Raw genomic sequence first — 144,179 nt, 5'->3', positions numbered from 1 at the left:
AATTGTGTATCAATTTGTGATACGTGTTGCAGTTTTCTTGTGGTATCTCATCTTGTACAGTTGGTACTAGGTTAGACATGTCCTTTATTATTTCCTTAAGAACAAATTTACTTATGAGCACGTGGTTCATTATATAGTCTTTTTCTAAAAAATCAGTCATTGATGCTAACAATGACCTTCTGATTTTTAAGACTATAAACCTACTTTTGTTTATCTAGGATAACTTACAAACAAGTGAACTCCTATCCAACTTATCATTGTCTCTTTTTAACATATGTGCTGGATTACCCGAATCCGAATATGCTTCAAAATAGGTTTTCACCTATTCAGCAATTCTATATGAGTAGAGAGTTCTAACTTGGAAGGTACTATGTTCACTTTCGTTATCAGAGTTTATCCTTAAAACAAATTTGGTAATTTTCTAAATAACTCATCATCTATCTAATTATTTCATAAGAGTCCTTTACCTTCTTTCTACTACACCATTCTGTTGGGGTGTACCAGTTAGTTGGGATTGAATCCCTACTTTTGATAAGTGACTCCTAAATTCTCCCAAGAGGTACTTGCCACTACGATCTTACCATAGTGACATTTACTTTAACATTTCTCCGCATCAGCCTTGTACTCTTTGAACTAATCAAAGTACTTAGTCTTGCGGTACATTAAGTAAATTTATTTGTATCTTGAATAGTTGTCTATAAAATAGATGAAATATTCAATACTACCTCTTGTCTGGATAGTCATAGGATCACACAAATCAGAATGAACCGATTTCAACATATCTTTGACTCCATACCCCTTGGACTTAAAAGCTTCTTGGTTATTTTCCTTCCAAGTAAGACTCATAGGTTGGAAAGATTTCCACTACTAATGAACCCAAAAGTTCATCAGCTACCAATGAATCCTACTTAAGTTAATATAACCTAGCCTTAGATGTCAAAGATATAATTGGTTCATTTTTGAAGGTTGCTTTCTCTTAAGTTAAAAGATGTGTTATTAATTTCCATTTGTTGCATCATGGGAGTTATTGGATTATAAATTGTCAACCAACATACCAGAATAGATAACTTGCCTATTTTTCTTGATAACAACTTTGTTATCAAAATAGACACAATATCTATTCTATAATAGTTTAGAAACTGAAATCAGGTTCTTTCTAAACTTAGTATGTAAAGATAATTCCTAATAATCCAAATTTTATTCCTATTAGAGAATAAACCTCTCCCACTGCAACAGCTGCTACTTTTGCAGTAGTGCCCATGTGGACGGTGTTTTTTATTTTCATTTAGTTGTCGGGTTTCCTGGAACCCTGCAATGAATTGCAGACATGATCAGTGGCTCCCATATCTACACACCAGGTAGATAACTCCACTAAACATGTATCAACTAATGAATAAAATACACCTATATTGTTCTTAGTTCTAAGAGGATCTACCTTAATGTCCAAATTCTATTTCCAATCAATTATAATTGGGACCACTAAGTCTATCCTAAAGTATATCAGCTAGAGATTGACCTTCTTCCTAAGAATCACAAAAATATTTGGTTAAGACCAACTCCTTAAAAATCCCCATGAATTTTGTATGCCACGTTAGTGTGGACGTATACAAATTCAAAGAGGAAATTTTATCATTTAATTTTATTATCTCGTCAACCTTACTTTATGACGAATAAAATTAATAGTTGGTCTATCTTTAATCAAATATTTGGTCAAGACTCTAAATTTAAAATAATATTGATTCCTCTAACAATACTATTTAAATTTACCAACACCTCAAAACACCGTGAATTTTGCATGCCACGTTAGTGTGGACGTATACAAAATTGACATTTGTAAGAGGAGGGTTTTACCCATTAACTATCTTGTCAACGTAACTTTATGACAAATAAAATTATCTCAAACACCGTTAATTTTGTATGTCACGTTAGTGTGGACGTATACAAAATCAATCATTTGTAAGAGGGGTTTTAACCCTTTAATTTTATTATCTTGTCAACCTTGTTTTATGACAAATTAATAGTTGGTTTCATTTGGTCACACAAATAATAGCAGTGACTCCGATGGGGAGGATACTATTAGATGTGTCTAAGTGTATACCATTACTTGACACTAAGTCCATTAATAAGATTATGCCCCTTCCGTTGGGGAAGATCACACGCTCTTAATTAACTTCCTATAGTCATCCAAAAATGGAAATCTGTGATCCGCAAACAAGCTCATCCGTTATGGAGGAAGGCACTCGAGCCAACGCAAGCTTGTTTGCATCACTTACAAACCAGTAATGGAGACCATGGGATTTACTTAAAAATCCCTCTCCCACTTAGTTATTTATTAATGAGGAATTTTAACTATGCTAGCCTACTAAACTTGTAAACTAACATGCACACACAGCACAATATAAAAGCAATAAATAGAAAATCTAATTTTCAACTATTATGACTTTTATCTCTAGTTGTCCTCCGTGTGTTGTCATCCCAAGCTGCTGCCATATTTGGCCACCGCCACCGGGTCTAGCTGTCGCATCCATCTTGCTCCTTGTTCCGCTGCGCCTCTGGTCCTTAGAAGGTTCCACGCTTTGCAAGATTCGATCCGCGACATAAATAGAATTTTACAATTTTGATCCTATATTCCATAAAAGGAATGTACATGTATCTAGATCAAAAATAAAATCCTAATAAAACTAAATATAGCTCCTGCTGTATTTTATAATACAATCATGCACACACATATAAATGCCCTTGACATGTCCAAGGGTCCAATCACACACATAAAACTATAAGCCATAATAGTTGGATCCTGCATCCACAAAGTTAGCACATCCTACTATTATCCTGCCTAAATTATGTATGACATGTGCATAATTAAACTAATACCAAATACATAGAGGCAAAACCCTAGCTCTGATACCAATTGTTGGTTGCTACTCGGAAAACCTAGAGGTTCCACTGTACAAAAATTTTGTACAAAGGTCTGAACCTTTTCCTAGCTACCATGTGTTCTTTTAAATTAAATTTTGGATCGCCTGCGGAACTTAACACGTTTGATCCAAAACTTAATCTATTCGTTCTTTTAGGTTTTGACTTGGGTCTCCTGCGGAACTTAACACGTTCGACCCAAATCACCTTAAGTTATTAATTCCATTAAATATTAATTTCCATAATTGGTTCCCAGTACTGACGTGGCGAGGCACATGGCCTTCTTGGATATGGGAGCAACCACCACCGACTAGACAAAACCTTTTATAGAAAGGTAATATTTAATTTCCTAAAATAACTTTAGGTTAACCGAAAAGAACAATCAAATCACAAGGATAAGAAAAACAAAAGAACACAACATCGAAAAACATATTCGAAATTCTAGAATCGTAAGCCTCTTGTATTTGGTATTATTTCCATAAATAACTAGCATGATGCGGAAAGGAAAAATTACTAGTTATACCTTCTAAAAGACCTCTTGATCTTCTACCGTATTCCTCTTCTAACCTCGGACGTTGTGTGGGCAACGATCTTCCGAGATGAGAACCACCAAGCACCTTCTTCTTCCTTACAAGTTTCGCCACCACATTCTCCAAGAGAAGTAGAGGTCCGGCCACCACCACCAAGCTCCAAGGGATGCAAGAAACAAAACCACCTTTCTCTCCTTCTTCTCCTAGCTAGAACCGGCCACCATCAAGAGCTCCAAGAGAGGTTGCCGCCGGCCATAAGAAGAAGAGAAGAGGAAGAAGCTAGGGCCGGCCACCAAGGAGGAAAAGAGAGGAGAAGAATAATAGAGTTGATCACCCATGAAGGCACCTCTACCTCCTCTTTTATAATCCTTGGCCTTATCAAATAAGGAAATTTAAATAAAAATTTCCTTAATTCTTTTGCCATTGATAAGGAAAATTTATTTAATTAAAAACAATTTTCCTATCTCAATTTACATGGCCGGCCACTATCAAGCTATAAACAAGGAGAGTTTTAATTAATTAAAACTTCCTAATTTGTCTCCAGAAATTTATAAAAAAAATTTCTCCAATAATTTTCCCTTCATGGTGGTTAATAAAAAGGAAATTTTATAAATTAAAATTCTTCTTTTAAACATGTGGATAATTTCCAAAAGGAAAGTTATCTCTAAAAATTAAAATCTCTTTTCAATCTACAAATAAGGAAAGATATCAAATCTTTTCTTAATCTTTTGTAGAAACTAATAAAAGAGAATATTTAATTTTTAAACTTCTCTTTTAAATTATTATCATGGTTAAAAAGGAAAGTTTTTCTTAAAAATAAAATCTCCTTTCAATCTACAAATAAGGAAAGATTTCAAATCTTTTCTTAATCTTTTGTAGAAAGCTTTTAAAAGGAAAGATTTAATTTTTAAACTCTCTTTTAAAACTATGATATCCACATAAGAAATAATTTTAATAAAAAATCCTTTTTAATATGATGTGGCCGGCCACCTAAGCTTGGGCTCCAAGCTATTAGCCGGCCACCTTAAGGCCAACCTTTAGGCTTGGCCGACCCTAAGCTTGAGCTTCAAGCTTAGCTTGGTCGGCCCCTATTGGTTGGGTAAGAAGGTGGGTATGTGGTGGGTATAAATCTCTATATACAAGAGGCTACGATAGGGACCGAGAGGAGGAATTGGTTTTGGTCTCCCGATAAAATTAAGCATCCCGTGCTCGCCTCGAACACACAACTTAATTTTATCAATAATAATTCATTCCACTAGAGAACTATTATTGAACTACCGCACCAATCCCAAATTACATTTTGGGCTCCTTCTTATCATGAGTGTGTTAGTCTCCCTGTGTTTAAGATATCGAATGTCCACTAATTAAGTGAGTTACTGACAACTCATTTAATTAATATCTTAGTCCAAGAGTAGTACCACTCAACCTTATCATCATGTCGGACTAGGTCCACCTGCAGGGTTTAACATGACAATCCTTATAAGCTCCTCTTGAGGACATTATCAACCTAGTATCTCTAGGACACAGTTTCCTTCTATAATCAACAACACACACTATAAGTGATACCATTTCCCAACTTATCGGGCTTATTGATTCATCGAACTAAATCTCACCCATTGATAAATTAAAGAAATAAATATCAAATATATGTGCTTGTTATTATATTAGGATTAAGAGCACACACTTCCATAATAACCGAGGTCTTTGTTTCTTTATAAAATCAGTACAAAAGAAACGACCTCAAATGGTCCTACTCAATACACTCTAAGTGTACTAGTGTAATTATACAGTCAAGATAAACTGATACCTAATTACACTACGACCTTCTAATGGTTTGTTCCTTTCCATTTTGGTCATGAGCTATTGTTTATAATTTATAAGGTACTGATAACATGATCCCCTGTGTGTGACACCACACACCATGTTATCTATAATATAAATTAATTGAACAACTACATTTATCATAAATGTAGACATTTGACCAATGTGATTCTTATTACTAGATAAATCTTTATACCAAAAGCTAGGCTTTTAGTATACACCCTAACATTCTGATCGGTCTGTGGACCGATCAGTAACCACACAGAATCGTTCTGTGAGTTTTTCTGATCGGTCTACAGACCGATCAGAAAGAGATCAGAAAGAAGAGCGAGAAGGGGGATCGGTCTGTGGACCGATCCACCCATCGTCTGATCGGTCCACAGACCGATCAGACTCCCTCTAGACCGATCAGGATGAGTCCTGATCGGTCTAGAGACCTATGGATCGGTCTGCTGACCGATCCACAACATGTATTTTTGTTTCTGCTCTTCTCTGATTTTGCTGATTCACTTCTGATTCACTTCCGATTCACCTGACCTTACTATCTGCTGTGAGATCTTTTAGTTACAGGTTGCAGGTATCGTGCCATTGGTTGATTTCAAATGAATCTCCATCAGAAGAATAAGAACAAGTGCCTTTTACGCTGTATTTCACTGCAAATGATGCATTTGAAGCATCAACGGATACTGGCGATCTGAGTATGTTCTGGCTGCAATCAGCTTGACTCCTTGGCATTGGTTCGAGCTCAGAAGACACCAGTGAAGACCATGGATGGTATTGGTGTGAGTTCAGAGGACTAGATGAGGAGGAGGAGTGATTGGCTACGCCCGAGTTAATTGCAGTGATTCGATACAGATTGCAGCGATTCTATGCAGCTTGCAGTGATTTGATGCAGGAAAACGCAGTGAAGAAAGCAGAGAAATATGAAGGAGGAAGAAGAGAGGATTGCTAAGGTTCTGAAAAAAAACTCTCTGTCGACCAAAGCAAGAGCGCTGTGTGGTTGAGCTCTCGGCTGAGGAATCCTTCTGTCTTTGCGCGTTGTTTTTCATTGTGGCTGTCGAGTTTATTTGTTCATTCCTTTAGTCACAAAGCTCTGTAAGTCTGTGCTTCATTTCATATCATTTTCTGTGACTTCTGTGGGGAGGTTACTCCACCGAGAAGGAGGATCTTTAGCCGGAATTTATCCGGGGTGCGATCTACCGAAGATCAAGGGGTCGTCCACCTTACGGTCACGCCGAGGAGTAGGGGCAAGTTATCCCCGAACCTCGTAAATCCGTGTGTTAGTTGTGTTTTGTTTTCTTCCTTGTATTAATTTGTTTTTGCTTATTTCCGCTGTGCTAACAAAGTTCTGGAAGAAAATTTGTGTTTAAGTTTTTAAGAGGCTATTCACCCCCCCTCTAGCCATCTAAGATCCTAACAAGTGGTATCAGAGCGAGGCGCTCTTTCATTCGGTTTAACACCCTAAAGAGCAAAAGAAGATGGCTATGAAGGAAGGATTTAGCACCAATCGTCCTCCCTATTTCGACGGAGCAGATTTTCAGTACTGGAAGAGCCGCATAGACTATTACCTCAAGACTGATATCTCCATGTGGTTCTCGGTCAAGGAAGGATTCACACCACCGAAGGACGAAGAAGGTAAGGAACTCGATTCATCAAGGTGGTCTACTGAACAAACTCGTAAAGGGCAAGCCGATGCCAAGGCGGTAGTCACCTTACAATGTGGGATTGCCAAGGACCAACTCGTCAAGGTAGGTCCATTCTCGAGTGCAAAAGATTTATGGAACAAGCTTATCGAGCTCCAAGAAGGAACTCGAGATTCTCGGATAGCCAAGAGGGACCTATTCTTGAATCAACTACAAAATCTCACCATGAAGGAAAACGAAACAGTAAGTGAACTACATGGGAGGTTCAAGGAAATCATCAATGGTCTACATTCCGTAGATGAACGCGTGGAGAATCGCGATCTAGTAAGGTACGCTCTTAAATCCTTTCCAAGGAATGCCTTGTGGTCATCTATGGTAGATGCCTACAAGATTTCCAAGGATCTTTTCATTGTAAAGTTAGATGAATTCTTTTGTGAAATGGAACTTCATGAACTTGCTAACAAAGATCAAAAGGAGAAAGGTATAGCTTTGGTTGCAGGAGAAAAGAGCAAGGATGGGAGAAGAAAGAAAGGAAAGAAGAAGGAGAAAGAGATTCTTTCATCTTCATCCTCCTCCGAGTCCGATGATGAAGGTGGATCATCATCAAGCGAGATGGCAAATTTTGTGAGAAGGATTATGAGAAGAAGCAGGAGATACAAAGGTAAGACTGTAGATCAAAATATTGATAAGTCTAATGTTACATGTTATGAGTGTAGCAAGAAAGGCCACTACCGGAGTGAGTGTCCAAAACTCAAGAAGGAGGAATGGGCCAAAAAGAAGGAGGAAAGAGCCAAGAAGAAGAAAGCTCTCAAGGCCACTTGGGATGAATCTTCCTCAAGCTTATCGGAGGAGGAAGAAAAGAAGGAGAAGAGTACTCGGCAATTGGCACTCATGGCAAGGGAGGAGTCCGAGTCTGAGAGTGATGACTCAAGCACTTCAGCCGCGGCTTCATCATCTTCGGATGATGAAGAGGTAACCTCTTCTCACTTAGAAAAATGCTATAAGACTATTACACATTTGTCTACCTTGCTTAAAAAATCAAAAACAGAAAATAAATCATTAAAAGAAGAAGTAGAGAACTTGAGAGCTCTTAGGGAGAATGAGGTTGATGACCTACATCTAGAGCTCCTTGAAGATGAAAACAAAGTCTTGAAGAGTGAAGTTGAGAAACTCAAGAAAATGCTTGAAAAATTCTCAACTAGCTCTAAGACCCTAGACATGATTCTAAATGCCCAAAGGGCGGTCTACAACAAGGCTGGATTAGGATACCAACCTAAGGAGTCTAGCTTTATTTCTTTAGTGTCAAGAACCCAATTTAATATATCGCATGTTTCTAGGGTTCATGAGACTAGGAAGGGTGTAACCAAGGCATGGGTGCCTAAGTCTTTCATTGTAGATGCATTAGGTCCCAAGATTTGGGTACCTAAAACATCTATCTTTCGTGTCTTGTAGGCATTTGTCGAGGGGGAGCATCTATCAACTTGGTTTGTTGATAGTGGATGCTCCAAGCACATGACCGGGGACAAGTCACTCTTTACTACCCTTCAAAACAAAAATAGAGGTAATGTGTCTTTTGGTAATAATGGTAGCCTTAAGGTTATAGGAGTTGGAGATATTCATATATCCGAATGTCTCCAAATTAGAAATGTCCTTCTAGTCAAGGGGATGACTTTTAATCTCCTAAGTGTCAGCCAATTGTGTGATACGGGTTACACAATTGAGTTTCACTCAAGTCAATGCCTGGTCAAATACATTGACACACTTGACACGGTACTAGTAGGCACAAGAGTAGATAACATTTATCAAGTATCATTTAAAAGTGCTACTAATGCCTCTGCTAAGTGTTTCATGTCAAAAGAAGAAGAATCTTGGCTTTGGCATAGGAGGTTGGCCCACGTAAACATAAAGAACATTCGAAAGCTGGTCAACAAAGGACTAGTGCGAGGCTTACCAAGCATCAAGTACCAAAAGACAAAACTATGTGATGCATGTCAAAAGGGTAAGCAAACAAAAGCAACTTATAAAGGTAAAAGCGCTGTAAGTACCTCTACTGTTTTAGATTTACTGCATATGGACTTGTTTGATTGTAGTAGTGTCATTTCTTTGAATGGTAGTAGATATTGCTTAGTGATTATTGATGATTTTACTAGGTATACTTGGACCTTCTTCTTGAAAAATAAGGATCAAACCATAGATATTTTTATTTCTTTTTGTAGAAGAACTGAAAATGAAAAATCAACAACAATTAAAACAATTAGAAGTGATCATGGTGGAGAATTTCAAAACCATAGATTTTTAGAATTTTGTCAAGAAAAAGGATATAGGCATGAGTTCTCTACTCCAAGGACCCCACAACAAAATGGGTTGTGGAGAGAAAGAACCGAGCTTTGCAAGAGGCTGCACGAAGCATGCTCAATGAGTACTCACTACCGAACTACTTGTGGGCTGAAGCTGTGAATACAGCTTGCTATGTGCAAAATCGAGTCCTGATACATAGGTTTTTAGGAAAAACTCCTCATGAACTTTGGTTTGGGAGACCCCCTACAATTAAACATCTTAGGGTATTTGGTTGTAAGGTGTTTATCTTGAACACCAAGGATCATCTTGGAAAGTTCACGGCTAAGGCTGATGAAGGGATACTAGTCGGGTACTCTCTCACCAGCAAAGCCTATTGAGTCTACAACAATAGGACTAAATTGATTGAAGAATCCTCAGATGTAGCATTTGAAGAAATCCATAAATCGAATGATCAATCAAGGGATGTAGGAGATATTCAACTTGAACTTAGAAATCTAAGTTTGAATGATCGACATGAAGAAAGAGTCGAAGTTGACTCTGATGACGATGAGCAAAGGCAACAAAGGGCTCAGGCTGATCATTTGCCTGATACCGAGTCTCTGTCTGTGCCTAGTGAGACCATTCATGAGGCACCGCCAACACCAAGACAATCTAGGATAGCCTCTAGTCATCCCCAAGACCAGATTGTGGGAGACATCCAACAAGGGGTTAGGACTAGATCATTCTTTAGAAATGAGTCTAATGAGGTCGCCTTGATCTCAGAAATTGAACCAAGAATAGTTGATGAGGCATTGCACGATCCTGATTGGATCATAGCTATGCAAGATGAGTTAGGCCAATTTGAAAGGAGCCAAGTGTGGGATTTGGTTCCTAGACCTAAGAAGACCACCATTATTGGAACCAAATGGGTCTTCAAAAATAAGTTAAACCAAAAGGGAGAAGTAGTAAGAAATAAGGCAAGACTTGTAGCCAAGGGCTATAGTCAAGTCGAAGGCCTCGACTATGATGAGACTTATGCTCCCGTGGCCCGATTAGAGTCCATTCGTTTAATGTTAGCTTTTGCTGCACATAGAGGCTTCAAGCTATATCAAATGGACGTTAAATCGGCCTTCTTAAACGGTTTCATTAAAGAAGAAGTCTATGTTGAACAACCATCGGGGTTTGTGAATACCGAAGCTCCAAACCACGTGTACAAGCTCAAGAAAGCTCTTTATGGGCTTAAACAAGCACCTCGAGCATAGTACGAAAGGTTGTCAACTTACCTACTCGAAAAGGGGTTTTGTAAGAGGTCAAATAGACCCAACACTATTTCTGTGTAGAGATGGTGAAAACATTTTTGTAGCCCAAGTGTATGTCGATGACATAATTTGTGGCTCAAATAACAAGGGTTATTTAAATGAATTTATTTCACACATGGAAAGTGAGTTTGAGATGAGTCTAGTAGGAGAATTGACATTCTTCCTTGGACTTGAAATCAAACAAACTCGAGATGGAATTTATGTCCATCAGACGAAATACACTCAAGAGATGCTCAAAAAATTCAAAATGAGTGACTCTAAGGAAGTATCCACTCCAATGGCGACAAACACTCGTCTTGACAATGATGAGAGCGGGAAACCAGTTGATCTAACGCAATATAGAAGCATGATCGGTAGTCTTCTATATCTCACAGCTAGTCGACCGGACATACTTTTTGCTGTGGGCATGTGCGCTAGATATCAAGTTTGTGCCAAGGAATCTCATTTAACTGCAGTTAAGAGAATTCTAAGATATCTCAAGGGCACGATTAGTGTAGGACTGTGGTACCCTCATACGGAGTCTTTTGATTTGATAGGCTATACCGATTCCGATTATGCTGGATGCAAATTGGATCGGAAAAGCACTAGTGGGGGTTGCCAATTTTTAGGTTCATCATTGGTTAGTTGGTCAAGTCGGAAGCAACATTGTGTTGCTCTCTCCACGACCGAGGCTGAATACATTGCTATGGGAGAGAGTGTATCACAATTGTTGTGGATGATCCACACTCTAGAGGATTATGGACTTTCGTATAAGGGAGTGCAAGTGTTGTGTGACAACATTAGCACAATAAACCTAACGAAAAATCCAGTCCATCATTCTAGGACCAAACACATTGAAGTGCGTCATCACTTCATTAGAGATCACGTAGCTAGGGGAGACATTGCACTCACTTACGTTGAGTCCAAGTCAAACCTAGCCGATATTTTCACCAAACCTCTTCTGCAAAATGAATTTAGTCATTTAAGGAGAGAATTAGGAATGTGTTTGGCTCAGTAGGTCATTAGGACCCCATCATGATCAATAAGGACAATTAAAACGACAAGAGAAATTGGGAAATTAATTTGGGCAACTTGGGAACATCTCACACAAACTATAAGGTTTAACAAATGATTTTTGTTTGCTAGAAATGGGGTGAGATGCTAGGATCAGCCAAATTATTCAAAATGTATCATGCATCTCTTGAATAATTAGGTTGACGAGACATAAATTGAGTATGGGGAAGACCATTACATAATTCATGTGTATTTGGTTCCTAGATCTTACTCATATATTCCAACCAAGGAAACTTGGTTGGGCCTTTGCCTAGATTGTATCTAACCTTGATTAATGTGTTGTTTGATATGGCTGTTTGATATTGTTCATGATTTTGAATGAAAAATAAGACAAGCTATTGAAGTAATAATAGCAATTTGAATATATTTTGACAAATTTGAAACTGTACATAACAAAGGTCAAAAATTTCAGTTTTCAGGCCTTAAGCTGCTTGTTTTCTAAATGTCTGCAACTTTAGGGCTATAAACAAGTTCAGGCCATAATTTTTAGGTAATAGTTATGCTTGTAGATCCTCCAGGTTCTAGGTTCTGAACTTGGAAGTTTTCCTAGAGAAACTCCCAGGAACTATCAAACATCTCTATGTATTTCAGTCACTGAAACTGTGAATTTCAATTACTGAAATATCTAGTATCAGACACTGATCGGTCTACGGACCGATCAGGTCAGCCTGAGCCCGCTACAGACCGCTTTCTGATCGGTCTACAGACCGATCAGGGAGTTCCCTGATCGGTCCGGAGACCGATCAGGTCAAGCCGGTACAAAAGCCGCTGATCAACCTCTGATCGGTCTACCGACCGATCAGGAAGTTTCCTGATCGGTCCAGGGACCGATCAGTGAGTACTGATCGTCTCCTGATCGGTCTGTGGACCGATCAGGATGCTCCTGGATCGGTCCAGTGACCGATCAGGAGGCTTCTGATACCTCCTGATCGGACAACCGTCCGATCATTTCTTCACTGTACACCCATCTAAACCCTTAAAACCTCCCGATTCCTTCTCTTCCTCTTTCATGCGAAACCCTAGCCGACTCTTCCCAACACTTCACTCCTTCTCTTCTCCTTGCACGCCGGAACACTAGTACGCCGGAACACTAGTCGCAGTTCTAGCCCTCCGAAGCTCTAGCCAATAGTTCAATGGCACCAAGGTAACTCCTATTTCTCTAGAACTTTGGCATTTCGATTTCATTTCTCACATATCTGTGGCTTTGTGTTTCGGGTGGCTCCGGTGCTCTTCTTTTTCCCATTGTATCCCATTAGAAAGAAACCAGTGGGTGAGGGGACCTCTAAATCACCTGAGAAGTCGAAATCTAAGGCTCCTTCCCGACCTCAACCATCTCTTTCCGGGAGATTCCCGAACCACAATTTTGAGGAAGCCTTTAGACAGAGAACTTTTAAGTTACTTCCTTGTAGGTCTGTAGATTGTAAATTCATGGACGAATTTTGTCCAACTATATCTGAAACCATTGCCTACTACAAACTTGACTCACTTGTTTACTTAGAATGGGATATCAACTATGACTTGGTCTCTGAGTTTTACAATAACCTTCATCAGACTAATGAAGTAGGTTATAAAACAAGAGTTGCTAAGCGTAATCTCGATTTTAGTTTCTCATCCTTCTTTGAATATCTCGGTTGTCGGTTGTGTTCTGGTAATGTTTGTTCGATATTTCCTAATTTACCAGATCCTTTACCTCCCCCCTTTGATATCTCATCTGACGAGATTTATGAGTACTTCTTCAGACATCCTAGACCAGGGGGCCTTGATGAGCTAGATGTTGACTTTCCTACTTTCGCAGCCTTGAGATTATCCCCTCAAGACTACATTCTTTTCAAAATTGTCACAAACTGTCTTTTGCCTATCACATCCAAACCATTGTCTGAGATCCTACTATATCACTGCCTGATGCTTTATGGATTGCGTCGGCGTCTCGACTTTGACATCGTATCTAGCATCTACTCATCGATCATCTCTTATAGTGAGCCGAGCGGCTACACTGTTTATATGCCTTATGGGCATATAATTACAGATTGGCTCGAGACCCTTCAGGTTGATGTTTCTAAGGGTAGGATAATCAAGATGGTCAGACAAGATTGTAGACTTGGGAAGCGGGCATTTTCCAAATCTGGGATCATAGGACGAAATGGGGATGTTTGGTGGAAGGATGGGAGAGCTCTAGGGGAGTTACCATGGAGACCTCCACAGGTTGCGGCTGCTCCTGTTGCTCCTGCTGCTGCTGCTGCTGACGATGGAGAGGCCGACCCTGATCTGCGCTGGCAGATCGCAGAGCTGGAGAGTCGCTTTGACCGACACGACGAGCTGCTGGTTGCTGAGCTTCACGGGCTACGCGCCCGGATTGACCAGCGCTACGATGACTTACGCAGTCAGCAGCTAGCGACCCATCAGACGATCATGGACTGGATGGCCAGATACCCACCTCCGCAGGATTTCCCGGGTCATCCATCTTCGAGCAGCGGCTTGCCACCTCAGGGATCCTTTCCTCCCGCTGATATTGCTGATGCTCCTCATGCTGAGGAGGCTGACTGACACACACTATTCTATGATATCATTTTGATGTTTTGGATGTTGCTTGTTGATACTTATGTCTGACCAGACTTCATATATTTATGCTGTCCCTTTTTCTTATTTTTCTATATGTTTCATTTCCTATTTGTTTTCTTTATATAAATTTGCTGCTCATATACAATGTCTGGTATGTCTCTTATGTTGTTATCACTGTCTTGTAATACACTTAGAGGCATTTTAGGTGGATTAAGAAAGAAAACAGTATGGGTTAAGGGGGAGTCTTTTAACACTCTCTTACTTAGTTCGCACCTTTTCGGTGTTTGACAAAGGAGGAGAAGGTAACTAAGTTTAGAATTAAATGAAAGTTTGAGTTAGGGGGAGAATCATGATTCCCCTATTCTTACATGGTATTATATCTATCTTAGGGGGAGGATCTTGATTCCTCTAAAATTAGGGAAACATGAACATCTCTGATCTAAACTTAAATCTCGTGTTGTCAAACAACAAAAAGGGGGAGATTGTTGATACAGTCTGACCTGGCTGTTGTTTTGATGTTGACACTGATTTAAGTTTGTATCAGATATTAATTAAACTCAGACTGATTATTGATCAAGGTTGATCATATGAAGAAGAAAAGTCCAAGTACGGATACTTGGCACGCGAAGTCAGAGAGGGCTCGGTAGCTCGTTCTCCGGACTAGGTCAGAGAGGGCTCGGTAGCTCGTTCTCTGGACCAGATGAAGTCGGAGAGGGCTCGGTAGCTCGTTCTCCGGACTAGGTCAGGAAGGGCTCGGTAGCTCATTCTCTGGACCAGACAAAGTCGGAGAGGGCTCGGTAGCTCGTTCTCTGGACCGGACGAAGTCGGAGAGGGCTCGGTAGCTCGTTCTCCGGACTAGGTCAGAGAGGGCTCGGTAGCTCGTTCTCTGGACCAGGGAGATGTTAGGGTTTAGGGCTAGGAAGCTTTAAAACTAACTCAGGGAACTTGGATCGGTCTCCAGACCGATCCAGTGATACTCTGTGTGACTGGATCGGTCGGTAGACCGATCCAGTGATATTTGAAGTCTCTGATCGGTCTATGGACCGATCAGAAACCACACAGAAAGTTTAGAGAGTTTCTGTGGGTATTCTGATCGGTCTGTGGACCGATCAGTAACCACACAGAAGGTTCTGTGGGTATTCTGATCGGTCTGTGGACCGATCAGTAACCACACAGAATCGTTCTGTGAGTTTTTCTGATCGGTCTACAGACCGATCAGAAAGAGATCAGAAAGAAGAGCGAGAAGGGGGATCGGTCTGTGGACCGATCCACCCATCGTCTGATCAGTCCACAGACCGATCAGACTCCCTCCAGACCAATCAGGATGAGTCCTGATCGGTCCAGAGACCTATGGATCGGTCTGCTGACCGATCCACAACATGTCATTTTGTTTCTGCGCTTCTCTGATTTTGCTGATTCACTTCTGATTCACTTCCGATTCACCTGACCTAACTATCTGCTGTGAGATCTTTTAGTTACAGGTTGCAGGTATTGTGCCATTGGTTGATTTCAAATGAATCTCCATCAGAAGAATAAGAACAAGTGCCTTTTACGCTGTATTTCACTGCAAATGATGCATTTGAAGCATCAACGGATACTGGCGATCTGAGTATGTTCTGGCTGCAATCAGCTTGACTCCTTGGCATTGGTTCGAGCTCAGAAGACACCAGTGAAGACCATGGATGGTATTGGTGTGAGTTCAGAGGACCAGATGAGGAGGAGGAGTGATTGGCTACGCCCGAGTTAATTGCAGTGATTCGATACAGATTGCAGCGATTCTATGCAGCTTGCAGTGATTTGATGCAGGAAAACGCAGTGAAGAAAGCAGAGAAATAAGAAGGAGGAAGAAGAGAGGATTGCTAAGGTTCTGAAAAAAAACTCTCTGTCGACCAAAGCAAGAGCGCTGTGTGGTTGAGCTCTCGGCTGAGGAATCCTTCTGTCTTTGCGCGTTGTTTTTCATTGTGGCTGTCTAGTTTATTTGTTCATTCCTTTAGTCACAAAGCTCTGTAAGTCTGTGCTTCATTTCATATCATTTTCTGTGACTTCTGTGGGGAGGTTACTCCACCGAGAAGGAGGATCTTTAGCCGGAATTTATCCGGGGTGCGATCTACCGAAGATCAAGGGGTCGTCCACCTTACGGACACGCCGAGGAGTAGGGGCAAGTTATCCCCGAACCTCGTAAATCCGTGTGTTAGTTGTGTTTTGTTTTCTTCCTTGTATTAATTTATTTTTGCTTATTTCCGTTGTGCTAACAAAGTTCTGGAAGAAAATTTGTGTTTAAGTTTTTAAGAGGCTATTCACCCCCCCTCTAGCCATCTAAGATCCTAACAACAACAACTATATCTATAAAATCCATCAATGGGTGCAAGTGAGATAACTACAAAGTTAGAGGCCAAATTTGTATGAGTTTTTTGGATATGCTACCACGTGTCCTCTAATCATTGATCTTTATATATCTTCGGTTGCCTGATTCACTTACATTGAATTTTTACTATTGGATTAGCTTCCATGCGGAGTCTAGTTGCCCAATTCGGATGTTCAGTTGACCGATCCTCCTTTAGCGATATCTTGTAGATAATTAATATTTTATCTCTTGTATTGGTCAATTGAACAGTTGGTCTGATCGATTAAAATCCTTTTTCAATTGCTTAAACTTCCTGGCTCTTCTAACTACGCCTAAGTCTTTCTAGAATTGAGTTTGCCCTCGTCTGGTTTTAGTTCACTCAACTCTTGTCACACCAGCTTACCTTGCGCATGCTTCCTCTAGCTTCTCGTCGCTTTGATGCCGGAGTATTCTTTCACAGCTCCTCATCCTTCGGATGCAATGAGCCCGTCATCTCCCTTTTCATGCCATCATTCACGTTCACTGCATCTTTTCTAAGGTCCTTTGTGTCTAATGCTTCTCATTCTTTTCGATGCTTTGAGTATCCCATACCACCGTACTTCACCGAAACCTGAGCCATCAAATATCTATGCGTTTTTCTATGTCCCTTCACACTTAGAAACATATATTAGAAAAACAAGGCCTACCTTAACCTTAGTTGATAACATATCAAAAATGTGGCATAACAACTTCGAGTACTAATACTATCATGTGTATGCGTTATCCGATCTATGTTAGATCTAAGTGTTGACTATGTACTTATTCCAGGATTCTGATTCGAGACAAGAGCTTTGATTGGAGGACATTTAGCATAATTTACGATAAAGACGGGTACTTCTTACTTTGACTCTCTTTAGTTCTTTGGAATTTGGTGCATGAGTTACTATTTTTGGATAAGGACTGCTTTACCTTGACTCTACTCGTATTTTTCTTGTGCTTGATGCTTCCACTCAAACTTTTGAGTTATTCGTTTCTATATTCATACAGTCTCTTGTTATCATCTATGATATTTAGCAGATATTATGTTTTGATTGTTGTTTATTTGCATACTGTATTGAGCATGTTGACTTCACGTAGCATACCTGATTTCTTTTTACATGTATATGATGACTGTTATATGTTGCGCATCATATCATTGCATACATGTTAACGATAAATTCTCCCTTGTGGTCGAGAGAGTCCTTAACCAGGACCGCACGCTCAGTCACTCGAGAGAGTGGTAGCTGGAGCAGATGTCGCTTGTCTTGTCGTGTCACACTCGGCCACTCATGGGTAGTTATAGCTGGAGTTGCGAGCAACAGGGACCCCTTTCACTTTGTAGCTAGTTAGCTACTCAACATCTGTTCACTCGATCACTCGAGAGTAGTAGTGGCCTTTGAGTGGTACAGTTGTCATCGATCTGGCCTCTCGACCATACAAGGGTCGTGGTGTAGAGAGGTGGGCGGGGCGACCATGCGTGCATACGCTGTTATTATTATATCGGCTGATATTGCTGCTTACTTATGCTGCTGTTGCTAGCTTATGCTGCTGTTATTAGCTTATGCTGCTGTTGCTAGCTTATGTTGCTGTTGCTTACTTATGTTGATATGCTTACATAGGTTGAGATATATATCTGTTGTGTGTGTTTAGACTGACTTACCTATTGGTAATATGTATATACCTCACATGTTACCCTTGTAGATATGAGCAACTCTGTAGTAGAGTTGTTCTACTCCTGATTTTACTAGCTTAGGATGTGGGTTCAAGTATAAGCATATATTACGGTTTTATTTTAGTATCTGCTATTCTTTTTATGAGACTGTATATCTTTGGCTTACTCTCTATTTGTATATTATGTTCATGCACTATCTTTCCTTTACCCGCTGAGTCCCAGTATTCACCATCCGACAAAATGATTTTTCTTTCGTCAGGTAGCAGGTAGATGAATCAAGGATGCTTGGGAGAGTCCTGGCTTTCAGTCCCGTGTCACATTCGAGGACAGTTTTCTTTTCGGTCTTATTTCCGTTTGGATGGTATATTGATTTTGCGTATTTGCTTTCTAACTAGTTGATGTGGATTTTGGAGTCTAGTATGGTGATTTCAGATATTTTGGTTAATAACCTTGTTGGTCTTACATTCGATTTTCCCTTGGAGTTTATTATGTGGAGTTTGTATTTGTGTTGTTGTGGTTGTGGTATAAAGCCTAGCCGGCTAGCAACGTGTTGTTTTGGTTTGTATGAGATCCTTTTATCAATTTTCCGCTGTGTTGGGTTTTAGTACAGCCAAGTCGGTTGTCTAATATATATATAACTACGTGGTTATATTTATTTTATTCCAGCCAACTGTGCTGAGTATATAATTGTGTGGTTGTGTGTAAATCTAGCCGTGTGGGCTGATGATGATTTTTCTTATTTTGAGTGATGATGTATATGGTTATATGGTTATGTATGTATGTTTCAGATTGTCATTAATACTGGGAAGATGTTGTCAGATTTTTGTCTGACAGGAACTCTTCTGGGGTGTGACAAACTCTATTTTATAGGGTTCGATAGATCAAACGGGCTAACTGATCGACTTAATAATCTAGGCAACTGAATGGTATGGTTCGGTTGATCTAATGCCGAGGTGTCACGTTTTGTGACTCAGCGATTGAGATGTCCAAAAGTACTATAGATCGATCAATAAACTGGATTCGAATCTGGGTATCGAGGCGATTGGTAGGTTAATCCATGTCTATAAAAGAAGCTCAATTAAAGGCTTCAAACATTTAATTGCCTTAAAGTCCTCTCTCTCTCATCCTGCTCTGAAATGTTGATGCAACGCCACAGTCCTACTTTGACAATGAGGCTTCACTAGATCGATTTCTTATCGATATGTTTTTTAATTAATTGTTTTGTCTCATTGTGCTTTTTCAAAGTGGTAAACTTATTACCACTTCAAATTACCACTTCTAATCTTTTTGTAAGAGGAAGATTTCAGCCTCCAAACAGTTGTTCGAAAAGAGAACATTAGTGGATTGCCTAATAAAAATAATTAATAATCGTAGACTTTAGACTAACAACCAGAGGCTGTGAACCAAGTACAAATAAATGTGTATTTGTGCTTGAGATTTTGATTTGTATTCTGTTACATTCTACTTTGACAAAGAAAAGATTTTAAAATGAGAAAATTAACAATGCTATTCGCTCCTCCTCTTGTGCTATTTTTCGATCCTATAATTAATATTAGAGTAAGGACATTCTAATCCAAAACCAAGTCTTGGTATATTCTTTTATTATTTGTTCTCCAAAGAATTCTAAATAGCCCATCAGGAAGGCTACAATACAATTTTACCTCCACTATTTTCTGGCAATGACTTCAGCCACTGGAAGTGTTGAATGGAGTACCACTTGAAGACTTAGGTGAAAATGTGGATTATAATCTAGATCAGATTCACATTACCCACCAATGATGTCGGAGAACCATTAGGATGCAAGAAGTGGTCCACTGAAGTTAAGAAGAAAATCAAAGCCGATGCTAAGGAAACTCAGACTCTCAAGTGTGGAGTATTCAAAGAAGAGTTCAACTGAGTCGGGTCCTTCATCAGTACAAAGGACCTCTGGGACAAGTTGATCAAACTTTATGAAGGAACTTCCGATACCAAGGTATGTAAATGAGATCTATACAACAACAGTAATAACCAAGCCGTATCTAACTAAGTGAGATTGACTATATGGATCCTTCTACGTCATTGGGTTATATTCCATATTATATCTATTAGAACTAAATTCTAAATTCGGATATCGTGTTTCTACCTCCTTATGTGCAGCAAAAATTTAAAATTTTATTTTATGATTTAACAATTAAACAAAAGGAGTATTCATATGGATTTTCAAAACAAATATAAGCATGATCTTTATTTAAGTATGTATTACAATCTAACCATTTAAGTAAGATCCTAAAAGTATAACAAAGATAAATTATCATGTGATTGATTCATATAGTACTAATTTAATCATTTTATTTAGACAAGTTAAACTATCTAAAATAAACATATTAGATCATTTAAGCTTAATGTAAATAAAATTATTAACACATGCATCAATACATATGAATCAAAGTACAAGAAAAAACATACATTCCAAACAATTTATATTTGGGGATAGCTCCAACTATTCCAGTTTTAGCAGAATAGCTCTTCATTGATTATTATGGGCTCGTACTTCCTCTATCTAATCTGGTCCATGATTGGAGTCCTCTTTCCAATACTTGATTACACTAGAGATCAAATGTCATTTTTCATCAAAACGTTCGAAATGTCTTCCTCGAAGATGAGGAAGGGGCTACCCAATTACTCCTTCATAAGGGGTTGTCTCATAGCCCTCAATAAGGGGCTAGACCTTTGAAAAATTTGCAAGAAGGAGGACAGCAATAATCCTTCTTGGAGAAGGAAAAACTAGTGATAAGGAGATGTTTCTCTTTCAATAGAAGAGAGAGAAGAGTGAGAGTCTATCTTGTTTCTTTGAGAGGGGCCGCCAAAGTTTTATCTAAGGAAGATGATGATGAAAGAACAATTTAAGGAAGTGATCAGAGGTTGCTTTCGTATTTTCAAGATAAAGAAAAATACGTCTACCTTTATCTTCAAGAAGAATGAAAAATAAATAGGTGTTGCCATCAACTTCATGGAGAAAATGCAGTTAGCGGCCAACGAGTCCAAAACAACGTGGGGAAATTAGTGGATATAGAAAAAGAAAATAACTTTTTTTCATCTAATGTCACGTTGCACCAAGTCCCATTTTTCCTTTTTTATTTTATTTTATTTTTATTTTCATGATGCAAACCAAAATGTATTGCATTTCCTCTTAGATTTAAGCTTTTAAGGTTCATTGTCTCTTCCATCTTTATCTATTGAGTTTTTAGAATTTTTCTAGAACCTAATAATGCGAGTCCGTTGTAAACATATCAACCATCCAATATCATTGATGCGGTAAACACACTTACTATTACAATAACATCAATCTAATTTATAGACTTTGTATGGAACTCTTTCACTTTTTTTTGTTTTCATTGATTGAAAATCACTCTAATATATGATCATATCAAATTTTATTTGTCAATATACTATTTAATCACATCAAACTCTTGAATATGATTTTCTCAACGGGTAATAGAGAAACCAATACTTTTGTGACCCTCAATAGTTTAGAGATACAGCTAGCTATGAGTTTACAACTATTTGTGATTTAGGACTATACTTGTCTTTTATTCAAGCATCTTAATAGCCTCATCCTATGATCAACTTCTAAATTATAAGACGTCAGAACTAATTCTGATTAACACCTAACAAATCATGGTAAGAGTGTCTAGAAGCACAGTCCCATGATTACCTAGATATAACTGAATAGTGTCTACAAGAACCATTCGATTATGGTTAACGTACAGTCTGGTCCCTTTATCTCATATATCCTAGTCAAATCTATAACTATTGGTACATCGAGGGTTGTATATTGATTCGAAAATCATGTGATATATTTTATAGTGATATCACATGTGTAACTACGAAACTCATTTCCTAAAACTCATCTTTCAGCTTTGATCAGATACTTCATACACTATAAAATAATATATTACATAGAATATCTACACCCGTGAGTGTGTGATGAATCCTCGACTATAATATTTCATTACTACACTCAATCTTACCACCTGATGACCGTAATAAAGTCAATAAATGAATCAAAGTGTAGCCCTAATATATAGAGTCTTAGTATTGTCTCGAGTCATAAGGACTACTAGTATACAACCATAACTAAAGACTTATCCACTTGATAAATGTTAACCACTAGGAAAGTCTGTGCAAGAGATATTTGATGATCTCATTGTATTATCACCCATCTGTATGTTTGAATATCTCTATGTCCTTACCAATGGAATGTGATACACTGCATCACAGATGCTAGTCTCTAGCTCGAGCGACCTTTTATCCTTGTTTATTAGGTGGTCCAATTGACTATGAACAAATTTAAAATATACAATGAATATTGATGTATTTCATGATGACCATCATATGCACCACCATATCTCACTATAATATATTCAAGTACTTTATTTATACATCTAGTATGGGTATAAAAATAAAGTAAATATTAAACTGAATTGAATTATATTAAAATTAAGGTTGTTTATTTACAAAAGTTAATAAAGCCCTAGCTCACTGTTGGCTTTGTAGGACACCTACTCTTACAAACTCTCACCTTCCCTAATATCAACTACTTACTAATTTTAAACCCATCAATTCACGATGTTTTTCAAAAGATGATCCTAGCAAGGGCTTTGTAAGTCGATCATTAATATTATCTATAGAGGAAAGTTTCTCAACTGTAATGTCACCTCTTCCCATAATCTCTTGAATGATGTAAAACTTTCTCAGTATATGTTTAGACTGATGATGAGAGCTTGGTTCCTTTGTTTGTGCAATAGCACCAGTGTTGTCACAGTGAACCAAGACGGGATCAACTCCATTTGGAATAACTCCTAGCTCTTGGATGAAATTCCTTATTTAAACTACCTCCTTTGTTGCTTCTGAAGCCGCAATGTATTTTTCTTCGGTGGTGGAATGCAAAATTGTGTCTTGTTTGAATCTCTTCCATGAGACAACACTACCAGTTAATGTGAATAGATATCTAGAGGTTGATTTCGGATCATCCACATTTGATTAGAAGCTAGAGTCAGTGTAACCTTCCAATTTTAATTCTCCAACCTCATATGTCATAAATAAATTCTTAGTCCTTTGTAAGTACTTAAGAATATCTTTCATAGCTTTCCAGTGTAATGGATCGGGGTTTGACTAATATCGGCTTGTAACACTCAAAGATGCATATGAGGAATGCATGTCATCATACTATACATGATATTACCAATGGAAGATGCATAGGGAATGCGTGTCATCATCTCTATCTCTCTATCTGTCTTGGGGTACATACACTTAGATAAAGTTATACCATAGCACATTAGTAAATATCTTATTTTAGATTCTTCCATTGAGAATCTTCTGAGTATGGTATTTATATTTGTGGATTGGGTCAGCCTCAGCATCCTTTTTGATCTATCTCTAAAGATTTGTATTCCCAAATACGTATGATACTTCACCTAATTCCTTCATGGAGAATCTACTAGCTAACTATATTTTTATTGATAGAAGCATTCCTATATCATTCCTAATGAGTAGAATGACATCAACATATAGTATCAGGAATGTCATTGCACTCCAACTAACCTTGTGCACATATGGTTCCTCAGGATTTTTAATAAAATTAAACTGTTTAATTATATCATCAAATATGAGGTTCCAACATATTGACACTTGTTTGAGACTATAAATTGATCTTTAAAGTTTCCATACTTTATGCTCACTTTCCACAGATGTGAAGCCTTCAGGTTAAGACATGTAAATCTCTTCCTTAATATCACCATTAAGGAATGTCGTCTTTACATCCATCTACTATATCTCATAGTCATATCATGCAGCTATGGCAAGTAATATCTGAATGGACTTAAGTTTTGCGATTGGCAAAAAAGTTTCATCATAGTCAATTCCTTATCTTTGATTATATCCTTTTGCCACCAGTCTATCTTTGAAGGTCAATATCTTTCCATCAACTCCAAGTTTTCTCTTGTAGATTCATTTGCATCCTATGGGAATGATTTCTTTAGGTGGATCCACCATTGGCCAAACTTGGTTTGAGTGCATGGAGTCCATTTTGGATTTCATGGGTTCTAGCCATTGCATCGAGTCGATATCAGATATCACCTCCTTAAAGGATCTTGGATCACATCAATGATTAGAGTCATTCTAATTTCCTTCAAGGAGTAGACCATATCTCACAGGTAGTCTTGAGACTCTATTAGATCTCCTTAATGTATGCACTTATTCTACTAGTTATTGGGGTGTGGGCTCTATTATTTCAGTCGTGGAATCATCTCGAACCTCTTCGAGTTCTATCATCCCGCCTTTTCTATTTAATAGGAATCCTTCTATAAGAAAGTGATATTTCTTGAAACAAATATTTATATTTTCTTTGGATTATAGAAATAATATCCAATGGAGTTATTTAGATATCCCATAAAATAACATAAAGTAGATCTACTATCCAATTTGTCTCCCACGACCTACTTCACATAAGTAGGACATCCCATATCTTCAAGTATGAATACTTGTTGGGGGGGGGGGGGGGGTTCCCATCCATATCTCATATAGTGTCCTTTCTACTACTTTTGTATAAATTTTATTCAACAACATTGTCGTAGTTTCGAGCGTATATCCCCAAAATGATGATGATAAATTAGTGAATCTCATCATAGATCAAACCATGTCCATTAGTGTTTGATTATGACATTATGATATACCATTAAGCTATGGTGTTACAGGAGGAGTCCACTATGAGAGAATCCCATTCTCTTTTAGATAGTCCTTAAACTCAGTACTTAAGTATTCTCCATCTCAATCTGATCAAAGTTTCTTAATACTTTTCCTAGCTGTTTTTCTACTTCATTTATGAATTCTTTGAACTTTTCAAAAGATTCAAATTTATGTTTAATCAAATATATGTACCCATATCGTGAATGGTCATCAGTAAAAGTAATGAAGTAGTAATAATTATGTTTAGTACTAATACTTAGCGGGCCACACACATTAGTAAGGATCAAATCTAATATATCATGCGCACGTCCACTTGACCTTTAAAAGGTATCTTAGTCATTTTTTCCTTTTAGACAGGATTCACAAGTTGGTAGGGAATTTATGTCTAACAAATCAAACAATCCTTCACGTACTAATTTAGTCATCCTTCTTTGGGAAATATGACATAATCTGGCATTCCATATTTGTGCTTGATTTGAACTATCTTCTTTTCTTTGTTAATGATTACACATGTATATTGTTTATTGGAATATTTTTTAATTTTAAGTTATAAAGATTATTTTTAAATCACCAGCCCCAATTAAACATTTATCCTTATAAATATTGAAAATGCATTTTGTAAATAAACAAAAATAACCACATCTATCAAACATAGAAATAGAAACAATATTTTTAACTAAGTTTGGAACAAATAAAACATCTCTTAAATACAACTTAAAATTATTGCTCAAGATCAAAGTAATATCTCCTATAGCTTTCGTGGCAACTCTTGCTCCATTTCCAAGTCTCAAGAAGGTCTCACCCTCTCTAAGTCTTTTACTTTTTGTTATTATCTGTAAATCATTGCAAAGATGAGAATCATAGCTAGTATTTAATACCTAAGAAGTAGAGTTAATAGAGACATTAGCTTATATATAGAGCATACCTCTACCAGAATACTTCTAAGCAAGATGCTCCTTGCAATTGCACCTCCAATATCCAGGCTTGTTGTAGTGGAAACAAACATGTTCTAACTAATTAGGCTTTTTGGGTCTTGACTTCTTATTAGGCTTAATCTTCTTCATAGGGTCAAAATGCTTCTTTCCCTTTTTCTTGGGTCCTTTCTTGGATCCAGAAGATCAACCCACAAGGAAAACAAAATTTTCCCTTTTCATGTCTGCTTTAAAATTTGTAAGCATATTAACTAGCTCTTCAAGGTAGCCTCTAACTTATTCATATTGAAGTTGACCACAAAATTATCAAATGAGGAGGGGAGAGACAATAATATGATGTCTGTTGATAGCTCGTGTATAATAACCAAGTCAAGGTTCACTAACTTTTCAAAAAGCCTGATCATCTTGACCCCATGCTCATAGATCGAAGCCCCATCTTACATACAAGCCGTCATGAGCTCCTTGACAATATTGTGCCTAACTGAATGAGTGTGTGTACCATACAACTCTTGTAGGTGTTTGTGAATATCAGTAGCACCCACAGTCCCCTTGAACTGCCTTTGTAGATAATTTGATATTAGAGCTAGAATATAACATCTTGCTTAAGGATTATGGTTCGACCATTTTTCAAGCTTTGTCAACTCATTAGGGATGACATTAATAGGAGTCTCTTTTGGAGGTGCCTTATCCAATGTATATGCAATTTTTTCATATGACAGAACAATTTTTAAGTTTCATAGCTAGTCAGAATAGTTAGGTTCAATTAATTTGTTCTGATCAAGTATCACAGATAGTGAATTCTGAAATGCCATATTAAAAATATACTGAAATGAAAAATAAATAATTAACATTATTGATTATTTTAAATAATTCATAAGATAAAATATGCCGACTTTTATATTTTGAATTACCTCCCACTATTTTTGACATTTCCATCACCCTCTAATGGAAGCGGAAAATTATATTTTCTTAGTGAGTACATAGAACCCAATCATCTAATTGTGATCCCTGAATGATATTAGTCGATCACAATTCCCAAAAGGCAGAACTCAATTACATCACATGTAATCTCTATGTAATTTGCTTCATGTTTGAATAGAGCCCAATAATATGATGCCGATTATATTTGCATGTCAAACCAATCCATCAATGTTAGATTGTAATGGACGGTCACCATGCATTCTCTAAATGATATGAGCCAAAGTCATGGGAGTTCCACCCAATCCACATCATTTATGTCAGTGGAAGACACAACTTTCCAGTGTTCAAGCCTCCCCAATGATATGAGCTAGACACTGACCGCGGATAGCTTTCATCATGTAACCACCATTGACAAAAGGCAATGAAAAATATACTCTTTTATTTTTCCCTTTATGACTTGATCTATATTTTGAATCATATTTAAAATGAGGGATTTAATTTAAACATTTATCTCATTACTCAGAAGATATAATATGTTTTTGTGTATGTTTGTCGGATTCAAGCAACTATGTTATAGGATAACATAGATACATATATCTAATATATCATATTTTAAGGATAAGCAATTAGTGAGAGCCATTGGATCATTATTCTTGCATTGTATGCATACTATCAAATATTTTATATCAATTAATTTATAATTAATTGATCAATTTATGCTTCTTGTTAATTCTTTAGATTTGACCGTAGGATTATCTAATAAATTGACAAATCAATTTATTTATAATCAATTTTGATAAAACAATTATTATAGGTAAAATTATATTTCACCATAATATGTTACCAAATATTTTACATGGTCAACCCAATTAACAAGAACATATATACTTTTGTTGTAAAGTCCATAGATAAATAATGATAGCTTGGCTCTGATACCAATATTGGAACTGAATTCTAAATTCGGATATCATGTTTCTACACCCCTATGTGCACGTATAGATTTTTTAAAACAAACATAAGCATGATTTTTATCTAAGCATGTATTACAATCTAACAGTTTAAGTAAGATCCTAAAAGCATAATAAAGATAAACTATCATGTGATTGATTCATATAGTACTAATTTAATCATTTTATTTAAACATATCAAACTATCTAAAATAAACATATTAGATCATTTAAGCATAATGTAAATAAAACTATTAACATATGCATCAATATACATATGAATCAAAGTACAAGCAAAAATATACCTTCCAAACAACCTATGTTGGGGATGACTCCAACTATTCCAGTTTTAGTGAAATATCTCTTCATTTATTATCATGGGCCTATACTTCCTCCGTCTAATCTAGTCCATGATTGGAATCCTCTTTCTAATACTTGATCGCACTAGAGATCAAGTGTTATTTTTCGTCAAGATGTTCGAAATGTCTTCCTCGAAGATGAGGAAGGGGCTGCCCATGGCCCCTTCATAAGGGGCTATCTAATAGCGCTAAACAAGGGGCTGGAGCTTCTAAAAATTTGCAAGAAGTGGGCAACAACAATCCTTCTCAGAGAAGGAAAAACTAGCGATAAGAAGATAGTTCTCTTTTGATGGAAGAAAGGGAGAAGATCTCTATCTTCTTCCTTTAAGAGGGGTTGCCAAAATTTTCTCTAAGGATGATGATGAAGAAGGAAAAATTCTAGGAAGTGATAAGAAGTTGCTTTCATATTTTCAAAGATAAAGAAAAATATGTCTACCTTTATTCTTCAAGAAGAATGAAAAATAAATAGGTGTTGCCATGAACTTCATGGAGAAAATGTAGTTAGTGGCCAACGTGTCCAAAACAAAGTGGGGTATTTGTGGATAAGGGGAAAAAGAAAATAATTTTTTTCTTTCGTTTGTTAATCTCATGTCATGTTGAACCAAGTCCCATTTTTCTTTTTTTTTTTCATGATGCAAACCTTAATGTATTTCATTTTCTCTTGGACTTAAGCTTTCAAGGGTTATTATCTCTTTCATCTTTATCTATTAGATATTTAGAACTTTTCTAGAATCCTATAATGTGAGTCTATTATATTCATATCAATGATTCAATATCATTAACGCGGCAAACACACTTGCTCGCTATTACAATAAGATAAATCTAACTTATAGACTCTGTGTGGAACTATTCCACTCTCCTTGTTTCCATTGATTGTAAATTACTCTAATATTTGATCATATCAAAGTTTATTTGTCAATACACTATTTGATCATATCAAACTTTATTTGTCAAATTCAACTACTTGAATTTGACTTTCTCAATGAGAAATAGGAAAACCAATACTTGTGTGACCCTCAATGGTTTAGAGATACAACCAGCTGTGGGCTCACAACTCTTTGTGATTCAGGACTATACTTGTCCTTTATTCGGGCATATCCTTAATAACCTCATCCTATGATCAACTCCCTAATTATAGGATATCAGAACTAATTATGATTAATACCCAACGAATCATGGTAAGAGCGTCTAGCAGCACCACTCCATGATTCCCTAGATATCACTAAATAGTACCTGCATGAACCATTCGATTATGGTTAACATACAGGCTGATCCTTTCATCTTATATATCCCGGTTAAATCTACAACTATTGGTACATCGAGGGTTGTATATTGATTCAACAACCATGTGATATATCTTATAGTGATATCGCATGTTTAACTAGGAAAGTCATTTCCTAAATGACATCTTTCAGCTCTAATCAGAGACTTTATACACTATAAAATAATATATTACATAGGATATCCACACTTATGGGTGTGTGGTGAATCCTCGACTATAATACACTGACTCTTATATGTTTCTTTACTACACCCAATATCACCACTTGATGACCCTAATGGAGTCGGTAAATGATTCAAAGTGTAGCCCCAACATATAGAGTCTCAGTGTTGTCTCAGCTCATAAGGACAATTAGTCTACAGCCACAACTAAAGACTTATCCACTCGATAAATGATAACCACTTGGAAAGTCTGTGTGAGGGATATTCGATGAACTCATTGTATGATCACCCATCTGTATGTTTGAACATCTCTACGTCATTACCAATTAAATGTGGTACACTACATCATAGATGATAGTCTTTAGCTCGAGCGATCTTTTATCCTTATTTAGTAGGAGACCTAATTGACTAGGAATAAATTTAGAATATACAGTAAATATTGATATATTTCATGATGACCATCATATGTACTACCACATCTCACTATAGTATGTTCAAGGAATTTATCTATGCATCTAGCATCGGTATAAAGATAAAATAAATGCCAAACTATATTAAATTATATTAAAATAAATGTTATTTATTTATAAGAGTCAATAAAGTTTTAGCCAATAGTTGGCTTAATAGAGCACCTACTATAATAATATCTTCATCTATACTTAAATAAATGTTATCTTATTTTATTATTATTAACCAAGTATTTTTGGTCTTCCTCTTTTTTGTTTGATGTATGTATTTGTCATAGTTTCACATTGTCACCTAACTAGAGTATTTATTAGTCATCTAAGTATATGCTCATATCATCTTAAATGTGTCTCTTGGAGTTTTTTCTCAATAGATGCAACTTCAATTTTCTCTATAATGCTCTCATTTCTTATTCTTTTCATCCTCGTATGTCCACACATTCAACTTAACATCCTCATCTCTATAACTCTTATCTTCTACTCATGTGCTCGAGTCATATCTCAACATTCATTGCTATATAACATATTAGGTCTAACCACCATTCTATTAAACTTTCCTTTAAGTTTTAAAGGTACATTATAATTATATAAAACACTCGATGCTCTTCTCTATTTCAACCAACTTGCTTGTATTTCATGTAAGATATCTCTCTCAATCACTCTATCATTTTGTAAATTTAATCCTAAATACTTAATGCTCTTAATTCTAAACTGAAGGATCAAGATGCGTTTGGGGGGGGGGGGGTTGAATAGTCCTCGTGGCTTTCACATTCATTTTAAAATTTTTAAGAGAAAGCAGCGGAGTAAATAAAGAGATGAAAAGTCAATGCTAACAAATCCAAGATTTACTTGGTTCGAAGCTTGTGACGACTACTACTCCAAGATCCGTACGTGAGAGTACTTTGATTGGGCAATCACTAATTAATAGAAGAATACAAATATAGTTTCGAATGATTACAAGTAATTTGAACAATAAAAATGCAGATGACTTTGGAGAATGAAATGTTTAGCATAGTATCGTCAGAGCATCTTTCAAGTGTCTTGGAAGCTTTTTCTGAACAACGCGCAAGAGAAGAACTTCTTTGGATTGATGTTCTTGAGCCACTAGTCGAAGCCTCTTTTTATAGCCCATTCTGAGTGCCTAGAACCTCTTCGGGCACTTGGACTGTTGACGTAAGTTTAGCCAGTTGTCGCGCTCCAACTTAGATTCAGGATAACTTTTCTATTCTGAATGCCCTGACTAACTCCGAGCCCCTGGACCTCCCGGGTGCCTGCGACACCCACCCAGGTGACACTGGTCCAGTCGCCCCCTTTGACATATATAACAAATTATTAAGTAGAGAGAAAAGTTTAAAAAAACTTTAATTTTGAAAAGATAACTTTTTAATCCTTTTCTTTTAAGCTTCCCTTGAAAGTAGCACTTAAATTTAAAAAAAAAATGTGTTTAGCTTAAAATACTTAGCTAAATTCTTAGCTTTTAAAAATGATGTCTTTGAAAAATACTTAGCTAAAAAAAGATTTTGATAAAGACTAAGTTAAGTACTTTAGCTTTAAAAAGACTTAGTTAAAAACTTAATTAAGTACTTAGTTTTAAAAAAAGACTTAGTTAAATACTTAGCTTTAAAAAGAGATTTAGTTAAAAACTTAGTTAAGTACTTCTTAGCTTTAAAAATATTTTGATAAAGATTCAGTTAAGTACTTAGCTTAATTTTTTTTTTATAAAAACTTAGTTAAGTACTTACTTTAAAAAGATTTTTAATAAAATTTTTAAGAAGTAATTGATTTTGAAAAATATTAACTTATAAATCTTTTGAAATATCATCCCCCCACCCTCCTCACCCCTCAAAAAACTTAACTCCCTCTTTCTCTCTCTCTTAAAAAGTTTAAGTAATTTGTAGGGGATAGTGAGCTTAAATAATTCAATTAATGTCTTGATTAATGACTATGACCCTTGAGTCTAAGCATGAAAAACTTAAATTTAAAAGCATGGAAGTAATTATTTATTTTCCGAATTTTTCATCTCACTCATTCTATGTTATCAAACATATTCAGCTTATGAGTTTGTGTGAGATAGAGTTAAGTTAATTTTTTAAGTTGATTTTAAGTTTAAGAATATTACTTCTAACATTGAGAATTATTTAAATTTGAAATTTAACATTGAATATTTAAGTTTCAATTTTGAACAAATATTTATGTTTGAATTTTAAAAATATTTAAGTTTGAATAATTAAATTTTGAATTTAAATATTTTAATTAAGATTTGAAAATAGGTAAGAAATTAATTAAAATAAAGATTTTGAAATTAAAATTTAAAAATTAATTAGGATTTGAAAAATAATTAACATTTGAAAATATTTAAGATTTTGAAGTAAAATTTAAAATTTAATTATGATTTAAAAATTAATTAATATTTAAAAATATTTAAGATTTTGAAATTAAAATTTAAAAATTAATTATGATTTGAAAATTAATTAAAATTTAAAAATATTTAAGATTTTGAAATTTAAATTTTAAAATTAATTATGATTTAAAAATTAATTAACATTTGAAATATTTAATATTTTGAAATTAAAATTTAAAAATTAATTAACATTTGAAAATATTTAAGAATTTGAAATTAAAATTTAAAAATTAATTATGATTTGAAAATTAATTAATATTTGAAAATTAATTAATATTTTAAAATATTTAATATTTTAAAATTAATTGTGATTTGAAAATTAATTAGCATTTGAAAATATTTAATATTTTCAAATTAAAATTTAAAAATTAATTATGATTTGAAAATTAATTAATAGTTAAAATATTTAATATTTTTAAATTAAAATTTAAAAATTAATTTTAATTTGAAAATTAATTAATATTTAAAAGTATTTAAGATTTTTTAAATTTTTGTATGATTTAAGATTTTAAAAAATAATTGAGTTTATATAATTAAATTTGAAGAATAATTGAGTTTGAATTTTAAAAATTAACATTTGAAGATTAAATTAAGTTTAATTGGATTCGGGTTAAGTTTGTTTAAGTTCAATTAAGTTTATATTAATTTGAATTATATTTTCGTTGATTAAGTTAGGTTAAAGCTTTAATTAACTAATTTTAAACTTAATCCATCTCACCCTTCTTCTAGATTGTCAATCAGGGCATCTTATCTGTTTTATGAGATGATTAATTTTATCTTCATTTTTGATTCAAATCTAAGAATTGATTTACACATGAGTTAGACTATGATTTAACAGTTAGTCAATTAAATATTCATTTCAATAATTGGCTTCCAGGCTATGTTGAGGTACTAGGTCTTCTTGGATATTGGAACAGTAACTGCTTCTAGACAAAGTCTTTTAAAGAAATTAAATATTTAATTTTCTTTTTGAGAATCCTTGTTCTAACTAAATAAGTGTTGATCAAGTCTAAGCCCTTATCTATACTAATCTAAGCATGTATAAGGAAAAAAATAGTAAATCAAACATCAATCAGGTTTATTAATAAAGATGGTCTTTCTATTGGCTCTCCCTGGATCATAGCCTTAATAAGGTCTATCAAGATAGTGGATTTGATCCTTGGGGATCCGATATTAATCAAGTTCAACTTGATTAGTCAGGTTAGACTTGGGGACCCATGTGTAACGACCCAATTTTCCCTATTTCAAGTTCTAAAAGTCCATAAAAATATTTGGAAATACTTTTAAAATATTCTAGAGATTTTTAGGAATTTTTAGAGTATTTTTACATAATTTTTGGAGGTCATTTAGTAGGGTTACAAAAAGAAAGAAGTTTTAAAAAAAAAAATATTGAAGGTGAGATTCGAACCCACGATCTCGGGTCAGACTGACCCAAGCAAAACCGGCCCAACCAGCTGAGCTACACAGTTTTTGTTAATCATATACGGAGCGAAATGTATATATGCAGTAGTTGGAACGTTTAAGATAAATTGGAATTAAAAGTGCGCGGCTGAGGGATTGAAGCCGAGACTCGTTGATTCGGTAAAAGGTCGGCCAACCAACTGTGCTAGCGGGCATTTCTTATTAAAGAAGGAGAAATATTCTAGTTAAGCGGTAGTTAATGATTAGGGAGTAAATAGGAAGAAAAATGGTTGCAGCTGAGACTTGAACCCGTGAGCTGCGTGTAACGCCCCGGCCCGGGCGGGCCCCACCCGGACCGAACCAGGAATGACACCAGAATTACCTATCGGTTTGATGACTAGCTCCACAGACCACCGGAGGTCCTTTCAGCGTGCTTTGTCCTCACTCGCACGCACCCTGGAAAACTTCCCAGGAGGTCACCCATCCTCAGATTTCTCCAAGCCAAGCACGCTTAACTTTGGAGTTCTTAAGTTTGGGCTTCCGAAAAGGAAGGTGCACCTTGGTGATATGGATAGTACCATCTAACCTTTTAAGTCATATTTAACCAGAATCTCAGAACCGGGGTATTACACTGCGCCTTAAGCAAAACGCAGCCAACCAACTGTGCCAGCGGCTATTGTTAATTAAGGAAAGAATGGATTGTATTTAAGGTATAGTAATTAATAAAAATCTTAGTTAAAAGAAGAGGTTTAAGTTTTTCCCGAACCCTATTTTTTTTCTCACCCGAACCTCTCCTTCTCTCTCACGAACGGCGGCGGCGACTTCGCTGTTCGGGCGAAAAGGGCGACGGAGCTAGGCTTTTTCCGGCCGGTCTTCACCCGTGTGCGACCACCATCGTTGAGGAGAGTCTATGAGCACGAAGAAGAGCCGAAATCCAAGCTATCCGAAACCCTAGCAGCATTAGAAGCTCCTCATTTTCGGTTGTAAGTCCAAGAACAGCGATGTAAGTGCTTCTCACCTGCGGTAGGAGTAGCTCTCGGGGTTTTGTTTTGCATTTTTTTTGTGAAATGAACAATAGCAGCATTCATTCTAGTTTTGGTTTATGAAGAGTGCTTTAATATTGAAAACTTGGAATCTTCTTTGATCCGTATCAACCTTAATGAGCAATGATCAGTTTGTTTTGTTTACTGAGGTGGATACTTCCTTGTTTAACATTTAAGTCATTAATTCCAAGCACGTGTGTGATTTGTATACGGAATAAGTCCAAGGGGTCATGCAAAGTCAATCAATATTTGCCTATATTATGAACAAGAGAAGAAGAACATGACTTTCATTTTTGCTTGATTTTGAAACATGTTTTGTTTTACTTCACCAGTAGCTTCCATTGCTATTAGACAAGCATATTTTCTTATTGCGGTTAGACAAGCGGATTTTCTTATTGCTTTGCTTAGTTTTCTGTATATATATGCAATGAACTTGAACAGCATGTGTTCAATATATAGTTTTAGTTTTTATAGATATGCAATGAACATGGATAGCATGTATTTATAGTATTTTAGAATTTTGTTAACAAAGCATGCAGAATTTGTTTAGGATAGTATGCAGTTTAGATTTAAGTTTCTTTACTACCTCATTTAGCATGAACAGATCTACTTTTGGATTTAGTTATGATCCTCTACTAAATTACCAAAAGATAAGTAAAAGAAAGATAAAGAAAAGAAAGAAAAAGGCTAAAGCCTTAAGTAAGATTCCGAAGTCAAGACTTTAGGGATTTTGGCACACAAGGTGCTTATTAAAACGCCAAGACATTTTATTATAAGAAGTATTTAAAGATAAAAAGTATTTTACTTTTAAAGGGCATGTACCGGACACAAGGTCCAAGGGATGGGCTCCAAGATGCCCCTAGGCACAAGGCCTAGAAGTACCTTAGTAGTTTCGGGATTATCTACCTCGACTCTTATTAAGGATGTGCGCAAAGTGGTACAATGCCGGGCCCAAGAAGAAGTTTATTATCTATTTTGAAGTATATATATATATATATAAGCTTTTGGAACAAAAGAAATAAACTTAATTTAAGTTCAGAAATCAACAAGATAGTTTTTTTTGTTTCAATTTCAGCAAGTTAACTGTCTTAGTTTTATTTCAGCAAGATAGTCATTTCTATCTCTTTAAATTCAGCAAGTTAGTTCTTTTATATTAGCATGCCATTGAGACTTTCTACTGCTATTTATGAGCATGACTAGCTTCACATGTTTAGTATTTCAGTTAGTTATACTTTACTTGTTGTTTTTAGTAAGCATGAGTAGTTCTTATCATGTTTCGAATTTATTTCGTACACATGCTTTTCATATCGAGATTTTGTGAGTTAGATAGCGCTTACTAAACTTTATGCTTATAGATACTACTTTCCTCCTACTGCAGATAAAGGTAAAGATAAAGGAAAAGCTAAAGTATGAAAGGAAGGCGACAAGGAGCTGATGGAGGTGTGATGTGTGGACTATGGAAGCCTTGGGACTAAGTTTTAGAAATCTATAAAGACTTGTATTTAGACTATTGGAGTTTTTGCCACCATGTGATGATTTGGTTTAGCTTCTTAGATGTTTTATGTTTTATATTTATTAGAACTGCGTGGTTGTTTGTTTAATATGATTGTTATATATGTATCCATGATTATTGTCACCAGTACAGGGGAGGTGCTGTCGGAATTTTTGTCTAGCAGAAATCTCTCTTGAGGCCTGACAATAGTTTTAAAAAAAAAAGTTAGTAGTCAAGTAGGTAGCGTTAACCACGTTAGGGAGTTAGTAGTTAAGTTAGTAACGGTCACCCTTACAGACTAGTAGTAAGAAGGGTGGTCATTACAGTTGGTATCAGAGCAGTTCCCATTCTCCAGCATCACACACACATCAGCATCATCCTTGCCGTCTTCAAGTAAGAAAGTATTTAAGTTCTTTCTTTATTGCTTTCCTTTATTATTATTTGTAGTATAGAGTGATTGTTTATAAGTGCTAAAGTGAGATAAAAGTTTTTGCAGTTTTCTTTGTTCATATACATATGTGTATGATTAGAAAGGATAGAGAAAATATCAAATCTTCTTATTTGTTTAACTAGATGTCAAGAAGAGGACGTCCCCGTACCGCTCGTACTGAGGACCAAGTTCAGGAGAATGAGGGGCCAGGTTCAACTGAGCCCAATCTTTCCGAAGTTGTTGCTCAACTTCAGAGACAGGTGGCAGAGCAGCAGCAAGTGATCGTCAATCTAATGGCGAATCAGCAGCCAGCCCCTCCCACTCCTCCAACAGTAACTGTGGAGACTCCAGTGGTAACTGAGGTTCCACCAGCTGCCCAGGGAGTCGTCACAGCATCCCAGAGACAAGAAGCCTACCTCATACAGTGGCTGAAACTGAAACCAGAGAGATTCTCAGGCACGACTGAGCCTTGGGATGCCCAGGCTTGGTTCAAGACACTGGAGAGCACTATGGAGCTTCTTGACTGGCCAGAAGTAGAGAAGGTCAAGTGTGCCTCCTTCTGCCTGACTGGAGACGCACGCATGTGGTGGGAGAGAGTCAAAAGCAAGAGGGCAGTCAATCAGATGAGATGGATTGATTTTGAGACAGAGTTCTACGACGAGTTCTTCCGCCAAAGGATCACCAATAAGCACTACGAGGAGTTTATGGAGTTCAGACAGGGTGATCTGACAGTGGAGGAAGCAGTTAAAAGATTCAACAGGCTAGCTCGTCTCTGCCCAGAACTAGTAAGCACAGAGAAGGAGCGAGTCAGACTAATGCTCAGAATGCTGAAGCCTATGATATCACTTAATGTGAGTAGTGGAGCTCATCAGCCCCTGACTAGAGAAGAGTTGGTTAGTAGAGCCTTAGTAGCTGAGCATTACCTGAACAGCATGAAGGCACAACGAGAGCAGCACAAGCCAATCAAGATAGAAACCAAGACTGGGGGAAGTCAGAAACCCCAGTTAAATAATCAGAACTGGAAAGGCAAGGGTACTAAAAGAAAGCAGTGGAATTCAGGGAGTAACCAGAAGGGAGAACCAGAAAACAAGCAGACTAATTTCCCTCCCTGCTCCAAATGTGGGAGAACACATCCAGGAGCCTGTCTTTTGGGTAAGACTGGATGTTATTCTTGTGGTCAGGAAGGACACATGGCTAAACAGTGTCCTAACAAGTTCAAAGCACCTCAGCCACAGCCAATACAATATGGAGGCAAGCCTCAGTTACATTACATGCCTGCAACTCTGGAAGGACCTCAGATCAGTCAAGGAAGGTTGGAAGCTCCACCAGTTCCAGCCAATGCCAGAGTATTCTCCCTTACTAAAGAGGAAGCTGCTAGTGCCTCCACGGTCGTAACAGGTCAAGTAGTTATTTTTCAGCATATAGCTACTGCACTATTTGATACTGGGGCGACCCATTCTTTTGTATCCATACCTTTTGCCAAAGAATTACAGGTACCTATAGAAAGCATGAATTCCAGGTTCCTGACAACCCTACCTTCTGGGGAAGTCATGGAATCCAGTCAGTGGCTTCGGTCTGTACCAGTCAGAATTTCAGACCGAGAGCTATGTGTTAATCTGGTAGTCCTCGCTATGCAGGATTTCGATATCATTTTGGGTATGGATTTCCTTAGCAAGTACAGTGCTTCAGTGGACTGCCGCAGAAGGAAAGTAATCTTTAGTCCAGAAGGTGAATCATCCTTTGAATTTACAGGAGTACCAAAGAGGAAGACTCAGAAATTCCTCTCTTCCCTCACAGCTCACCAGATGCTAGCTAAAGGGTGTGATGGTTTTCTTGCATTCATTGTGAGTACAGAAGAAGAAGAAAGACCTAAGCAGGAGGAAGTTCGGGTAGTCTGTGAGTATCCAGAGGTATTTCCGGAAGAACTACCTGGACTACCTCCCAACAGAGAAGTGGAGTTTGAGATTGAACTGGTTCCTGGTACCGGTCCAATTTCAAAAGCTCCATATCGCATGTCTCCAGCAGAGCTAAAGGAGTTACAAGAGCAACTTCAGGAGCTACTTGACAAGGGCTTCATCCGCCCTAGTCACTCACCTTGGGGAGCTCCTGTGTTGTTTGTCAAGAAGAAGGATGGATCTATGCGGATGTGCATAGATTATAGGGCTCTGAATCAAGTGACCATCAAGAACAAGTATCCACTGCCCAGAATCGACGACTTATTTGATCAGTTGAGAGGGGCAACAGTGTTCTCCAAGATAGACCTGCGCTCTGGGTACTATCAGTTGAAAGTGAAGGAAAAGGATATACCCAGAACGGCTTTCAGGACCAGATACGGACACTACGAGTTCGTAGTCATGCCTTTTGGTGTGACTAATGCACCTGCAGTTTTCATGGACCTGATGAACAGAGTGTTCAGAGAATACCTTGACAAATTTGTCATTGTATTCATCGACGACATTCTAATCTATTCAAGGACCCCAGAGGAGCATGACACGCACTTGAGAATAGTTCTGCAGACCCTTCAACAAAAGCAACTCTATGCTAAATTCTCAAAGTGCGAATTCTGGTTGGAGCAGGTAGCGTTTCTAGGTCACATCGTTTCTAGAGAAGGCATACAAGTAGATCCAGCCAAAGTAGAAGCGGTCAGCAATTGGAAGAGACCCAAGAATGCCAGGGAGATCAGAAGCTTCCTTGGTTTAGTTGGGTATTACAGGAAATTCGTGGAAGACTTTTCCAGAATAGCCTCTCCACTTACAGCCCTCACCAGGAAGAACAAGAAGTTTGAATGGTCAGATAAATGTGAGCAGAGTTTTCAAGAGCTAAAGAAGAGACTGACCAGTGCTCCCATTCTGACAGTTCCAGAGAGTGACAAGAGTTTTGACATCTATAGTGATGCTTCCAAGATGGGCCTAGGAACTGTACTCATGCAAGAAGGAAAAGTTATAGCTTATGCTTCCAGACAACTCAAAGACGACGAGAAGAACTACCCCACACATGATCTAGAGCTGGCGGCTGTGGTCTTTGCACTGAAACTCTGGCGACACTACTTGTATGGAGTCCAGTGCAGAATCTTCACAGACCATCAGAGTCTTAAGTACTTCTTCACTCAGAAGGACTTAAACATGAGACAGCGCAGGTGGCTAGAGTTGGTCAAAGATTATGACTGTGAAATCCTCTACCACCCAGGTAAAGCTAATAAAGTGGCAGATGCACTAAGCAGAAACTCCAGTGCATCCCTGATGTCCTTGTCATCATTAGCCCTGCCACTACAGAAGGAGTTGTCAGATTTCGGACTTGAAATTATTTATGGGCAGCTCTCTGCATTGACTCTAGAGTCAACCCTGCTTGAGGATATACAGAAGAAGCAAGGTGAAGATCCAGATGTCCAAAAGATCAAGCAAGGGATACAAGAAGAAGGAAATTCAGAATTTCGAGTATCAGACAGTGGAATTCTTTATCAGGGAAGTCGCCTTTGTGTTCCGAATGATGAAGAGCTGAGAAAGAAGATTCTAGAAGAAGCCCATAATACACCGTACTCCATGCATCCTGGTTCTACCAAGATGTACCAAGACGTGAAACAGAGGTTCTGGTGGTCTGGACTCAAAAGAGATGTAGCTAAATATGTCAGTACCTGCCTGACATGTCAGAGGGTCAAAGCAGAACACCAGAGACTAGGAGGAGTTCTACAGCCTCTTCCTATACCAGAGTGGAAGTGGGAAGACATCTCTATGGACTTCATAACAGGTCTCCCAAGAACTACGAATGGATATGATGCAATATGGGTAATAGTGGATAGATTGACCAAGTCTGCCCATTTTCTAGCCATCAAGGTGTCCCACTCTATAGAGCAGTTGGCACAGTTATAATTTAAGGAAGTGATCAGACTTCATGGAGTTCCCAAATCTATTGTGTCTGATAGAGATGGGCGCTTCACCTCTCACTTCTGGGAATGTGTTCAGACTGCACTAGGCACCAAACTCAAGTTCAGCACAGCTTTCCATCCTCAGAGTGATGGACAGATAGAGCGAGTAAATCAGATTCTAGAAGATATGCTCAGGGCTTGTGCACTAGATTTTAAAGGCAGTTGGTGCAAGTATCTGTGCTTAGCTGAGTTTGCCTACAACAACAGCTACCAAGCCACCATCAGGATGGCACCATATGAGGCGTTGTATGGCAGAAAGTGCAGATCACTTATATGCTGGCAAGAAGCAGGTGAAAGAAAGAAAATGGAAGTAGAGCTGGGTATTCAGACAGAGCTGATAGAAGAAACCACTCAGGCTATTCAGAAAATCAGACAGAGGATTGAGACTGCCCAGAGTAGACAGAAAAGCTATGCTGACACACGCCGTAGGCCACTGGAATTCCAAGTAGGAGATTCAGTTTTTCTCAAAGTTGCTCCTATGAAGGGAGTGATGAGATTTGGCAAGAAGGGCAAATTAAGTCCTCGCTATGTAGGACCTTACCTGATTATAGACAGGATTGGGAAGGTAGCTTATAAGCTGGAATTACCACAAGACATGTCAGCAATACACAATGTGTTTCATGTCTCCATGTTAAAGAAGTGCCTCCATGACCCTAGCCAAGTGATTGAGCCTCAGTCAGTGCAGATCCAAGAGGATCTTAGTTTTGAGAGTAGACCTACACAGATAGTGGACAGAGCAGTCAAGAGATTAAGAAGCAAAGAAGTACCACTAGTGAAGGTCGTCTGGCAGAACCGGAAGCACGAGGAAGTCACTTGGGAGCGGGAGGACAGTATAAGACAGAAGTATCCAGAGCTATTCTAAGTTCGAGGTCGAACTTTTTATAAGGTATGGGGAATTGTAACGACCCAATTTTCCCTATTTCAAGTTCTAAAAGTCCATAAAAATATTTGGAAATACTTTTAAAATATTCTAGAGATTTTTAGGAATTTTTAGAGTATTTTTACGTAATTTTTGAAGGTCGTTTAGTAGGGTTAAAAAAAGAAAGAAGTTTTAAAAAAAAAAATGTTGAAGGTGAGATTCGAACCCACAATCTCGGGTCAGACTGACCCAAGCAAAACCGGCCCAACCAGCTAAGCTACACAGTTTTTGTTAATCATATACGGAGCGAAATGTATATATGCAGTAGTTGGAACGTTTAAGATAAATTGGAATTAAAAGTGCGCGGCTGAGGGATTGAAGCCGAGACTCGTTGATTCGGTAAAAGGTCGGCCAACCAACTGTGCTAGCGGGCATTTCTTATTAAAGAAGGAGAAATATTCTAGTTAAGCGGTAGTTAATGATTAGGGAGTAAATAGGAAGAAAAATGGTTGCAGCCGAGACTTGAACCCGTGAGCTGCGCCTTAAGCAAAACGCAGCCAACCAACTGTGCCAGCGGCTGTTGTTAATTAAGGAAAGAATGGATTATATTTAAGGTATAGTAATTAATAAAAATATTAGTTAAAAGAAGAGGTTTAAGTTTTTCCCGAACCCTATTTTTTTTTCTCACCCGAACCTCTCCTTCTCTCTCACGAACGGCGGCGGCGACTTCGCTGTTCGGGCGAAAAGGGCGACGGAGCTAGGCTTTTTCCGGCCGGTCTTCACCCGTGTGCGACCACCATCGTTGAGGAGAGTCTGTGAGCACGAAGAAGAGCCGAAATCCAAGCTATCCGAAACCCTAGCAGCATTAGAAGCTCCTCCTTTTCGGCTGTAAGTCCAAGAACAGCGATGTAAGTGCTTCTCACCTGCGGTAGGAGTAGCTCTCGGGGTTTTGTTTTGCATTTTTGTTGTGAAATGAACAATAGCAGCGTTCATTCTAGTTTTGGTTTATGAAGAGTGCTTTAATATTGAAAACTTGGAATCTTCTTTGATCCGTATCAACCTTAATGAGCAATGATCAGTTTGTTTTGTTTACTGAGGTGGATACTTCCTTGTTTAACATTTAAGTCATTAATTCCAAGCACGTGTGTGATTTGTATACGGAATAAGTCCAAGGGGTCATGCAAAGTCAATCAATATTTGCCTATATTATGAACAAGAGAAGAAGAACATGACTTTCATTTTTTCTTGATTTTGAAACATGTTTTGTTTTACTTCACCAGTAGCTTCCATTGCTATTAGACAAGCATATTTTCTTATTGCGGTTAGACAAGCAGATTTTCTTATTGCTTTGCTTAGTTTTCTGTATATATATGCAATGAACTTGAACAGCATGTGTTCAATATATAGTTTTAGTTTTTATAGATATGCAATGAACATGGATAGCATGTATTTATAGTATTTTAGAATTTTGTTAACAAAGCATGCAGAATTTGATTAGGATAGTATGCAATTTAGATTTATGTTTCTTTACTACCTCATTTAGCATGAACAGATCTACTTTTGGATTTAGTTATGATCCTCTACTAAATTACCAAAAGATAAGTAAAAGAAAGATAAAGAAAAGAAAGAAAAAGGCTAAAGCCTTAAGTAAGATTCCGAAGTCAAGACTTTAGGGATTTTGGCACACAAGGTGCTTATTAAAATGCCAAGACATTTTATTATAAGAAGTATTTAAAGATAAAAAGTATTTTACTTTTAAAGGGCATGTACCGGACACAAGGTCCAAGGGATGGGATCCAAGATGCCCCTAGGCACAAGGCCTAGAAGTACCTTAGTAGTTTCGGGATTAGCTACCTCGACTCTTATTAAGGATGCGCGCAAAGTGGTACAATGCCAGACCCAAGAAGAAGTTTATTATCTATTTTGAAGTATATATATATATATATATATATATAAGCTTTTGGAACAAAAGAAATAAACTTAATTTAAGTTCAGAAATCAGCAAGATAGTTCTTTTTGTTTCAATTTCAGCAAGTTAACTGTCTTAGTTTTATTTCAGCAAGATAGTCATTTCTATCTCTTTAAATTCAGCAAGTTAGTTCTTTTATATTAGCATGCCATTGAGACTTTCTACTGCTATTTATGAGCATGACTAGCTTCACATGTTTAGTATTTCAGTTAGTTATACTTTACTTGCTGTTTTTAGTAAGCATGAGTAGTTCTTATCATGTTTCGAATTTATTTCGTACACATGCTTTTCATATCGAGATTTTGTGAGTTAGATAGCGCTTACTAAGCTTTATGCTTATAGATACTACTTTCCTCCTACTGCAGATAAAGGTAAAGATAAAGGAAAAGCTAAAGTATGAAAGGAAGGCGACAAGGAGCTGATGGAGGTGTGATGTGTGGACTATGGAAGCCTTGGGACTAAGTTTTAGAAATCTATAAAGACTTGTATTTAGACTATTGGAGTTTTTGCCACCATGTGATGATTTGGTTTAGCTTCTTAGATGTTTTATGTTTTATATTTATTAGAACTGCGTGGTTGTTTGTTTAATATGATTGTTATATATGTATCCATGATTATTGTCACCGGTACAGGGGAGGTGCTGTCGGAATTTTTGTCTAGCAGAAATCTCTCTTGAGGCCTGACAATAGTTTAAAAAAAAAAAGTTAGTAGTCAAGTAGGTAGCGTTAACCACGTTAGGGAGTTAGTAGTTAAGTTAGTAACGGTCACCCTTACAGACTAGTAGTAAGAAGGGTGGTCGTTACACCATGCTTGGACTAAGTTCTTTGTTGATCGATTCATTAAAGATAAGTAAGATTTGAATCGATTTCTAGCCTTGTACCCAAGTCTGATTCGGTTGTATACAAACCTTTATTTTCTAAGAATCAGATCAACATTCTTGAAACCCAAGGTGAATCATTCCAATGTGTTCTTAAGTCCTTTGATTTGATTTTTCAAATTGAAATTTTCTTCCTCAAGTTATTGAACTTAGGTTGAATTTCCACTTTGAACTGGCTCAGTCAAAGTACTTGGGTTAGTCTCCTCCTTATGGGATTCAATCTCCTTTAGGAGTGTCTTGACCCGAATACTGGGCTTAGATAATTTTTTGATAAGTAAGAAATTAAATTATGAGATCTAATTAAAGAAATACTTACAGTGGATTTAGAACCTTCTAACCCAGATACAGATCCATGGATTTACTCAGACTCAACTTCTAATTTTGTCTCAAACTAGGATTCAGTCTCCACAACATGGGCATGTGTGGGTAGAGTGATAACCATCATTTTATCACATTGTTTAGGATCCTAAACTCATGCTTTTGAGTTGATTGTGTGTTTAAATTCACATTTATATCACATGTTAAGAGTATGAATTGATTTTGATCTTTGATGTAATATATCATCTATTTGTGGAATTATGGTTAATCATTTGAATGTGGTCTTGTAGGTGATCGAAGGGGCAAAGGATTAGATCAGATCAGATCAAATTTGGGCTCAAATCTAGGGCTAATTGAAGAGATCAAGCTCTGAAGTAATATAGACCGTTCATTCAAGATTAAGAGGGATCTGAGCCATCTGTCAAGGATCTGGTTCATCCAAGCCAAGGGGAAGTAAATCATGACCATCGATAAAGATCCAAAGCTTTTTGATCCAGATTTGAATTGATTCCACTGTTGGATCAATTTGAAGCAATCTCAACCGTTAATCAGATTTCAGATATGATTTAAATGGGAAATGAGAAGCTACAGAGGGATCATCAATTTTGCTACAGTAGCTTCACGTCAAGAACAGAGGAGCACGATCTGTTTTGGCGATCTTGATTCCATCCACCGCCGGCGAGCTTGTGAGGTCAAGGGCATCCCTTCCTCTGGTTGAAATCCATCCATCAGCAACCGACGACGTCACTTCATCCTTCTGTTCCAGATCTAATTGTAATTGCTGCCGCAACTTCGTGCGAGGAAGAAGAAGCAGAGAAGGTGGAGAATTTGGTGGTTTCAGCCGATTCCTTCGTCTTCCGGCCGGTGATCTTCCTTTCTTGAAGCTCCGCAACTATCTTTGATTGAAGCTCTGTTGATCCATTTCCAGCCGAGTTAATCTCCTCTGTTACTTTCATCACCGAGTTCTTTCTCTGACACACATCAGATCCAAGCTAGGGTTTCCTAGTTTGATTAGTGAGAATCTTTTGGATGCTAGCTTCCTCATCTTTGTTTGAATTGTCATTTTGTTGTAGTTTATAATGGCATAGTTGATTCAAATTTCCTTGCTATTATTTTGGAACCTTTGATTAATCCCACTGTTCTTGATTCTTGATGTCTACACAATTTAGATTTGCTTAATTGTTGCATTAGGTTATTCTTGTTTGCCATTTCTTTCAATGCAGGAGTTTAGATTAGTTAGCTTCTTTGTTTGTTAATTTCCACGAGTTGAATTTACAAATGTAGCATAGTTTTAGGTCCTTACTTCTTATCTTTGTTCAAAAGTCAATTCTGAAATCTTCAATTTATCCAGAAAACTCTAAGCCAACAATAATTGATCCTAAGACTTTCATTTTACCGTTTACATTTGTTGGGAGATGACCCGAGTTATCTCTATGCTACATTAGTGTAGAATGAATTTGGTCATTAATTCATTTGATACCCATTTTACGACAAAATTAGGGTTTATCAAATTTGGCGCCGTTGCAGGGGCCTAATGATGATTGCTAAATTTTGGTTGATAACTGCTTTTGGATACCACGTTTTCCTATTTTTTTTTTAATTTGGTTGTGTAGTGTGTAGCTTATGACCAGGAAAGGTAAGCGACATTTGGTTCAGTACGATCCAGAAGTTGAGAAAACTTTTCATACATTACGTAGGGCTTAGAGGGAACAACCTTCTACCTTCAATTCTATGTTTCCAGATCCTTCAGGGAGAATGGCACTAAGTCATGACAGTACACTCAGAGAGTTAGCCTCTCTGTATTGAGTATCCAGAATTGGAAGTTGATTTTGAGTTGAAATCAGGGATTATACATTTGTTACCTAAGTTTCATGGGCATTCTGGTGAGGATCCAAATAGACATCTACAAGAGTTTAATGTGGTATGTTCTACAATGAAACCACAGAGAATCTCAGAGGAAAACATCAAGTTAAGGGCATTTCCAGTTTCTTTAGCTGATGCAGCAAAAGACTGGCTGTTCTATTTAGCTCCAGGAACTATCACTTGTTGGAATGACATGAGAAGGGTGTTTTTGGACAATTTTTTTCCTGCTTCTAGGAAAACTTCAATTAGGAAAAATATTTGTGGAATTCAGCAAGCTACTAGTGAAACATTGCATGAGCACTGAGAGAGGTTTAAAAGATTGTGTGCAAGCTGTCCGCAACATCAAATAAGTGATAAGCTATTAATTCAGTATTTTTATGAGGGGTTGCTATTAATGGATAGAAGCATGATAGATGCCACTAGTGGAGGAGCTTTGGTAAATAAGACACCTAATGATGCTAGAGATTTAATAGAGACCATGGCAGCTAATTACCAACAATTTGGAACATCGCCTATGGTGGCAAGGAATGTTAATGAAACTTAGATCGTCTACTCTTGATAGAGTAGAATTGAGAGTAGGTTAGAAGAAATGTTGAACAAAATGGAGTCGGCAACCAAGCAGATGACATTGAATCGACAACCACAGCAGCAAATGGCAGAATCTGCGCAAGCAATGAAAATATGTGGGTTATGTGCTAGTAATTGGCATTCAACAAATGTTTATACCGGGTTGCAGGCAGATGAATGTAATTTGACGGCTGAGCAGGTTGTGGCAGCAGCTAGTGTTTTCCCTAATTGACCACAATACCAGCAAAACAACCAGCAAAGTAAGTATGATCCCATGGCACCTACTTATAATCTTGGTTGGAGGGATCATCCAAATCTGAGTTATGGAAATGCAACAGCAACACATCAATTTTCAACGCAACAGGTTCAGAGCAGAAATTATCTAGGCAATCAGAGACCATCGGGTTTCTATAATAGTGCAGTTCCAAATAGAGCACAATCATTCCAGCAACTTCCTCAACAACTCCAACAACAAGCTCCACTATTTCAGCAGTCAAGGCAACCTTCTACTTTAATGCAAACTGATGTTTCAATGCAAGATATGAAAGAGATTATGCAGCAAATGTTATTCCATCAACAACAACTTTCATTGTAATGTTCTCAATCAATTCAACAGTAGCAAAGGACTGATGCTGCCATATAGAATATTAAAAGGCAACTAGGTCAAATGGTGTCAAACCAAGGACAAGTGTAGTCACAAACTACAAGTCAATCGCCTTCGCAAACCATACCAAATTCAAGAGGAAATGTGAATGCTATCACCCTACGGAATGGTAAAACTATTGAGCACAAACAGGAAAGTTCATCTGAATGTATAAGTGATGTGGATTTGGATTTGTAAATCAAATTTGGATCTATTCCAGCAGTGCAAATTTCGGTGGTGGAACAGAAGCAAGCTAAGACTCAGTTGCCATTTCCTCAAAGAATAGTGGTAGAGATAAGGCTATTGAAAAGTCTAAGGAGTTTTAGGAACTATTAGAAATTTTCAGTAGAGTGGAAGTGAATATTCCTCTGTTAAAAGTAATTAAACACATTCCTAAGTATGCAAAATTTTTGAAAGATTTATGTGTTCACAAGAAGAAGCTCAAGGGTAATGAGTTGGTAAATATAGGAGAGAGTGTTTCTGCATTAATTTAGTCTATGCCACAGAAATGTAAGGATCCAGGAGTTTTTACAATTCCATGTATAATAGGGGAGAGTAATTTTGAAGATGTTATGCTAGATCTAGGAGCATCCATTAACGTCATGCCGAAATCAATGTTTTAAGCTCTTAGAATTGGTCCTCTTCAGTCAACAGGAGTTGTGATCTAATTGGCAAACAGAAGTTGTGCTCATCCAGTAGGAGTGGTTGAAGATGTGCTGGTAAAGGTTAAGGGGCTGATTTTTCCTGCAGATTTTTATGTTCTGAATATGGAGGATGATACAAAGTTAGGCCATGCACCCATTATTCTTGGAAGATCGTTTCTGAAAATAGCAAAGACTAAGATTGATGTTTATGCCGGGACTTTATCAATGGAGTTTGGAGACACTGTCGTCCGGTATAACATTTTGGAGGCTATGCGATATCTAGTAGAGGATCATTCTTTGTTGAATGTTGAATTGTTTGATGAGCTAGAAGATAGTTTGGATAGTTATTTTATGGAATTTACTACACTTTTGGATGAAGAGTTGGATGTAACTAATGATGGCCATTTCGAGAAGGAAGATTCTGCTCCAGTAATCAAAGAGTATGAAGAAGTTCGCATGATGGAGTTGGAACATGAAAAAGAGCTTCCATCTACCTTGCATCCACCGAAACTGGAACTTAAGGTTCTTCCAAACCATTTAAAGTATGCTTACTTGAGGAAAGACAAACAGCTACCAGTAATCATTTCCAAGGATCTTGAGCTCGGACAAGAGGAGAGATTGTTAGATGTTTTAAGGCATAATCAAAAAGCAATTGGTTGGACTTTGACATGTTTGACTGGGATTAGTTTTGCCATTTGCACACATAGGATTTTATTGGAGGAGGATGCCAAACCTGTATGGCAACCACAAAGGAGACTTAGCCCACTTATTCTTGATGTAGTTAAGAAAGAGGTTGTTAAGTTGCTACAAGCTGGAATTATCTATCCTATTTCGGACAGTAGGTGGGTAAGTCTGGTGAAGGTGGTACCTAAGAAATCAAGAGTCACTGTTGTAGTGAACAGAGAGAATGAATTAATTTCTACAAGGGTGTAGAATAGTTGGAGAATATGTATTGATTATAGGAGGCTTAATCAATTGACAAGGAATGATCATTTTCCATTGCCTTTTATTGATCAGATGTTAGAGAGATTGGCAAGGAAAACACACTATTGCTTCTTGGACGGTTATTCAGGGCACTTCCAAATTTGTATAGCACCTGAGGATCAGGAAAAGACTACTTTCACATGTCCTTTTGGAACTTTCGCTTATAGGAGAATGCCATTCGGGTTATGTAATGCTCCAGGTACATCTCAGAGGTGCATGGTAAGTATCTTTGCTGATCTTTTGGAACATTGCATGGAAGTATTTATGGATGATTTCACTGTTTATGGTTCCTCATTTGATGCATGTTTAGATAGTCTATCTTGTGTTTTGCATAGATGTGTGGAAAAAAATTGGTGTTGAACTTTGAGAAATGCCATTTTATGGTCAGGTATGGTATAGTTTTGGGTCATATTGTTTCTGAAAAGGGTATTGAAGTAGACCCAGCTAAGATTAATGCTATTATTGCTTTATCTTATCCTACATGCGTACAGGAAGTTTGATCTTTTCTTGGGCATGCAGGTTTTTATAGGAGATTCATTAGACTTTAGTGCCATTGCTTTACCTTTATCACGATTGTTGCAGAAAGATGTGGAGTTCGTTTTTGATGAAAAATGTAAGGAAGCTTTTAATAGACTCAGGGGAACTCTTACTTCATCTCCTATTATGCGTTCTCCTGATTGGTTATTATCTTTTGAACTTATGTGTGATGCTTCTAATTTTGCAGTTGGAGCAATTTTGGCTCAGAGGGTTGAGGGGAAACCACATGTAGTTAGCTATGCATCAAAGACATTGGATTCTGCTCAAAGCAACTACACAACAACTGAAAAAGAGCTTCTAGCAATTGTTTTTGCTTTGGATAAGTTCCGGTCTTATCTCCTTTGTTCTCATGTGATTGTTTTTTCGGATCATGCAGCTCTCAAGTTTCTCCTTAAGAAGGTGGATGCAAAGCCTCGATTGATTAGATGGATGCTTTTACTTCAAGAATTTGATATTGAGATTAGAGATAGAAGTGGGAAGGAGAATTTGGTGGTAGATCACTTGAGTAGAATCAAAAATGAGGGAGATGTTATGCAGATTGTTGATTCATTTCCTGATGAGCAATTCTTTCAGTTGCAAGGTAGATTGCCATGGTATGCTAATCTTGTTAATTACCTGGTTGCTAATGTTTTTCCTTCGCATCTTTCAAGGGCTCAATGTGATAAACATAAGAGTGATGCAAAGTATTATGTGTGGGAAGATCCTTATCTTTGGAAATTTGGTAGTGACCAAGTGATTAGGAGATGTGTGTCTGATAATGAATTTCATTTTGTACTTTCTTTTTGTCATTCCCTTACATGTGGGGGACATTTTGGTCCTCAACGTACGGCTAGGAAGGTTTTGGATTCGGGATTGTATTGACCTACTTTATTTAGGGATGCTTTTGAGTTTCATAGAACTTGTGAGCATTGTCAAAAGATGGGGAACATAGGACGTAAGCATGAGATGGCCCAACAACCCATTTTATTTTGTGAGATTTTCGATGTATGGGGCATTGATTTTATGGGTCATTTTCCTATTTTATTTGGTTTTGCTTATATCTTATTAGCTGTTGATTATGTATCAAAATGGGTGGAGGCTATTCCCACCAGGACTGATGATTCTTCTATTGTTGTGAACTTTGTCAGGTCTCATTTATTCTGCAAGTTTGGAATGCCTAGAGCTATTATTAGTGACCAAGGATCTCATTTTTGTAATAGACATATGATTGCACTCATGAGTAGGTATGGTGTGGTTCATAGGGTATCTACTTCTTATCATCCACAGACGAACGGTCAAGCTGAAGTTTCTAATAGGGAGATTAATCAAATTCTTGAGAAAACAGTAAGACCGGATAGAAAGGATTGGAGTAGGAGACTTGATGATGCCTTATGGGCTTACCGAACAGCTTATAAAACACCTATTGGGATGTCTCTGTATCGGATTGTTTTTGGTAAGGCTTGTCACTTGCCCGTGGAAGTAGAGCATAAAGCATATTGGGCAATAAAATCATGTAATATGAATTTGGGAGAGGCCGGTTGTGAAAGAAAATTGCAATTGCAAGAGCTTGAAGAGTTTAGATTGGAAGCTTATGAGAGCTCTCGAATTTATAAGGAGAAAACTAAGGTTTTTCATGATAAGCAGATTTTGAGGAAAGAATTTCATGTAGGAGATAAGGTTTTATTGTTTAATTCTAGACTTAGATTGATGGGAGGTAAGTTGAAGTCTAGATGGGAAGACCCTTTTTGTGTTACTAATATTTTTCCTTATGGTGTTGTTGAAATTCAGGAACTTCCTGCAGGAAGAATTTTCAAGGTTAATGGGCATCGTCTCAAAGTGTTCCACGAAGGTGTTATGGGAGGATCGATGGAGAAGTTGAATTTGGAGGAGGCAATCTACTCGACTTGAAAAAGGGGAGTGTGTTCTATATTAGTATGTGTTGTTTTTTTTTCTTATTTGAAATTTTGTTAATCTTTTCTTTTAACAACTGCTCTGTGGTTTTGTAGTTTTGTTGTTTTCTATGGATTCAATAATGATTGCCTTAAATCTCCAATCTATCAATTTCTTTGGGTAATACTGTTGTTGTGTTCGGATTTGTAAAGGGTTTTGTTTATGGTTCATTGACATTCAAATTTTGGCATGACTTGTCGGATAATTTCATGTATTCTGTTAGTAAGGTGGTGGATCTTAATTTGAATAGTTCAGTTCATTAAATTCCTAGTGAGGATCATATCAGGACTTTTGTCTACTTCCATTTGTGCAAAATGCATTTTCAACATGGAACTTTAGAATTTGCTTTGTTTCTATTCAAAATTACAGTTGGCATACATTAAGCATGGGGATGATGAAGTTCTTTTCTTTGGTTTTCATTCCACATTAATTTCCCTAGCCTGATTGTCTATTTCCATTATTTCTTTGGTTCTCTCTCTTTTCACAAATTCTTTTGTTATGCTGGAAGTGTCTTGATGAATTCCTTTGTTCAAGACGAACAATAGTTTAAGTGGGGGGGGGGGGGGGGGGGGGGATTTGTTTGTAGTAGAGCTGTGCTGTAGGAAGTTGGGGTTCTAGAATTTTTAATGGAGTGTTGTGGAAATTCTTGTGTTGTAGTCCCAGATTAGTGACAGAAATTGTATGTTACTAGCTGGATTCAGATGAGCATTGTCACTGGAAATGTGGGAGTTATGGAAGCAGGAAGTGTTATTAGAATTTTGTTTCATAATTCTGAGTTAAGCTTGAAATATGAAGAGTTGTTGATTGATGCTAAATTTACTGCAAAATAGATGCTCATGAATGAAGTTTAGGAATTTTGTAATTACTAAGGCAAGTGATTCAAGTCGTGTTTTATATAACATTGGAAGTGTTTTCTTTATTAATAAGGAACTATTGGAAATTTTAAGGATCTTGATTCCTGGGAATATGAATTCTGGTATTGGAGGGCGTAGAGTAGCAAATTGAAGGATTAGAGTGTGGATTTAAGTTTTGACCAAGGGGTACTCTTGTTAAAAAAATAAAAAAATAAAAAAAATTATGAATTTCCAGTAGTCAACTTGGTCAAATATTTTGAGTACAGTAGGCTAGTAGGTTGGTAAAGATTGTTCAAATTTTGGTGAGTTTTGCTTGGTAATGTCTTGAATTATAATTCTTTACAGGATAAAAGCTAAATTGGAAAATAGAAATAGAGGAAAAAGGTTTGAGCAACTGTGAAATATCATGGAATGCAAATTTCGAGAGGAAAAAAAAAGTTACAAGTGGAGATGCATTCCTTCAGCAAATTAATTTTGATTGAATTTTCATTGATAGTTGGTATTGTTCGATTAGCTAAATGTCAGAGCTGTAGTTGCTTGCTGACTCATATCCAGCATATCAAAGCCCACAGGGAGTTCAGAATGATTATATAGCTATGTGAAAAAGGATTTGTGGTATTCAACAATTCAAGGAGGAGATATTGAGTGAATATTTGAAGAGATTCAAGGAACTTTGCTCTAGTTGTCCTCAACATCAAATCAGTGATCAGTTATTTGTCCTACATTTTTATAATGGGTTATCGCCGTTTGATTTGTACATGGTGGATAAAGCTAGTGGGGGGACCTTGATTGACAAAACTCCTGATGAAGCTATGAAACTTTTGGAAACCATGGCAACCAATCCTCAGCAATTTAGAAATGGACAACCGGTTACCTTAAGAGTTGATGAGACCTTTCCTACAAATATTGAGGTGCTTGAGCAGAGGGATTATAGTGTCTTTGACAGACATGATCTTGATTTTATTACTTCACAGGACTCTTCTAGTATTTCTTGTTATGATTCTGCAGTTGTAAGAATTTCTGATTCTGCTGATATTGTTTTTGTAGATGTTGTTGATAATGAAGGTATTGATGTGGATGATGAGGAAAGTGTAGGGGATTGCATAGTGGAAGCAATATCCCAAGAATCACCTGAACCAGATGTTGATGATGAGAGTATGGGGACTTGTGCTATGGAAGCAGAGCCCCAAGAATCACTTTCCTTAGATACACCACCTGAGCCAGACCCTGAACCATTACTTGATAATGATGAGGTCACAGTTACCATTCCAGAACTTCCAGGTACCTTTCAACATGACAAGGTTAGTATTTCTTGTGATTTATTAGAAAATTTCATAGAGATACCATTAATTGACTTTATTGGATGTGATGCATTTCTTGACACATGCTTTATAGGGACTAATATTGTTACATCTTTTTCTTACCTTATATGCTTGTGAGGGATTTCTACCTTCCATCTTTATAAGCTTCCGGAGTGGATGCTTAAATTGAACCGTCTTCAACCTTCGGGGCAAATTTTCAAAGAGCATATGGTGGGAGGAGATGTCTTGACCTCAATGCACAATATTCCACTTCCAAAGTGGATTTTGCACCTTAACTGACTCCAACCACCGGGAAGAACCATTTCAATACCGGCGTGGATTCTAATTCTAAATCGTTTGCAACCACCCAGAATAGAGGGGAGTTTGTTCCTTATTTTTCTTTTTGCTTATTACGTTTTTTTTACTTTCATACTTTACACTTTGCATTTTATTTACATACATTGCATTTTGCTTAGTATACATAGCATTTCATTTTGAATAAATTCTCCAATGAATTGTCTAGTAATATTTTTAAGATGGTAAAAACTTCTTAAATTTGATCATCAATTTAGGTCATGTGACATGATTGGATGCTTTTCTTGCATGATATTGGTTAATTTGGTGGTGAATTGCAATTTGATCAATTGAGCTTGATTGCATAAAAAAAAAAATACCTAGAGAGGACCACCTCAAGCCTATACTCTATTAATTTCTTTTGTGTGACATGTACCATAGCAATTGAACTCTAGAACTTGCCTTGCTTCTTTCAAAGTCACAATAGCATATGTGTGCATGTAGATGAAGGAATTTTTCATTCTTGTTCCCTTATTATTCTTCATTTCTTTGCTCGCAATTTTCTTTAAGCATTTTCATCTAGCATTCTAACTTCTGATCACCTTTGCTTGTCATCCCTCTATTGAGAGTTTTGGTTGAATTGCTTGATGAGTTAGCTTGACCAGATAGTATGAGGAATGGAATATGTATGAGGATGTTGGAGGTTTTGGGAGTGTATATCTGCAGAAATTATATGGAAATTGAATTACAGATTTTGAATCGAGCTGAATTCTGAAACAAGGAATTTGAGCTGGAATTTCTGTGGATTCCAAGTTTTGAAGTTGAGATGCAGCAAATTAGTGGTTTTTCTCTACCATGACTTTGTGATTGAAAACATATTGTGCCTAGGAACCTAATTTATGAAATCAGAATCCTAAAACTATTGAAGTATCAAGTTCCGGAGATCAACATCAGTTTTGGAATTTCACCAACTGTTAAGGAGTTGATTTCTCAGAAATTCATTTTTATGATCACTAAAGCTCTTCACTATGCTAATGGTTGTTGTTGTTCAAGTAAAGGAATTGATACAAATGCTGAATTGAATGTGTGACACAGAAAAAAAAACTTATTTTGAAGTCACACAACAACCTATGAAATCTGATTTCAGGAATTAATGAAGTGCAGTAATGCAATGGTGCCAACTTTCAACCATTTGCTGATCAGAAACAAGGTTTGAATTCTATGATCTACTTGCTAAAAGTGAACAAAAGGTGAAGTTAAGGCTTTAAACAGAAATGCATAAGGGAGTTTAGGAATGGATCTTGAAATGCTGAAATTGTTGAACCTCGGTTTAAGTTTTGGAATCTGTATCAAGAACATAAAATGCAATTAGGAATTCAGGAATGGGATTTACTATTGGATGGTTTAGTTAACTTTACATATGTGTAGAAATTTTAGAATCAAAAGAATATTCTGCTTTCTATGATTTTGTGTCAAATGAAGATCTCTTCTAATCTGAAACCAATCCCATTTCTGAAAACTATAGACCAAAGTTGCAGATTTTTAAGATTAACAATTGGAATGACAAAAGTGTGGAAGTGGACTTCACCATAACTTCTATGACATCAATTTTTGTTGAGGGTTATCTACACAATTTGCAGAATTCAATCAGTTTCCGCACAAGCTGAGTAAATTAGAGTTACATATTGAATTCAGTTATGAAATCAATTAGAACTTTGTTAATGGTAAAATGAAGAAAATGTTGTTACTGAAAATTTCTAAAAATTTTTGATTTCAAAACTGAAAAACTGGATCAGATTTACATTATCTGAAATGAATTCCTGAAACTTGGAATTAGATATAGGAAACAGAACTTGAATTCTAAAATTAAATAGTTGAAAATGATTTCTGGGCTAATCAATTCAAACAGCTTCTATCTTGAATTATGTGGCATTTCTGTACCAATCTTAAAAATGAATTGTAACAAACTGTGAGAGCTGCTAAAACCTGGATATCTCAGCTGAAATCAGATTGCTGGAGCTTATGTAATATCTGTAATTCTGTGAGAGCTGTTTCTGTTGATGAAGTGCTTGTATTTTGAACTGTTCTGCAGGGAATTTGATTTGTTAAATCTGTTGCTGGAAATGTGGACTTTGAGCTCTGAAAACTGTGAATGCAGAATAGTAATGAAATCAGATTCTGTATAGCTTCAATTCTTTGGAACTGGATATGTTTCTTCACCAATACAATGAGAATGCAAATTTCAAGATTCAAATTTCTATGCGATGTAAGGGCTGAAGCTGATATATTTGACATCATGGTGGATTCAAGCTCTAAATACTCTCATGCTAATTATAATCCTTTTCCAAATTAACTCATCATGGAGTAAGAAGGGATTCTTTTAGATGCAAATTTCTGAAACTCAAGACTGATATTTTATGAACTAGAATAGTAGCAGCCTGCCAAAAATCCAGGTTATTGAGAATCTGATATTTTGATCTTAACATATATGTAATTGAGATGAGTGGAAGATTTATAAGATCATCTTATGTTATGCACCTTATGCAAATTCATTGCTGTCGAATCCTTAAGATGAGATCTGAGATACGATCTGATTCTGAAGCTATGGATCCCTTGGAATATGCAAATCATTAAGCTCGGAACCTAAGTTTGATTTCTTGAATGGAATTCTGATACTTTGGATCTAATTTTTGGTTAAATTCTGGTACAACTGATTGACCAGCAATGTTTGCTCAATTCTTTGAAGCAAATCAGAATCTGTATCCATCTGAATCATTACTCCTACTTACAATTAGTATCAACCTGTACAGAATCCAGATGTTAGTGATACTAGGCTCCTGTTTCATCAGATGCTACAGCTGATTCTGATATGATTTTTGGAACTTTCTTGAATCTGAATTTTTGAACCCAATTTCTTGAATTCCTTAAAACTGATTATCTTATCTAAATTTCTGAAAATGATACAATGTAACTTGTATATGAGAACTGTCAACAAGAAGCTTCCTGAGTTTGGCAACCTTGGAAATGAAATTGCAACGGAAATCATAATTTCAATATATGCATTGCATGACAGAATGATTCAATTATTCTTACAATTATCCTTGTTGGGTTCCATATTGTCAAACATGCATTTAATTCTGGGATGTTAATGCAACAAAGCTTAGATCTTTAATAAGATTTTTGCTGCAGTGAACTTAAGATTGCTACTCATGGCACTGATGGGCCTGATGTTCCTGACAGTGATTCATTTTTTAGGGGTGTTAATACATTGAATACATGATGTGTTTCATTGCCCGAGATGAACAATGTTTTAAGTGTGGGGGAGGGAACTCTTCTTGGCAAGAGATGAGAGAAAAAAATAAAGAAGAGAGAGTAAAGAAGAAAAGAAATGGTGCGTTTGTCGGGAGATAAAGTATCAAAATTTTTGGATAGCCATCAAATTGAAGGGGAGGTTAGCTTGGTCTTTTGAATTGATAAGAACAAATGGCATTCATCCCTTTTCACAATAAAATGGTCAACTCATCAAGTATATTCCTCCAATACTCTCATCTCTTCAATTTTTCATTGAATTCTTTTCTTTTGCCTATTTCACTCACTTTTATTGTTCTTTTTGATTCTATTTCGATTATTGTTGAAAAATCCTTTTGATTCATGTATGCTATGCTTTATGGTGGTGGAGAATTAGAAAATGAGCAAGCTTATGGTAGTGAAGTGTTGTGAGTTGCATTGAGTGAGCTCTATTTATACATATTTGAATGTGAGAGTTAGAATAGGTGAATACCTTGTGAGATTGCATCTTGCTTAATTCTTCAATTAGATTCAAACCACCATGCTTATTGATTATTGTAGGGATTGTATTCATGATTGTTTTGATCTTTAGATGTTCTTAGTTAAATTTCTTTTACTATCTTCTAGGTATTGCTAGGGAATTGTTGTGGAGATGAATTTTAGTTGTTTCTTTGTTTTGTTTGCTTGCAAGGGACGTGCAAGAATAAGTGTGGGGGAATTTGATAACCATCATTTTATAACATTGTTTAGGATCCTAAACTCATGCTTTTGAGTTGATTGTGTGTTTAAATTCACATTTATATCACATGTTAAGAGTATGAATTGATTTTGATCTTTGATGCAATATATCATCTATTTGTGGAATTATGGTTAATCATTTGAATGTGGTCTTGTAGGTGATCGAAGGGGCAAAGGATTAGATCAGATCAGATCAAATTTGGGCTCAAATCTAGGGCTAATTGAAGAGATCAAGCTCTGAAGTAATATAAACCGTTCATTCAAGATTAAGAGGGATCTGAGCCATCTGTCAAGGATCTGGTTCATCCAAGCCAAGGGGAAGTAAATCACGACCATCGATAAAGATCCAAAGCTTTTTGATCCAGATTTGAATTGATTCCACCGTTGGATCAATCTGAAGCAATCTCAACCGTTAATCAGATTTTAGATATGATTTAAATGGGAAATGAGAAGCTATAGAGGGATCATCAATTTTGCTACAGTAGCTTCACGTCAAGAACAGAGGAGCACGATCTGTTTTGGCGATCTTGATTCCATCCACCGCCGACGAGCTTGTGAGGTCAAGGGCATCCCTTCCTCTGGTTGAAATCCATCCATCAGCAACCGACGACGTCACTTCATCCTTCTGTTCCAGATCTAATTGTAATTGCTGCCGCAACTTCGTGCGAGGAAGAAGAAGTAGAGAAGGTGGAGAATTTGGTGGTTTCAGCCGATTCCTTCGTCTTCCGGCCGGTGATCTTCCTTTCTTGAAGCTCCGCAACTATCTTTGATTGAAGCTCTGTTGATCCATTTCCAGCCGAGTTAATCTCCTCTATTACTTTCATCACCGAGTTCTTTCTTTGACACACATCAGATCCAAGCTAGGGTTTCCTAGTTTGATTAGTGAGAATCTTTTGGATGCTAGCTTCCTCATCTTTGTTTGAATTGTTATTTTGTTGTAGTTTATAATAGCATAGTTGATTCAAATTTCCTTGCTATTATTTTGGAACCTTTGATTAATCCCACTGTTCTTGATTCTTGATGTCTACACAATTTAGATTTGCTTAATTGTTGCATTAGGTTATTCTTGTTTGCCAATTCTTTCATTGCAGGAGTTTAGATTAGTTAGCTTCTTTGTTTGTTAATTTCCACGAGTTGAATTTACAAATGTAGCATAGTTTTAGGTCCTTACTTCTTCTCTTTGTTCAAAAGTCAATTCTGAAATCCCCAATTTATCTAGAAAACCCCAAGCCAACAATAATTGATCCTAAGACTATCATTTTACCGTTTACATTTATTGGAAGACGGCCCGAGTTATCTCTATGCTACATTAATGTAGAATGAATTCGGTCATTAATTCTTTTGATACCCATTTCACGACAAAATTAGGGTTTATCATAGAGCAAGGAAGCTTGCTTGAGTTTGTTCTTCTTTGTCTGACTCTTCCGATTACTCAGACCACATTACCTTCAACGCCTTCCTTCTTCCTTGTTTCTGGTTTAGACATTTAGGCTTGTAGTGTCTCTTCTTGTTGCAGCTGTAGCAGGTAACTTCAGACTTAGCCTTTGTGTTAGATTAAGTCACCTTCTTGATCTCTCATTTGGTGAAGCCCTTCTTCTTCTTGCACAACTTTTGTATCAGTTTCACTAGCTTAGTGGTGATTTCATTGTCGTCTTCCGAGTTTGATTCATCTTCGAACTCAGGTTCGATTTGGCGCTTATTCCTAGACTCCTTGGTCTTACTTGTTGGTACAATTCTCCTAAGTCAAGGTTGGCCAGGTTGACTAAGCTTGAATTGGCTCAAGTTTAAGTCATAATGTATGAGTTTTAATGTTTGACAATATATGAAGATTGATTTGACAATGTATGGAGATTGCAAGAGCAATCATCCATTTGGGGAGATTGGTCAAGGTTGATAGTTTAATGTGAAGAAGAGTCAAGTAGGTCAACGTTGATTGGATACTTGACTAGGAAGTCCTAATTGGAGGTTAGACAAGGGAAGTCTAATGGGAAGGTTGACAGAAGATGAAAAATCTAAGTGGGTTAGTATTTGACTGAACATTTGGTGAGAAAGTCCTGGTGAGTGAAGCTAGACAGAAGGAAAATCCTAGTAAGTGAAGCAAGGTGATGGAAAAGTCCTGGTGAGTGAAGCTAGGCAATTTAAAAGTCTTAGTGAGTGAATATAGGTAGATGGAAATCCTGGTAAGTGAAGCCAAGTGAAAGACCTAGTGAGTGAAGCCATGTAACACCCATAAATTTTCTCTATTCAAAAAGGCAAAAAGAACTAGAATAAGAGAAAAAGAAATAAAGATAGATTTAAAAATGGCCTTGGGCAGGATTAAACCCAAGACCTCTTATATATGATTGGTTAGAGTCTCCATTAGGGTGGTGGTAAAGCATCACACTAGCAATAGGAAACAATTCCTTATAAGTAGATTTTGGGAGAAGAGATGCTTCAACTTCCACTTAGTATAAAAGGTGAGGGATGAGATCAAAACCTAAATCTCTTCATTTTCCCTTCTCCCATACCTAGCCGAAACTCCTTCCCTCTTCTTCTCTTGTAGTTTTGGCCAAGAACTCTAGGGTTCCAAGGTTCTAGGTTCTTCAAGAAGAGAATCTAGAGGGGAGTTTTCATCAAGATTCGTACGTATGAGGTGGGTGGTTTGGAGATCAAGGCATACAAAAGAGAGTGTTGCTTTTCTTACACCCTATAAGAGTAAGATCTAGCGAAAGAAAGTAAGTACTCCTCACCTGCAGTATAAGTTGTTTCGATTATGCATGAAGGAACCTATTTGTGGTAGGTTTGTATGGTTGTATGCATGGTTAAGAAATTTCATGTTAAAGTGCATGTTAAAGGAGATATAATGCATGATATGTAAAGATGCCCCTCTAAGTTTTGGGATTAAGAGCATGTGAGTACTTTGATTTGTTTCCCATTAAGTTTCTGGGACTAAGAAACAAAATCAATTGGCCTAAGATGCTTCCCAATATGTGTGGGGGATTAAGTGCACTAAGGTTGATCCGGTAGTAAGAGCGGGCCCCCCCTTTTTCTTGCAAAGTCAACACCAAGTGAAAGTCACCGGAGCAGCCGCCCATCCGAGGAGAGTGTGGTCCGACCGGACAGATGACCGTAGACGGCCGGCCCGACCGGACTGCCGGCCGGCCGATGGTATCGAATACCCGGATGGGTCTGGCCGGCTCGCACTTATGGTTGGAGGACACCCTGTCAAATCAGGGTTCTGACGCTCAGTTAAAAAGGTCACGGACCGAGCTGACCTTTTGACCGACCACAGTCATAAAGCGCCCCTGTCTATTAGTCTCCACAAAGCACAGGTAAACCACTGTGTATGTCCGGTCGGATGTTGAGGGAGCTGTCCGCTCGGACGACAAGTTTGGAGCAAGGAAAAAGACCCGAGGATTTCTCCTCTGACAACCGGTAGGTTTCACGTGTGTGTCATGCTCCAAATCTTGTGACAGGGGATTCTGCTGTCCCATCGAGTGCATGCTTTGACTGTAGCGATATGGGTCAGGTAAGTTTTTCTGACAGCCGCATACCTAGGAAAGGACAGAAGACACGTATGCACCTAGATACGCATGCCCAGACCCTTCATAGCTCTATATAAAGAACCTCAGGTTTCGCCGGGGAGGTACGTATTCTGAGATTTTGGAAGCCACTTTGTTCATCGTAGCTTACCTGACTTGAGCGTCGGAGGGCCGTCGCCGGGACACCCCTCCCGGCTCGGTTTTGCTGCAAGTTCACCGGAGCACTCGAGGATCTAGCAGAGAGCGCCGCATCCCCAGCGTTCGTTGACTCTTGGTTCGAACAGGATCAATTTGGCGGCGTCTGTGGGAACGCTCCTGCATTCGAACAAGAACAATGGACGAGGCTGGACGACAACACACGGTGGCGCTTTCAACAGAAGAACTCGACGCTCTGGTCGAGATGAGGGCAGCAAAAACAGAAAGCCGCGGCCGAGCAGCCGGAGCAACAAGCAACATCTGCGTCAGGTGGCCGAGCGGGAGCACCTCAGGCCACCGTCGCGTTCCACCGGGCCTTATTTCGCACTCCTGAAGCCATACCAGCCCGAAGAGATAGAGGATCTTCTTCAGATGAAATGCCAAGGCGGGATGACAGGAAGGGGAAAGCTCCCCGAGCGGACTCCTCCCCCGAGCGGATCAATCGCCAATTTTCGGAGGCTATTCTACAAGACCCTCTGCCCAAGCACTACGTGGCTCCGACGATCGGCGAGTACAATGGAACAACAGACCCGGATGATCATCTGGGTAAGTTCGATAACACAGCTACGCTCCATCAGTATACAGATGGAGTAAAGTGTCGAGTCTTTCTTACGACCCTCTCGGGATCGGCTCAACGGTGGTTTCGGAGGTTGCTGGACGGATCCATCACTAGCTTCAAGGACTTCTGAACGACCTTTCTCCATCACTTTGCCAGCAGTCGGCGTTATCAGAAGACAAGTGTCAGCTTGTTTGCCATCAAGCAAGAACCGAGAGAATCGCTTCGCGCTTACATCCAGCGATTCAACCAAGTGGCGATGGATATCCCAACGGCCACATCGGAGACGATGATGAATGCCTTCACACAAGGCCTTGTAGATGGGGACTTCTTCCGGTCGCTCATCCGAAAGCCGCCCCGAGATTATGATCACATGCTGCATCGGGCCAACGAATACATAAACGTGGAAGAAGCGCAAGCCGCTCGGAAAATGGAAACTCCAACCGAGCGTGCACCTGTTCATGCCGAGCGGAAATAGCACGCCGTTCAGCAGCCACCCAAAGGACCGAGAGCCGAAGCAATTCGATCCCCCCACGCCAGATCGCACGTACAAGAAGTGGCTGCCGCTCGGCCCAAGCCAAAGAAGAGGTGGACCCCTATGTTCTGCACCTTCCACCAGACGGATACGCACAACACGAGGGATTGTCGAAGTCTTCCCTTCGTGGTCAATCCCGTTCCCAGGAAAGCCGAACGACGGTCTCCTCCCATCGACAGGAGACAAAGGACCCATGAAGCTGACCGGACCCGCACCGAAAGGCGACAACAACAGACACCCGATCGGCACCGATCTCCGAGACAGGATAATCGCCGGGCGTCTAGAGAACGGTCACGACCGTCCGCTCGGGAAGAGGAGAATCGAAGCAATATTGCCAGAGGCGAGATCAACGTTATTGCGGGTGGGCCGACCGGAGGAGACTCCAACCGAGCCAGAAAAGCGGGCGTCCGGCAGCTGCAGATCCACGCAGTCAGTTGTAGCCAAGAGCGGGCAAATGGACCGGAAATCACTTTCGGGCCCGGAGACTTGGAAGGAGTAGAAGTGCCCCACGACGACGCTCTGCTCATTAAAGCGGTAATAGCAAATTATACTATTCACCGCATATTTGTTGACACAGGGAGCTCGGTCAACATTATATTCAAGAAGGCATTCGATCAGCTGCAAATTGATCAAGCCGAGCTGCTACCCATGACAACGCCGCTCTACGGGTTCACGGGTAACGAAGTGCAGCCGGTCGGACAGATCCGGTTGGCTACCTCACTGGGAGAAGAGCCGCTCAGGAGGACCAGGACAATAAACTTCGTGGTGGTCGACTCTCCTTCGTCCTACAACGTCATTTTGGGACGACCGGCGCTCAGCGAATTCCGAGCAGTCGTCTCAACCTTCCATCAGAAGATCAAGTTCCCCGTGGAGGACAAAGTAGGAGAAGTACGTGGAGATCAGTTAGCAGCTCGGCGGTGCTATATAGAGATGGTCCGAGCAGAAGCCTGTTTCGCTCGGAAGGCGCCCCGGATCGAGGTACACGCCATAACCGAGAAACCTCCTGCTTTAATTTATGATGAAAAGGAGGAAGTTCAGATCCATCCGACCCGATCGGAGGCCACGACTTTTATCGCTTCTGATCTGGAGGAGGAGCAGAAGGAGGAGCTGATCCAATGCCTCCAACGAAATCATGATGTTTTCGTCTGGTCGACACATGAATTGCCTGGAATTTCGCCGAGCATAGCACAGCATGAGTTGCATGTCCGACCGGACGCTCGGCCGATAAAGCAGAGAAAAAGAGATTTCAGCGCCGAACAGAACTCCATCATCCGAGCGGAAGTGGAGAAACTTCTGGGGGCCGGCCACATACGAGAAGTGCAGTTCCCGAGCTGGCTGGCCAACGTGGTATTGGTCTCCAAGCCGGGCGGCAAGTGGAGAGTTTGCATTGACTTTCGGGATTTGAACAAAGCATGCCCCAAAGATTTTTATCCCTTGCCCCGGATAGATCAGCTGGTGGACTCTACGGCCGGTTGTGAATTGATTTGCATGCTCGACGCATACCAAGGTTATCATCAGGTGCCGCTCGCCCGTGAAGATCAAGAAAAGGTTAGCTTTGTGACTGCCGACGGCACGTATTGTTACAATGTGATGCCGTTCGGATTGAAGAATGCTGGGGCCACCTATCAACGCTTGATGAACAAAGTGTTCAGGGAGCAGATCGGGCGGAATCTGGAAGTCTATGTGGACGACATTCTTATTAAATCCGTCCGAGCGGCCGATCTCTTCAAGGACATGGAAGAAACCTTCCGAACGCTACGCAAATATGGAATCAAGCTAAATCCCCAGAAGTTCCTGTTCGGAGCCAAAGGAGGGCGTTTCTTGGGGTACATAGTGACCGAGCGGGGAATCGAAGCAAATCCCAACAAGGTGAAGGCTCTGCAAGACATGCCGCCCTCAAGAAATACAAGAGAAGTGCAAAGGTTGACCGGTCGGATAACTGCTTTGTCCAGATTCATCTCCAAAACCGCCGACCGGAGCCTTCCATTCTTCAAGATTCTGCGCAAGGCTACTAAGTTCCAGTGGGATGAAGAATGTGATCGAGCGTTCGGAGAATTGAAGACATATCTTAATTCTCTGCCAGTGTTAGCCAAGCCGATCGGAGGTGAGTCACTTTATATTTATTTGTCGTCAACTGAGCATGCTGTAGGCTCAGCACTTGTGAGGGCAAGCGGCGAAGAGCAGCCGGTGTATTTTCTAAGTCACATTTTAAAAGATGCTGAATCTCGTTACACCGGGCTCGAGAAGTTGGCATTTGCTTTGGTTCTAGCCGCTCGGCGCCTTCGACCGTATTTCTTGGCTCACACCATCATTGTCCGGACGAACAGTCCACTCGGAAGAGTACTGTTAAATCCAGAAGCGTCCGGACGGCTCATCAAGTGGACGACAGAATTAAGTGAATTTGACATCCAGTATCAGCCCCGCTCGGCGATCAAAGCCCAATCCTTGGCTGATTTTGTGACCGAAGTGCAAAGGCCAGAGCCGGAAGCTATATAGAGAATATATGTGGATGGGTCCTCCACTCGGCTCAGAAGTGGGATTGGAATATTGCTGCTCTCACCTCAAGAAGAGAAGACGCACCTATCCGTCCGGCTGGATTACAAAGCTACCAACAACGAATCAGAATATGAGGCCCTCATAGCCGGATTGCAGGCAACCCGGCATGTGGGTGCCAGTCGGGTGACTCTCTATTCGGATTCACAGTTGGCCGCTCAGCAACTTTCTGGTACCTTTGAAATTAACAGCGCTCGGCATAAGCTCTATGCTGAAGCCTTTGAAAAACTCAAAGCCACTTTCCGAGAGGTCCTTATTCAAAAAATTCCCCGAACGGAGAACCAGGCAGCAGATGACTTGGCCAAGCTAGCAAGTTCTATAGTGCCGGTCACCATTCAGCAACCTATTGAAAAAGTACTGCTGGTAGCGCACGTCGACCGGATGGAAAGCCTTACGTTTCCCAGCGACTGGAGGACACCCATCATAGAGTTCCTTCGCTCGGGAGTCACACCGGCCGATCGGGATGAAACCCAGCTGCTCAGGAGGAGGGCCGGTCGGTTCACACTTATCGGCGATCAGCTCTACAAGAAGGCTTTCTCTCGCCCGTTGTTGAAGTGTGTGAGCTCGGAAGATTCGGCTTACATCCTCCAGGAGGTACATCAAGGATCGTGCGGAGGACATCCGGGCGGACGATCACTAGCCAAGAAGATTTTGCTAGCTGGATACTTTTGGCCAACCTTACAAATAGACGCCGCTAGGACAGTATCTACATGCCTTTCATGCCAGAAGTATCACAACTTCTCGCACCGACCGGCAGAGGAGATGAAAGCATCAACCGTTTCATGTCCGTTCGATCAATGGGGAATGGATATTGTGGGTCCATTTCCAATGGCGACCGGGCAGAGGAAATTTTTGCTGGTAGCGGTCGATTATTTCTCCAAATGGGTAGAAGCCGAGCCACTAGCCAGGATCACCGAACAGATGGTCAAAAAATTCATATGGCAACACATCATCTGTAGGTTCGGTATCCCTCGCCGATTGGTTTCCGACAATGGGCGGCAATTCACAGGGAAGGTGCTGGAAGATTGGTGCAAAAGCTACGGCATCGAGCAACACTTCACGTCCGTGGCTTATCCCCAAAGCAACGGCTAAGCCGAAGTAGCCAATCGGGAAATTCTCCGTATTCTGCGCGCTCGGCTCGACCACATGGGAGGAAGTTGGCCGGATGAAGTGCCGGGTGTTTTATGGGCCATCCGGACGACTCCTAAGGAAGGAACGGGCGTTACACCTTTTCATCTGGTGTACGGCGGTGAAGCGGTCATTCCAGTTGAAGTCGGCGTAAGTCCATCCGGGTCGGTGTTATGATGAAGTCAACGCAAAGCGGAGGAATATGGGCTGGATATGGTTGTGAAGGCGTGCCAAAGCATCCGTTCGGTGATGGCGTACCGTCAACGGATGAAGCAAAACTACAACGTAGCGTCATTCCCGATCATTCCGGTCGGCGACCTTATGCGGAAGAAAGTCAAGCCGGTGGCGACGTCGGCAATCTTGAAGCTCCGTGGGCGGGTCCCTTCAAAATCATCGAAAAGCTCCGCTCGGGCGCGTATTATTTGGAAGATGAGGACGGTCGGCAGCTAGATAGGCCGTGGAGCGCAAACCACCTCCAGCCTTACCGGGCGGGGTGAAAGGTGTGCCTATGTAAATCATCCTGTGTACGTCTTTCGACTGAATACTTGAAATGCAGAAATGAAAAGTCAAAAGAACGAATATAAGGCATCGTCATCAAGGAAAGAAGGCCCCGCGCCGCTCGGCCGGAGGTAAAAGGGTCGAACCGAGCGCGCCAGTATCGAAGGCCCCGTACCGTCTGGACGGAGGGAAATTAGCCGAGCCAAAGTGCTCGACGAAGCAGATCTTGAGCCGTTCGGCTAAGCGTACGTTCTCCAAGTCGGGCGAAAGGTGCGCTAAATACAAATTTATATACTTTTTGGTCGCCTATGTACTTGCGATGCAGGAAGTAGAAAAAGGAAAGCACATTGAGTATTCTCTGCTGAAAGGAAGGCCAAGGTCGCTCGACCTGGCAAGGAGTTAGCCTTAAAGCCGTCTAGCCCAGACGTTAAACCGTAGAGCCGCGCCGATTGGCTATAAAAACCGAGCGAATAACCGACGAGCTCCGTCGTTAAAGATCAAGAGACGAGCCGGCGTCTATAAACCCTCCGAGCGGAAGATCGACGAGCTCCGTCGTTAAAGATCGAGAGCCGCGCCGACCGGCTATAAATATCCGCGCCGACGAGCTCCGTCGTTAAAGATCAAGAGACGAGCCGACGTCTATAAACCCTCCGAGCGAAAGAACGACGAGCTCCGTCGTTAAAGATCGAGAGCCGCGCCGACCGGCTATAAATATCCGCGCCGACGAGCTCCGTCGTTAAAGATCAAGAGACGAGCCGGCGTCTATAAACCCTCCGAGCGGAAGATCGGAAAGGCCCGCCGTTAAAGATCGAGAGCCGCGCCGACCGGCTATAAATATCCGCGCCGACGAGCTCCGTCGTTAAAGATCAAGAGACGAGCCGGCGTCTATAAACCCTCCGAGCGGAAGACCGACGAGCTCCGTCGTTAAAGATCAAGAGACGAGCCGGCGTCTATAAACCCTCCGAGCGGAAGATCGACGAGCTCCGTCGTTAAAGATCGAGAGCCGCGCCGACCGGCTATAAATATCCGCGCCGACGAGCTCCGTCGTTAAAGATCAAGAGACGAGCCGGCGTCTATAAACCCTCCGAGCGGAAGACCGACGAGCTCCGTCGTTAAAGATCGAAAGCCGCGCCGACCGGCTATAAATATCCGCGCCGACGAGCTCCGTCGTTAAAGATCAAGAGACGAGCCGGCGTCTATAAACCCTCCGAGCGGAAGACCGATGAGCACCGTCATTAAAGATCGAGAGCCGCGCCGATCGGCTATAAAAATCGAGCGGATAACCGACGAGCACCGTCGTTAAAGATCGAGAGCCGCGCCGATCGGCTATAAAAACCGAGCGGATAACCGACGAGCACCGTCGTTAAAGATCGAGAGCCGCGCCGATCGGCTATAAATATTCGCGCCGACGAGCTCCGTCGTTAAAGATCAAGAGACGAGCCGGCGTCTATAAACCCTCCGAGCGGAAGGCCGACGAGCTTCGTCAAAGATCGAAAGCCTCGCCGACTGGCTATAAATATCCGTGCCGACGAGCTCCGATGTTAAACATCAAGAGACGCGTCGGCGTCTAAAAATAATCCGAGAGGAATATCGTCGACACGGCAATTACCCGCAGCCGATAATGTTAGACCGACGCTAAGTTCCGCTCAGACTCGAGGTATAAAAGGTTCTGGTCGGCCTATAACGAGCGAGTCTTGCTAGCAACACAGAATGATAATCGGCCGCACGGAAGGGCTGGGGAAAACACTTGCAAGAATGCACCTCGAATACCAAAGGGGTGATAGCGGACTAGCGAACAGCACAGGTATTAGCAAGTGGACAGTGCAATAAGATAGAGTACACGAAAGGAAAGCATTTCATTAAAATTAAAAACCTTAGGCCGAGTGGCCTAAGTACAAAAAGATTCATGTTCAGCCGAGCGGCGAAATTACAAGAATTACTCGATGTAGTCGTAGAGGTCCCTCGGAATGTTGCTCAAGAGCTCCACTTGATCGCTGGCCGGAATATTGGTGGACTCCGGAAGAAGGCCCTTCGACTTCAGATAGGTCATAGTAGCCGTAATGGCCAAGTCAAAAGCCGAGTACATCCTCTCGCAAATTTTCTCCGAGAACTCGGGCGATCGGATGTGGCTTTGTCGGAGAGCGGCGACTCGGCTCGGCTCAGCATCCTGGTATTCTTTGAAGGTCGCCTGGGAGCTTGTGAGGGCCTCATTCAGACTTTCAATCTTCTCCGCATCGGCCGAGCGGCCTTCCTTCTCCCGGTCGAGCTGCTCCGTCAGCTCCTTTATCTTCAACTCCAGGCCCCGGGCCTCCACGTTTTTCTTCTCCAGATCGGAGATGGCTGTGTTCTTCCGAGTGGTGGCCAGAGTTATCTTCGTGTCAAGCGACTTGACTTGTCGCTCGGACTCGGCTAGACTCACAGTCCAGTCAGTCGGACTATTCGCCTCCTTCGACTAGACTTGAAGGGAGGCAAGTGATCCGGTAGTAAGAGCGGGCCCCCCCTTTTTCTTACAAAGTCAACGCCAAGTGAAAGTCACCGGAGCAGCCGCCCATCCGAGGAGAGTGTGGTCCGACCGGACAGATGACCGTAGACGGCCGGCCCGACCGGACTGCCGGCCGGCCGATGGTATCGAATACCCGGATGGGTCTGGCCGGCTCGCACTTATGGTTGGAGGACACCCTGTCAAATCGGGGTTCCGACGCTCAGTTAAAAAGGTCACGGACCGAGCTGACCTTTTGACCGGCCACAGTCATAAAGCGCCCCTGTCTATTTGTCTCCACAAAGCACAGGTAAACCACTGCGTATGTCCGGTCGGATGTTGAGGGAGCTGTCCGCTCGGACGACAAGTTTGGAGCAAGGAAAAAGACCCGAGGATTTCTCCTCTGACAACCGGTAGGTTTCACGTGTGTGTCATGCTCCAAATCTTGTGACAGGGGATTCTGCTGTCCCATCGAGGGCATGCTTTGACTGTAGCGATATGGGTCAGGTAAGTTTTTTCTGACAGCCGCATACCTAGGAAAGGACAGAAGACACGTATGCACCTAGATACGCGTGCCTAGACCCTTCATAGCTCTATATAAAGAACCTCAGGTTCCGCCGGGGAGGTACGTATTCTGAGATTTTGGAAGCCACTTTGTTCATCGTAGCTTACCTGACTTGAGCGTCGGAGGGCCATCGCCGGGACACTCCTCCCGGCTCGGTTTTGCTGCAGGTTCACCGGAGCACTCGAGGATCTAGCAGGGAGCGCCGCATCCCCAGCGTTCGTTGACTCTTGGTTCGAACCAGATCAAAGGTGTTTGTCGAAATGACAACAAGTGCAATTATAAGAAAGTATTGAGTAAAAGAAAGTAATTTACTTTAAAATGACATGTACTGGACACAAGGTCCATGGGATGGGCTCCTAGATTGCCCCTAGGTATAAGTTCGCCTAGTAGTACCTTAATATGTTTGGGATTAGCTACCTCGGACTTTATTAAGGATGCACGCTAGTGGTACATTGTCAGACCCAAGAAAGTTGATTATTATGTTCACTAATATATATGAGAAAGTTTTCAAAGCGCATTGGTTTGTTGAAGTGAAACCATCATTAAGTGGAGAACTTGAGTTATAAAGTGTAGTGTTGGTGAACTCTATATGCCAGGATTTCTATTTTCGTTACATTACTAGCAAGGTTTAAGTTGGTGTTTAGCATTTTAAAACTATTTAAAAATACATATTATGTGCACATTTACAAATCATATGTTTTAGCGTGAACTACACTCAAGTGCATGTTTGTTGTGCTCTTTCCAAGCAGTTTTACAATAAAAAGGCATGTTCTCTTTAATGCGTAGTTTTGTGAGTAGATGGTACTTACTAAGCCCTTGCTTATAGTTTGCATTTCCTTATACTGCAGATAAAGGTAAGGGAATGCTCGAGTAGGAAGGAGTAGCAAGAGCAATGTTTGATGGTATGGGTGACAGAATAATGGGAAACGATCCTGGAATTTGCTAGCATCTGACCATGTTAGATTTTTGTACGGATGAACATATGTTCTTATCTCCGCTTAGTATAAAAGTACTATTAAGAATGGTGTACAATGAATTTATAGTTTGGTAGCAGTTAAAGTGTCAAATATTCTCCCTAAGGTTGTAGGATAAAATGATAAGTCAAGAAGGAGTACAAAGGGGGAGAACCACTCCTTTTTGGATGCAGGGCGTGACCCCCACACGGCCGTGACACGACCGTGTGGAGTCACACGACCCCAACCCTCTCCCTCTCGGCCAGGGTTACACAGCCGTGTGACACACACGGCCTTGCAAGGCTTAGCCTCTGGAAAAGCTGCACGGTCGTGTGACATACATGGCCATGCAAGGCTTAGCCTCTGGAAATGTTGCATGACCATGTGTCACACACGGCTACGCACCTCTCCTCCTCGGGTAAAATCACACGGCCGTGTGGATTCACACAGCCGTACACCCCTTTGACTCATCCATGGTGACACGGTCGTGTGAGCCACACGACCATGTCCCTCTTCGTTACGGCTAAGGTGACACGGACATGTGGAAGCCACACGGTTGTGCCCTGCTCTAGCAGGGAGGACCTTACATGGCCGTGTGGCACACACGGCTGTGCCCTGCTCCAGCAGGGAGGACCTTACACGACCGGTCATCACCACACGACCCAGATCCTCAAGCAGTTCTAAACTTCATCTTAGCTCTACTTTGCTCCCGAAACATGGCTTAACAGTCGAAATAAGTTCAGAGTAGATCTCTGAACCCAACAGTGTACATACAATAATGTCCTTAGTAGTATGGAAAGGAGTAACGTCCGTGGCTTGAGTTAGGGTTAAGAAGTGCGATCGTTACAATTATGGTATCAAAGCAAGTTCCATCCTTCCGCTACCTGCACATCAAGCATTGATCCTACAGCTTCCAAGTAAGAAAGTACCTTTTCTTCATGTACCTAGTTACTGTTATGTTTAGTAAGAAATTCTTGTTAAATTTTAGCATGCTCATATGTGAAAGTAGTAATGATAGCAAGTAGGGATGATGAGTGGCTGACGTATGTTTTCACTAGTTTTGACTTATGATATGTAGAATGGCTAGAGGAAGACCAGCTAGATAGCCGAACATTAATGAACCTCAGCCAGGGGAAAATGAGTCAGCACCACAGCCCAATCTTTTAGAAGTAGTAGCTCAACTTCAGAGACAAGTGGCTGAGCAGCAACAGGTTATTGCCTCTCTAACTGCTAACCAGCAAGCTTCCCCTGTAGTCCCACCGGAAGTCAATATGGTAACACCTACTATAGCTAAAGTACCATCAGTTACCCCTGTAGCCCCAGTAAAGGTGGTGAGACAAGAAGCATACCTGATCCAGTGGCAGAAACTGAAGCCAGAGAGTTTCTCTGGTACCAATGAACCAAGGGATGCTCAGGCTGTTAGAGTGTATACTAAAAGCCTAGCTTTTGATATAAACATTTATCTAGAAATAAGAATCACATTGGACAAATATCTATATTTATGATAAATGTAGTTGTTCAATTAATTTATATTGTAGATAATGTTGGATCGAGACGCGGTAGAGGGGGGGGTGAATAGTACTTGCGGCTATTTCGTTCGATTATCGGAATCGTAAAACAATCGTCGAGTAATTAAAGCAACGGAAATGAAATAGAGAAAACACAGACACAAAGGATTTACTTCGTTCGGAGCCTAAGGCGACTCCTACTTGAAGGCCCGTGATCCTTGATCACTTTCGGTGGGCAACAACTATAAGTTCAGAATAATTACAAACTGAAGTACAATAATTGACAATAATTCATTATACCGACGACAATTAAGAAATGAAGATTCAAAGCTCCGGGTTGTCAGGTGGTTGTCGCAGCACTTCGGAAGCAATACTTGAGCAGAACACAGCACGAGGAAGCTTTTTCTTTCGTTATCTTTTGCTGCTACTCGAATCCCTCTTATAAAGGGTGTTCAAGGCGCCTTAAACCCCTCGAAGGCGCCTCCAGGCTGGCCGCGTCACCCGCGTGGATCAGAACTGACCTGGTCGAACTTTATCTTATTCAAGGCACCTTCAACCTCTCCAAGGCGCCTTCATCAACTTGTTCAAGGCGCCTTCAGCCTCTCCAAGGCGCCTTGAAGCTTGCTTCGCAGCCAGCTCAGGTTTTGCACCCAAGGCGCCTCCAAGCTCAATGGAGGCGCCTCGGACACTGTTCATCCGAGGTTAATCTTTGCACTTTGGTCCCTGCAAGATACATTAATCCCAAATATACCCTGCAGCACAAAGTTAGCACATAAAGCATAATATATGTGATAATGACAGTCTCCGGACTGTCCGAGTTTGACTTCAGATTCCCAACCGGAAACCCTAGGTCGACCCGACGCCTACTGTTCCCTCTACGGGGAACGCGTCCTCACCTACTCCACTCAGGAGATTTACCTGATGCCAGTCCAGTCCTCCAGACCGGCTAGACTTTTCTCCTAGGGTTATCAACCCTAGGACCTATGGTTACCGCCCCCTAGGGTTTTCTCCACCTAGGGTTACCGCCCCCTAGGACCTAAGGTTGCCGCCCCTTAGGGTTTTCCTCCACCTAGGGTTAAGAGGGGGGGTTGAATAGTGCTCGCGGCTATTTCGTTCGATTATCGGAATCATAAAACAATCGTCGAGTAATTAAAGCAGCGGAAATGAAATAGCGAAAACACGGACACAAAGGATTTACTTCGTTCGGAGCCTAAGGCGACTCTTACTCGAAGGCTCGCGATCTTTGATCGCTTTCGGTGGGAAACAACTATAAGTTTGGAATAATTACAAACTGAAGTACAATAATTGACAATAATTAATTATACCAACGACAATTAAGAAATGAAGATTTGGAGCTCCGGGTCGTTGGGTGGTTGTCGCAGCACTTCGGAAGCAATACTTGAGCAGAACACTGCACGAGGAAGCTTTTTCTTTCTTTATCTTTTGCTGCTGCTCGAACCCCTCTTATAAAGGGTGTTCAAGGCGCCTTAAACCCCTCCAAGGCGTCTCCAGGCTGGCCTCGTCACCCGCGTGGATCAGAACTGTCCTGGTCGAACTTTATCTTGTTCAAGGCGCCTTCAACCTCTCCAAGGCGCCTTCATCAACTTGTTCAAGGTGCCTTCAGCCTCTCCAAGGCGTCTTGAAGCTTGCTTGGCAGCCAGCTCAGGTTTTACACCCGAGGCGCCTCAGACACTGTTCATCCGAGGTTAATCTTTGCACTTTGGTCCCTGCAAGATACATTAATCCCAAATATACCCCGCAGCACAAAGTTAGCACATAAAGCATAATAGATGTGATAATGACAGTCTTCGGACTGTCCGAGTCTGACTTTAGATTCCCAACCGGAAACCCTAGGTCGACCCGACGCCTACTGTTCCCTCTATGGGGAACGCGCCCTCACCTACTCCACTAAAGAGGTTTACCTGATGCCAGTCTGGTCCTCCAGACCGACTGGACTTTTGGCCTAGGGTTACCACCCCTAGGACCTAGGGTTACCGCCCCCTAGGGTTTTTCTCCACCTAGGGTTACCGCCCCCTAGGACCTAAGGTTGCCGCCCCTTAGGGTTTTTCTCCACCTAGGGTTAAGAGGGGGGGGGTGAATAGCGCTCGCGGCTATTTCGTTTGATTATCCGAATCGTAAAACAATCGTTGAGTAATTAAAGCAGCGGAAATGAAATAGAGAAAACACATACACAAAGGATTTACTTCGTTCGGAGCCTAAGGCGACTCCTACTCGAAGGCACGCGATCCTTGATCGCTTTCGGTGGGCAACAACTATAAGTTCGGAATAATTACATTCTGAAGTACAATAATTGCCAATAATTAATTATACCGACGACAATTAAGAAATGAAGATTCGGAGCTCCGAGTCGTCGGGTGGTTGTCGCAGCACTTCGGATGCAATACTTGAGCAGAACATAGCACGAGGAAGCTTTTTCTTTCGTTATCTTTTGCTGCTACTCGAACCCCTCTTATAAAGGGTGTTCAAGGCGCCTTAAACCCCTCCAAGGCGTCTCCGGGCTGGCCGCGTCACCCGCGTGGATCAAAACTGACCTGGTCGAACTTTATCTTGTTCAAGGCACCTTCAACCTCTCCAAGGCGCCTTCATCAACTTGTTTAAGGCGCCTTCAGCCTCTCCAAGGCGCCTTGAAGCTTGCTTCACAGCCAGCTCAGGTTTTGCACCCGAGGCGCCTCCAAGCTCCATCGAGGCACCTCGGACACTGTTCATCCGAGGTTAATCTTTGCACTTTGGTCCCTTCAAGATACATTAATCCCAAATATACCCTGCTGCACAAAGTTAGCACATAAAGCATAATAGATGTGATAATGACAGTCTCTAGACTGTCCGAGTCTGACTTCAGATTCCTGACCGGAAACCCTAGGTCGACCCGACGCCAACTGTTCCCTCTACGGGGAACGCGTCCTCACCTACTCCACTCAGGAGATTTACCTGATGCCAGTCCGGTCCTCCAGACCGATTGGACTTTCCGCCTAGGGTTACCACCCCTAGGTGTCACGCCCCAGAGGAGTCCCTGTCCGAAGAAATTTCGGCAGCACCTCCCCTATTCGGCGGACAATCTGACACTTTCTACATACACAATATACATCAGCCACAGGCGGCTGGAATATATACACACAACCACACAGTTATATATATATATATCATCAGCCCACACGGCTGGAACAAAACCAAAACACGGAAAATGACAGAAAACCAAATACAAACTAAAACACAAGACTGCTAGCCGGCTAGGCTTACACAACCAACAACTGATACAAAACATCACATACAGCCTCAACACTCCGAACACAAAACCGGAACACACAAAGTCAAATACATACATCTCATATACCAAGATCAAATAACAAAAAAATGCGGAGATATGGCTTCTGATGTGACGTGGGGACCAGCAGACAGGATGCTCCAAGCGACACCATAAATAACCTGGTACCTGAAAAGATAGTGTCAACGGGGGTGAGTTCAACAACTCAGCGAATACCAATGGACATGAGTAGTAAGATATATCTAACAGCAATAAACTTGGAATACAGCTTCCTAATCATATATAGGGAATATGTAAAACTGAAAGGTAACTGAGGAAGCTGTACTCACCAGGAACTCCTATCCAGACAAAAGGGTCGTCAACCGAAAGTGTCAATAATCTTGTATGTAGGTCAAAAGTATGCTTCCAACCAAAATGCAGCAACCAAATGCAGCAAACACAATCATAAGAATATAAATGCATCAATGCATATGATGCGAATGATGCGTCCTGGTCACCCCTGACGCCAGTCAGTCATATCACACACAAATGGTGAGACCGAGTGGGTAGGGCTGTGACAACCGTACACTCTGTCGTCACTGCTCCTGATGGGTGACCGAGTGGACGGGATGCTGTCGGAGTACTCCTGTCCTGTGACCCCAAATCATAAATGGGGGAGCTCAATGCTCTCATCTCCCGGTACACGATGACGGGGAGGACATCTCTGGCTACCATGAGTCACGACCAGGAGCCAAGCGAGTCCACCGTCTGCCGGCTACTCTGTTGCTACACTAAATGCCGGTGAGCCAAGCAGGCGGGCCACGGCTACGGCTGAGTCATATGACCAACAAGCAATGAGAACCGCCACACACACGATATACCACTAAACCATGAGTGGGGGTGTGTGCAGTACATGTAACTGGCGATGGGCTCAACCATAGTGGAGCCGACAGTCGCACAGCATGCAATCATGATGCATGTCACTATGCATAGCAAAAACTGATCAACATAACCATATCCATATATACAAAATGGGTACTGTAAAAGCGATGGTCACATACCAAAATCTAGAGTACACAGGTCAGATAGAATATCAAAATATATGTCCCGAACATAACAAGTATGGTATATCCTGATCAGCATAGAAAAAATCCATATATATATAATATGGGTACCACAGTATCAGTAGGTCAAATCCACGGATCTAGGGTATACAGGTCCTCTATGGTATAACAACCTAGATCCTAAACCTATCCCCCTTCCATAGCATATGTACCAACAATATGCACAAATCAAAGCCACAAGGTCTAAGTACACGAATCATATATGATATACTAATAGAAATACACAATCTAGGCATGACATAAAAACCTAAGTATCAGATAATTTGGATACACATGCCAGAAACAAAAATCCATAGCCTAATCCTAACCTCAGTAAAGCATGGTATGTCACTCTAGAAACTAAGATACTCATGGTAATAAAGTAATCATGGCAACAAGATACTCATGGTAACAAATCACGAGATATAAGTACGGATACTTCACAGGCGACAAATCTAACATGCTATGGATATCAAACAGTGACATACCAAAGACAAGCATGTTCATTCCTTGCAGCTATATAGTACTATGCATATCCAAATGACGATATCATAAAAGATAAGTCAAGAGGTACCCGCTTCAAAAGATGGAGATCATATCCGAAAAAGATCCCGCGTCGAGACGCCATCTCGAATCAAAGTCCTGTAATACATGATATACATATTTAGCTAATTACATATAATTAATTAGCTAAATCAAATCTCCAATTGGAACCATAACCTAATTAGGGAAACCCCTAATTGAAGGGTCATTAATTAATCTTAATTAATGTTCAACTTCTATTAATCCCAGCACCTTATTAATCAGGTCTAGCCCACACAAGCCCTAATTCTCCTCCAATTCGTTCACATAATTAGATTAATTTCAATTATAACTCATCATGATACTCACCAAGATATGTTGTGATCTCTAGTGGCTCACAACTAGATTCAGTGCCTGATCAGAGAAGACAACCGGAGCTCTGAATCACCGGCGAACAATACTGCTAGAGCCCTAGCACTCACCCAACTCTGATGTGGTTGCGGGTGGATGAAATGGCCGGAGCAAAGGTCTATTGCCGCGGCTAACCACCTACGACCAACCTACTCTCCCTAGAACTAAATCCCTCTATAAAGAAGACATCAAGAATAATGAAGACACTGACCTATGCAAAGATCGGCTCGGTGCTCGGGCGGGCGTCCAGCAGCCGTCTTTGGGCAGCAACGGTCGTAGCTCGGAAGAGAAGAGAGCGTTCCTCACTGTGAGAGTGAGAGGGAGAGGAAGAGCTTCGGCGTCGTTGACCGGCGATCGGGTGGCTGGTGGCGACGTCGGCTGTGGCCGACGCGAGGAAGGAGGAATAGAAGGTGCGTTCCTTGTCTCAGCGGCAGAGAGGGCATCAGCTGTCGGTGCTGCTCCCTTCGACCTCAAGTGGTAGCGCCGCTTGGTGTGGCTTGGGAAGGAAGAGAAGGAGGCCGGCGCTAGGGCATAAGGATGGCGGCGATGCTCGGGTCGAGAGAGGGCAGCAGTGTCGGCAGGGCACAGTGGCGGCCGACGCGATGAAGAAGATGGAGAGGAGAAGATGATGTTTTGCGGCGCCGGTGGATGGAGCAGTTAGGGCAGCAGGATTGGGAGAATTCGGGAGAAGAGAAGGCGCGGGGAGAGGCACGGGTCGGGAAAAGAAAAAAAAAATGGGAAAAGAGAAAAAAAGAAAAGAAATATATATAATAATTAAACTTTTCCTCACTTAAATGGGGTAACCTAAATAGGTTTTCCCGGACCCCATTTTTATCCCCGTAAACTTGTCCATACAACCTCCGAAAAATTCCCGAAAAATTTCCAAAAATTTCGGAAAATTCTCTTATTAATATTCGCCCATTTTCGGTATTTTACATTCTCCCCCACTAATAAAAATTTGGTCCCCAAATTTCAGTTATCTACCATCAGCAAGTACTAACAATAAACAGAAAGTATAAATGCTGAACGGTAACCGAATCACATACCTCAAGTGAAAAGATGAGGATATCGAGCTCGGATCGTATCCTCAAGCTCCCAAGTAGCCTCCTCGTCTGAATGATGCTGCCATCCGACTTTAACCAGCCGGATAGTCTTGTTCCGCAACTGACGCTCTTTCCGGTCCAAAATCCATACCGGAATCTCCTCGTAAATAATGTCAGGCTGAACTAGAACTGGAATATCTGCCAGCACATGCGTCGGGTCGGATACGTATCTCCGCAGCATAGATACGTGGAATACGACGAAAACGCCTGCCAAGGACGATGATAGTGTCAACCGGTAAGCTACTGCTCCAATCCTTTCCGAGATCTGGAAAGGTCCATTGTATCGCGGAGCTAGCTTACCTCGGGCCAAATCTCTTCACTCCTTTCGTGGGTGAAACTCGCAGATATACATGGTCGCCAATAGAGAACGCTAGGGGTCTGCGTCTCCGATCAGCATAACACTTCTGGAGATCCTGCGCCTCTAACATTCTTCGTCTGATAATACGGACCAACTCTTCGTTCTGTTGTGCTCTATGAGGTCCCAACAACTGGGTCTCCCTAACCTCATCCCAAAGGGTGGGTGTCCGACAAGGCCTACCATACAACGCTTCAAACGGTGTCATTTGGACAGCCAAATGCAAACCGTTGTTGTAGGCGAATTCTACCAATGGCAAATGGTCCTCCCAACTGCCTTCAAAATCCAATACACAATACTTCAGCAAGTCCTCTAGAGTCTGAATGGTCCGTTGTGACTGTCCATCTGTACGCAGATGGAAAGTTGTATTGAAACAGAGCTGCGTGCCCAAGGCCTACTACAGTCTCTGTCAAAACGAGACGTGAACCGGGGGGTCTCTATCCGAAACAATAGTCAACGGAACACCACGTAATCTGATGATCTCCCAGCAAAACAGATCTACCAATCGATCCAGGAAATCAGTCTTTCGGATCGCTAACGAGTGCGCAGATTGGGTTAATCAATCAACGATTACCCAAATCGTGTCATGACCTCATCGTGTTCTAGGCAGACTCACCACACAGTCCATGGTAATATGTTCCCATTTCCACTCAGGAATAGAAATCTGCTAAAATAATCCGGCAGGTATCTGGTGCTCAGCCCTCACCTGCTGACAAATAAGACATCTATCTACAATATCCGCGATGTCTGTCTTCATACTGTTCCTCCAATAGGAACACCTCAAATCTCGATACATGCGGGTCTTGCCTAGATGGATCGCAAATCAAGAACGATGAGCCTCCTGAAATAGCTCTGACAAAATTGGGTAAGACTGAGGTACGCATAATCTGCCTCGGTAGTATATAATACCCTCCTCATCTCGTGTGAACTCGGTTTTGCTGCCCGGAAGCTATCTGGCTGCCTATAAATTGCAAATGTTGATCAGCAGCCTATACCTCTCGGATCCTCGTCCTGATCGACGACTGAACAACAATGGTAACACGAATACCTTTCTCTGTCCATTCTTACTCCTCAAGGCCTAACCTGGAAAAACCTTGAATCAAGTCTGTGACCACAACTCGGTGGCAAGCTAGAGTCCCTTCGGACTTCCTGCTAAGTGCAACAGCAACAACATTAGCTCTCCTCGGGTGATAGATAATGGTACAACCAAAATCCTTCAGGAACTTCATCCATCTCCTCTGTTGGAGATTAAGTTCCTGCTGAGTGAACAGACATTTGAGATTCTTATGGTCAGTGAGAATCTCAATTGTAACACCGCACCGATAATGCTGCCAAATCTTCAAGTCAAACATACTGGCATTCAATCACAAGTCATGTACTGGGTAGTTCTCCTCATACTCCCTCAACTACAGAGAAGTAGGAGACTACCCTGCCGTGCTGCATCAAAACAGCGCTCAAACCCTGAATAGACGCGTCGGTGTAGAGCACGAATCCATCATCTCCAGAAGGTAAACCAAAATCGGAGCCGACACTAGTCTCCGCCTCAGCTCCTAAAAGCTGGTCTTGCAATCCTCAGTCCAAGTGAACTTCACGCCTTTCCTGGTCAGGCGTGTAAGTAGCATAGCAATCCGTGAGAAACCCTCAACGTATCTCCGGAAATATCGGCCAAACAAAGGAAGTTGCGAGCCTCTTCTATAGACTCTGTCTACTCCCAACGGTAACTACCTCGATCTCCTGTGGAACCACGGTATACTCCTTCTGGTGACCGTGTGTCTCAAACATCTCACAAAAGACACCCAAAACACGCACTACTGATCTTCGCATATAGATGTTCTCGTCGAAACATCTCTAGATCTATGCAAAGGTGATGCACGTGTCTCACCTCGGATCCGTAATAAATCACAACATCGTCAACAAAGACAATGGGCACAAATCCAAACATCCTGGGAATACCCAAATCATCGAGTCCATGATAATATCTAGGGCACCGTAAGCACTAATGGTAAAACCAAGACACATAATGTCCGTATCACAGACATTCCTAACCATAAGATCCTCAACAATAACCAGATCTGATCACCAACGATATATAATCACCAAGGAATAGATCCTCTAGTGTGAGAGAAATGCTCCATCACACGAAACACCACATATGTGGGAGCAACGCTCTACCACAAGAAATCCTCCATATGTGGGAGCAACGCTCCACCACAAATAATCCGAAATATGTGTCTACAATAAATATGGGAGCAATGCACCACTACAAATAATCCGAAATATGTGGGAGCTACGCTCTACCACAACAATCCAGAATATGTGGAAGCTACGCTCTACCACAAACGAACAATAATATGTGGGAGCTACGCTCCACCACAACAATACATAAGTGCCCAAAGCACCTAACTGTCTAGCTAGAGACTGCACGAGATCTCTCTACCACATATCACTATGGGTAGCCTAGGGTATAACCACCCAGTAAGCAAATCAAATCCATAGTCAACTCTATCATCATCCTAGTGGGTCGGTCATCCACTAATAGGAGAATTAGTTGACAGAGTAATACAACCAATAACATAATGTAGACACCACACCTTCTACATTCAACATAGATAGAATCATCATGATGCTACCAACCATACACATGGTACACGCAACACAGGTATGATCGACATAATCCTCCAATTAGAACACACCAAACATACTCATAGCACAGGTAAAAATCAATGTGATACCCTCAACATTACAAACCGAATTCGTGTGCATATATCAACATGGGTATAATCAACAATACACCTCCAATAATACCCACAACACATACCTAATGAGTATAATCACTTAATGCTTCCAATAAAGTCTAATAGACACAAGTGTACCCATAAATCAGCATCTCTATAAAATAGAGTATAACAATCCCCTACTGATCGAACCAACAAAACTATATCGGCAATCTACTAACTGATCAAGATTACATTAATCCTCTACTAGCAGCTAAAGTATATCAATCCACGACTACTCAAGTCAACAAACGTAAATCAGTCTCCTACTGACCGATCTAACAAAAGTAAATCAATTATCTACTGAAGAAATTAACTAAGATAAAATGATATACTACAGGCTAAGTCAACATAAAGATATAGATATTATCCACTACCCAGTTAATAATAGCAGAGGCTGGTATGTGCCTCAATCAGCTAACCAACTAATAATAACAGAAGCTAAAAACTACTGGTGTATGATATGATAAAATCACCAAAGCCTATAATCCTTAATCTCTATTAAGGTCAATCAAGATCAGTGGCTAACCCATCACATATAATATATGCTACAACAACCAAACAGGTACCAGTAAAGAGTGCTAATACATGTCATAGACTGTAATAATGAACAGGGCATAAACTAATCAAAAAGGTAGGATAACATATACCAACATACCTCCTATAGCTTGGAGATGTCCTGCTTCTGCCAAGTCCCAAAATCCAAAAAGTCACATCGAGAAGACTAAAACATGAAATCCGAAACACGAGAAATAAAACTCGTAAGCCGATCTCTGATACCAAATAAATTGGTATCAGATAAATCTCAAAAAAAAAAAATCCAGCACACATAGAAAGTATCGTATACTTGCTCTGATACCACTAAATTGTCACGCCCCAGAGGAGTCCCTGTCCGAAGAAATTTCGGCAGCACCTCCCCTGTACGGCGGACAATCTGACACTTTCTACATACACAATATACATCAGCTACAGGCGGCTGGAATATATACACACAACCACGCAGTTATATATATATATATATCATCAGCCCACACGGCTGGAACAAAACCAAAACACGAAAAATGACAGAAACCAAATACAAACCAAAACACAAGACTGCTAGCCGGCTAGGCTTACACAACCAACAACTGATACAAAACATCACATACAGCCTCAACACTCCGAACACAAAATCGGAACACACAAAGTCAAATACATACATCTCATATACAAAGATCAAACAACAAAAAAATGCGGAGATATGGCTTCTGATGTGACGTGGGGACCAGCAGACAGGATGCTCCAAGCGACACCATAAATAACCTGGTACCTGAAAAGATAGTGTCAACAGGGGTGAGTTCAACAACTCAGCGAATACCAATGGACATGAGTAGTAAGATATATCTAACAACAATAAACATGGAATACAGCTTCCTAATCATATATAGGGAATATGCAAAACTGAAAGGTAACTGAGGAAGCTGTACTCACCAGGAACTCCTATCCAGACAAAAGGGTCGTCAACCGAAAGTGTCAATAATCCTGTATGCAGGTCAAAAGTATGCATCCAACCAAAATGCAGCAACCAAATGCAGCAAACACAATCATAAGAATATAAATGCATCAATGCATATGATGCGAATGATGCGTCCTGGTCACCCCTGACGCCAGTCAGTCATATCACACACAAATGGTGAGACCGAGTGGGTAGGGCTGTGACAACCGTACACTGTCACTGCCTCTGATGAGTGACCGAGTGGACGGGATGTTGTCGGATACTCCTGTCCTGTGACCCCAAATCATAAATGGGGGCGCTCAATGCTCCCATCTGTACACGATGACGGGGAGGACATCTCTGCCGGCTACCACGCAGTCACCGACCAACGGAGCCAAACGAGTCCACCGTTTCGGCTACTCTGTTGCTACACTAAATGCCGGTGAGCCAAACAGGCGGGCGGCTGCGGCTACCACTGAGTCATATGACCAACGGAGCCAAGCAGTGAGAACCGCCACACACACGATATACCACTAAACCATGAGTGGGGGTGTGTGCAGTATATGTAACTGGCGATGGGCTCAACCATAGTGGAGCCGACAGTCGCACAGCATGCAATCATGATGCATGTCACTATGCATAGCAAAAACTGATCAACATAACCATATCCATATATACAAAATGGGTACTGTAAAAGCGATGGTCACATACCAAAATCTAGAGTACACAGGTCAGATAGAATATCAAAATATATGTCCCGAACATAACAAGTATGGTATATCCTGATCAGCATAGAATAAATCCATATATATATAATATGGGTACCACAGTATCAGTAGGTCAAATCCACGGATCTAGGGTATACAGGTCCTCTATGGTATAACAACCTAGATCCTAAACCTATCCCCCTTCCATAGCATATGTACCAACAATATGCATAAATCAAAGCCACAAGGTCTAAGTACACGAATCATATATGATATACTAATAGAAATACACAATCCAGGCATGACATAAAAACCTAAGTATCAGATAATTTGGATACACATGCCAGAAACAAAAATCCAGAGCCTAATCCTAACCTCAGTAAAGCATGGTATGTCACTCTAGAAACTAAGATACTCATGGTAATAAAGTAATCATGGCAACAAGATACTCATGGTAACAAATCACGAGATATAAGTACGGATACTTCACAGGCGACAAATCTAACATGCTATGGATATCAAACAGTGACATACCAAAGACAAACATGTTCATTGCTTGCAGCTATATAGTACTATGCATATCCAAATGACGATATCATAAAAGATAAGTCAAGAGGTACCCGCCTCAAAAGATGGAGATCATATCCGAAAAAGATCCCGCGTCGAGACGCCATCTCGAATCAAAGTCATGTAATACATGATATACATATTTAGCTAATTACATATAATTAATTAGCTAAATCAAATCTCCAATTGGAACCATAACCTAATTAGGGAAACCCCTAATTGAAGGGTCATTAATTAATCTTAATTAATGTTCAACTTCTATTAATCCCAGCACCTTATTAATCAGGTCTAGCCCACACAAGCCCTAATTCTCCTCCAATTCGTTCACATAATTAGATTAATTTCAATTATAACTCATCATGATACTCACCAAGATATGTTGTGATCTCTAGTGGCTCACAACTAGATTCAGTGCCTGATCGGAGAAGACAACCGGAGCTCTGAATCACCGGTGAACAATACTGCTAGAGCCCTAGCACTCACCCAACTCTGATGTGGTTGCAGGTGGATGAAATGGCCGGAGCAAAGGTCTATTGCCGCGGCTAACCACCTACGACCAACCTACTCTCCCTAGAACTAAATCCCTCTATAAAGAAGACATCAAGAATAATGAAGGCACTGACCTATGCAAAAATCGGCTCGGTGCTCGGGCGAGCGTCCAGCAGCCGTCTTTGGGCAGTAATGGTCGTAGCTCGGAAGAGAAGAGAGCGCTCCTCACTGTGAGAGTGAGAGGGAGAGGAAGAGCTTCGGCGTCGTTGACCGGCGATCGGGTGGCTGGTGGCGACGTCGGCTGTTGCCGACGCGAGGAAGGAGGAATAGAAGGTGCGTTCCTTGTCTCAGCGGCAGAGAGGACATCGGCTGTCGGTGCTGCTCCCTTCGACCTCAAGTGGTAGCGCCGCTTGGTGTGGCTTGGGAAGGAAGAGAAGGAGGCCGGCGCTAGGGCATAAGGATGGCGGCGATGCTCGGGTCGAGAGAGGGCAGCAGTGTCGGCAGGGCACAGTGGCGGCCGACGCGATGAAGAAGATGGAGAGGAGAAGATGATGTTTTGCGGCGCCGGTGGATAGAGCAGTTAGGGCAGCAGGATTGGGAGAATTCGGGAGAAGAGGAGGCGCGGGGAGAGGCACGGGTCGGGAAAAGAAAAAAAAAATGGGAAAAGAGAAATAAAAGAAAAGAAATATATATAATAATTCAACTTTTCCTCACTTAAATGGGGTAACCTAAATAGGCTTTCCCGGACCCCATTTTTATCCCCGTAAACTTGTCCATACAAGCTCCGAAAAATTCCCGAAAATTTTTCAAAAATTCCGGAAAATTCTCTTATTAATATTCGCCCATTTTCGGTATTTTACACTAGGACCTAGGGTTACCGCTCCCTAGGGTTTTTCTCCACCTAGGGTTACCGCCCACTAGGACCTAAGGTTGCCGCCCCTTAGGGTTTTCCTCCACCTAGGGTTACTGCCCCCTAGGACCTAAGGTTGCCACCCCTTAGGGTTTTCCTCCACCTAGGGTTACCGCCCCCTAGGACCTAAGGTAACCCCCCCCCCCCCTCCCCCCCTTAGGATTTTTCTTCACGTAGGGTTACCACCCCCTAGGACCTAAGGTTACCCCCCCTTAGGATTTCCCTTCACCTAGGGTTACCACCCCCTAGGACCTAAGGTTACCGCCCCTTAGGATTTTCCACCTGCCTAACCGCAGTTAGGACTTTCCTGCACACTTGTTTAAGCTCATTAGATAACAAAACAACTTAACTTGGACCCTTTGACATAATCAAAACACCAATTCGATCGTCGGATGCTTCCCGCACTAACAATCTCCCCCTTTTTGATTATGACAATACAGTTCAAAGTTAAGTAAAAGTATGACAAAATTTAAATATGAAATTATTAAGAAATTTAAACATGAGCATGTAAAAATTTGTAAAACTTATACTCCTCTTTATGTTTAAATTCTTAATTTCTTTAACTTTGACTTTTCTCTCCCCTTTTGACATAAATCAAAAAGAATATCAGGAAGAGAAAAGAATAATTAGTTTCAGCTCCCCCTGAAGAGTAGCCCTTTATTTAATGTCTTTGTGTTTCTAAAGAATTGTTTTACTTAAATTAGGAAATGCCTTGGAAAATACTTAGTGTTTTCAACAAAAACTTAGCAAAATTTAGCATTTGAAAATCATTACTTTGGTAAACACTTAGCTAAATTTGAAAAGCCTTTCGTGAAAAAGTATATAACTTAGTTAATTTTGAAAAAGGCTATAGGAGTCACTTAGCTAAATTTGAAAAGAAGTTTTAGAGAATACTTTAGCTAAATTTTAACAAGCCATTTGAAAAACACTTAGCTCAATTTGAAATGGTTTTGAAAATACTTATCTCATTTTCAACAAAAATTAGCTAAACTTAATCTTTTGAAACTAATTGTTGTTTGAAAAATGAGTTATTAAAAAAGATTTTGACAAACACTTATAGGTATAAATATTTTTTTTAATTATTAATAAAAGCTTTGCTTGAGTACTTAACTTTAAAAGGATTTTCATAAAAGCTTAACTTAAGTACTTAGCTTTGAGAGACTGTTTCTTGCAAAAAAAAACTTAGTAAAGGATTTGGATAATTTTAGTGCTTAGTTTTGAAAAAATGATTATCTAAAAATCCAAGCTTTTAAAAATAATATTAATTCAATATCATATATATTTTAAAGCTGAGTCAAACATAATTTTTTTTTATTTTAAGTTAAGTCAAAAATAATTTTTTAAAACCAAGTCAAAGATAATTTTTATTTTAAAGGAAAACTAACTTTAAAACCAACTCAAAATCTCTCCCCCTTAATTAATGCCTTAATTCTTTGGTTCAAGTATGAGAAAAAAAATTATTTTCCTAACTTTCCATCTCACTCATTCTAGATTAACAAGCATGTTTAGTATATGAGTGAACGTGAGATGGAGTTGTCTTTGCTGTGATAATTGAAGAAAGTTAGAGTTTCAAAAGACTAAACATTTAAAGTTTTGAAGATTTTCAATTAATTGAGTTTAAAATTATAATTTGAAAAGAATTAAAATTTTAATAACTTGAAATTTGATTATAATTTGAAAAACTATAATTTTGTAGATAGTGATTTTGCATATTTAAAATGTTTTTTCAAACGATTTCTAAGATGATTTCCTCATGAAAAATAATTTTCAGATAAATTTTTTTTAAAATGATTTTGAATAATTTTTAAATTATTTGTAAAATAATTTTCCAAATAATTTTCAAATGATTTTTAAAAGAATTTTTCAAATAATTTTTAAAATGATTTTTCAAATAATTTAAAATGATTTTTTAAAAGAATTTTTCAAATAATTTTTAAAATTATTTTTTTAAAAAAATTTCAAATAATTTAAAATGATTTTTTTAAAAATAATTTTTCAAATAATTTTGAAAGAAAGTTTTAAGATTTTGAAAAGATTTTCAAATAATTTGGAAAAACAAAGTTTTAAGATTTTGAAATGATTTTTCAAATAATTTTGGAATTAAGTTTTGAAAGTTTGAAATGATTTTTCAAATAATTTTGAAATTAAGTTTCAAAATTTTGAAATGATTTTTCAAATAATTTTGAAATTAGGTTTTGAAATTATTTTGAAATTAAAAAATATTTTGAAATTAAGTTTTGAAATTATTTTAAAATTAAGTTTTAAAAATATTTTGAAATTAAGTTTTAAAAATATTTTGAAATTAAGTTTTGAAATTATTTTGAAATTAAGTTTTAAAAATATTTTGGAATTAAGTTTTTAAGTTATTTTGAAATTAAGTTTTAAAAATTATTTTGAAATTAAGTTTTGAAATTATTTTGAAATTAAGTTTTGAAATTATTTTGAAATTAAAAAATATTTTGAAATTAAGTTTTAAAAATATTTTGAAATTAAGTTTGAAAAATATTTTGAAATTAAGTTTTGAAATAATTTTGAAATTAAGTTTTAAAAATATTTTGAAATTAAGTTTTGAAAATAAGTTCAAGTATATTTTAATAATTTAATTTCTTAGTCATCTCACCCGATCTAAATTGTCAATCAGGGAACCGTATAATTGTTGTGAGATGAATTATGGTTGAGTTTAAGGGTCTGGTTTAACTTTGTGTTAGATTCAGGTTTAACTTTGGGTTCAACAAGTAAGCATTCTAAGGATAAACTTCTGGGTTATGGTGAGTCACAAGGAACTCATTAAAGTAACCATGCCTTCGAGGTTTCCTAAATAGTCCTACCCATTGAACTTAGTACTAATCCTTGGTCTAACTAGTTAGGATCCATTTAAGGATAGTTTCGGTCAGTTCCACTTAGCCAAATGCACCAGGTCGAAGCCATATCTTCCTAGGCATGCGACACCCAAACTTCCCTAACGTACTATCATCCAAAAACTTCACCAGTACTGTGGGTCAAGTTAAACCTAGCCCATTTTAATCTAACCTTAATTACCCTGCCGGGTGATCTACTCTTGTTTTACTCATTTCGGGTAGATTAAGTTCAGTTACCCTGTCGGGTAGTTCAGTTGGGGGTGCCAGCTATTCTGGATCCTCCATCTATATTTTGATTCGAATTATTAATTTGATTTTGAATTTTGAATTTAATTTCGAATTTTTAATTTGATTTTGATTTTTGAATTTATAATTTAATTTCAAATTTTAATTTAATTTTGAATTTTTGAATTTTGAATTTATAATTTAATTTCGATTTTTATTTTAATTTTATTTTTAATTTTGAATTTATAATTTAATTTCGAATTTTAATTTATTTTTTTTTAATTTTGAATTTATAATTTAATTTCAAATTTTAATTTAATTTTGAATTTTTAAATTTTGAATTTATAATTTAATTTCAATTTAATTTTGAAATTTTGAATTTTGAATTTATAATTTATAATTTTAATTTAATTTTGAATTTTTATATTTTGAATTTATAATTTAATTTCAAATTTTAATTTAATTTTATTTTTAATTAAATTCTTTTTATTAAGATAGTTTTTGTACTAGTTCCCCCTGGATCATAGCCTTGATATGGTCTATCAAGGTAATAGACTTGATCCTTGGGGACCCAGTATTGTCCAGGTCCAACTTGATTAACCAAGTTTGACTTGGGGACCCATGCTTGAATTGTGTTTTTATTATTTCTATTAACTAGAGATAGATATGATTTATATTTTCTGTTGGTTCTAAATCCAAGTCCGGATTTGTTGTAACTGGCTCGCTGTTTTTCAAGAATTAGATCCAAATTCTTGGAACCCAAAGTGAACCGTTCCAACGTGTCCTTGAGTTCTTTAATTTGAGTTTTCAAATTGGAATTTTCTTCCTCAAGTTGTTGGACTTGAGTCGAACTTCCAATTTGAACGGCTCAGTTAAAGCACTCAAGTCAGTCACTTCCTTAAGGGTTGTTACCTCCTTTTGGAGCGACTTGACCCGGATGTTGGATTTAGCCAATTTCTTAAGCAGGTAAGGAATTAAGTTTTCAGAATTTTCTAAGTCAATACTAGACATTAAAGAGCTTACAGTGAGTTTGGGTCCTTCGGAAACGGATACGGATCCGTGGCTTCGCTCGGACTCGGTGTCTGACTCGTTCTCGGTTTCGAATTCGAACTCGGACTTGGTTTCGGCCATGGATGCTAGTACTGGTAGAGCGAGAAAACTCGTCTGCTCTTCTGCGTCAGATTCGGATTCGTCTGATGACTCAGACCATGTTGCCTTCATCTTTCTAGCTTCCTGTGTTATGCTTGTACCTGCAACCAAAGAAATACCTTCCTCGCCCAGAGTAGTATCAGTCTGCTCATGTAATTCAAATAATTTATCATGCTTACTTGTGTCTGACATACCTTCGTGTAACTGAATCAGATTCTCCCACAACTCCCTAGCGCTTGAGAATGGGCCGGCGCGATTTAGCTCCTTATTCGTAAGCCGCACTGAAGTGTATACATTGCTTTTGCGTTTGCTTCTACCTTTTTGATAAGGTTCGCGTCCCAGTTCTCATACGGTAGTGGTATGCCGACGCCGTTAGTTGGTATTTCAAGCCCAGTCTTGGTGATCATCCAGACATCGAACTCGGTTTGTAGGTACGACTCCATTCGGCCTTTCCAGTAGCCGAAGTCTTCGCCGGAGAAGAGCGGTGGTCGAGTGGTGCTATAGCCTTCTTGGAGAGCCATTGAATCGTGCACGAAAATGTGTAAAAAAAACTTGTCCCAGGACTTAATCCTGGATTAGTAGTGTGGTAGAAAGATAGAAACAAAAGTTTACGAGTTTCGAGAAAAAATAATAAAATAATAATAAAGTATTATTAAAAAATATTTAAAAAATATTATTTCAAGTTTTGCCAAATTCAATATTTTATCAATACTAATAAACCGTGAAAGGATGAAAATGAATTTTTTGAAAATAATTTTGGAGGAAAAAAACGAAAGGCGTAAGTTTTTATTTTTAGCCTAAATAGACGAAAAAGCCACAAAAGAAATGCTTGAATGGTGGTTTCATCTATTCGAAGCGACCCCGCTCTGATACCAATTGTTGGATCGAGACGCGCTAGAGGGGGGGGGGGTGAATAGCGCTCGCGGCTATTTCGTTCGATTATCAGATTCGTAAAACAATCGTCGAGTAATTAAAGCAGCGGAAATGAAATAGAGAAAACACATACACAAAGGATTTACTTCGTTCGGAGCCTAAGGCGACTCCTACTCGAAGGCCCGCGATCCTTGATCGCTTTCGGTGGGCAACAACTATAAGTTCAGAATAATTACAAACTGAAGTACAATAATTGACAATAATTAATTATACTGACGACAATTAAGAAATGAAGATTCGGAGCTTCGGGTCGTCGGGTGGTTGTCGCAGCACTTCGGAAGCAATACTTGAGCAGAACACAACACGAGGAAGCTTTTTCTTTAGTTATTTTTTGCTGCTGCTCGAACTCCTCTTATAAAGGGTGTTCAAGGCGCCTTAAACCCCTCCAAGGCGCCTCCAGGCTGGCCGCGTCACCCGCGTGGATCAGAACTGACCTGGTCGAACTTTATCTTGTTCAAGGCGCCTTCAACCTCTCCAAGGCGCCTTCATCAACTTGTTCAAGGCGCCTTCAGCCTCTCCAAGGCGGCTTGAAGCTTGCTTCGCAGCCAGCTCAGGTTTTGCACCCGAGGCGCCTCCAAGCTCCATGGAGGCGCCTCGGACACTGTTCATCCGAGGTTAATCTTTGCACTTTGGTCCCTGCAAGATACATTAATCCCAAATATACCCTGCAACACAAAGTTAGCACATAAAAATAATAGATGTGATAATGACAGTCTCCGGACTGTCCGAGTCTGACTTCAGATTCCCGACCGGAAACCCTAGGTCGACCCAACGCCTACTGTTCCCTCTACGGGGAACGCGTCCTCACCTATTCCACTCAGGAGATTTACCTGATGCCAGTCCGGTCCTCCAGACCGACTGGACTTTCCGCCTAGGGTTACCACTCCCTAGGACCTAGGGTTACCGCCCCCTAGGGTTTTTCTCCACCTAGGGTTACCGCCCGCTAGGACTTAAGGTTGCCGCCCCTTAGGGTTTTCCTCCACCTAGGGTTACCGCCCCCTAGGACCTAAGGTTGCCGCCCCTTAGGGTTTTCCTCCACCTAGGGTTACCGCCCCCTAGGACCTAAGGTTTCCCCCCCTTAGGATTTTTCTTCACCTAGGGTTACCACCCCCTAGAACCTAAGGTTACCCCCCTTTAGGATTTCCCTTCACCTAGGGTTACCACCCCCTAGGACCTGAGGTTACCGCCCCTTAGGATTTTCTACCTGCCTAACCGCAGTTAGGATTTTCCTGCACACTTGTTTAAGCTCATTAGATAACAAAACAACTTAACTTGAACCCTTTGACATAATCAAAACACCGGTTCGATCGTCGGATGCTTCTCGCACCAACAGATAACATGGTGTGTGGTGTCACACACAGAGGATCATGTTATCAGCACCTTATAAATTATAAACAGTAGCTCACGACCAAGATGGAAAGGAGCAAACCATTGGAAGGTCGTAGTGTAATTAGGTATTAGTTTATCTTAACTATATAATTACACTAGTGCACTTAGAGTGTATTGAGTAGGACCATTAGAGGTCGTTTCTTTTTATACTGACTTTATAAAGGAACAAAGACCTAAGTTATTATGGAAGTGCGTGCTCTTAATCCTAATATAATAACAAGCACATATATTTGATATTTATTTCTTTAATTTATCAATGGGTGAAATTTAGTTCGATAAATCAATAAGCCTGATAAGTTGGGAAATGATATCACTTATAGTGTGTGTTGTTGAATATAGAAGGAAACTATGTCCTAGTGATCTAGGTTGATAATGTCCCCAAGAGGAGCTCATAAGGAGTGTTATATTAAACCCTACAGGTGGACTTAGTCCAACATGACGATAAGGTTGAGTGGTACTACTCTTGGACTAAGATATTAATTAAGTGAGTTGTCAGTAACTCATTTAATTAATGGACATTCGACATCTTAAACACAGGGAGACTAACATACTCATAATAAGAAGGAGCCCAAAAATATAATTTGGGATTGGTGCGGTAGTTCAATAATAGTTCTTTAGTGGAATGAATTATTATTGATGGAATTAAGTTGTGTTCGGGGCGAACACGGGAAGCTTAATTTCATCAGGAGACCAAAACCAATTCCTCCTCTCGGTCCCTATCGTAGCCTCTTGTATATAGATATTTATACCCACTACATACCCACCTTCTTACCCAACCTATAGGGGACGGCCAAGCCAAGGTTGAAGCTCAAGCTTAGGGCCGACCAAGCCTAAAGGTTGAGCCTTAAGGTGGTCGGCCAATTGCTTGGATCCCAAGTTTAGGTGGCCGGCCACATCATATTAAAAAGGGATTTTTATTAAAATTATTTCTTATGTGGATATCATGGTTTTAAAAGAGAGTTTGAAATTTAAATCTTTCCTTTTATAGCTTTCTACAAAAGATTAAGAAAAGATTTGAAATCTTTCCTTATTTTTAGATTGAAAGGTAGATTTTAATTTTGAGAAAACTTTCCTTTTTAACCATGTTCATGATTTAAAAGAGAGTTTAAAAATTAAATATTTCTTCTACAAAAGATTAAGAAAAGATTTAATATCTTTCCTTATTTGTAGATTAAAAGAGATTTTAATTTTTAGAGATAACTTTCTTTTTATCCACATGTTTAAAAGAAAGATTTTAATTTATAAAATTTCCTTTTTACAAACCACCATGAAAGGAAAAATTAGTGGAGAAATTTTCTATAAATTTCCAGAAGCAAATAAGGAAGTTTTAATTTGTGTTTAAAATTTTATTTGCTTGGAGATTTGATTGTGGCCAACCATTGTAATTGAAAAAAGGAATTTAATTTTAATTAACTAAAATTTTCTTTTTCATTGCAAAAGAATTAAGTTTTTATTTAAATTTTCTTATTTGCCAAGACCGATGATTATAAAATAAGGAGTAGAGGTGCCTTCATGGCTAACGACTCTATTATTTTTATCCTCTCTTTTTCTCCTTGGGTGTGGTCGGCCCCTCCTCTTTCTCTCTTCTCCATCTTGTGGACAAACCTCATCTCATCCTTGGAGTCCTTGTGGTGGCCGGATCTTGCTTGGAGAAGAAGGAGAGAAAAGGAGGCAATATTTCTAGCATCCCTTGGAGCTTGGTGGTGGCCGAACCTCTTCATCTTTGGAGGAGCTTTTGGTGGCTGAAACCTAGAAGGAAGAAGAAGGTGCTTGGTGGTTCTCATCTCGGAAGATCGTTGCCCACACAATGTCCGAGGTTAGAAGAGGAATACGGTAGAAGATCAAGAGGTTATTTTTGTTTACAAAGAAAGGTATAACTAGTAATTGTTTTCCGCATCATACTAGTTTTCTTTGTATAGTTATTTTTGGAAATACCAAACACAAGAGGCATATGATTCTAGAGTTTTTGGATTTGTTTCGAGGTTGTGTTTCTTTTCTTTTATTTTTCGAATTTGTGATTCGATTGTTCTTTTTGGTTAACCTAGAGTTATTTAAGGAAATTAAATATTAGCTTTCTTTAAAAGGCTTTGTCTAGGCGGTGGTGGTTGTTCCCATATCCAAGAAGGCCATGTGCCTCGCCATGCAGTCCTGGTGTAACACCCCTAGAAAGCCTAGATAAGAAAGTAAGGGTAATGAGAGTACGAATGTAGTGAAAAGAAGGTGTAGATATTCTAAGTTAAATATTAAGATGGGAAGGATTTAGATGATTAAAACTTTATGAAAGAAAATAAAGTTGAGAATATAAATCATCTATGCATGATTTATAATGTATGGAATTAATGTAGACAAAAGGAAGAAATATGAGATAATATATACATGAAATATTTATGCATAATGCATAATATGGTAATATATGAATTATTATGTACAAAAGAAAATAAAATGTTAGAAGAGAAATAGGATTGAACCTTGGACCTCTTGTAAGAAACATGTATAGGATATCAAAGGGGATAGGAGAATTATTGATAAGGAGAGAAAGGACTAAGTAGTTAAGAATAAGAAAGGATTCTTTTTACTTAAAAGGAAAAGGAAGTAAAAAGAAGTAAAAATATACATAACCACCAAGTTTTGATCCTTGGTTCTCTTGTGGATGCATGCATATATTAACCAAGTGTGATAGGAGAGGATATTGTAAGAGGAGAGATAGGAATTTTAATTAAAGGAAAGAAAAGAGAGAAATTAAAGGAAAGAAAAGAGAGAACTCAAGAAGCATTTCTCTAGAATATTCTTATCATTAAAGAGGAGAAATAAATAAGGAGGATGAATCAAGTCAAGTTTTCCTCCCCTCATTTTAGTATAAATAGGCATGGAGGGGTGACTTCAACTTCATCCTCAACTCATTCTCCTCCTCTCCTCCATTGGTGCCGAGAACTCACTCTCTCCCTCTTTTCTTCTTCTTGTTGCCGAGCAACACAAGAGGAAGAAACCTCTTCTTCCTCCTCACTCTCTCCCTCTTTTCTTTCTTGTTGTTGCCGAGCAACACAAGAGGAAGAAGTCTCTTCTTCCTCCTCCTCTCCACCAAAAGGCCTAGCCACTTCTTCCTCCATTGGTGCCGAGCAAAGCAAGCAAGGAAGAAAGGTCCACAAGCAAATTCTCAACTCTAGGAAACTTAAGCAAAGAATGTAAGCTTCCCCTCACCTGCGGTACAAGGCTTTCATGTGATTTTCGGATTCTTTTTCTATGCCTTGAAAGAAAGTTTTCCCCTATGTTTTTATACATATATGATGCATGATCAGAGGTGTATGTAACCCTAGAATTTCAATCAAAAATATTGTAAATAGGTTAGGAAAATTATTGTCTAACCAAACTAGTGCAAGGTTCCCTCTATGAAATGCTAAGGACCTTCCTATGGTTTTCTTGCTTGGAAGTTGATTGGAACCAAAAGAACCCCACTCTCATGTTTCGGCCAAGAAAGAATTTAGGGTTAGGAGGACCTTGAATTTAAAATAACTATGCTTATATGACATGATATAAAGTTCTTAAGAGTTGTATACTTGTATGTTGAAAGAAACTCATGAACCTTACTCTTAATATTTCGGCCATGGTAAGGTGATGGTTTAGAGAAGCTTAAACAAAATTCTAATATGCTCAATGACCTCTGTGATATTATGTTATGAAAGATAATTAATGCTCTCATGTTTAATTGGAATGTAGAAAATTAGTTACATGATTTATGACATGTAAGATCACAAGAGTCCTAGCTTGTTTATGACCCAACTTTGTGTATGATGTTCTTAGTAAATCTTGCTATGAAATTTACTTAGGTTTCCCATGCTTTAGGCCACTTAAAGGAAGTTTATATTCTATGAATTTCGGCCAAGTAAGGTTTAAAGGACCTAGAGGCCTTGGAAATGAAACCTAAGGGGTTAAAAGTACTTCTTATGAAAACTTGATAATGTGAAGGTGATACATGTTTGTATGACCTAAATGAATCATTATGTGTTCGGCCATGAAGGGATAGATTCCCTAGAAATCCTAGAACAAAAATTAAATATGTCTATGCCATGCTGTATGAAAATGATATGATAATAAGTTAGAATGCATGATTGCTTTAGTTACGAAATGATATGCATAATGAAGTTATATTATGAAATATGCCATGATGTGTTATAGCATAGAAAATGCTATACATAATGAAAAGAAATGAAGTTATGTTATGATATGTGATAGCATAGAAAATGCTATACATAATGAAAGGAAATGAAAAGAATAAATGCATGAAAGATGGTTAAGGACATGATATGATAGTTATGCATAATAAGTTATTTTTATGGTTTGTACCAAGGGTGAGCTCCGTAAGCGCCCCGGGGTCGATGGAGTAAGACTCGGGCCTCGTCAGTAATGGGCCTTTGAGTGCCCTAGGTCGATGGAGTAAGACTCGGGCCTAGTATGTATGCATGGTAGGGCTCAAGACTTGCTACCTTGGACCTACGCATTAAGTATGTGGTACAAACCGGGATCCCAAATGATGATGATATTAATTTCAAGTACTATTAAGTATAAGTTTTCAAATTCACGATGCATTGCCTACATTCATATGTGCTTGAATTATATGATGATATGATATAATGTCATGTGATATTATGATATGAATATGATGCCCTTGTATGTCTTATGCTTGTGATTTATTTGTTTTATGATATGATATTCATGCTTCTATGAAATGATATGTGAATAAGAAATATGCATGATATGTTTGAATAGAATGATATGTTATGATTAGTTGAGACGATGATATGTTGATCCATTCATTGATTCTCGGTTTTAGTGAGTAGGAAAGGAACTTACTGAGCCATGAGTGCTCATAGCTTACTTTCCTTGTACCGCAGATAAAAGAGAAAGCTGGATGAACAACGGAGCAGCAGGAGGAGCAGATAGTGATGTGTGTGGTGGTGGCTCGGCTAGGACGATTCAGACAAATTAATATTTTTAGTTATAAGTTCAATATATGCACATTTGAACAAATCAGAATATGTGATATTATGCTTAATAAATTAAATTCTTTAAAGTTTTTATTCTTCCGCTATTATAGTAAAACATGTACGTAAGTAGTATAAGAACGTAGCGCCGCCCTTGGGTAAGAAGGGTGGGCGTTTACACCTGGAATCCAATTTTGGAAATTAATATTTAATGAAATTAATAGTGTTAAGTTTCGCTTGCGATTCAAATCTAAACTATTAAGAACAGATAAGTTAAATTTGGAATCAATGATGTTAAGTTCCGTCTGTGATTTCTAATTTAACTTCTAAAGAACACAATAGGTTATTTAAGGAAAGGTTCGACACTTGTACAAAATTTTTGTACAGTGGAACCGGTACGATTTTCCTAGGACTAACCAACACAGGCATGGTTCAAAACTTTGGAGAGTATAATGGAGCTACTGGACTGGCCAGAGGTAGAAAAGATTAAGTGTGCCTCCTTCTGCCTCACTGGTGATGCAAGAATGTGGTGGGAACGGGTGAAGGCAAAACGAAAAGTAGATCAAATGACCTGGTCTAACTTTGAGACTGAGTTCTTCGAAGAATTCCTCTATATGCGAGTCACAAATAAACATTATGACGAGTTCACAGAATTTTGACAAGGAGATTTATCAATGGACGAAGCTGTAAAGAAATTCAATAGGCTGGCTTGCCTATGCCCTGAGCTGATCAGCACTGAACGAGAAAGGGTGAGGCTAATGCTCAAGATGCTGAGGCCAGAGATAGCTCTAAATGTGGCTGGCGGAATTAATAGACCACAGACTGCAGAAGAGATGATTAGTAGTGCCCTGATCACGGAGTATTATCAGAATACTATCAAGCAATATAAGCCAGTACTAATAGAGAACAAAGGTCAAGGGAGTTCCGACACTCAGAAATCTTAGAGTCATGGGTCAACCTGGAAAGGGAACTCTAAGAAGAAGTAGTGGAGTAGTAAGAAGGGAGGATCCGTAAACAAGCAAACTAAGTATGCCACATGTTCCATCTGTGGAAGGATACACTCTAGAATCTGTCGCAAGGGCACGAGTGGCTGCTATACATGTGGTCAAGAGGGGCATATGGCCAAGAATTGCCCGACCAAGATCAATCTTCCTCCTGCACAACCTGTGCAATATGGAAGCAAGCAGGCACAACTACACCAGATGTAGGCCACATTAGAGGGTCCTCACATTAGTCAAGGTAGACTGGAAGCTCCACCAAGTTCTACAAATGCTCGAGTTTTCTCCCTTACTAGAGAGGAGGTAGCAAACGCCTCTACCATTGTCACAGGTCAGATATGCATTTTTAATCAATATGCAACTGTGCTATTTGATACTGGGGCAACCCATTTGTTTGTCTCCATAGTATTTGCTGAAAGAATAGGTATATCCCCGGAAGTCCTAAGCGGACAATTCTTGACGACACTACCCTCGGGAGAGATAATGACATCTACACATTGGCTGCAAGCTGTGCTAGTCAAAATTTCAGACAGAGAACTGCACAGTGATCTGATCTTGCTGAACATGTCTGATTACAATGTTATTTTTAGGATGGACTTCCTGAGCAAGTATGATGCTTTCATCGAGTGCCATAAGTGAAGGATTCTATTCCAACCTGAGGCAGAGTCTAAGTTTGAGTTCACCAGAGATTCGAAGAAGAAACCCAAAAATTTTTATCAGCCATAAAGGCTCAGAAAATGTTAGCCGATGGATGTACTGGATTTCTAGCTCATGTGGTTAATACCCAACAAGAAAGAGATCATGAGCTAGAGGAAGTTAGAGTTGTATGTGACTACCCAGAAGTGTTTCCGGAAGAGTTGCCAGGGTTAGCTCCGGATAGGGAAATTGAATTTGAGATTGAACTCATTCCTGGTACCCATCCAATCTCAAAGGCAGCCTACCGAATGGCTCCGACAGAATTGAAAGAACTTCAGGGACAATTATAGGAGCTACTCGACAAGGGCTTCATTCGCCCTAGTCACTCACCCTGGGGAGCTCCGGTGTTGTTCGTAAAGAAGAAAGACGGGTTCATGTGAATGTGCGTGGACTACTGAGCGCTGAATAAGGTGACAATCAATAATCGGTATCCCTTGTCGAGAATTGATGACCTATTTGATTAGTTAAAGGGGGCTACATTTTTTTCCAAGATAGACTCGCGGTTCGGATATCATCAAGTGAAAGTGAAGGCTGATGATGTACTGAAGACAACATTTCGAACGAGGTATGGGCACTATGAGTTCGTAGTTATGCCTTTTGGAGTGACGAACGCTCCTGCTACATTTATGGACCTGATGAATAGAGTGTTCAAAGTGTATTTGGATAAGTTTGTGATCATCTTCATAGTTGATATTCTTATATACTCCAGAACTCTAGAAGAACATACTGAACACTTGAAGACAGTATTACAGATTCTCCAACAGAGACAGTTGTACGTAAAGTTCTCTAAGTGCGAGTTCTGGCTTGATCAAGTGTCCTTTCTGGGTTACATTATTTCTAAAGATGGGTTTATGGTAGATCCGACAAAAATAGAAGCTTTGAGTAACTGGAATAGACCCAAGAATGTTGGTGAAATCAGAAGTTTCCTTAGGTTAGCAGGTTACTATAGGAAATTTGTAGAGAACTTCTCAAGAATCGCCTCTCCACTAATAGTGCTTATCCAAAAGAATAGGAAATTTGAGTGGACAGAGGATTGTGAGAAGAGTTTCCTTGAACTAAAAAGGAGAATGACCGGTGCTCCAGTCCTGACTCTTTTAGAAAATGGTGAGAGCTTTGATATATACAGTGATGCTTCTAAACTGGGACTCGGAGCTGTACTGATGTAGAACGGCAAAGTTATTGCCTATGCCTCGAGACAACTCAAAGATTATGAGAAGAACTATCCCACTCATGACCTTGAGTTAGCAGCAGTAGTCTTCACTCTCAAAGTCTAGAGGCATTACTTATACGGAGCTCAGTGCAAGATTTACACAGATCATCAGAGTCTGAAGTATTTCTTCACTCAGAAAGACCTTAACATGAGACAATGGAGATGGCTTGAGCTGGTCAAGGACTATGATTGTGAAATACTCTACCATCCAGGGAAAGCGAACAAAGTGACAGATGCACTAAGTAGGAAATCTTGTGCTGCCTTACTGTCTATATCGGCTATGGCCTATCCCCTACAAAAAGAAATAGTAAATTTTGGGCTTGAAATTATTACCGGGTAGCTCTCTACTTTGACATTAGTGTCAACCTTGCTTGATGAGGTATAGAAAGGGCAGTAGGAAGATCCTATTATTCAGAAGATCAAGAAGGGAATACAGAAAGGAGAAAATGGAGAGTTTCGAGTATCAGACGGTGAGATACTATATTATGGTAATCGTCTCTGTGTCCTTAATCAAGAAGAACTGCGAAGGAAAATTTTAGAAGAAGCCCATAGAACACCCTATGCAATGAATCCTAGTTCCACCAAGATGTACCAAGATTTAAAGGAATGCTTCTGGTGGTCTGGAATGAAGAGAGATGTTGCTAGATACATCAGTACCTGTTTGACATGTCAACGGGTTAAAGCAGAACATTAGAGACCGGGCAGAGTTCTGCAGCCTATCTAGATCCCAGAGTGGAAGTGGGAGGATATAGCTATGGATTTCATAATAGGATTACCCAGAACTATGAATGGTTATGATGTTATCTGGGTAATAATAAACAGATTGACCAAGTCTACTCATTTCCTAGCAGTTAAAACATCCTACTCTATTGAGCAGTTAGCACAAATATATGTTAAAGAGGTCGTCAGATTATATGGAGTGCCCAAAACCATAATTTCTAATTGAGATGGTCATTTTACTTCACACTTCTGGGAGTGTGTTCAGAGAGCTCTTGGCACTAGGTTACAATTTAGCACTGTATTTCATCCTCAAACTGATGGGCAAACAGAAAGGGTGAACCAAGTTTTGGAGGATATGCTACGGGCTTGTGCCTTAGATTTCAAGGGCAGTTGGTGTCGATACCTATGCTTAGTAGTGTTTGCATACAATAATAGCTATCAAGCTACTATCGGAATGACGCCCTATGAGGCTCTGTACAGGAGGAGATGTAGATATCCTATTTGTTGGTATGAAGGTGGTGAAAAGAAAGAAATAGGACTCCAGATAGATCTCATCGAAGACACCACCCAAGCTATTCAGAGCATTCTCCAGAGAATAGAAATTGCTCAGAGCCGGCAGAAAAGCTATGCGGATGTCTGTCGTAGACCGCTAGAATTTGAGGTTGGGGACTTAGTATTCGTCAAAGTAGCTCCTATGAAAGGAGTGATTGTTTGGGAAGGAAGGAAAGTTGAGTCCATGATATGTGGGGTTATACTTGATCTCCAAAAGAGTTGGCAGGTTAGCTTATGAGCTGGAACTACCTCAAGAAATGTCAGCTATCCATAATGTATTTCATGTTTCAATGCTGAAGAAGCATGTTCCCTATGAAAATCATGTGATTGAGCCATAGACGGTACAAGTTCAAGAGGATCTCAGTTATGAAAGTTGACCTATTCAGATAATAGATCGAGAAGTTAAAAAGCTGAGTAACAAAGAGATACCATTAGTAAAAGTACTGTGGCAAAGTCAACAGAATGAAGAGGCAACCTGGGAGCGTGAGGATGAGATGAGACAGAAGTATCCACAATTGTTCTAGTTCGAGGATGAACTTTTAATAAGGTATGGGAGATTGTAACACCCATAAATTTTCTCTATTCAAAATGTCGAAAAGAACTAGAAGAAGAGAAAAAGAAATAAAAATAGATTTAAAAATGGCCTTGGGCAGGATTGAACCCAAGACCTCTTATATATGATTGGTTAGAGTTTCCATTAGGGTGGTGGTAAAGCATCACACTAGCAATAGGAAACAATTCCTTATAAGCAGATTTTGGGAGAAGAGATGTTTCGACTTCCACATAGTATAAAAGGTGAGGGATGAGATCAAAACCTAAATCTCTTCATTTTCCCTTCTCCCATACCTAGCCGAAACTCCTTCCCTCTTCTTCTCTTGTAGTTTTGGCCAAGAACTCTAGGGTTCCACGGTTCTAGGTTCTTCAAGAAGAGAATCTAGAGCGGAGTTTTCAACAAGATTCGTACATATGAGGTGGGTGGTTTGGAGATCAAGGCATATAAAAGAGAGTGTTGCTTTTCTTACACCCTATAAGAGTAAGATATAGCGAAAGAAAGTAAGTACTCCTCACCTGCAGTATAAGTTGTTTCGATTATGCATGAAGGAACCTATTTGTGGTAGGTTGTATGGTTGTATGCATGGTTAAGAAATTTCATGTTAAAGTGCACGTTAAAGAAGATATAATGCATGATATGTAAAGATGTCCCTCTAAGTTTTGGGATTAAGAGCATGTGAGTACTTTGATTTGTTTCACATTAAGTTTCTAGGACTAAGAAGCAAAATCAAGTGGCCTAAGATGCTTCCCAATATGTGTTGGGGATTAAGTGCACATAAGGTGTTTGTCGAAATGACAACAAGTGCAATTATAAGAAAGTACTGAGTAGAAGAAAGTATTTTACTTTAAAATGGCATGTACTGGACACAAGGTCCATGGGATGGGCTCCTAGATTGCCCCTAGGCATAAGTTTGCCTAGTAGTACCTTAATAGGTTCGAGATTAGCTACCTCGGACTTTATTAAGGATGCGCGCTAGTAGTACATTGCCGGGCCCAAGAAAGTTGATTATAATGTTCACTAATATGTATGAGAAAGTTTTCAAAGTGCATTAGTTTGTTGAAGTGAAACCATCATTAAGTGGAGAACTTGAGTTATAAAGTGTAGTGTTGGTGAACTCTATATGCCAGGATTTCTGTTTTCGTTACATTACTAGCAAGGTTTAAGTTGGTGTTTAGCATTTTAAAACTGTTTAAAAATACATATCATGTGCAGATTTACAAAGCATATGTTTTAGCGTGAACTACACTCAAGTGCATGTTTGTTGTGCTCTTTCCAAGCAGTTTTACAATAAAAAGGCATGTTCTCTTTAATGCGTAGTTTTGTGAGTAGATGGTACTTACTAAGCCCTTGCTTATAGTTTGTATTTCCTTATACTACAGATAAAGGTAAGGGAAAGCTCGAGTAGGAAGGAGCAGCAGGAGCAATGTTTGATGGTATGGGTGACGGAACAATGGGAAGCGATCCTGGAATTTGCTAGTATCTGACCATGTTAGATTTTGGTACGGATGGACATATGTTCTTATCTCCGCTTAGTATAAAAGTACTATTAAGAATGGTGTACAATGAATTTACAATTTGATAGTAGTTGAAGTGTTGCAGGGTCATGGCCGGTCCCAAGCCCGGATAAAGGAGGAGGGTTGCGTTAGGTTGCCAGCCAGCGTCAAACTATGACAAATATTTCATGAATGAATCCATTAAACTATTGTGCTAATGCTAGGTTGTTCCCCGGAAGGAACACGTTGCAGGGTCCGACTGTAACGTCTCGGCAAGGACCGCTACATCTCCAGAACTCTGGTGTAGTGATAAATATGCAAGAGTTCGCGTTACAGGGTCCGACTGTAACGTCTCAGCAAGGACCGCTATATCTCCATGAGAACTTGGGTATAGTGTTAAATAGGCAAGAGTTCTCACACCATAGGTTAGATAAGAACAAATATGATAGGAAAACTAATAATCTAAGATTTGGAACATGGAACATAGGAACTCTCACTGGTAAATCAATGGAGGTAGTAGATATGATGATTAGGAGAAAAATTAATATTTTATGTGTACAAGAGACAAAATGGACAGGTGAGAAGGCAAAGATGATAGAGAACTCGGGTTTTAAGTTATGGTACACTGGAAAGAGTAAAGCAAGAAATGGAGTGGGCATTATTGTAGATAGTTTGTTAAAGGATGAAGTTGTAGGAGTAGTTAGAAATGGGGATAGAATTATAACCCTTAAGATAATAGTGACGAAAGAAACTATGAACATAATTAGCGTATATGCACCACAAGTAGGATTAGATGAAGCTACCAAATTAAGGTTTTGGGAGGACTTAGATGAAATATTACAAAATATTCCACCAAATGAAAGGATTTTAATAGGAGGTGATCTAAATGGGCATGTCGGAGTGAAAAATGAGGAATATGAGAGAGTACATGGGAGTTATGGGTTTGGAACGAAAATGAGGAAGGAAAAACTATATTAGATTTTGCGATAGCACATGACCTTATATTAGCTAATACATTTTTTAAGAAAAGAGAAGAACACTTAGTCACATTCAAAAGTGGGAATAATAAATTGCAAATTGACTTTCTTATGGTTAGGAAGAAGGATAGAAAGATTTGTAAAGATTGTAAAGTTATCCCTGGAGAAAGCTTAACTACCCAACATAGGGTAGTAGTGTTGGATATACGCCTCAAACATAGTATCAATAGAAAGAAAATATATACAATTCCTAGAATTAAGTGGTGGAAGTTAAAGGATGGGAAGCAACATATATTTAAAGAGAAGGTAGAAGTACAAGCATTAGGTGAAATATATGATGACTCTAATACAACATGGGATAAGATGTTATCAAAGTTGAAAATAGTAGCTAAGAGTGTCCTCGGTGAGTCAAAGGGGCATGCACCGCTAAGTAAAGAATCTTGGTGGTGGAATGAGAAAGTACAAGAGAAAGTGAAGGAAAAACGAATAGCTTATAAGGAATTATATATTTGTAAGAACGAGGAAAATTTAAAAAAATATACAATAGCCAAGAAAGAAGCTAAGAAAGTAGTGAGTGAAGCAAAAAATGAAACTTTTGAACGGTTATATCAAAAATTGGATACAAAAGAAGGGGAAAAAGACATCTATAGAATAGCTAAAGTGAGAGAAAGAAAAACAAGAGATCTTAGCCAAATAAAATGTATTAAAGATGAATGTAATAGGGTATTAGTAAGCGATGGAGAAATAAAAGAGCGGTGGAAGAGGTATTTTCATCAACTTTGTAATGAAGGTTTAGGAGACCAACTTAACTTAGGTAATTTAATTAGGTCAAATGAGCATCGAAATTTTAATTTTTATCGTAGAATTCAAACTTCAGAAGTAAAACAAACTTTAAATGAGATGCACAATGGAAAAGCCGTTGGACCAGATGATATTCCGATAGAGGTATGGAAGTGCTTAGGGAAACAAGGTATTGAATGACTTACAAAATTATTTAACATGATATTGAAAATGAAAAAAATGTCTGATCAATGGAGGATAAGTACTCTAGTTCCCTTATATAAGAATAAGGGAGACGCACAAAATTGTGCAAACTATAGGGGTATTAAACTAATGAGTCATACTATGAAACTTTGGGAAAAAGTAATAGAAAAAAGATTAAGGAAGGAGACCACAGTGACAGAAAATCAATTTGGGTTCATGCTTGGAAGGTCGACAATAGAAGTTATACATCTTCTTAGACAATTAATTGAAAAACATCGGGAGCAAAAACAAGATCTACACATGATATTCATTGACTTAGAAAAGGCATATGATAGAGTCCCAAGATAAATTATATGGAGAATTTTAGAAAAGAGAGGTGTTAGCGTAACATATATTGTGTTGGATCGAGACGCGCTAGAGGGGGGGGGGGGTGAATAGCGCTCGTGGCTAAATCGTTCGTATTGGAAAACTATCGGAGTTAAATATGCAGCGGAATAAAAGAAATAGTCACACAGAGACAGGTCGATTTTACTTCGTTCGGAGCCTTGATCGACTCCTACTCGAAGGCCCGCGATCCTTGATCGCTTCCGGTGGGCAACAACTATAAGCTCGATAATGATTACAATTTGAAGTACAATAAATGACAACAATTAATTATACCGACGACAATATCGTAATCTGAAAATTCGGAGCTCCGGGTCGTCGGTGTCTCGTAGCAGCACTTCGGAATCGTCTCGTGAGCAGCTTGTAGCAGAAAGATCGCTTGTAAGTTGTTCATTCAAGAAGCTGCTCGAAGTCCCCTTATAAAGGGCATCCAAGGCGCCTTGAAAGCCATCCAAGGCGCCTCCACCGCTCCGATTCCATCGTGCAGATAAGCGCTGACCATTCTGCGCTTATCACAGTTGAAGGCGCCTCCATCACCACTCAAGGCGCCTTCAACAGGTCCAAGGCGCCTCCATCACCACTCAAGGCGCCTTGAACACTGTTTCGCAGCCAGCTCTTCCTTTGTACCCGAGGCGCCTCCAAGCTCCATGGAGGCGCCTTGGACACTGTTCATCCGAGGCTTTAAGTTGCTCCTTTGCACCTGCAAGATACGTTAGTCCCAAACACTATCCTGCAGCACAAAGTTAGCACATAATACAATAGATATTATAAATGAAGTATTAACAGTCTCCGGACTGTCCGAGTCTGACTTCAGGTTTCCAGCCGGAAACCCTAGGTCGACCCGACGCCTACTGTTCCCTCTACGGGGAATACGTCCTCACCTACTCCACTCAGGAGATTTACCTGTTGCCAGTACGATCCTCCAGATCGACTGGACTTTCCGCCTAGGGTTACCACCACCTAGGACCTAGGGTTACCGCCCCCTAGGGTTTTTCTCCACCTAGGGTTACCACCCCCTAGGACCTAAGGTTGCCGCCCCTTAGGGTTTTCCTCCACCTAGGGTTACCGCCCCCTAGGACCTAAGTTTGCCGCCCCTTAGGGTTTTCCTCCACCTAGGGTTACCGCCCCCTAGGACCTAAGGTTACCCCCCCTTAGGATTTTCCTTCACCTAGGGTTACCACCCCCTAGGACCTAAGGTTACCCCCCCTTAGGATTTTCCCTTACCTAACTGCAGTTAGGACTTTCCTCCACCTAGGGTTACCACCCCCTAGGATTTTCACCTGCCTAACCGCAGTTAGGATTTTCCTGAAACACTCATTCAACATGTTAGATAACAGAGAATCTTAACTTTGAATCCCTTTGCCATTATCAAAACTTAGGTTCGATCGTCGGATGCTTCCTGCACCAACAATCTCCCCCTTTTTGATTATGGCAACAAAAATTCAAAGTTGAGAAAATAATGCCATTAAAAGATAAGCATGAAAATACAAGCATAATGATAGTTAAGTGCAGAGCTCCCCCTTAATGTAAAGACTCCCCCTTAAAATTTGAATTTCTTTCAATTTTCTTTAATTCTGAATTTCTTTCAATTTTCTTTAATTCTTTGATTTTTCTTCTACTCTCCCCCTTTGCCATATATCAAAAATCAGTTGAAAGCAAAAACAATCTTTTTTGAGAGAAGGAAGAAGAAGGCTTGTGAAATTTAGTTAAACGGAATATATTTCACCTAAGTTTAAAAGGCTAATATATGGATTATTTCGAATGATGTCTTTAGCCACTTTTGAGACTTAGTTGTTTTTAGAAAGACATACCTAACTAAAGTTAGAAAAACTTAGCTAGATTTAAATTTTGGAGCCAAGTTGTTTGTAAAGAAATTTAATGTCTCAATTTACTTAGCAAAAATCTTTTGAAAGCCATGAGTTAAATGCTTTTTAATACTTTTAACTTAGAAAAGTATTTTAGCATTTAGAGTTAAAATTTATAAGGTGGCTAAGTTTGAGAAAGTTTGAAGGTTGCTATATGAGTCACTTTAGCTAAGCCTTTTGCAAACAATGAATTTTGAGAATGTAGGTTCAGTTTAAAAAGGTACTTAGCTTAAAGGCTTAAGTTTGAAAAATAGGACTAAGATCTTGTTAATTTTTAGGATGAAGAGGGAGTAGCTAAATGTTTAATTTAGGTTATTTATTTTAGTTGGTCTTTAAGTCCAAGCATGATGTTTAATAGATTTTAAGTTATCCAGATTGTTTTGTTGAGGTATCAGAGCCCTAAAGTATGAGCATGCTCAAACTTCAAATCTTCATTTCCTTCAGGGCTAATTCCATATTCTTGTAAGTCTAGTAAATTTAGAGGAGCAAGATTTTCAAGTTAGTTTTTTCAAGTATTTTTCAAAGGATTTAGTTTTTCAATGATTTTTCAAAGGTTTTTGAAATTGATTTTCAAATATTTTTCAAAGGATTTTGAAATAAGTTCTTCAAAGATTTTTCAAAGTATTTTGAAATTGATTTTCAAATATTTTTCAAAGGATTTTGAAATTGATTTTCAAATATTTTTCAAATATTTTTCAAAGAATTTTGAAATAAGTTTTTCAAAGATTTTTCAAAGGATTTTGAAATTAATTTTCAAATATTTTTCAAAGGATTTTGAAATTGATTTTCAAATATTTTTCAAAGGATTTTGAAATAAGTTTTTCAAACATTTTTCAAAGAATTTTGAAATAAGTTTTTCAAAGATTTTTCAAAGGATTTTGAAATTGATTTTCAAATATTTTTCAAAGGATTTTGAAATAAGTTTTTCAAACATTTTTGAAATAAGTTTTTCAAAGGATTTTGAAATTGATTTTCAAATATTTTTCAAAGGATTTTGAAGTTGATTTTGAAAGATTTTTCAATAATTTTGAAAAGATTTTTAAATAATTTTGAAATTGATTTTGAAAGTTTTTTAAATAATTTTGAAATTGATTTTGAAAGATTTTTCAATTAATTTTGAAGTTGATTTTGAACGATTTTTCAATAATTTTGAAAATAATTTTGAAATTAAGTTTTAAAAATACTTTTGAAATTAAGTTTGGAATCATTTTGTGTTAATTAATTTGAAGATAATTTAAGATAATTAGGTTAATTAATTTAAATTCAAGTCAATTTTACTTTTAATTTCTTAGTCATCTCACCCGATCTCAATTTTCAATCAGGGAACCCTATAATTGTTGTGAGATGAATTATCGTTGAATTTTAAGGTAAGGTTTAACTTTGTGTTAGATTTAGGTTTAGCTTTGGGTTCAACAAGTAAGCATTCTTTGGATAAACTTCTGGGCTGTGGTGAGTCACAAGGAACTCATTAAAGTAACCATGCCTTCGAGGTTTCCAAATAGTCCTACCCATTGAGCTTAATACTAAACCTTGGTCTAACTAGTTAGGATCCATTTAAGGGTAGCTTCGGTCAGTTCCACTTGGCCAAATGCACCAGGTCGAAGCCATATCTTCCTAGACATGCGATGCCCAAGCTTCCTTAACGTACTATCATCCAAAAACTTCACCAGTACCGTGGGTCAAGTTAAATCTAGTCATTTTTTCTAACCTTAATTACCCTGCCAGGTAGTCTACTCTTGTTTACCCTATTTCGGGTAGATTAAGTTCAGTTACCCAGTCGGGTAGTTTAGTTAGGGGTGCCAGCTATTCTGGATCCTCCTTCTTAATTTTTATTTGATTTAAATTTAATTTAATTTTGACTTTAATTTGAATTTTGAATTTAATTTTGAATTTTTAATTGAATTTTGAATTTTGAATTTTTAATTGAATTTTGAATTTTGAATTTAATTTTGAATTTTTAATTGAATTTTGAATTTTGAATTTAATTTTGAATTGAATTGAATTTTGAATTTAATTTGAATTTAATTTTGAATTTAATTTGAATATTAATTTGAATTTAATTTTGAATTTTATTTTGAATTTGATTTGAATATTGAATTTTGAATTTAATTTTGAATTGAATTGAATTTTGAATTTTGAATTTAATTTTGAATTTAATTTGAATTTAATTTTGAATTTAATTTGAATATTAATTTGAATTTAATTTTGAATTTAATTTGAATATTAATTTGAATTTAATTTGAATATTAATTTGAATTTAATTTTGAATTTAATTTGTATATTAATTTGAATTATGTTTTTAATATTGTTTTTCTATTAGCTCCCCCTGGATCATAGCCTCGATATGGTCTATCAAGATAATGGACTTGATCCTTGGGGACCCAATAGTGACCAGTTCCAACTTGATTAACCAAGTTGGATTTTGGCACCCATGCTTGGACAATTTTTCTATTATTTCTATTAACTAGCGATAAATATGATTTGTATTTTATTTTAGTTTTAAATCCAAGTCCAGTTTTGTTGTAAACGGCTCGCTGTTTTCCAAGAATCAGATCTAGTTTCTTGGAGCCCAAGGTGAACCGTTCCAACGTGTCCTTGAGTTCTTTAATTTGAGTTTTCAAATTGGAATTTTCTTCCTCAAGTTGTTGGACTTGAGTCGAATTTTCAATTTGAACTAATTCAGTTAAAGAACTCGAGGTAGTCGCTTCCTTAAGGGTTGTTACTTCGTTTTGGAGCGACTTAACCCGGACATTGGATTTTGCCAACTTTTTAAGCAAATAAGGGATTAAATTCTTTAATTCATCTATTTGAGTTTCAGCGAGAAAAGAACTTACAGTGGGGATCTGGCCTTCGGAAACAGATGCGGATCCGTGGCTTCGCTCGGACTCTGTTTCTGACTCGCTCTCGGCTTCGGACTCAAGTTCGGACTCGGTTTCGTCAATTATGTTAGCCTGCACCGGTAACGCGAGAAAGCTCATTGGTTCTTCTTCATCGGACTCGGATTCATCTGAAGACTCGGACCATATCTTTTCCTCTGTCTGACTTGTACCTGCAACCATCGTAATACCTTCCTCGGCCGAAGTAGTATTATTCTGCTCATCTAATTCAAATAAATCATTTATTAAAATATGCTTACTTGCTTGAGCATCGGAAGTGCCCTCGTGTAGTTCCATCAACTTTTGCCACAACTCTTTTGCACTTTCGAAGGGGCCGATGCGGTTCAGTTCTTCATTGGTTAGGCCACATTGTAGCATGCAGGTTGCTTTGGCATCGGCTTCAACTTTTTTCATTGTGCTAAAATCCCAGTTGATGCATGAGATAAGTTCTCCGGTGTCGTCACGTGGAAGTTCGAGTCCGGTCTGGATGATGATCCACATCTTGACTTGTGTCTTGAGGTGGTATTCCATCCGGTTCTTCCAGTATCCAAAGTCCTTGCCAGAAAAGAGCGGCGGTCGGACGGTGCAGAATCCTTCTTGGAATGCCATTTTAAGAGAACCTTGCACACAAAAAATAGCAAAAACATGTACCAGGACTTGATCCTGGATTAGCAGTGTTGTATGGAAGGATAGAAATAGAAGTTTACTAGTTTCGAGAAAAAATAATAAAATAATAATAAAATATTATTAAAAAATATTTAAAAAATATTATTTCAAATTTTGCCAAATTCAATATTTTATCAATACTTATAAACCGTGAAAGGATGAAAATGAATTTTTCAAAAATTATTTTGGAGGGAAAAAAATGAAAGGCGTATGGTGGTTGCACCAGTTCAAAGCGACCCCGCTCTGATACCAATTGTTGGATCGAGACGCGCTAGGGGGGGGGGTGAATAGCACTCGTGGCTAAATCGTTCGTATCGGAAAACTATCGGAGTTAAATATGCAGCGGAATAAAAGAAATAGTCACACAGAGACAGGTCGATTTTACTTCGTTCGGAGCCTTGATCGACTCCTACTCGAAGGCCCGCGATCCTTGATCGCTTCCGGTGGGCAACAACTATAAGCTCGATAATGATTACAATTTGAAGTACAATAAATGACAACAATTAATTATACCGACGACAATATCGTAATCTGAAAATTCGGAGCTCCGGGTCGTCGGTGTCTCGTAGCAGCACTTCGGAATCGTCTCGTGAGCAACTTGTAGCAGAAAGATCGCTTGTAAGTTGTTCATTCAAGAAGCTGCTCGAAGTCCCCTTATAAAGGGCATCCAAGGCGTCTTGAAAGCCATCCAAGGCGCCTCCACCGCTCCGATTCCATCGTGCAGATAAGCGCTGACCATTCTGCGTTTATCACAGTTGAAGGCGCCTCCATCACCACTCAAGGCGCCTTCAACAGGTCCAAGGCGCCTCCATCACCACTCAAGGTGCCTTGAACACTGTTTCACAGCCAGCTCTTCCTTTGTACCCGAGGCGCCTCCAAGCTCCATGGAGGCGCCTTGGACACTGTTCATCCGAGGCTTTAAGTTGCTCCTTTGCACCTGCAAGATACGTTAGTCCCAAACACTATCCTGCAGCACAAAGTTAGCACATAATACAATAGATATTATAAATGAAGTATTAACAGTCTCCGGACTGTCCGAGTCTGACTTCAGGTTTCCAACCGGAAACCCTAGGTCGACCCGACGCCTACTGTTCCCTCTACGGGGAATGCGTCCTCACCTACTCCACTCAGGAGATTTACCTGTTGCCAGTACGATCCTCCAGATCGACTGGACTTTCCGCCTAGGGTTACCACCCCCTAGGACCTAGGGTTACCGCCCCCTAGGGTTTTTCTCCACCTAGGGTTACCACCCCCTAGGACCTAAGGTTGCCGCCCCTTAGGGTTTTCCTCCACCTAGGGTTACCGCCCCCTAGGACCTAAGGTTGCCGCCCCTTAGGGTTTTCCTCCACCTAGGGTTACCGCCCCCTAGGACCTAAGGTTACCCCCCCTTAGGATTTTCCTTCACCTAGGGTTACCACCCCCTAGGACCTAAGGTTACCCCCCCTTAGGATTTTCCCTTACCTAACCGCAGTTAGGACTTTCCTCCACCTAGGGTTACCACCCCCTAGGACCTAGGGTTACCACCCCCTAGGATTTTCACCTGCCTAACCGCAGTTAGGACTTTCCTGAAACACTCATTCAACATGTTAGATAACAGAGAATCTTAACTTTGAATCCCTTTGCCATTATCAAAACTTAGGTTCGATCGTCGGATGCTTCCTGCACCAACATATTGAACTAATTAAGGATATGTATGAGGATGTAACGACCAGAGTAAAGACTTCAGGTGGAGTAACTGAAGCATTTCCAATAAAGATAGGGTTACATCAAGGATCAGCTCTAAGTCCCTATCTTTTTACATTAATTATGGACGAACTCACTGCACACATTCAAGACACAGTACTGTGGTGCATGTTGTTTGCAGATGATATTATTTTGGTAGATGAGACACGTGAAGGAGTAAATGCTAAGCTAGAATCTTGGAGGGAAACACTAGAAGGGAAAGGTTTTAAGCTTAGAAGATTAAAGACGGAATATATGGAATTTAAGTTTAGCAATATTAGAAGTAATGAAACAATTGTTAAGATAGGAGAGGACGAGTTGTCTGGAACCGAGAGATTTAAATATTTAGGATCAGTTTTACAAAATGATGGAGGGATTGAGAGAGATGTCTTACATAGAATACAAGCAGGATGGGTGAAATGGAGGGGAGCGTCGAGTGTTTTATGTGACCGTAAAGTACCTCTTAAACTTAAAGGTAAGTTCTATAAAACCGCAGTTAGACCTGCTATGTTATATGGAGCTGAATGTTGGGCTATGACTCGAGCACATGAGCAGAAGATGAGAGTTGCAGAGATGAGGATGTTAAGGTGGATGTGTGGACATACGAGGATGGACAAAATAAGAAATGAGAGCATTAGAGAGAAAGTAGGAGTTGCACCTATTGAGGAAAAGCTCAGAGAGACATGTTTAAGATGGTACGGACATGTACTTAGACGACCAATAAATGCTCCAGTTAGACGATGTGAAACTATGATAAACATGCATATAAAACGAGGAAGAGGAAGACCAAAAAAGACTTGGTTAGCAACAATAAAACAAGATAAAATTTATTTAAATATAGATGATGATATAATAGGAGATAGAGCTCAATGGCGTAAAAGGATTCATACAGCCGACCCCACCTAGTGGGAAAAGGCTTGGTTGTTGTGTAGTAGTTGAAGTGTCAAATATTCTCCCTAAGGTTGTAGGATAAAATGATAAGTCAAGAAGGAGTACAAACGGGGAGAACCACTCCTTTTTGGGTGCAGGGCGTGACCCCCACACGGCCGTGACACGGCCGTGTGGAGTCACACGACCCGAACCCTATCCCTCTCGGCCAGGGTTGCACGGTCGTGTGACACACACGGCCATGCAAGGCTTAGCCTCTGGAAAAGTTGCACGGTCGTGTGCCACACACGGCCATGCAAGGCTTAGCATCTGGAAAGGTTGCACGGCCATGTGCCACACACGGCTACGCACCTCTCCTCCTCGGGTAAAATGACACGGCCGTGTGGATTCACACGGCCATACACCCCTTTGACTTAGCCGAGGTGACATGGCCCTGTGAGCCACACAGCCATGTCCCTTGTTGTTACGGCCAAGGTGACACAGCCGTGTGAAAGCCATACAGTCGTGCCCTTCTTTAGTAGGGAGGACCTTACACAATCGTGTGGCACACACGACCGTGCCCTGCTCCAGCAAGGAGTACCTTACACGGTCGGTGATCACCACACGACCCAGATCCTCAAGTAGTTCTAAACTTCATCTTAGCTCTACTTTTCTCCCAAAACATGGCTTAATAGTTGAAACAAGTTCAGAGTAGATCTCTGAACCCAACAGTGTACATACAATAATGTCCTTAGTAGTATGGAAAGGAGTAACATCCGTGGCTTGAGTTAGGGTTAAGAAGTGCGGTCGTTGGCGCTCACTTGGCTACCAGGATTCATAAACTCTACTACTTAGCCTAGAGGTCTAGAGTTCAAATCTTGGGGAAGGCAAAAATCCACTGCCAGAGGTGGAAAGTCCTAGTGAGTAACAGCACGGCCAAGGGTCGTCGGTCGACAACATTAGAGGTCGCCAAATGGACCGACGACATAAGGGGCCGCCGTAAGGGTCGACCAAGAGGCCAAAGGGTCGGGTCGTTACAAGCTAAGCAGATGAAAATCTTGGTGAGTGGAGCCAGGTGAAAGACCTAGTGAGTGAAGTTAGGCAGTGAGGAAGTCTTGGTGAGTGAAACCAAGCGTATGGAAATCTAGGAGGGTCCAGGGTGACCGAACACCTAGTGTTTGGAAGTCCAAGTGGATCATGGAGGATCGAACACTTGGCATGAGATGGTAAGTCTAAGTGGGTCAAGGTTGACCTGATATTTGGCACGAGGAGAAAAGTCCAAGTGGATCAAAGGATCGATCAGAGACTTGGCATGAGCAGAAAAGTCCAAGTGGGTCAAAGGATTGGTCGGACACTTGGTGACGAAGTCCCAATAGCTCAAGGTTAACCAGATTCTAGGCACAAAGGAGATCCAATAGGTCATGGTTGATCGAATGTTGGGTATAAGAACCCTAGACTTGAGTTAATCAAGTTAGGGTTGGTCAATCGATCAACCGATCGATTGAACCAGTGCTCAATCGATCAGCTGATCGATTAGGGCCACTCCAATTGACCAACCGATTGATTGGAGGTCATTCACACAGGAGAGCAGTGTGCTCCCCAATCGATCAACCGATCGATTGAGCCACTCTAATTAATTGGTCGATCTATTGGGGCTTGATTTCTCACAGTAATGTGAGGAAAAGATAGAATGGATTAGTCAATCGATTCTGAGGCTTTTTGTGAAAGCACAGAACACCTATGGATCGATCAACTGATCGATCAAGCTACACCCAATCGATTGGTCAATCGATTGGGATATGACCATTAAGTAGGATGTAGGTTTTGGATGACTGGGATCACTGAGATTTAACTTGGTAATCGATTGGGAGGAGGCCCAATCGATTGGAAGCCCTAGATTACGGAATATAAAGGCGATAGTGATTTCAAATGAGGTAACAGTTACACAAGATCTTCTCCACCGAACTCATGATTCTTCTTCCAGTTCTTGAAGCATCTTGGGGACCTGTGTTCCTACACTTCCAAGAGTTAAGAGGCATCTACAAGCTACAAGAGATCAAGCAAGAAAGTTTTCATTTGTATTATCATGTATTTACTTCTTGTTTCGCATTGTATGCTTGTGAGAGACTTGTACGAGGTTTCTCCACCTCCGGTTGTTCCAAGAAGGAGATTATGTTCATAGTTGAGAGTGCACACTGTGTGGATCTTTGGATTAGTCACCTTTTCTTGAGATGGTATCAAGTAAATCCTTGTGTTAGCATTATGAGCTTGGTTAGAGTCTATTCCGCTATAAATCATCATCATCGAAGCACAAGAAGCTATTCACCCCCCTTAGCTCCGAAGTGACCCAACATTACTTGTACCTTTTTGGCTAGAAGTGCATTAGTCTGTTCATACAATTCAAATTCTCAAAATAGCTCGTCCAGTTTAATTCAAAAAAGGTCCTTAGATACCTTGTAGGCATCTATCATTGATGCCCACAAGGTATTCCTTGGAAAAACACTTAGCATGTACCTGATGACATCACGATTCTTCATTTTTTGTCTGATTACATGGAGGCCATTTAGAAGATCTTATATGTGAGCGTGTAACTGGTTCACCGATTCGCCTTCCTACATTTTAATGTTATATAACTTATTTAATATTAAGTTGCATTTACTTACTTTTGTGAGGTACCCTCGTGTAGTTTGATCAATTTCTCCCATAACTCCTTAGCGTCGTTGAAGGGACCAACCATGTTTAACTCTTCTTTGGTTAGGCCGCATTGGAGGGTACATGTCGCTTTTGTATCTGCCTCAATCTTCCTCTTTGTTTGTGCATCCCACTTATCGTAGGGGATGAGTACTCCGTCTTCTATGGGAAATGTAAATCCAGTTTGGATTATGATCCACATTTCCACTTAGGTCTTGAGATGGTACTTCATCTGTCTTTTCTAGTACCCAATATCTTCACCAGAGAAAAGAGGTGGACGAGTGGTGTTGTAGTCTTCTTGGTGAACCATTTAGAAAAATCTTGCGTACAATTAAAAAATAATAAATGTCCCAAAACTTGGTTTTAAATTAGTAGTGTTGGAGAAAAAATAAAATAAGGGTGTTTCATTAATTTAAAAAAAAATAAAAAAATAAAAAATAATAATAATAAATATTATGTTAATTTTTTTTAAATGTTGTATTTCACTAGCTTCGACTAATGGTAAAAAAATGAAAGTGAATTTAAAAAAAAATAGAGGGAAAAAAATGAAAGCCGTAGTAAATAAAGATACGAAAAGTCAATGCTAACAAATCCAAAATTTACTTGGTTTAGAGCCTATGACGACTCCTACTCTAAGGCCCTCACGTGAGAGTGCTTTCATTTGATAATCACTAATCAATCAAAGAATACAAATACAATTTCAAATGATTACAAGTAATTTGAACAATAAAAATACCGACGACTTTGGAGAATGAAATCTTCAGCGTAGTCGTCGTCGGAGCAGCTTTCGGGCATCATGAAAGATTTTTTTTAGCAGTGCGCAAGACAAGAACTTCTTTGGATTGATGTTCTTAACCCACTGGTTGAAGCCTCTTTTTATAGCCCATTCAGGGCACTTGGACCGTTGATGTGGGTTCTACCAATCGTTGCGCTCCAACTTAACTTTGATATAACTTTTTTAGTCCGGGCACCCTGACTAGCTCTTAGTGCCCGGACTGCCCGAGTGCTTGCGGCACTCACCTAGGCAACACTAGTCCGGGCGCTCGGACCAGTTTTGGGTACCTGGATCCCTTTTGGATGCCCGGGCTCCTTTTTTTTTGCATTTCTCTTTCATGCAAAAAAAGAGTTAGTTCAGGAAAATAATATGTAAAGAACGACAAGATTTGACAACTTTTGGATTGTCCGGTCCTGACTTTGAGTTTCGCTGAAACTCTAAGTCGGACCGACGCCTACTGTTTCCTCTTCGGGGAACGCATCCTCACCTACTCCTCTCAGGAGAAATTACCTTTTGGCAGAACGGTCCTCCAGACCGTCTGGACTTTTGATCAGCGTTCGAGACTTTAGGACTTTATGCTGAACGTTTGATCCACGACCCGTCCAGTCTTCCACCTGGTGTCTACGACCCCTAGGATTTTCACCTAGAGTCCTCGACTCTAAGATTTCACCCAAATATCTCAACCCACCAAGATTTCTCCCAGTCCCCCAGACCAGGACTTCGTTGCGTAGTCGTAGCTAGGACTTTCCATCTGCTTAACCTCAGCTAGGACTTTCCTTTGCCTAAGATCACTTAGGAGTTTCCTGCACACTTAGTCACACTTATTAGACAACAAGACAGCTTAACTTAAACTCCTTTTCCATTATAAAAACACAGGTTCGATCGTCTGGTGCTCCCTGTACCAACACAAACAACTCGTCATTTCCTATTTTAACAATTATTTCATATGCTAATAATGCTAAACTTAAATTCCATATATTATATCTTTATTTACTAACCCTAAAATCTTTCATTTCTAGTATTTTCTGCAAGATTCTAGTTTAACATTACTCTTTCACGTGTCTCATCTATCAAAATAATCTCATCTATAAACAATATACACCATGGTACTGTGTCTTGAATGTGTTCAGTGAGTTCATCTATAATTAAGTATAAAAGATAAGAATTTAGAGCTAATCCTTGATATAACCCTATCTTTATTAGAAATGCATCAGTTAATCTATCTGAAGTCTTTACTCTGATCATTATATTCTCATACATATTCTTAAATAGTTCAATATATACTATGCTAACACCTCACGTTGTTAGAATTATCCATATAATTTTTCTTAGAACTCTATCATAAACTTCTTCTAAGTCAAAAAATATCATGTGTAGATCTTACTTTTACTCCTAATACTTTTCAATTGGTTACTTGAAAAGATGTATATCTTCTATTGTGGATCTTTTAGGCATGAAGCTAAATTAATTTTTGTTACCTTGATCTCCTTTCTTAATTTTTTTTCTATTACTCTTCCCAAGTTTCATGGTATGACTCATTAGTTTAATATCCCTATAGTTCGCATAATTTTATATGTCTTCCTTGTTCTTATAATGTGAACCACAGTATTTACCCTCCATAGATCAAATATTTTTGTTTTCATTTTTAATATCATGTTAAATAATTTTGTAATCCATTCAATACCTTGTTTCCCTAGGTACTTCCATATCTCTATCAAAATATCATCTAGTCTAATGACTTTTCTATTTTGCATCCTATTTAAATCTTGTTCTACTTTTAAAATTTGAATTCTACAATAAAAAATTAAATTTCTATACACATTTGACCTATTTAAATTACCTAAGTTAAGTTGGTCACTTAAAACTTCATTAAAAAGTTGATGAACATACCTCTTCCATCGTTCTTTCATTTCTATATAATTTACTAATACCCTATTGTATTCATCTTTAATATATCTTATTTGGATAAGATCTTTTGTCCACCTCTATCCCACTTAATCTATTCTATAAATGTCTTTCCCTTTCCTTTTATCTAATTTTTTATATAACCATTCAAAAGTTTCATTCTTTACTTCATTCATTGCTTTTTAGCATATTTCTTGGCTATTATATATATATTTTTAAGATTTTCTTGTTCTTACAAGTATATAATTCTTTATAGGATGCATGCTTTTTTCTTTCACTTTCTCATTCTACTATCAAAATTTCTTACTTAGTGGTGCAGAAGACCCGGACCAAGGCAAGTGGAACTGGAGCGGAAGATCGGGATAGAAAGTCAATAGAAGGTTGACTTTCTTGGTTTGGGCGCCCGGAACCCTTTCGGTCGCCCAAACCTCGATTGTTATCTGGATCATGTCAAATGTGATCCGTTCTGAAGGGGATAAAGTTTTATCCCTTTCTAGGCACGTAGAACCCTTCCAGGCGCCTCAACCAGGGCTATAAATACAACCCTGGTGCTAGAACTAAAATAGAAGACTTGTAAACAACTTCTTCTATCTAGCTTTGCTTGTTGAGTGCTTTAATTGCTGTAAAGAGGCTTCTCCACCTGAAGGAGAATTTAGTGCACTTTTCAACTTCCTTGGATTAACAACCTCCCCGGTTGTAACCAAGTAAAACTCTTTGTATATCTTCTTGTTAATTTTGCTTTCTTAATTTTTATGCAAGTGTTTAATTAAGCTATAACGTCCAAGGAAGGTTCTTTTAATTTTGCAAGGCTATTAACACCCCTCTAGCCGACCACCACCGATCCTAACAATATTATTGTCACCGTATATTTTACCTAATGTTTGTACTCCTACCTTCTCCTTAAATATGTATATTTCCTTTCTATTGATACTTTGCTTGAGGTATATAGTCAACACTACTAACATAGATTGGGCAGTTAATCTCTCTCTAGAGATGACCTTATAATCTTTACAAGTCTTTCTATCCCTCTTCTTAAGCATAAGAAAATCAATTTGTAATTTATTATTTTCACTTTTTAACGTGACCAAGTATTTTTTTTTCTTTTCTTAAAAATGTATTACCTAATATAAGGTCTTATACTATCGCAAAATCCAATATAGTTTTCCTTTCTTCATTTATTACTACAAACCCCTAATTGTGATGTACCCTCTCATATTCCTTATTTTTCACTCCGATATATTTATTTAGATTATCTCCTATTAAAATCATTTCATTTAGTAGAATATTTTGTAATACTTCATCTAGGTCATCCCAAAACTTTGATTTGATATTTTTCATCTAATCATACTTGAGGTGCATATATGCTTATTACATTCATAGCTTCTTTTGTCACTACTATCTTGATAGCTATAATTATATTCACTTTCTATTTACTTCTACAACTTTATCCTTTAACAAACTATCTACAACAATACCCACTCTATTTCTTATTTTACTCTTTCTTGTATACTATAACTTAAAACCTGAGTTCTCTATCATCTTTACCTTCTCACATACCTATTTTATCTCTTGAATACATAAAATACTAATTCTTATTCTAATCATTATATCTACTACCTCTATTATTTTGATAGTGAGGGTTCCTATATTACATGTTTTAAATCATAGACTATTAATTTTTCTATAATATTTATTCTTATCCAATCAATGGTGTGAGAACTCTTTCATATTTAATACTACACCCGAGTTCTCAAGGAAATGTAGCAGTCATTGCTGATACATTACAGTTGTACCCTACAATGTGAACTCTTGCACATATATTTAATAATGTACCCAAGTTCTGAAGATATAGCGGTCCTTACTGAGATATTACAATCGGACCCTATAATGTGTTCCATTTGGATAACAACCTAGAATTAGTACAATATTTAATATAAAAATGCAAAATGGTGAATCAACGAGTCAGCTACAGACCCGCATTTAAGATATCCTCAATAGGTTGCACTCAATCAGACAACAAGTGGAGAACTACAACATAATAAGGTATGCATTGAAAGCATTCCCTAGGAACACTTTGTCGACATCTATAGTAGATGCATACAAGGTTTCAAGTGACCTTTTAAAAATTTAGTTAAATGAGTTATTTTCTAAATTCAAATTACATGAACATACTAACTCAAGTCAATCCAAGAAAGGTGTGGCTTGCTTGCAGGTCAAATCAAGAACAAGGAGCCCAAACCTAAAATCTAACCAAAACCCTAATTTGAAGACAAATCAGATATAGAAGAAGAAAATGAAGAGTTAACTTCCAAAATAGTTAACCTAGTTTGGAAGATGTTCAAGAAGAAGAAAAGGTTCACCAAACACGGAATCAAGAAGGTGATCTTATCAAAAGTCAAGCAATCTGGTCTGAATTAAACCATGAAGACCAAGTCAAAAGTGACATGCATGGATGTAACAAAAAGGGTCACTGCTGAGTCAAGTGTATGAACTCAAAATAAATCAAAAAATAAAGGAAAAAGACAACACTAAAGGTGACATGGGATGAGTCCTCATCAAAAGAATCAGACGAGGAGGAACAAGCTCAAACAAGCTTCTTAGCACTAATGGAAAAAAAACTTGTGGTTGAATCCAAGTCCAAATCTAAGCACAAATCTGAGTTAAGCCACAAATTTGTATATGATTCAGATGAACCAAACCACTGGGTAAACTCTCCCTTAGTTGAAAATTTATATGCCATAATTTCATGTTTAACTAGAAAGTTAGCTAAATCTAATGTCTGAGTTAAGTCACTCTTAAAGGAGATAAAAGTCCTTGAGGAGAAGGCTAACACTAGTCCTTCAACTGACCAAGTTTAGGATGGGAGTCCAGATCCTCTAGACTGCAATCCTTGGTTCCTTCCTGATCCCTTCCATAATTTGCATGTCGAATTGCAGTCGGAATCCTGCCAAAATTGGTTGTGAACTCCCTTGGGTTCACCTTCTCACCTAGGTTATAGTTTTCGGTCGATCCAGGCTACCGGAGGCCATCGACGATGGGCAGGTCGACCCCTACTAGGCACCCTACAATCTTCCCACCGTTGGTAACCTCTGGTTGCCTGGAACAACCTAAAACTATAACCTAGGTGGGAAGGTGTACCCAGGGGAGATCGTAGCTAATTTTGGCCAAATTCCCACCGTAATTAGACGTGAAATTATGGAAGGGACAAGGAATTATGGACCAGAGGATCTGGTCTCCAGGATGGAACCTAAACTCAAGTTCAAAAACTTGAGGAAGAGAATTTCCTTTTGAAAAGTCAAGTTGAAGAACTTAAGGGATCGTTGGAATGGTTCACATTAGGCTCCAAGTACCTTAACATGATACTTAAAAATTAATGAATCATATACACTACAAATATATCCAAACTTGGATTTAAAGCTACACTACAAAAAAAAAGGTTTTTTTTAAAAAGTGGTTTATTAACAGCAGTTTTAATACTACTCTTGAAAATCTAATAATGGAATTAGTTTGAACTAAACTATTTCTATTGTCTTGCCTTTTAAAAATGGTTTTAAATATGCTATTGTTGAATATCTTTTTGAATAAACTACTATGGTAAACCATTCTTAATGATACAACTATGAGAAATAATCTTAAAGTTGTTGATATTAGGTACTTTTAGCAATGATTCTATGTCAAACGCTGCTACTAATATTTTCTATTGCTCTAACTTTTAAGAATAGTTAACAAATCATTCCTACTGAATACTTTTAACATTATTTTGTGTGAAGTGTTGCTATAAATTGCTTTTATTAATCTATTGTTTTAGAATTTGTTTTCAAGTTGCACTATTGCATTTTTTTAGCACCGATTTGCATAAACTGCTATTGTAAACCACTCTTAATAATACGACTATTAGAAGCAATCTTGAAATTGTGTATATATTGAGTACTTTTAGCAGTGGTTCTATGTTAAATGTTGTTACTAACTATTTCTATTGCTCTAATTTCTAGGAGCAGTTTTCAAATAGCACATATTGAATACTTTTATCAACATGTTGAGTGAACTACTACTATAAACCACTTCTATTGCTCAACTGTTTTAGGATTGGTTTTAAAACTATAACTATTGCATAGTTTTAGAGCCGATTTAAATAAACCATTGTTGTAAATCGTTCTTAATAATACAACCATTAGAAGCAATCTTAAAATTGTTGATATTGGATACTTTTAGTAGCGGTTCTATGTCAAATATGATTACTAACCTTTCTATTGCTCTAACTTCTAGGAGCAATTTTTAAACCACTTATATTGAATACTTTTATCAATGTGTTTGTAAACTATTGCTATAAACCACTTCTATTGCTATATTATTTTAGGATTGGTTTTGAAACTGTAACTATTGCATAGTTTTATCGCTAATTTGCATTAACCATTATTGTAAACCACTCTTAATGATAGAACTATTAGAACTAATTTTGAAATTGCTGATATTAGATAATTTTAGTAGTAGTTCTATGTCAAACATTGCTATTAACTATTTCTATTGCTCTATATAACTTCTAGGAGCAATTTCCAAATCACTCATATTTAATACTTGTATTAACGTGTTGTGTAAACTACTACTATAAACCGCTTCTATTTCTCTATTATTTTAGGATTCATTTTGAAATTGCACATATTGCATAGTTTTAGTGTTAATTTGTATAAATTGCTCTTATAAACCACTCTTATTAATATAACTATTAGGAACAATCTTGAAACTGATCATATCAGATAATTTTAGCAGCAGTTCTATGTAAAATGCTACAATAAAATATTTTTATTACTTTAACATCTAGGAATACTTTACAAATGACTTCTATTGAATACATTTAATAATGATTTTATGTAAATTGTTGTCATAAACTAATTCTATTACTCTATTTTTTAAGCTTGTTTTTGAAACTACACCTATTGCTTAGTTTTATTATCAATTTGTATAAATTGTGGCTATAAGTTGTTTCTCTTAATATAACTATTAGGAGTAATCCTGAGACTACTCATATTGAATGATATGGGTTTTGATAGGCCACCCTATCGGATGACAAGGAGGTCATGGTCGAGAGAAGAAGAAGAAGCCGACAGCTGCGTAAATGTATTATTAATAGGATAATAGTCGATCAAATAAATGATTTTTTGCAGGCGCTCGGTCAGGCGCCTGACCGAGATTAGGAGTACTTAGCCTTATGAAAGCTTTTAGTATATTACCGGCCGAATGAAGGCTGAGCGGGTACCGATATTCCTATATGCACTCGGCCGAATAAAGCCTGACCAAGCTTAAAGGCACTTAGCCTTATAAAACTTATAGTATATTACCGACCGAGTGAAGGTCGACCAAGCACCAGTGTGCTTGTATGTGCTCGACTGGACAAAGCCCGATTGAGTTTAAAGGCATTTAGCCTTATTCAGCTTTTAGTATATTGCTGGTCGAATGAAGGCCGAGGGAGCACTAGTGTGGTTTTATACACTCGGCCAGACAAAGCTTGACCAAGCATAAAGGAACTTAGCCTTATATAGCTTTTAGTATATTACTGGTTGAGTGAAGGTCAAGCGAGCACTAGTGTGCTTATATACGCTCGATCGGACAAAACCCGATCGAGCTTAAAGGAACTTAGCCTTACACAACTTTTAGTATATTATCCACCGAGTGAAGGCCGAGTGAGCACTAGTGTGCTTATATACACTCGGTCGGACAAAGCTTGATCAAACTTAAAGACACTTAGCCTTATATAACTTTTAGTATATTACCAATCAAGTGAAGGTTGAGTGAGGACTAGTGTGCTTATATAATGCTCGACCAGACAAAGCCCGACCGAGTGTAAAGACACTTAACCTTATATAACATTTAGTATATTATCGGCCAAGTGAAGGTCGAGCGGGAACTAATGTGCCTATATATGCTCGGCTGGATAAAGCCCAACCGAGCTTAAAGGTATTCTCACTATACACTACCGGCTGAAACATTCTTAACAGGAGGTATTCTCAATATATACATAACCGACTTGAATGACCAGCTTGAATGACCGATCGAGACATGCTTAACAAAAGGTATTCTGATTATATACCTGGTCGGCTTGAATGATCTGTTAAGACATATTTAATGAAGGATGGTGTACAAGTATTAAACAACTTTATGACAGCTTGGTGAATTTGATGGGAAATATTCTCCAGAAGCTTCTTCGATTACGGGAACATATGTCTATTCATACTTCATCAGGAGTATGAGTCATAAACGATAAAAGAGGTGCATCTAGAGTACAAAAAAGATTTCTTAAAACATTATTGCATGAAGCCTAAAGTATGACTTCATCTCCTAACAAACTCTAATAAATCGGGGACCACCTCATGACTACAGATGTTATATGAGGTGATATAAAAAGGGGGATCCTCTTCGTTGGCAAGGTACGCAAACTCTAGCATCCAAAACTCCACTTCTGAGTACTTTCATTATTGTACTTCTTCTTCTTCTTCCACCTTCAAGAGAGGAACTAACTTGAGCGTCGGAGGGCTTAGCTAGAGATCTCCACCCCGGTCGTAGGTCATTAACGCTTTGTTGGCTTGTCTCACTATGCGCAGATCATTGAGGAGCTTATCCAGATCCCCTAGAAGTTTGTCTTCCTCGAAACCACCATTCATCGGAGCCAACACACCACCTCACAGATTTTAGGATCATTGAATATTTTTAGTAAGAACATTGTGTAAATTGTTGCTATAAACCACTTATATATAGAGAGAGAGGGATGTCATGTCACACACCTTATGTCGCACACCCTATGAGTACCTACTATATATTTTTTTTTTGTATTTCTTTACGTTCAATACTATACCTAAACCCTAAGCTCTCTCTCAAAAAAATAAATACACTAGGTGCTTACAGAGTGTGTGGTATATATACATATATATAATTTTGTTACCCTGCATTCTCATTTGTGGATAACACGTGAGCACCTAGTGTAATTTTTTTTTAGAATTTAGGGTTTAAAATTTAAGATTTAGGGGTTATTAGTTAGGATAAATGAAGTGAAAAATAAATAAATAAATATATAACACTAGGTGCTCATGAATTACCGATAGATGAGCATGTAGAGTAACAAATCTCTCTCTCTCTCATTCTCTCTCTCTCTCTCACTATATATATATATCTAATGGTGGAGCTGTAAATTTTATAGCCTCTATGCTAACCAGATAAAGGATACCATTCTCTCTTTTCTTCCCAGGCTAAGTTTCTCTCTCACACACACAATTTTCCTTTCTCCCCCAGCAAATCTAAGTTGCAATATATATATATATATAGAGAGAGAGAGAGAGAGAAAGAGCTTAGGGTTTAATTAAAAAAATAAAAAACATTACATGTAACAACCTAAATTTCCTCATTTTGAGTCCTAATAGTACTTAAAAATATTTAGAAAAATTCTAGATATTTTTAGAAATTTTTAGAGTACTTTTATGTAATTTTTGGAGTTCGTTTGGTATTTTTACCAAAAGAAACAAGTTGCAAAAAATAAAGAAAATTGGCCAAGATTTGAACCTGCAACCTCCGGCCGAACCAAGCCTTAAGCAAATCCAACTAACCAAGTGGTCAAGAAGGCGGTTCTATTTAGAAAAGGTAGCAAATTTATTTAAGATAGTTAACAAAATATTATAAAAGGGATAAGTTGATGTTGGATTTGTCTGTTTAGAAAAGGTAGCGAATTTATTTAAGATAGTTAACAGAATATTATAAAAGGGATAAGTTGATGTTGGATTTGTCTGTTTAGAAAAGGTAGCGAATTTATTTAAGATAGTTAATAGAATATTGGATTATAAAAGGGATAAGTTGATGTTGGATTTGTCTATTTAGAAAAGGTAGCGAATTTATTTAAGATAGTTAACAGAATATTGGATTATAAAAGGGATAAGTTGATGTTGGATTTGTTTGTTTAGAAAAGTTAGAAAAAATTATTTAAGGAGTTAACAGAAATATTAAGTTATAGAAAGGGATAAGTTGATGCTCTGTTTTCCCGTGATTTAAACCATTCTCTCCTTCTCTTCTGCGTACGATGGCGGAGCTTGGGCAGAAAACGAAAGGGAGTTAGGGCATCATCTCCGGCGGCCGGCCAAGGTCCTAGAAGCCCTTTTTGTTCGGTTGTGAGTCCAAGAAGCAAGGTAAGTGCTTCTCACCTGCAGTAGGAGTAGTTTCGGACCTTTGTTCTTCTTGAATTCGAAGCATAAGAAGCGCTTATAGTGCAGATTTTTAATTAAGCATATAGTGCAGATTTTTAATTAAGCTTATAATGCAGATTTTTATATAGGCTTATAGTGCAGATTTTAATTAAGTTTGTAGTGCAGATTTTTAATTAAGCCTATAGTGCATATTTTAATTAAGCCTATAGTGCAGCTTTTTAATTAAGCTTATAGTGCAGATATTTATAGTGCAGATTTTAATTAAGCCTATAGTGCAGATTTTAATTAAGCTTATAGTGCAGATTTTTATGTAAGCTTATAGTGCAGATTTTGATTAAGCTTATAGTGTAGAATTTTGATTAAGTTTATAGTGCAGAATTTTGATTAAGTTTGTAGGTAGATTTGATTACGCTTGTATGCAGATTTAGTTTTAGTGCAGTTTCAATAAGCATTTCAGTACAGTTCTATTAAGTATTTCCATGCAATTCTGTTAAGCATTTCAGTGTAGAGTTAATAAGCATTTTAGTGCAGTTTTGTATGAGACACCTTTTTAATAGAGGTATTAACAAGTATAAGCAAGATAAAGAAAAGAAAGAAAAAGGCCAAGGCCTTAAGTAGATCCCAAAGTCAAGACTTTAGGGATTTTGGCACACAAGGTGCTTAAAGAAATGCCGAGGCATTATATATTAGAAGTAATAAAAGATAACAAGTATTTTACTTTATTTTGAAGAGGCTAGTACCCGACTTCTGAGGTTATCGTTAAACAAATCTGGGTGTCCAATTCCGAGGTCTTGGCCCTGGTAGACCGAGGTCTGCTCTTTTAGGATTGGTGGCTCGCTACCCCAACCTATTAGGGAACGCGCATAAGATGGTACTACGTCTGGGCCCAAGAAGAAAGTTGATTATTATTTTGAAGTATTAAAGTATAAGTTTTTAAACAAGTGAAATAAGATTCAGGAAGTGTTTAAAATTCAGCAAGATTATGCTAGCATGATTGTATAGATTTGTTTTACACGTTTAGCATTTAAGTATGTTTCTTTTGCTTGTAGATGAGTATGAGTAGTTTTCCTTTTAAGCATTCAGCTTTTAGATTTCAGTATATTCACATGCATATTCGAGTTTTGTGAGTTAGATAGCGTTTACTAAACAATTTTGCTTATAGATGCATTTTCCTCTTACTGCAGATAAAGGAAAGGAAAAGTTATAGCAAAGGAAGGCGACAAGGAGGTGTGGATGGATGTGTGATGCCTGGACTATAGAAGCCTTGGGACCTAGCATAAGAATTTATTAACAAAGAGTTGAGTAGAATGTATTAGATGAGTCATTTAGTCTTCTGCTGCTAGTTAATTGTATGTTTTGAGTTTTTTTAGAGTTTATGTATTGATCTTTACATGTGAACAACTCTAATTAAGTAAAGTTAGTAGTCCAGTAGCGCTCGACCCTCACAGTCCAGTAGTGAGGAGGGTGGGGTGTTACATTACACTTGGTGTTGTGACAAAATCGACCTATATTTATGAAGGCGCTATAAATATCTGACATTTTAGACACAAGTTTGTAATGATGTAGTATCACTTAATGACACTGATTTCTGAATCGGTTATTGACCAGTGTAGTATCACTTAACGACACCATTTTCAACAATGGTGTAGGATCGATGTAATATTTTTTAATAACACTAGTTTTAGCAACAATTTTTTATCGATGCAATATTAATAACACCGATTCCAGCAACGGTGTAAGACCGATGTAATATTAGTTAATGACACTAATTTTGGCAATGATTTTCTATCAGTGGAAGACCGATGTAATATCAGATAATGACACTAGTTTGAGCAACGGTTAAAAATCGATGTAGTATTGATTAATGATACCAATTTAAGAAGCGATGAAAAGTCAGTATTATCACTTAACGACAACGCTTCAAAACAAATATCATTGAAGCTAAAACTACTATAATAACACTTGTTTTTTTCTTGCTATTTGTAAATTGTGATCAAGCTAGAGTATGAAATTAATTTGATTCCCAATAGTGTAAAATTAAGTTAATATTATAAATTCACCAAGCAAATCACAAATAAAAATGTACCGATGTATTTAAGCACACCAAGTCAATATCCACCAATGTAACTAACACATAAATATTTTCTTGCAACATAAAAAGTTAATAGATATTGTAGAGATACACATCCAGTCAATATCCATAATGTGTACAATATCTACAGGTTTATCAGCAGCAAAATAGTTTTCACATTCTCCAACTGTATCATTCTCTTTCTTTAAATCCCCTAATACAGATTCTTCCCCATGCTATATCCATTTTTTGTATAGTAAGTCTATACCATTGCAGTACACATGTGCCCTTATGCTATTAATATTATTGTTCCATAGATTGCCACATTTCGTACACGGACAAGATATACTAGTAGGATTAGCAGCATGTTGCAGCGCAAATTATAAGAAAGATTCCAGTCCAAGTTCAAACTCATGTGATAATCTATCCTTTGACATCCATGCTTTGTCCATTTTGTTATACTAATGAATCAAAAATCAAACAAAATATCAAGATAATTACAACAATAATCAATATTACATACTATTTCATATTGACAGAATCAACAATTAACTCAGTATGACAAACAAAATTTACACTTGATGATCAAAGAACATCGAAAGATCACATGATATGCTTATGAAACATAGTGATCAATTAATTAACATGGTCATGAATCGATTTAACAAGAAGGTTAAAAGAAAATACTCACTTAATGATCCAAGCCTTTAAGTTGTATATGTAGTGTGTCTAAGAAGCCCAACACACAAATCCTATAGAAATAACAACAAAAAAGAGGTAAATTTATAAACCAGAAGACATGGTAGACAATAGAATGTTTCATGACAAGTTCACAACATAAGCATCCTATATCTTAAGTTGGGTAAGATTAAATGCACATTTAGCTTTTATTCTTAGCATATCAGTAATTAACATTGGCATAAAAGAAACTTGATAGTTCAAGAATATAGAAATCCAAATTAGCATGATTGACATTGATCCCGTCTGGAATCTGAATAAGATGAAAGGTGATTGCGCTATCACTGGTGTTGACGGAGGGTGACGGAGCCCCTCTATGAGTACAATACATCGAGGGCAGGTTCACACGGGCTGCTGACAAGGGGCAGTGACAAGGATGATGAAGCAAGAGTTCCCTACACACACTCAGATGAGCACCCTCCACGTTAGGGTCCAAGAATCAGGAAAAAAGTCCCCGGAGCAGGCCCTTAGATGCTCAAGTCAGGTACTTTTCCTTAGAAGAATAGTAAAAACTAGAAAGTAGAAGATAGATGCGAAAAAGTTAGTGAGCGTACCTGCACCTAGGAGAGGACACCCCTTTTTATATGACCATGCGTACTTCTGGCCTCTGGCAAGTGTTAGGGAATGTTGGGTATCAGACCTTGTCTGGCGATGAGTGACACTTGGCATCCTCTTATAGGTCAGAGGAAGGTTCTGTTAGCAGTGAGTCACAGGCCATTAGAATATACCCTAACACACAGCAGTTATTCTCTGACAGGTGATTACGATTCTCTGACTCTTGTTGTCATTCTTTTTATCAGGCATGGACAAGAGAACTCCTAACAACCAGCAATCGACTAGCCTAACCTGGATGTCTTTGAGTAGTTTGTCGTATCCTGACCAGGCGTATCAAGTTCTTATATATAAGTCTGCTGTGAGAAAACCCGACTGGTAGAGATGGTTCCTCCTCTTCCTTCCCTGTTCCTTATGTTACCAGTCTGACATCCCGACTTGGACATATCGACTGAGCAACCATTCTGAATTCCTGACCTAGGCATCCCGATCGAGCAGCCATTCTGAATTCTCGATGTGAGCATCCCAACCGAGCAACCAGTCTAAATTCCCGACCTGGGCCTCCCGACCGAGCAACCAGTCTGAATTCCCAACCAGGCCTCCCGACCAAGAAACCAGTCTGAATTCCCAACCAGGCCTCCTGACCAAGCAACCAGTCTGAATTCCCAACCCGGGCCTCTCGTCCGAGTATTAACTGAGTAGCAGCTTTTAACAGTTATAGCTCTTCTATGGAGTGACGTGTCTCCTCGACCTCTGACTGCCACGCCCCCTTGACTTCTGACTGCCACGTCCCCTTGACTTCTGACTACCACATTCTCTTGACTTTTGACTGCCACATCTTCTTGACCAGACCCTACCATTATGCACTATATCATAAGCCTCCCCCTCAAGTCTAGTTGAAGGAGACCGAGGACCGACTGACTAAACCAGAATCCGGTTTCACCAAATCTTATCACTGAGACATTAACTATTTCTCCCTTTTCCTTGGGAATTTATCATGTTATCAGATGTTTCCCTATTTCTCGGATGTTTTGGGTTGTTGCATCAATCCCCAGATCTAGGAATACGTATCGTGTCCTTGAATGCGACATCATTTCCCAGGTGTCGTTGTATGCCCCAAGGAGAACTCTTTACTTCGATTTCTTTAAGAAGAGTGAACCCCTCTCCTAGCCTTATGCTATCCTTAGGCTCCTTTACACCATGGAACCTACAGCGAGGTTTGATGAAATCTCATCTTTATGCCAACAGCTCACTCATTTGACTCAGTTACTCGCTCAGAAGGATGAGGCTTTATTGGAGATGACTCAGAGTAGGAATTTTTAGTCTTCCCTTCGTCGGGAGATGGAAGAACTTTGGCTGGCCGCTAAAACTAGGACCTGGGCTAAGGCAGCCTTGAAGCGTAAGGCTTATGCGGATCTGCAGAGCCAGACTCACTTTATTTGTAAAATACCGGAAAAATAGAGAATAATAATAAGGGAATTTTCTGGAATTTTTGGAAATTTTTCAGAAATTTTTCGGAACTCGTACGGACAAGTTAACGGGGATAAAAACGAGGCCTGGAAAAGCCTGTTTGGGCTACCCCATTTAAATGAGGAAAAGTTGAATTTCTTAATTCCTTTTCTTTATTTATTTTCCCTTTTTCTTCATTTTTTTTATTTCGCCAATCGTTCTCTTCTCTCCCACGCGCCTCCTCTCATGCCCTAACCGCACGAGCAGTTCCCTCCTCTTCCGAGCTTTTTCCCTCTCCCTCTCATGGCATGGAACGCCTCTCTCCGCTTTCTCTTCTCTTGTTTCTGTGCCCTAGACGCCGGCCACCCGAGCCGTACACCGCCGACTACCTCCTCTGCCATCGACTTCGCTGTGGAGACTGTCACAGCCGATGCTCCTCTTCCTCTGCGCCCCATTGCCGAACGCCATCTGGTTTCTTCCCTCTGTTCACGGTGTCTTGACACATTGCCTCCTCTTGGCCTTGACCATGCTGGCGCCGAGACTCTTCATTGCCGGCACAGAGCCACAGTAGGCTCCACTTCACCTGAGCCCTAGCACTGACGTCGCCGTCCAGATCGCTACAAGAACTCGCCGGAAGGAAGGATCATCACCACCATTTCATCTCTGCCCTAGAGAAGGTAGTCGACTCCTTCCTTTGCCATAGGTTCCCTCTTGTTGCAGGATCCGAACCCTAGCTCCTCTGGGTTGGGTTGTGGTCAGCCTACCCGACATGTAATTCTTCCTGCTTCGCCACCAGCTGCCGGCAGAGAGAAAAGCAAGGGCTATCGAGTTGGGTAAGGCAAATAAAGAGGTGTTTGGATTTTGGATGTTGGAGTTGGATCATGTGCTAATTGTTTCTGGTTTCCGGCAGCAAGGTTTTCAGCTGTGTCAATTGGAAATTCTTCGACCTTGGATTAAAAAGTGATACATCCAGATTTAGGTGAGTTTAGAGGTGATTCCATTCTACATTGAATTTCATTAATAGTAATGGATAGTACCAGTTGATTAGTTGATATTAGATTGATAAATGAGTTTGTTGTATTCCATTTGGATAAGTTAATTGATGATCCAATTGGGGTTTATAAATTGGGTTTGTATTTAAGTTAGATTTCAGGGATTCGATTTAGCTAATTAATTTGTATATCATTAGCTAAACCTGTATGTCGTATTGATACAGGACTTTGACGCGAGACGAGTATCTCGATGTCGGATTTGGACATTCCTATTGGAGGCGGGTACTTTTGACTTTATGTCTTTGATATGCATAGTAGTGAATTTAACAAGTAGCAATAATTATGTTCTCTTATTTGTTTCGGTTAATCACTACCCGATACCCGTTACATGATTGATTGATTGCTTGTTTTGCATCTCATGTATTCCTTACCTGCTTATATATGCTTATAGGGGTAGTGATATACCATGTTTCACCATGTTCAGGACCTAGGTTTTATACCTTCTGTGTACCTTTGAGTTGATTCGTTGACCTATGGTGCACTTTTATATATATATGGATTAGTTCAGGATATTTTGTGGTTAGTGTCATGCACAATTTGCATGATTGCATGCTGTGCGATAGTCCGCTCAATTATTGTTGAGCACATCGCCAGTTACATGGATCTGCACACACCACCACTCATGGGTTAGTGGTCGATACAGGCAGAGTGTGTTGCAGTAGGGACTTTGTTTGGCTTCGTTGGTCCGCTCATGGGTAGTGTGACGCAGCGTGGTAGCCGGTAGAGATTCCTCCCAGTCATCGTGTACCTGGAGTTGAGAACATTGCGCTCCCCCATTTATGATTTGGGGTAGGAGGATAGGTGTACTCCGACAGCATCCCGTCCACTCGGTCACTCATCAGGAGCAGCGACGACAGAGTGTTGTCACAGCCCTACCCACTCGACCTCACTATTGTGTGTGAGATGATTGACTGGCGTTAGGGCTGACCAGGACGCATCATTGGCATCATATGCATGATTCATTTATTGCTTGTGTTTGTGTTTGCTGCATTTATATGCTGCATATTGTTTGGATACCTATGTTTGACATGCATATAGGATTTCTATACCACTCAGACTGTTTGTCCTTATACCCAGGTCCTGGTTAGTACAGTTTCTCTCCTGTTTACTTCAGTTGCATTTTGTATCTTTTTTATATCAGGAGACTGTACGCATGATTAGTGCTAGGTGTTATTTCCCTACTTTGTATATCAGTTGTACCTGCTGAGTGTTGGACTCACCCCGCCTCCATTGTTGTTATTTTTCAGGTTGATGCTGTCAGGCGAGAGTTCCAGTTGTTGGTCCCCTGCAGACCACGAGGTGTTGGGTTTTTCGGGCCGCGAAAACCGCGTTTTCGCGTCGCGGAAACCCCGAAAGCCCCAAAGCCAATGGATCCGTGCAAAGAAAAATTTTGAAAACTACGAATACGAGTTTCTACTGAGATCTACTCCTAGATCTACATGGAAAAAGGGTTATACCTTTGAAGCGAAGCCCTTCGCATTCCCGCTCGTCCAAACGGTACTGGATCTCAAGAGTATCAAAATAGATACTCCTCTAGGAGTATCCACACAAACTAATTAGGTGGAGAAAGACCTAAATGAAGGTGTGCTAGCACCTTGATAGGTGACGGCAAGAGAGGAGAAGAGGGAGAGGGAGAGCTTGAGAGGAAGAAGATGGAGTGAATGAATCTTGAATGAAAATTCATTTTCCATTTATTCTCTTGTGTGGTCGGCCACATGAGTAAACTCCCACTCATTTAATGTGGCCGGCCACATTAATGGGAAAGGAGGCTTGTAATCTCCATGAGGTGGCACACCATGATGATGTGGAGTATCATCATTGGTCCACATCTTGCCATCTCACTAATGATGTGGCAATTAGTCAAGTCAAACTTGACTCTTCCTCTTCCTCTCAAGTCAAGTCAAACTTGACCAAATCTCTTCCATGGTTGATCTAATCTAACCATTTGATTTAAGCCAACTTAATATAATGAATCTAATTCATTAAATTAAGTTGATTTAATGAGTCATAATCTAAATTAGACTCATTGAATACATGAATCAACTTGAGTCCAACTTAATTAGCCCAATTTGGATTACTTTTAATCTAATTTGATTCATCAAATGAATCTAATCCTCTTGGTTCATCATATGAACCTAATATCCATCTAATTGTCCTTAGTGTGTGACCCTATAGGTTCTTGTAACGTTGGCAATGCCCCTAAACCCATTTAGGAGCATAAGTAATGAGCGGTATCTAGCAACACATCATTACTACCCAAGTTACAAGAATGTTGAGATCCAACATCACCTTGTGACTACTAATTGTGACTTCTCACAATATATGACAAGTGTCCTTCTATCCTAGACATCTAGATTGATCAATGTGAGGCATAGACCGTGTCATCCTCTGACCAATCTAATTCTTGAACTCCAAGTAGACTCACTCAATCAAATGAGCTCAATATCTCATATTGACTCATTTGGGCATGACCATGCACTTCGTGGTCTCACTCTATCAAGAATATCGATGTCACTCCCGTCATATAGGAGGGATAGATCTCATCTACATCACTCACATCCTTCTGCATAATTCGTTACATACCCAGTAATCGCCTTTATAGTCCACCCAGTTACTGGTGACGTTTGACGAAACCAAAGTACATAACCCCTTATGTAGGGATCCATGGTGACTTTAGGTCTAAGGACTAGTAGTCATACTAATAGCCACATGAGAAAGTATATGAAACTCATATAACGATCCATGATACTTTCTCATGGCAGGTCATTCAGTATACATTCTCTAATGTATACCCATATGTCAACTTGATATCTCTATATCCATGACTTGTGAGATCAAGTCATCGAGTTGACCTACATGCTAGTCTTATTGCATTAACATTGTCCCTAAATGTTAATACTCGACTAGGAATGATTAAGAGTAGTGTTCCCTATATCATCTCACTATCGATTCAACCAATCGATTGATATAGGTAAGAACCTTCTACTCAAGGACGTTATTATACTTAGTTTATTTGGCACCAATACAAGTAAGTATAATAATAAAAAAACCAAATGCCTTTATTTATATAGAATATGATACAACAAGTCCAAAATACAATCATCAAATGATTGGCTCTAGGGCTCTAGCTAACACGAGGACTTGTTGACTTTTTGTTTTTAGATTTTCTTCTTATTTGACTATGTTTAGACTTGGTTTGTTTGATACTTGGATATTGTAAGGATTCTTATGATTGATGAATTTTCATATGGTTTGGATTTGTTCTACTACATGCTTGCCTGGACGGCAGAAGAGGTGAGTTTCTCAGATTTGTGTTTTATGGGTGTAGTGGAGTAGGGTTGTTTTCGAGTCATGGTATTACTGTTTTGTTTACTTATTATTAAACTGCGTGGTTGTGTCAGCCAGAGGCTGAAATTTATATAAACTGTATTTTATTATTGTTTTTATTCCAGCCGCATGTGGCTGAGGTATATGAGGATGTAGAAAAGTTTCAGATTGTCCGCTGTACAGGGGAGATGCTGTCAAAATTTCTTCGGACAGGGACTCCTCCGGGGCGTGACAATTTCTTTGCTATCAGAGCCAAGTTTTACGATCTTTGTTTTCGTATTTTGGATATTTGGGATAATTTGATACCAATTTAAGTGGTATCAGAGCAGGTATACGATACTTGCTATGTGTTCTGGATTTTCGGGATTTATCTGATACCAATTTATTTGGTATTAGAGCGCCAGGTTGGTGATACTTGTTTGATTTCCGTGTGTTGGATTTTCGAGATTTATCTGATACCAATTTATTGGTATCAGAGCAGGTTATGATACCTGCTTTTGGTGTTCTGGATATTTGGATATCTATTTCGATTTGTACAAATTTTCGTTATGGTTATATTCGGACTTCCGTTTCGAATTTATATGGATTTCCAACGATTTTCTCGTTCGGAATTTTGAGGTTAAATTGGGGACTGGACAACGACGGAACATCTCCAGACGACAAATAGGTATGATGTTATTTTATGATTGTCATATTGGTAATAATATCTGTGATATAACTTAACAGATATGAGGAGGTCTACACGTATTGCTGCGAGACGTGGTGCTGGACGACCACGTACGAGGACCGTGGGATCTCTGGACTTGCTAGAGATGCCTACTAGTGTTGAGCCTGTCAGTCAGGGACAGACTCAGCATATCGCGGGCGCGTCGGGCTCTCTGATCCCGATGGCTCCTTTAGAGGTACCTACCTCGGCTGCACCGACTGTATCCACCCCTAGCGTATTTACGGTACCACCAGGGGTAATACCGGCATGCCCCGCACCTGCTCCGGTCCAGCCTACGGCGTACTCGGCACCACCGCCACCTGGACCTACAGTGTACCCGACACCAGTGGCACCTGTGCCCCCAGTACCTATAGTATACCCAGGAGCACCTGCACCAGCGATGCCGGCTGCTCCACCTCCGGTATCACTACCTACTGTACCTCCAGTCGCGGCCACCTATGTTCATCCTACAGTGCCACCGACGGCTTATGCTCCAGTTTATACAGTAGCACCGGGAGTACCTCCTCCGATTTATTCAGCGGTACCACCTGTAGCACTAGATCCAGTAGTTCCGCCAATTCCTGCAGCCGTCCCGACACACCTCATTGACCTTGCCGCGGCACAAGCTAGGATTCCAGTATTAGCAAAGTCGATGAAGAGTCGATTCACACTCTTCCAAGGAGACCTTGACCAGAGTATGGCTCTGTCATGGATAGAGACTATGGAGCAGACCTTCTTCTATATGGCTTGCTCAGAGTGGGAGAAAGCAGAGCTGGCTGCTTTCCATTTACGGGATGAGGCTAACTCCTGGTGGATTACTCAGCGTTCCATCATCGGCGAGCGGAACATTACTTGGGCTAGGTTCAGAGAGGCTTTTGAGAGCCGTTTCTTTCCAGTAGCATATCAGATGGCTCGCCGGCAGGATTTCATGAGTCTGCGGCAGAACAATCGCTCGGTGATAGAGTATAATACTAAATTCAATCGGTTGGCTAAGTTTTGTTCAGTGTTAGTTGTGGAGGACAGATCCCGCATGATGCAGTTTATACAGGGACTGGATGGTCATCTGCAAGTAAGGCTTGTCAGTTTAGGGATCGCATCTTACTCAGATGCACTGGATCGAGCCTTGATGAAAGAGTTAGCTCAGCAAAGAGCATTTCCGGACAAGAAGAGGAAGCATACGGGTGAGACATCTAGACAGATCCAGCAGCCACCGGCTACACAGCAGCAGAACTGGAAACGACCCGACAGCGACATTCGCTGTTTCAGATGTGGATCCAGAGATCAGTTTGCTTTTATTGCAAACTGCCTGGGCACCAGAGCCGAGATTGTCAGCTGAAGGCTCAGCACACGACTTCTGGAGGGTCGGGTCAGAGGGGACAGTCTAGTCAGACGGGGGCATATCGAGGAGGGAAGAAAGCCCAATCTTCACATCGTCAGCAGGGGATAGCTTCACCTGCAGCAGCGGCATTTGGCATGCTTGGACAGGAGTACTCCAGTGCTTCCATAGCACCCCAGAGTTCTGTTTCAGGACCTTATTATCCGACGCAGGGGCAGTATTAGATGCAGCCTCAGCCTCTAGGCCAGTACCAGACTCAGTCCCAGCCATCGGCACGGTATCAGTCACCGCCCTCTCAGTCTTCTCTGGCACATTATCCAGCACGACCTCAGTGGCAGGCTTCTACCCAGCCGCAGCAGCCGTTGGCAGCGTTACCACCTCCTCCTCCGCCAGAGACTAGGCATATTCATGCGGTTACCAGAGAGGATGCGTAGCGTGCCGACAGATCCGATTTCCGCGGTACGATTTTTATTTATTCCTTATCTGCAGATATACTGATAGATACTGGTAGCTCGCATTCTTTTATATCTCGTACTTTTATACGAGAGATTGGTAGATTACCCACTTTCAGACCCCAGCGAATGATCGTCTCTCTACCGTCCGGTGATACATTGGACGTCACTAGGAGGTCAGAGTTGCCATTAGATTTTGGCAACATGATACTTACGGTAGATCTGTTAGTATTGGTAATGGTCGACCTTGATATTGTTCTTGGCATAGATTGTTTGTTTGCATATCATGCCACTGTTGATTGCTAGACGAGAGTGGTCGCATTCCGGCCATTATGAGTTTTTGGTAATGTCATTTGGGCTTACAAATGCTCTACCAGTATTTATGGATTGTTGTGGTAGAGCATTGCTCCCACATATGTAGTATTTCTTGTGATGGAGCGTTGCTCTCACATTCGATGATCTATTTCTCCAGTGATTTGTAGCTAGTGATAAGATTTTAGACTTGTTGTCAGGGATCTTATAGTTAGGAATGTCTTTGGTACGGACATTATGAGTTCTAGGTTTTACCATTTAGGCTTACAAAGCCCTAGATGTTTCATGGACTCGATGATTTCGGTGTTCCTAGGTTGTTTGGATCGGTTCCCAATGTCCGTCCTTGTTGACAATGTTGTAATCTATTTTTGATCCGAGTTTGATACCCCCATCTTTCACTTGAGGTATGTGATTTAATTTACCGTTCAGCATTTTATACTTTTGTCTGTTGTTAGTATTTGCTGATGGTAGATAACGAAATTTGGGGACCAAATTTTTATTAGTGGGGGAGAATGTAAAATACCGGAAAAATAGAGAATAATAATAAAGGAATTTTCCGGAATTTTTGGAAATTTTTCGGGAATTTTTCAGAACTCGTACGGACAAGTTAACGAGGATAAAAACGGGGCCTGGAAAAGCATGTTTGGGCTACCCCATTTAAATGAGAAAAAGTTTAATTTTTTAATTCCTTTTCTTTATTTATTTTCCCTTTTTCTTCATTTTTTTTATTTCGCCGATCGTTCTCTTCTCTCCCGTGTGCCTCCTCTCGTGCACTAACCGCACGAGCGGTCCCCTCCTCTTCCGAGATTTTTCCCTCTCCCTCTCACAGCGTGGAACGCCTCTCTCCGCTTTCTCTTCTCTTGTTTCTGTACCCTAGACACCGGCCACCCGAGCCGCACACCGCCGATTGCCTCCTCTGCCATCGACTTTGCTGTGGAGACTGCCACAGCCGACGCTCCTCTTCCTCTGCGCCCCATTGGCGAACGCCATCTGGTTTCTTCCCTCTGTTCACGGTGTCTCGACACATCGCCTCCTGTTGGCCCTGACCATGCCGGCGCCGAGACTCTTCATCGCCGGCGCAGAGCCACAGTAGGCTCCACTTCACCTGAGCCCTAGCACTGACGTTGCCGACCAGATCGCTACAAGAACTCGCCGGAAGGAAGGATCATCACCACCATTTCATCTCTGCCCTAGCGAAGGTAGCCGACTCCTTCCTTTGCCCTAGGTTCCCTCTTGTTGCCGGATCCAAACCCTAGCTCCTCTGGGTTGGGTTGTGGTCAGCCTACCCGACAAGTAATTCTTCCTACTTCGCCACCAGCTACCGGCAGAGAGAAAAACAAGGGCTATCGAGTTGGGTAAGGCAAATAAAGAGGTGTTTGGATTTTGGATGTTGGAGTTGGATCATGTGCTAATTGCTTCTGATTTCCGGCAGCAAGGTTTTCAATTATGTCAATTGGAAATTCTTCGACCTTGGATTAAAAAGTGATACATCCAGATTTAGGTGAGTTTAGAGGTGATTCCATTCTACATTGAATTTCATTAATAGTAATGGATAGTACCAGTTGATATTAGATTGATAAATGAGTTTGTTGTATTCCATTTAGATAAGTTAATTGATGATCCAATTAGGGTTTATAAATTGGGTTTGTATTTAAGTTAGATTTCAGGGATTCGATTTAGCTAATTAATTTGTATATCATTAGCTAAACCTGTATGTCGTATTGATACAGGACTTTGACGCGAGACGAGTATCTCGATGTCGGATTTGGACATTCCTATTGTAGGCGAGTACTTTTGACTTTATGTCTTTGATATGGATAGTAGTGAATTTAACAAGTAGCAATAATTATGTTCTTTTATTTGTTTCGGTTAATCACTACTCGATACTCGTTACATGATTGATTGATTGCTTGTTTTGCATCTCATGTATTCCTTACCTGCTTATACATGCTTATAGGGGTAGTGATATACCATGCTTCACCATGTTCAGGACCTAGGTTTTATACCTTCTGTGTACCTTTGATTTGATTCGTTGACCTATGATGCACTTTTATATATATATATGGATTAGTTCAGGATATTTTGTGGTTAGTGCCATGCACCATTTACATGATTGCATGCTGTGCGATAATCCGCTCCATTATTATTGAGCATATCGCCAGTTACATGGATCTGCACACACCACCACTCATGGGTTAGTGGTTGATACAGGCAGAGTGTGTTGCAGTAGGGACTTTGTTTGGCTTCATTGGTCCGCTCATGGGTAGTGTGACGCAGCGTGGTAGCCGGTAGAGATTCCTCCCAGTCATCGTGTACCGGGAGTTGAGAGCATTGCGCTCCCACATTTATGATTTGGGGTAGGAGGATAGGTGTACTCCGACAGCATCCCGTCCACTCTGTCACTCATCAGGAGCAGTGACGACAGAGTGCACGGTTGCCACAACCCTACCCACTCGACCTCACTATTGTGTGTGAGATGATTGACTGGCGGCAGGGGTGACCAGGACGCATCATTGGCATCATATGCATGATGTATTTATTGCTTGTGTTTGTATTTGCTACATTTATATGCTGTATATTGTTTGGATACCTATGTTTGACATGCATACAAGATTTCTATACCACTCAGACTGTTTGTCCTTATACCCAGGTCCTGGTTAGTACAGTTTCTCTTCTGTTTACTTCAGTTGCATTTATATCTTTCTTATATCAGGAGATTGTACGCATGATTAGTGCTAGGTGTTATTTTCCTACTTTGTATATCAGTTGTACCTGCTGAGTGTTGGACTCACCCCGCCTCCATTGTTGTTATTTTTCAGGTTGATGCTGTCAGGAGAGAGTTCCAGTTGCTGGTCCCCTGCAGACCACGAGAACTTGTTGACTTTTTATTTTTAGTTTTTCTTCTTATTTGACTATGTTTAGACTTGGTTTGTTTGATACTTGGATATTGTATGGATTCTTATGATTGATGAATTTTCATATGGTTTGGATTTGTTCCACTACATGCCTGCCTGGACGGCAGAAGAGGTGAGTTTGTCGGATTTGTGTTTTATGGGTGTAGTGGAGTAGGGTTGTTTTCGAATCATGGTATTACTGTTTTGTTTACTTAATATTAAACTGTGTGGTTGTGTCAGCCAGAGGCTGAAATTTATATAAACTGCTTGGATATTTGTGTGATTGTATTTTATCATTGTTTTTATTCTAGCCGCATGTGGCTGAGGTATATGAGGATGTAGAAAAGTTTCAGATTGTCCGCCGTACAGGGGAGATGCTGTCGAAATTTCTTCGGACAGGGACTCCTCCGAGGCGTGACATTATCATATATATGAAGATAAAATACAAAGATTCTCTGACCCTTCTTCAAGAAGAAAATCGGCTAAAGGATGAAACTATCGCCCAACAACATCGCTCCATTCAACATTACAAACAGAACTGAGGCAAGTACGAGCTCAGTTGGGGAAAGCAGGTCAAGCACATCACTCCAACTATCAGTGCCCACTTGACCCGACCAATTGAAAGGGAATTTGGCCTGACTAGAACTACTTGCATGATAGTGTGTATTTCTAAGAATATCTTCTGAGCTTTATCAAATAAACGCAAGTCAGGCTATACTATAGGACTTTATTCTTGCTTTTTCTCGTGTGTTTTCCTCCCTTCTTTAGTACTTCTTCTTTGGTGTGACCTTTCGAATCATTAAAACTCGCATTGAGGTGAGGGTCTAGAATCCAGACTGAGAAGTCGGTGGTCATAAGAGCAGGCTCGCTTATAACTCACTTGGGGGTGAGAGTCTGGAAATCCAACCGAGGGGTCATTGGGCAAGAGAGCAAGCTCACTTATAACTCGCACTGGGGTGAGAGTCTGGAGGCGTGAGAGCATGCTCACTTATAACTCACCATGAGGCGAGAGTCTGGAATCCCGACCAAGAGGTCGTTGGGTGTGAGAGAAAGCTCACTTATAACTCACACTGGGGCGAGAGTCTGGAATCCCGACCGAGAGATCATTGGGCGTGAGAGCAAGCTCACTTATAACTCGCACTGGGGTGAGAGTCTGGAGGCATGAGAGCATGCT

The sequence above is a fragment of the Zingiber officinale genome, chromosome 1A (assembly GCF_018446385.1).
Source record: "Zingiber officinale cultivar Zhangliang chromosome 1A, Zo_v1.1, whole genome shotgun sequence".
In the NCBI taxonomy this organism is placed as follows: Eukaryota; Viridiplantae; Streptophyta; class Magnoliopsida; order Zingiberales; family Zingiberaceae; genus Zingiber; species Zingiber officinale.
This window is presented reverse-complemented; position numbering follows the sequence as displayed.